General features: G+C 41.0%; 4 protein-coding genes and 3 long non-coding RNA genes across 8 annotated transcripts; 4 read left to right on the top strand and 3 right to left on the bottom strand.

The window, feature by feature from the left end:
• Nucleotides 1–19,079: 19,079 nt before the first annotated feature.
• LOC109877541 (zinc finger protein 271-like) lies at nucleotides 19,080–23,892 on the top strand (the record flags this gene model as incomplete). Its single annotated transcript, XM_020469779.2, has 1 exon — nucleotides 19,080–23,892. A coding segment is annotated over one exon (1,407 nt), but the record flags the coding sequence as incomplete, so codon positions are not given.
• Nucleotides 23,893–43,887: 19,995 nt separating this feature from the next.
• On the bottom strand, nucleotides 43,888–46,820 carry LOC116373892 (oocyte zinc finger protein XlCOF7.1-like). Its single transcript, XM_031822188.1, has 2 exons — nucleotides 46,555–46,820; nucleotides 43,888–46,279 (listed from the first exon to the last, which is right to left on the bottom strand). Exons 1-2 carry the CDS (start codon nucleotides 46,649–46,651, stop codon nucleotides 44,529–44,531), a joined length of 1,848 nt encoding a protein of 615 aa, XP_031678048.1. The 5' UTR covers nucleotides 46,652–46,820; the 3' UTR covers nucleotides 43,888–44,528.
• Nucleotides 46,821–54,523: 7,703 nt separating this feature from the next.
• On the bottom strand, nucleotides 54,524–58,236 carry LOC116373893 (uncharacterized). The gene is made up of 3 exons (XR_004209608.1): nucleotides 57,876–58,236; nucleotides 55,908–55,940; nucleotides 54,524–54,640 (listed from the first exon to the last, which is right to left on the bottom strand). It is a non-coding gene; the product is annotated as an uncharacterized LOC116373893 (long non-coding RNA).
• A 1,252-nt stretch (nucleotides 58,237–59,488) lies between these two features.
• LOC116373894 (uncharacterized) lies at nucleotides 59,489–60,624 on the top strand. The gene is made up of 3 exons (XR_004209609.1): nucleotides 59,489–59,604; nucleotides 59,729–59,896; nucleotides 60,507–60,624. It is a non-coding gene; the product is annotated as an uncharacterized LOC116373894 (long non-coding RNA).
• A 20,212-nt stretch (nucleotides 60,625–80,836) lies between these two features.
• Nucleotides 80,837–87,900, bottom strand: LOC116373891 (gastrula zinc finger protein xLCGF3.1-like). Its single transcript, XM_031822187.1, has 2 exons — nucleotides 87,789–87,900; nucleotides 80,837–81,905 (listed from the first exon to the last, which is right to left on the bottom strand). The coding sequence occupies exons 1-2, from the start codon at nucleotides 87,889–87,891 to the stop codon at nucleotides 80,995–80,997; spliced, it is 1,014 nt and encodes a 337-aa protein (XP_031678047.1). The 5' UTR covers nucleotides 87,892–87,900; the 3' UTR covers nucleotides 80,837–80,994.
• A 9,347-nt stretch (nucleotides 87,901–97,247) lies between these two features.
• On the top strand, nucleotides 97,248–111,888 carry LOC116373896 (uncharacterized). Its single transcript, XR_004209610.1, has 4 exons — nucleotides 97,248–97,342; nucleotides 100,643–100,855; nucleotides 104,334–104,573; nucleotides 107,910–111,888. It is a non-coding gene; the product is annotated as an uncharacterized LOC116373896 (long non-coding RNA).
• Nucleotides 111,889–120,329: 8,441 nt separating this feature from the next.
• On the top strand, nucleotides 120,330–139,884 carry LOC116373895 (gastrula zinc finger protein XlCGF17.1-like). 2 transcript variants are annotated; one of them, XM_031822190.1, is made up of 4 exons: nucleotides 120,330–120,441; nucleotides 121,386–121,624; nucleotides 133,225–133,419; nucleotides 135,713–139,884. In XM_031822190.1, exons 2-4 carry the CDS (start codon nucleotides 121,522–121,524, stop codon nucleotides 136,465–136,467), a joined length of 1,053 nt encoding a protein of 350 aa, XP_031678050.1. In that variant the 5' UTR covers nucleotides 120,330–120,441; nucleotides 121,386–121,521; the 3' UTR covers nucleotides 136,468–139,884. The 2 variants fall into 2 exon arrangements, with proteins under 2 accessions (XP_031678050.1, XP_031678049.1); XM_031822189.1 differs by lacking the exons at nucleotides 120,330–120,441; nucleotides 121,386–121,624 and adding an exon at nucleotides 125,349–125,577.
• Nucleotides 139,885–144,179: the final 4,295 nt, after the last annotated feature.

Raw genomic sequence — 144,179 nt, 5'->3', positions numbered from 1 at the left:
TGTAAAACGAACCCAGAAATAAATAAATAAATTATCCTTTATGAAATGACCTTGACGAAATGATAAAGATCCACTCAGACTAACCCAAAGTCTCTACGTGACTTGTAAAAAAAAGTGATCACGTTCACTCACGCGGTTTGACATAAAAATAGCACATAAAACCTTTATCAAAACTTGACGTATTTGTTACCTAGCCTGTTATGACATGTTATTTCAATATTATAACGTGCTGTTACATACCAGTAGTAATATATTTGAAACGGACACAGAAGTTGTCGTCTCTAGTGCACAATTCTGGCGTATCCTTTATTCCGAAGAATGATGTGCGCCCGCGCAGAACTTCCCGTTCCTCACTACCAGTTTTTAAACCCAGAGACGTAACAACGCGAGACTTCAGAGAACGATTGCGAAGCAGACCAAGCCCGGGTTTGACAAGTCAATGAGAGAAGTGAAGAATTCTGATACTTTTGCAGCGTTTAATGGGGATCATAATAAATACCAAAAATATTCCGTCGGCACACACTTGAAACATGGCCATTATTTTATCAATGTCATAACTGCAGTGGTTTATTCACAATAGCTCTCACTGCGTATCTTACATATCGCAGATTCACATGAGTAGGCAGAAACTCTTAACTCTCCCAACGAAACTCCAGATATAACACCTTTTATCCGTGCCCTGCTCCGAAAAACAATGCTCTCTCCTTCTGCTCTTCTGAGCCGCATGAACTCAAAACAAAACCATTACTGGTCACTCTGACTGACTCTACCTTTCCTAATGCCTCCGTTACCATCTTCCTGGCCTCAAATTATCTCCCAAAAAGACATAATTGTTGATGAATCGCACTCCAAAAGAACCCTTTGTTAGTTTACAACTTTTGGTATTTTTGCTAAATTTTTCGTTGTCCCCGTCTTCCATTCATTCTTACCAACTTTACTCAACTGGGAGATATCAGACTCGAACAAGCACCTCCGCTTCGCCATATTTTACAAAAAAACAAGACACACCCCGCTACGGACTAACACCTGCACTGCAAAAGAGCCGAAGATCAGCCTGATCAGCTTGTACTCATAGAAATGCCTGAGATACACGAATATAACTATACAATATTGCATATGGTATAAGTTAGATTATTTTTTTAGATACACAATGTAATGAAATATATTGATTTAAAATAACATCGAATAGCTTGTTTGTTCTGATATAGACAGAATGACTGAAAATTACCTGTAATTTTAAATCATTAGTTTACAATTTCACAACGGAATTTATTACAATTTATAACCGTCATGTCTCAAAACTGGGAGAAGCCGAAAGAGCAAGTCATTCACCCGACATTTGTTCATCAGGACGGCAACACAACGACACGAGGATAATTGTAAGCATCAACATTTCTGAAAACGTTTCTAATTTGATAGGGTTGTTATATTAACTATCAGTTTCTGTTGATGTCCAAACTATTATTTTCTCTAGGCTAACTCTCTGCCTGGAAACTTGCATGCTAACTTAACTAGCTAACGTAAACTCGTACATCGCCTTGGTCCGTACAATTGCCCTTATTTTAGCCCCAAAAACGTAATACTTTCAGATCAACTGTAATGCCAATACCATTGTAAGCACAATTTCTCCACTTTCCAAATGAATCAATTGCATGGCCTAAACGCTCCCCGTTTCTGCATAATTCAAGCAGGCAATGGATCTTTTTAAAAATTGCGGGTTGGTGAAGCGAAACTAATGCGTGATAGTGAGAAGGAGAGATGTCCTGTGGGAAAATTGCTTTTTTTTCACTCGATCTGTCCAACTTATCACCTCTAAAATGTAAATAAAATACTATAAAGAGTTTATATAATGTGTCATTACATACCTATTTGAAGTTTTCTGTCAAATTTGAATCGGGTTTTTAGGGCGGTGCTAAAGTGATCTTATAGAAGTAAACAGCGGCTTTGAGAATGATGATCTCATGCAATGATGACGCAAAAAATGACTAGGTATCCCCCCTTACCCCGTCACTGTCCATTTATTGTTTTTAAAGAAAAGATAAGTGCTACACCTGGTGGAGAGATATTGTAAGACAGAAATAGTTGCTTTATGCGGTACTGTACGTTACGACATGACGGAGGGTCCGTTTTTTCAACTTTTCTCCAATACTATAGAGCCATTAACATGTCGATCAACGCTTGAATAGAAACCTAGTTCAAACCCCCGATTTTGAAGTCAACACTGTCCCATTAGTTTTCTTTGTAGCCTCGTTTGAATGTTGCGGTTGCGCACATTTGTACGGAATGGGGTGAGTTTACGTTAGCTAACGTTAGATAGTAAGGCGAGAAAGCAGGGCTAACATATTTTATGGTTGTATAAACAGTCAGCTAGCTTACTCTATCGGTTTAGCTAACTACGGTTAGCTATGTTTTCTGGTAACGGGTCATTGTCATTGTTTTTTGGCAGACATTTTTTTAATGTATTAACTAGCTAGAGTCCAACATCAACGTTACTCTCTGGGTACCTACCGTGAAGCTGGTTGGTTTGCTAACTAACTGTAGTATGGGTTAGCTATCTAGCTAGCTAAGAACGTTAGCTCACAGGAGAGAGGGCATTAATATGTTACAATTAAGAGGAGAATGTGTCAAATGCTTTGACCAAAATTAACTAGCTAAGAAGCCTGTCAAAATGTAGTTCAAACTTGCTCTCAGTGTATTCATTACTACAGTTTGTTTACTATTTACCTTTTAACTTTTTTTCAGAAAATGAAAAGAGTGAAGATTATAATTATACATCCACAACTGATCAAGACCAGAGCTGTTTCCCTTGAATAATGCCAGGAAGTGGATTGTTCCACAAAATGTGTGTCTTTTGATTCCCTCTGATATTTTATGTATAAATTATGGGTTTTGATGTGCATCTAATAACATTGCATGCATGATTTACTGTATGTCATGTGCTTAAATGTTTGTTGCGGGACTATCCAGAAGTTCACCTGGGCAGGCCCAAAAAAGGCAGAAAAGCCAGTCTTGTTCTCCCTCTACCCCAGCTCAGGATGAATTTAATGTGGACACGCCTAGACGTGGTAAGAGAAACCGGAGAGTCAGTGGGAAATGTCAAACCTTTCACAGGGTAGCATAGATGGGATTTTCTTTATTGTATCAGGCATCACTGCCTATCAGGATCATTATTCACACATGATATACAGTACATATACATTTTCCTATCCAAAGCCTTGCTTTTTAAGTTGTCCTGATTACACCCAAATTGGGTTTTTATTTGTGTTTCAGGGCAATCCAGGGATTCAGCTGGCCGTTCTAGATGCTCTCCTTCCCCGTCTCACTTCACACACGGTGGGTCAAGAGTACAACTTGCCAGACAAGTCCAGAAATCATAATCAGGTAACCTGTCAACTACTAAGGGATGTTTATTCATTGGGTTTGAATGTTACTGAATCATCCAGGGCTTCTACTAGCCAGTCCCACCTCCAGAGCAGGGAGCACTGACATTTTCCAAATCCCCCCTGTTACTCTACCAGACAAGGTGAGAGAAGTTATGTAGTAACTAAAGTTTGCTCATCAGTGCTAGTTTCTTTACAATGAGCAGAAATTATACACATCTTGTTCAGTCTTGATAACTGAAGATTAAAACTATCCTTAAAATATGTATTGTAGTGTGTAGGTTTACAAAAATCAAGTACTATTTCTTTTTGCTGTTTACCTCTGGGTTGACACTGAGTTGGCTTTGAATTTGTAAGATTCATCCAGGGCTTCTACTTGCCAGGCCCAACGGAGCCAAGAACATCGAAGCTCTCACCCTCACATTCCCTCCGCTAAGACCAGAGCTGTTTCCCATGAATAATGTCAGTAAGTGGATTGTTCCACGAAATGTGTGCCTTTTTGATTCTCTCTGATATGTTATGTATAAGTGATGTACTAATTCAAAAGGCACCTATTTTGTAGAATGACAAAATGTACTACAAAATTTAAACTTGTGTTAAAGTTAAACACCGATCCAGTAGAATATATACTATTATTGAAATGTTGAACTATATGTATTATTGCAAGTAAAATTTCACTTTTATTTGCAATCAACTTGTCTGTCAGGATCCTCTTGTGTGTGACAACAATGTCAACACAATGTTCTCATTTCAGAAGTGTGTCCTAACTAAATTGGTAGAGATATTGGAGGTGAAACGTGTTGGGAGATCAGAGCCCCAAGACTCTGAGTTCCATGTCAAGAGATGGAGACGGAGCAAGACTTTGAGCAACTAGAGAAGCAGCGCCGAAGTGCGGATGCACAGAATCTGATGGTGAAATTGACATTTATTTTTGACATTTCATTTACACTGTAGATTTAGTCAACATCTTTCACACTACCTAAAGCGATACAATTGGTTAATTCCACTCTTACAAGCAATGCCTGTAGAATTATCTTTTAATTTTTTATTAGTCCTACTGAGATAGAGGTTACTGCATAACTTCCAGGGTTTCAAACAGTCTCTTGACACAGATTAAGGTTAAGCAACATTGGTGGTAAGAACACAAAGGACGGTGCCAACAAGGTCATGGACAGGTATGTCATATCTTTAGAATGGATCCAGTAAGTAATTTTAAAGGTATCGTTAGTGATACAAACTGTCTGCAACAAAGACAGTAAATCCAAGAGCCTTCTCTCCTCAGCAGTTTGAAAGTGTTCAATTCACAAAGAACATCTTATGTGTGCTTGACTTTCAGGCTCTTTACCAATGGCCTGATGTCCTTGTTCAACTTCAACGACCATCACGCAATGCGGGGATTAGGAAACACAACTGTGTACTCTGTTGTCAATGGTACCTACAAACATGTAATTATTCTGTAGTATATTTTGTATTAATAACTGGGTGGTTTGAGCCCTGAAAGCTGATTGGCTAACAGCCATGGTATATTTAAGCAATAATACATGAGAGCCCATGTGTTATGATGACATTTATCATGGCTGTGAGTGTCATAGCCTTAAAAGCAAAGTCCTCTGGGTTGTGTGGTGCCGTAACCACACAATACATGTTTACAGTCTGTATCCAGGCACGCTGAGTTGCGTTGTGCATAAGAAAAGCCTTTACTACACCCTCCCATTGCTTAAAGGGTCACTAAGGTCGTATAATCAAAATGACCTGCTCTGTCTGTTTTAATAGGCTAGATTCCTATTTTCTCTACTAAAACCAATTATTAATTTGCATGGTGGTAATTTGTGTGGTCCCTTTTTGAGAAGAATGGTTTAGGAGCTTGGCAATTTTGAATGAGGTGATCATGTGACCTTAATGACCTTTTAACCTATCTATAACGGTCTGCCCAACGTGACATTTTCTCAAATTCTGTTGTATTTATTTTGCTATGCTTTAGCCGGGGCGGCAGGGTAGCCTAGTGGTTAGAGCGTTGGACTAGTAACCGAAAGGTTGCAAGTTCAAATCCCCGAGCTTACAAGGTACAAATCTGTCGTTCTGCCCCTGAACAGGCAGTTAACCCACTGTTCCTAGGCCGTCATTTAAAATAAGAATTTATTCTTAACTGACTTGCCTAATTAAATAAAGGTAAAAAAAAAAAAATGCTTCACCATATTTTAGAAATAGCATTACACAATCAACATCTTGATCAACTCTAGGTCTTCCCAAGCTGGGTTGCCAATTTAGTGACATTTTCGCTATATTTAGCGAGTATTCAGACCCCTCTAGCGACACATTTTCAAAAAATTGACTAGTGACAAATCTAGTGACTTTTTCTGGTGTTATTGGAGACTCTGACGTGAAAGCATGTATTGTTCTTAGTGGGCCCCACCCCCGTCCCAAAGCACTCACTTGCAGCCCAGTCCTCGCGCAGCAGTCGCGCATGCGGGAAGCTGGCTGATCCCGCCCTGGCTTACATTCAGGGCGTGATGTAAATGTGAAATATTCTTTGTCTAAAATAAATCACTGCACAAAAATAAATCACTGCATTTGACTCACTCAGTCACTTACTCACCTTGTCCCACTGTGTGTGTGCCTCTCTGTGACGTAAGATAAACATCTAGCTGGCTAGCTCATCATGTCTCTGTCTAAACTGTACACTCAAAATACAGAAAGGAGTGGGAATCAAACCCTGAATTCAAAGGCTGGTTGAAGCTGTCTATTGGAGATAATACACGGACGGGCATACTGCCTGTATTGTAAGGCTGATTTCTATGCCAAACTTAGTGATGTAAAAAAACACATGACAACTCAAAAGGCAAAGCCTTGTAACAGTTCCACCCAAAACAAGCTGCAATTTATGGTTAACAAATTTACTCTGCAAAAAAGGCTGAGGACATCATGGCATTAGCTATCGCTGAACAATGTTCCATGCAGGCATGTGATCACATTGGAGAAGCATGTAGAGCTGCTTTCTCAGACTCCACTGCTGCTACCCACTTCAAAATGCACATGTCAAAGTGTACAGAAATTATTAATGGTGTTCTAGCGCCATACTTTCTGGAAAAGTTGGTTGCCGATGTGGGTGAGCAGCGTTTCAGCCTCCTCCTCGATGAGTCTACGGATGTAAGTGTTTCTAAGTACCTGGGGGTTGTGTATGGGTACTTTAGTGACACCAAGCAGACAATTGTATCACCATTTCTGGGGCTTGTTAAATTGGAGGGAGGAGATGCCAAATCTGTAGCCCGTGCTGTTGTGGCTTTCCTCGAGAAGTGTTGTCTTAAAAAAGAGAAGGATAGGGACTGACAATGCCTCTGTTATGACGGGGATTAACAATGGGGTCCATAAAGTGCTGAAGAAGGAGTATGGCCTCATATATCTGGTTCTTATTCGCTGTGTGATGCCACTCTGCAGCTTGAAGTGCTGAAGGAAGAGTAATGGCCTCATATATCTGGTTCTTATTCGCTGTGTGTGCCTCTCTGCAGCTCATTTGTAGTTCTAAACATATTTAGGGTGTTTTTACTCACTTTTTTGTCTTTCCCACAAAGTTATTCCTCTCTCCTACAGCGTCCATCACAATTACATGCACATTGTCAATTATGCAAATTGGACGATAACGTCATTTAGCGACTTTTAGGACAGCTAATAGCTGAGGAGTTGGCAATCCCAAGGATCTGGGAATGCACGGACGGTTTTAGCGGGGGAACAGGAAGTTCCAGGCAGGCGCCCACCATTATTCAGTATAAAGAAAGCACCAGAACGATGCAGTCAAGAAGATAAGCTAAGTGTCCTTTTCTATTTATTACTACAGGTATGTAATAGCACGTTTAAACGTTCTAATATCAAAAGAATGTCATAACATTTTAGGTAATAAATCCGTTAAGGTATTATCACGTTCGGTAAAGGTTTGATGTGTAATTTTTGTGTCAAACCGAGTGAAGCACATAACTAAGTTACATATTTAGAGCCTTTAGGGTTTGTCTGAGTCATTTCATAAATAATCTATTTACTTCTGAGATTTCTGAATTCGTGTTGCAAGTTGTTGTTTTTTTATGTAAAATTCACGAGCTGGTAAAATGGCGGCGCCATTCGGTTTGGGTCAACGGACTTGAATTTTTTTATTGCAACAATAATAACATTATTACACATCAATACAGGGACATTACTGTGAATACAATGACAACACATGTAAAGTCCAGGCAGAGAGACAATTTCACGGTTCCACCACTGTTTTGAAGCTGAATGTAATGATCATCAGTTTTCTACATGTGTAGTAATATTCAGTTGTTTCTATCTTTATCTATAAATGTTACTATGGTGTGAAAGGGTAATACTATTTGTTTTGATTTAAATAATACAGTGAAGACAAAGTTATTCAGGAAAATAGTACATAGTGCTGCCTAAAACAAACGGTAACCTTGTACTAAATGGTTTTTGAGTCATTTATGCATTTGTGAATTCAGGACATCTACTATACATTAAGTGCACTTAAGTTGTGTAGCCTGATTTTAAAGTGTATACATTGTCTAATGGGAATCAGATCTATTGAAATCGGATCAGTGCTTGACTTGGACAGGAGCTCACCAGAGCGGAGTACCAGCACCTCAAATTTCTGTTTGAGCTCATGTTCCTCTTACAGAATATTAGCTCAACAGTATTTTAGCGCTCCTGCACCTAAATATAAACAATATTTTTTGAGAATAAATTAAGTGCCAGAACTGCCAAGACAATAACTTTTGGGTCCGTTTGTCTTTATTACTACAGGCCGACTCAGATTAAGTCTGAGGCCGGTAACATCAACAGTGAGGACAAACCCAGCCTGCCTCTCTCCTTCCACACTGAGTCCAAACCTACAGTCACCCAGTCCTGATTGTGACAGTGGAGCCCAGTTTGCTCTGCATGATCCAGAGATGGCATCAGTGAAGCTGGAAGACTGCAGTCAAACACTGGAGCTGAATGTCAACATTAAAGATGAAGAAGAGGAGGAGACGATTGGGAAATCTGTTTCTCATGGTAAGAGCAGGTTCTATGTGTAACCAATGTGAAATGGCTAGCTAGTTAGCTATGGTGCGCGCTAATAGTGTTTCAAACGGTGACGTCACTTGCTCTGAGACCTTGAAGTAGTGGTTCCCCTTGCTCTGCGGCTTTTGTGGAGTGATGGGTAACAATGCTTCGTGGGTGACTGTTGTTGATGTGTGCAGAGGGTCCCTGGTTCGAGCCCGGGTCGGGGCGAGGGGACGGACTAAAGTTATACTGTTACATATCTAACTAAGTTTGTTGTTCGTTCCAACTTCCCACTGTGCATGAAAAGATGCTGTAGAACTGTTTCATGATGAACTGTTTCAATGAGAAGGTAGATGTTATTTCATGCAGGGGCAGAGTGGGGTAGTCGGGGTCTAACCCCGTAGGGGCAGAGTGGGGTAGTCGGGGTCTAACCCCGTAGGGGCAGAGTGGGGTAGTCGGGGTCTAACCCCGTAGGGGCAGAGTGGGGTAGTCGGGGTCTAACCCCGTAGGGGCAGAGTGGGGTAGTCGGGGTCTAACCTACAGGGGCAGAGTGGGGTAGTCGGGGTCTAACCCCGTAGGGGCAGAGTGGGGTAGTCGGGGTCTAACCTACAGGGGCAGAGTGGGGTAGTCGGGGTCTTTTTTAAATTTATTTTTATTTCACCTTTATTTAACCAGGTAGGCTAGTTGAGAACAAGTTCTCATTTGCAACTGCGACCTGGCCAAGATAAAGCATAGCAGTGTGAGCATACAACAAAGAGTTACACATGGAGTAAACAATTAACAAGTCAATAACACAGTAGAAAACGAAGGGGGGGTCTATATACAATGTGTGCAAAAGGCATGAGGAGGTAGGCAAATAATTACAATTTTGCAGATTAACACTGGAGTGATAAAAGATCAGATGGTCATGTACAGGTAGAGATATTGGTGTGCAGAAGAGCAGAAAAGTAAATAAATAAAAACAGTATGGGGATGAGGTAGGTGAAAAAGGGTGGGCTATTTACCAATAGACTATGTACAGCTGCAGCGATCGGTTAGCTGCTCAGATAGCAGATGTTTGAAGTTGGTGAGGGAGATAAGTCTCCAACTTCAGCGATTTTTGCAATTCGTTCCAGTCACAGGCAGCAGAGTACTGGAACGAAAGGCGGCCAAATGAGGTGTTGGCTTTAGGGATGATCAGTGAGATACACCTGCTGGAGCGCGTGCTACGGATGGGTGTTGCCATCGTGACCAGTGAGCTGAGATAAGGCGGAGCTTTACCTAGCATAGACTTGTAGATGACCTGGAGCCAGTGGGTCTGGCGACGAATATGTAGCGAGGGCCAGCCGACTAGAGCATACAAGTCGCAGTGGTGGGTAGTATAAGGTGCTTTAGTGACAAAACGGATGGCACTGTGATAGACTGCATCCAGTTTGCTGAGTAGAGTGTTGGAAGCCATTTTGTAGATGACATCGCCGAAGTCGAGGATCGGTAGGATAGTCAGTTTTACTAGGGTAAGCTTGGCGGCTTGAGTGAAGGAGGCTTTGTTGCGGAATAGAAAGCCGACTCTTGATTTGATTTTCGATTGGAGATGTTTGATATGAGTCTGGAAGGAGAGTTTGCAGTCTAGCCAGACACCTAGGTACTTATAGACGTCCACATATTCTAGGTCGGAACCATCCAGGGTGGTGATGCTAGTCGGGCATGCAGGTGCAGGCAGCGACCGGTTGAAAAGCATGCATTTGGTTTTACTAGCGTTTAAGAGCAGTTGGAGGCCACGGAAGGAGTGTTGTATGGCATTGAAGCTTGTTTGGAGGTTAGATAGCACAGTGTCCAAAGACGGGCCGAAAGTATATAGAATGGTGTCGTCTGCGTAGAGGTGGATCAGGGAATCGCCCGCAGTAAGAGCAACATCATTGATATACACAGAGAAAAGAGTCGGCCCGAGAATTGAACCCTGTGGCACCCCCATAGAGACTGCCAGAGGACCGGACAGCATGCCCTCCGATTTGACACACTGAACTCTGTCTGCAAAGTAATTGGTGAACCAGGCAAGGCAGTCATCCGAAAAACCGAGGCTACTGAGTCTGCCGATAAGAATATGGTGATTGACAGAGTCGAAAGCCTTGGCAAGGTCGATGAAGACGGCTGCACAGTACTGTCTTTTATCGATGGCGGTTATGATGTCGTTTAGTACCTTGAGTGTGGCTGAGGTGCACCCATGACCGGCTCGGAAACCAGATTGCACAGCGGAGAAGGTACGGTGGGATTCGAGATGGTCAGTGACCTGTTTGTTGACTTGGCTTTCGAAGACCTTAGATAGGCAGGGCAGGATGGATATAGGTCTGTAACAGTTTGGGTCCAGGGTGTCTCCCCCTTTGAAGAGGGGGATGACTGCGGCAGCTTTCCAATCCTTGGGGATCTCAGACGAGATGAAAGAGAGGTTGAACAGGCTGGTAATAGGGGTTGCGACAATGGTGGCAGATAGTTTCAGAAATAGAGGGTCCAGATTGTCAAGCCCAGCTGATTTGTACGGGTCCAGGTTTTGCAGCTCTTTCAGAACATCTGCTATCTGGATTTGGGTAAAGGAGAACCTGGAGAGGCTTGGGCGAGGAGCTGCGGGGGGGGCGGAGCTGTTGGCCGAGGTTGAAGTAGCCAGGCGGAAGGCATGGCCAGCCGTTGAGAAATGCTTATTGAAGTTTTCGATAATCATGGATTTATCAGTGGTGACCGTGTTACCTAGCCTCAGTGCAGTGGGCAGCTGGGAGGAGGTGCTCTTGTTCTCCATGGACTTCACAGTGTCCCAGAACTTTTTGGAGTTGGAGCTACAGGATGCAAACTTCTGCCTGAAGAAGCTGGCCTTAGCTTTCCTGACTGACTGCGTGTATTGGTTCCGGACTTCCCTGAACAGTTGCATATCACGGGGACTATTCGATGCTATTGCAGTCCGCCACAGGATGTTTTTGTGCTGGTCGAGGGCAGTCAGGTCTGGGGTGAACCAAGGGCTGTATCTGTTCTTAGTTCTGCATTTTTTGAACGGAGCATGCTTATCTAAAATGGTGAGGAAGTTACTTTTAAAGAATGACCAGGCATCCTCAACTGACGGGATGAGGTCAATGTCCTTCCAGGATACCCGGGCCAGGTCGATTAGAAAGGCCTGCTCACAGAAGTGTTTTAGGGAGCGTTTGACAGTGATGAGGGGTGGTCGTTTGACTGCGGCTCCGTAGCGGATACAGGCAATGAGGCAGTGATCGCTGAGATCCTGGTTGAAGACAGCGGAGGTGTATTTGGAGGGCCAGTTGGTCAGGATGACGTCTATGAGGGTGCCCTTGTTTACAGAGTTAGGGTTGTACCTGGTGGGTTCCTTGATGATTTGTGTGAGATTGAGGGCATCTAGCTTAGATTGTAGGACTGGCGGGGTGTTAAGCATATCCCAGTTTAGGTCACCTAACAGAACAAACTCTGAAGCTAGATGGGGGGCGATCAATTCACAAATGGTGTCCAGGGCACAGCTGGGAGCTGAGGGGGGTCGGTAGCAGGCGGCAACCGTGAGAGACTTATTTCTGGAGAGAGTAATTTTCAAAATTAGTAGTTCGAACTGTTTGGGTATGGACCTGGAAAGTATGACATTACTTTGCAGGCCATCTCTGCAGTAAACTGCAACTCCTCCCCCTTTGGCAGTTCTATCTTGACGGAAGATGTTATAGTTGGGTATGGAAATCTCTGAATTTTTGGTGGCCTTCCTGAGCCAGGATTCAGACACAGCAAGGACATCAGGGTTAGCAGAGTGTGCTAAAGCAGTGAGTAAGACAAACTTAGGGAGGAGGCTTCTGATGTTGACATGCATGAAACCAAGGCTTTTTCGAACACAGAAGTCAACAAATGAGGGTGCCTGGGGACATGCAGGGCCTGGGTTTACCTCCACATCACCCGCGGAACAGAGAAGGAGTAGTATGAGGGTGCGGCTAAAGGCTATCAAAACTGGTCGCCTAGAGCGTTGGGGACAGAGAATAAGAGGAGCAGGTTTCTGGGCATGGTAGAATATATTCAGGGCATAATGCGCAGACAGGGGTATGGTGGGGTGCGGGTACAGCGGAGGTAAGCCCAGGCACTGGGTGATGATGAGAGAGGTTGTATCTCTGGACATGCTGGTAGTAATGGGTGAGGTCACCGCATGTGTGGGAGGTGGGACAAAGGAGTTATCAGGGGTATGAAGAGTGGAACTAGGGGCTCCATTGTGAACTAAAACAATGATAACTAACCTGAACAACAGTATACAAGGCATATTGACATTTGAGAGAGACATACAGCGAGGCATACAGTAATCACAGGTGTTGAATTGGGAAAGCTAGCTAAAACAGTAGGTGAGACAACAGCTAATCAGCTAGCACAACAACAGCAGGTAAAATGGCGTAGACTAGGCAACGGGGCCAACAGATAAAACAAACAAGCAGAATGGAGTACCGTGATTTATGGACAGTCCAGCGTGCATCAGCTATGTAGCCAAGAGATCAGTGTCCAGGGGGCAGCGGTGGATGGGGAAGGGAAGCTGGACTGGCGAGTGTTATCCAGGTTTAAAAAACGAACAATGACTAAATAGCTTGTAGCTGGTTAGCTTCTGGAGGTTCTTGAGTGTGTTCTAAAAATAAATAAAAAATAATAGCGATTCCGTATCACATTGGGTGAGGCAGGTTTCCGGAAGGTATAAACAAATTAAAAGTCAAAAGAGATAGAAAGTAAATATGGGTCCGGTGGGCGTTTGGGACGCGGCGATTCAGGCGGTTAGCAGGCCTGTGCTAACAAGCTAACAGTTTGTAGGCCCGGGCTAGACAAGGTAGCAGTTAGCGGACCGGAGCTGGACAAGCTAGCAGTTAGCAGGCCGAATTAGCAAGCAGGGAGATAGCGAGGGCTAGAGAGTTAGCCTTTGGGGGACGTCGCGATGGGGTGAGTCTGTTTATTCCTCTTCATGCGGTGACATCGATAGACCGGTCGTGGGCCCGGGTATTGTAGCTCAGGAGTATGCTACGGTGGTAGCGCAGGCCGGGCTAGCTTCAAGCTAAGTGGGTGGAAACGCTAGCCAGGGGTAATCATCCAGGGTTGCGGTTTAGCTAGATAGCTAGTTGTGAAGATCCAGCGTATTTGGAAGCTTAGGTTTAGCAAAATGTTTTTAAAGGGATAGCTATGTAAAAAACGAAAAATATGTAAAAAAACGAAAAATATGTAAAAAACGAAAAATAAACAAAATATAAACAAAATATACAGGGACACGACACGACAGGACGACTTACTGCTACGCCATCTTGGATTCAACAGTGGTTTGACACCAGTATTGCCAGCATTTGTTTTATTCACTGGTCTATCTGGAGTGATCAATTATTTAGTGAAGTAGGGTTTTAAAGTTCTATGAAATGTGTGTGTGTGTAGTTACTAACTCTTGCGATAGTGAGTGGAGGATGGCACGCCCCATCTTACCCACTTTTAGAATAGTTTTATTCCACTTTTGTTTTGCACAGCTTTCTTCTATGTATACATACCGTGCATTCGGAAAGTATTCAGACCCCTTGACTATTTCCACATTTTGTTACGTTACAGCCTTATTCTAAAATTGAATAAAAAAAGGTCATCAATGTTCCTCACAAAGGAAACACAGGTTTATAGAAATGTTTGTAAATGTTTTAAAAATTCAAAACAGAAATACCTTTATTTACATCAGTATTCAGGCCCTTTGCGATGAGACTCCACCTTAAACTCAGGTGCATCCTGTTTCCATTGATCATCCTTGAGATGTTTCTACAACTTGATTGAGATTCCACCTGTGGTGAATTACATTGATTGGACATGATTTAGAAAGGCACACACCTATCTATATAAGGTCCCACATTTGACACTGCATGTCAGAGTAAAACCAAGCCGTGAGGTCGAAGGAATTGTCCGTAGAGCTCTATGAAAGGATTATGTTGAGGCACAGATCTGGGGAAGGGTACTAAAACATTTCCAAATAAAAAGTGTAATATGCAGATAATGCAGAGACCTCTAAGAACTACAGCCAATAAAAATAGAGGATTTACAGTTCCAATGCTTCTAGAATCACCGGTTTATAAAAACTCACAACACTGATCCCAAATATTATGAAACTCTTCTTTTCACTATATAAGTATATTCATCAAGAGTCAGACTTGACATTCATTATTTTAACCAATGACCAAGTGAGGGGTACTGACATGCATCCAGTGGAGAGCAATTGAATGTCTAGCTTGTAAATAGACAGAGGTCAACCATTGTCTTTTCTCTCCTATGTAAAGAGATATTCTCTGGGTAAAGATTTAGGCGGTATAGTTTTGGGATTAGTGGTATTGTGGTAGAGGTCATCTCAGAGATATAGCACAGTACTGAGCTCAAATGTTTATCTCAGCACATTCCCACTAAATGCGTGTTACATTTAACACACATTTCTGGGGTATTGGGGTCAAATTTGTGGGGCTTAATTTGGGATTATCATCATCATCAGGACCATAAACATTAACTAGATTAATATGCTCATTCAAAAAAGTTTCCCGTGTCAAAATATATCTACCAGATGTATCAGTTATAATATTATCCACTTGAAACGGAACAGATTTGTGAATTAAAACGATAACACCATGAGAATGAGAGGAGAAACAGGAAACCATCTCCTGCGTACTTGAAGTATCTCGTCCTTCAACAAGTGAGTTTCTTGTAGAAACACAATAGATGAAGTTGTAAGCCCAGTAATCACCTGTTTTTAAGCTTAGATGGTTTACAAACTCCACTGACATTCTACGGAGTACATTTCAGTTTTGCATTAGAAGTCATTTAACCAAAGATGTAAACATGGAATAAGCTATAGCATAAAAACACATCTAAAATATGTTTAGTAACCACAAGGACCGCATTAATATTTTGTAGTGAGAAAAATGTGTAAAGATCTGTTGGAACAAACAAACCATAAATCTATCCTAACAGTAGAACACTGAACCCCATTCCACTGTCTCCCTAACCGAGACTCCCAACTCTTCCCCTCCCACCTCCCCCTAATCGTAGCCTGGTGGACGACTGATCCATTAAAGGGAGCAGTCTAACCTAACGACGCTAAACAAAACAAAGTGTCTCCTGCCTTCTCTCGGCCATTACTCCTCACGAGCAAAACAAAAGGCATATCTAGCAAGATGATATGTGAAATATCACAACAAAAGATATGTGAAATATGAAAACAAAATGCATATCTGGCAAGATGATATGTGAAATATCACAACAAAAGGCATATCTGGCAAGATGATATGTGAAATAACACAACAAAAGGCGTATCTGGCAAGATGATATGTGAAATATGAAAACAAAATGCATATCTGGCAAGATGATATGTGAAATATGAAAACAAAATGCATATCTGGCAAGATGATATGTGAAATATCACAACAAAAGGCATATCTGGCAAGATGATATGTGAAATATCACAAAAGATATGTGAAATATGAAAACAAAATGCATATCTGGCAAGATGATATGTGAAATATCACAACAAAAGGCATATCTGGCAAGATGATATGTGAAATATCACAACAAAAGATATGTGAAATATGAAAACAAAATGCATATCTGGCAAGATGATATGTGAAATATCCCAACAAAAGGCATATCTGGCAAGATGATATGTGAAATATCACAACAAAAGATATGTGAAATATGAAAACAAAATGCATATCTGGCAAGATGATATGTGAAATATCACAACAAAAGGCATATCTGGCAAGATGATGTGAAATATCACAACAAAAGGTGTATCTGGCAAGATGATATGTGAAATATCACATCCTATTCATTTTTGAAAAGTAGGAAAGAATAGCTCTACCTAAAACAGTAATGCAAGTTAGTGAAGCCTGAGACTAATATTACAGTATGGACAGTCCAAAATAGTTGTAGATGATCCACAACACAGGCTCTTTTGCTAGTAGCTACCAAGTAACAAAGTGGCCCTCACATATAATATTAACGTGGTATACCATGATACGGTTACAAACCAATAAAATATCAAAGATCAGAAATGAACAGCCTATGTAAGGAAAAGGGATGCCGTTGAATATGTGCTTCGTTACCCAAAGGCCCTTTGCACAAGATGTCCGTGTGAAAGCCGAACATCATGTGCAATCATTTTAGTCCAAGGATATGATCAAAAGGCCTCCATCATTCTTAAAAAGTTTGGAACCACCAATACTTATTATAGATCTGGCCGCCCGGCCAAACTGAGATATCGGGAGAGAAGGGCCTTGGTCAGGGAGTCAAGCACTGAATTAGATAATTGAACAAGAAAAAACAATATATTTTTGGAGAATAAAGAAAGTTCTGGAACTGTCAAGACAATAACTTGTCTGTTTCTCATTGTTATTACAGGCCGACTCAGATCAAGCCAGAGGCCGTTAATTTCAGCAGTGAGGACAGACGCAGCCTGCCTCTCTCCTTCCACACTGAGTCCAAACCTACAGTCACAGGGTCCTGATTGTGACAGTCGAGACCAGTTTGCACTGCAGGATCCAGAGATGGCATCAGTGAAGCTGGAAGACTGCAGTCAAACACTGGAGCTGAATGCCAACATTAAAGATGAAGTGGAGGAGAAGATTGGGACATCTGTTTCTCATGGTAAGCACAGGTTCTATCTAAGTGTGTTGTTCGTTCCAACTTCCCACTGTGTATGAAAAGTTGCAGTAGAACTGTTTCATGATGAACTGTTTCAATGAGAAGGTAGATGTTATTTCATGCTACTGACACTTGCATGGTTTGACACCAGTATTGCCAGCATTTGTTTTATTCATTGGGCTGTCTGCAGTGATCAGAGAGTAGACTAAAGAAGTGAAGTAGACAAACTGCCAGTGTTGTAAAGTTCTATGAAATGAGTCTGTGTAGTTACTAACCCTTGTGATAGTGAGAGGAGGATGATATGAAATGAGTCTGTGTAGTTACTAACCCTTGTTATAGTGAGTAGAGGATGACACTCCCCTTTTTAGCTTTCATCTCTTACCCACTTTTAGAATAGTTTTATTCCCCTGTATTGTACAGCCTACTGATATGAATACATTCAGTACCAGCCTACTGATATGAATACATATGTCACCCGGTACAGATAGAAGAGGACTGGCCACCCCTTTGAGCCTGGTTCCTCTACGTTTCTTCCAAGGTTCCTGCTTTCTAGGGAGTGTTTCATAACCACTGTGCTTCTGCATACACCTACTCATTCAAAGGTTTTTCTTTCTTTCTACATTGTAGAATAATAGCGAAGACATCAAAACTATGAAATAACACACATGGAATCATGTAGTAAACAAAAAAAAGTATTAAACAAATCAAAATAGATTTGAGATTCTTCAAAGTAGCCACCCTTTGCCTTGATGACAGCTTTGCACTCTTGGCATTCTCTCAACCAGCTTCATGAGGTAGTCACCCGGAATGCATTTAAATTAACAGAAGTGCCTTAAGTTAATTTGTGGAATATCTTACCTTAATGCGTTTGAGCCAATCAGTTGTGTTGTGACAAGGTAGGGGGGGTATAGAGAAGAGAGCCCTGTTTGGTAAAAGACCAAGTCCATATTATGGCAAGACCAGCTCAAATAAGCAAAGAGAAATGACAGAACATTTCAAGAACTTTGACAGTTTCTTCAAGTGCAGTCGCAAAAACCATCAAGCGCTATGATGAAACTTGGTTCCATGGCTTTCATGAGGACCACCACAGGAAAGGGAAGACCCAGAGTTACCTCTGCTGCAGGGGATAAGTTCATTAGAGTTACCAGCCTCAAATTGCAGCTCAAATAAATGCTACAGAGTTCAAGTAACAGACAAATCAACTACTCAGAAGACACTGTGTGAATCAGGCCTTCATGGTCGGATTGCTGCAAAGAAACCACTACTAAAGCACACCAATAAGAAAATACGTACTTGGGCCAAGAAACACGAGCAATGGACACTAGACCTGTGGAAATCTGTCCTTTGGTCTGATGAGTCCAACTTTCAGATTTTTGCTTCCATCCGCCGTGTCTTTGTGAGACGCAGAGTAGGTGACTGGATGATCTCCGCATGTGTATTTCCTACCGTGAAGCATGGAGGAGGTGTGATGTTGTGGCGGTGCTTTGCTGGTGACACTGTCTGATTTATTTAGAATTCAAGGCACATGTAACCAGCATGGCTACCACAGCATTCTGCAGTGAGACAACATTCCATCGGTTTGGGCTTAGTGGGACTCATTTGTTTTTCAACAGGACAATGACACAACACACCTCCAGGCTATGTAAGGGCTATTTGACCAAGAAGGAGAGTGATGAAGTGCTGCATCAGATGACCTGGCCTCCACAATCACCAGACCTTAACCCAATTGAGATGGTTTGGGATGAGTTGGATTGCAGAGTGAAGGAAAAGCAGCCAACAATTTGCTCAGCATATGTGGGAAGTCCTTCAAACTGTTGGAAAAGCATTCCAGGTGAAGGTAGTTGAGATGCCAAGAGTGTGCAAAGCTGTGAAGGCAAACTACAAGATATTTTGATTCGTTTAACAATTCTTCGGTTATTTCATAGTTTTGATGTTGTAGAAAATAGCAAAAATAAAGAAACCCTTGAATGAGTAGGTGTGTCAACTTTTGACTGGTACTGTATATCACAGCAACTGACTGGTTCTTCTGATGTTCACACAGGAGACCATGTTGAGACATTCTCTACATCTATAGAGCAACAGCAGGAAGATCACAGAGCTAAGAGGTCTCACCACTGCCCACATTGTGAGGAGATTTTCCCAATTCTATCAAAGTTCAAAATACACCTAAAAATACACAAAGGAGGGAATCTGTATTTCTGCACTGACTGTGGGAAGAATTTCACAACATCAAAGGCTATGACAGTTCATCAGAGAGTACACACAGGAGAGAAGCCTTACTTCTGCTCTGACTGTGGAAAGAGTTTCTCTCGACGGGGCGACCTAAAAACACATGAACGTATACATACAGGAGAGAAGCCTTACTCCTGCTCTAATTGTGTAAAATGCTTCAACACATCAGGTGAGCTAAAAATTCACCAGAGAACACACACAGGAGAGAAGCCATACTTTTGCTCTGACTGTAGGGCGAGGTTCTCTCAACTGAGCCACCTAAAACAGCATGAACGTATACACACAGGAAAGAAGCCGTACTCCTGCTCTGACTGCGTAAAATGCTTCACAACATCATCTGAACTAAAAGTTCATCAGAGAACACACACAGGAGAGAAGCCTTACTTTTGCTCTGACTGTAGGGCGAGTTTCTCTCAACTGGGAAACTTAAAACAACATGAACGTGTACACACAGGCGAGAAGCCTTACTCCTGCTCTGATTGTGGAAAGAGTTTTTCTCGACGGGGCCACTTTAAAACACATGAGCATATACATACAGGAGATAAGCCTTACTCCTGCTCTGATTGTGGAAAGAGTTTCTCTCGACTGGGCGATCTAAAAATACATGAACGTATACATACAGGAGAGAAGCCTTACTCCTGCTTTAATTGTATAAAATGCTTCACAACATCAGGTGAGCTAAAAGTTCATCAGAGAACACACACAGGAGAGAAGCCATACTCCTGCTCTGATTGTAGGGTGAGTTTCTCTCAACTGAGCCACCTAAAACAGCATGAACGTATACACACAGGAGAGAAGCCTTACTCCTGCTCTGACTGTAGGAAGAGTTTCTCTCAATCGAGCCACCTGAAACAGCATGAACGTATACACACAGGAGAGAAGTCTTACTCCTGCTCTGACTGTGGAAAATGCTTCACAACATCATCTGAGCTTAAAGTTCATCAGAGAACACACACAGGAGAGAAGCCTTACTTCTGCTCTGACTGTGGGGCGAGGTTCTCTCAACTTGGAAACTTAAAACAACATGAACGTATACACACAGGAGAGAAGCCTTACTCCTGCTCTGACTGTGGGGCGAGTTTCTCTCAACCGTGCAACCTAAAAAATCATAAACGTATACACACAGGAGAGAAGCCTTACTCCTGCTCTGACTGTAGAAAGAGTTTCTCTCAACTGGGCCACTTAAAAAGACACCAAGGTATACATAAAGGAGAGTAGCTACGACCAGCGATTAGTCACTCCACTTAATTCTTCTCATAAAATAATTTGCAATGTTGAATTGGATCAAATGAAGAACAATGCAGAGAACAGGGAGCGTTATGGAATGATCAGTGAGCATCTTGGCAATTTTGCTGACAGTTGTGAATCTGATGCAGCCGAAGAGCTACTGCCCCTTTACCTGGGAAAGCACCGAACAACAGACCGGGATGTTGGACCATCGAAGAGGTGCAAATATGATGAAACCTACATTGATTTGGGGTTCACTTATATTGGGAATAGTGCCTTTCCTCAGCCAAAGTGTGTTTATAGCTCACAACTGAAACCTTCACTCTTGCGCAGACATTTTGAAAAAAAGCATGCCAAATTGAAAAATAAGCCACAGGAGTTTTTTGAGCAAGAATTAAGACAACTTTCGAGTAGTAAGACACCTATTAAAGCAACAGATGCCATTAATAAGAAGGGGCTAGAAGCGTCTTATACGGTGAGCTTCCGAGTGGCAAGGACAGGCAAGCACCATACTATTGTGGAGGACTTCATTCTTCCTGCTTCTGTGGATATGGCTGGAGGAAAGGCCCAAAAAAACTATACCGCATCGGTGACATGGCGAGATGTTTTGATACAATTACTGCTTCGTATATACAAGCCAGTGAATTCTATGGATTACAGCTGGATGAGTCAACAGACATGGCGGGCCTGGCACAGCTCCTGGTATATGTCCGTTACGTTTTTGGGGGGTCAATTAAGGAAGACATCCTCTTTTGCAAACTACTGGAAACCAGGACAACAGGATATCTTTTTAAAGTACTGGACAGCTTTGTGACATCAAATGGACTTTGGTGGTCAAGTGTTGGTATCTGTACTGATGGCGCGAAAGCCATGACAGGGAGACATAATGTGATCTTGCGAAACATCTGAGTGAATTGGGTGCGCAATTACACAGGTACTTTCGCGAAACTGATGACACAAACAGCTGGATTCGTTATCCCTTCTATGCCCCGCCTCCAGTCCACTTACCGATATCTGATCAAGAGAGCCTCATCAAAATGACAAAAAGCGGATCTGTGGAAATGGAATTTAATCAGAAGCCACTGCCAGATTTCTGGATTTGGATGCGCTCAGAGTATCCTGCCTTGGAAAATTGCGCTGTTAAGACTCTGATGCCCTTTGCGACCACGTACTTATGTGAGAGTGAATTCTCGGCCCTGACTAGCATAAAAACTAAATACAGGTACAGACTGTGTGTGGAAAATGATTTAAGACAGACTCTCCAATACAACCCAACATTGCTATGTGCATCCTCTCAAGCACAACCTTCTCATTAACCTGTGGTGAGGTATTCACCATTTTCAATTAACAAGTAAGGTTTTATATGTAAAATGGTTAAATAAAGAACATAATGTATTATTATTTGTGTTCTGGTCCTATAAGAGCTCTTTGTCACTTCCAACACGCCGGGTTGTGACGACAACTCACACTCATTTCTTATGTTTAATAAATGTATCCTATTGTGTGTGTGTGTGTGTGGCTTACAATATTTGAGTGCGCTGACCCTGGTGCTAGAGGGGGTACGCAGCTCGAGGTTGAATGTTTGAAGGGGTCCGGGACTATAAACATTTTGGGATCCACTGGTCTAGATAATCCCAGTTCCTGCTGTGTCATGCTGATGGGAAGACTAGGCTAAGGAGAACCATGCATCCATGCCATGTGTCAGCATTGCAGGCTGGTGGTGTGGGGTGTGTTTTCAGGGCACACATTGGGCCACCTTGATAAAAGTGGAGCAACATTTGAATGCCACAAGATGTCTGAACATCATTGCTGTGGGTATGTTTTTCAACGGCAGGGACTGGGAGACTAGTCAGGATCGAGGAAATTAGCAAAGTACAGAGAGATTCTTGATGAGAACCTGCTACCGAGTGCTCAGGAACTGTTGAGTAACTGTTGAAGTTAATGTTTGTACAATAATTTGTTCTGGGCAACATCTTTTCTTGTGTATAATTTTAAATTAAACAAACTGTTTTAAATGATATGGTGTCTATATATAAACCAAATTTGATCCCATTCACATTCTCACAAACAAATGGCCCACACTGTGTGTATATATAATTGTTGACGTCCGATGGTCATTCTTATGGTGGGTTGCAAAATGCAGGATCCTTCCAAGTTGAACCCACCAGATGGGGACCGACATGACGGTCCTGTGAGGATCAGGTTACAGTGGATCCCGGTTCTTCTAAGTATAGAGGTATCGATGGGGGGGTTTATGACCTCACGCCCATCTTAAATTATAATGCAACAGCCCAACTCTATTCTGTTCTCTAATGTGTGAGACTGGAATGTCTGTGTGCCTTAGGAAGAGTTTACAGCCCAAAACTACAGAGCATCAAATAAATGGACATGTATATTTGATCAGCCAAATGGTGGAAACAATGATGGATGGAATATGAATATGAATGTACATTTTATGTTATTAAAAGTTGAGGATGTTATTACAAAAACATTAACTTTAAGAGTTTTCATAATGTATATGTGATGTTTACATACTTTGTGTAGAAAATATCCAGATGAAAGAGAATGTTTTGGTGATGATAAGGCTGATTTTAGTTGTCCAAACGAGATCACAGAAAATCCTAATACCTTGTAACTAGCTACACCCAGAGAGTGTGTCATAAAGATGTAAACGCCCCTTTCTACTCTAGGGTATAAAACATGAGTTAAGAATTTACATATCAGACTAAGTTGAACATGCACTGCAGCCGAGGTCTACGACTAGTCGTGACCCCAAAACGCAACACGAGGTTGAAGACAAAGTAAATCTCTGAACAATCAAGTTTATGGTGGAGTAGCTATTCTTAGTACTGTATCAAGGAAGTTGAATTTAAGCAGAACCATCTGGCTATTCTTTTCAAGTCACCGGTTGTCTACATGGCCCTCTTACCCACGCCGGGAGCATCGACACGGCTGATTAGCCTCCTCAGAAGCCCACTCTCACAGAACGAGTGCAAGGAAACTGACAACTATGAGAAAGGACATTGTGACAGTTTGGAGAATCGGAGACTTGCACCTGAAGACGAATGAACAAGGCGTTGGCCAAACCTTTCCCACTAAGCGGAACTCGACCCACGAAGAGACACCCAACAGTGACCTTCAACACATAAATACATGCATTACACTTTTAACCCATAACAGGGGCAGTTATGCTGTTAGGGCTGAAACTAAGCATAGTTTACAAATGTATCCAAGTGTTGAATTTCTCTCTTGCTCTTTCTCTCTATGTAAATCTTTATCTTGTGTTGGTCCACTAGGGACCTGTTGCCATTGTATGAAGTTCTAACCAATAACCTAGACTGTTTGTGTATATGTATCTTATGTTATCGTTTAGCTTGTTAATAAATAATCAACTCAATGTGTGGTACGGAATTATTAGTGAGACCTGGGTTTGTGCAGATTTCCGAATTATGCCAAGTTCAGAATGAGACTGATGAAATGAATGAATTGGTGACTGCTATGAAATCGATATATTCTGGAAATGGTAACTCATTAAACAAAATTTGCCTGTGGCTGCTCCAGGTTACGGAGTTAATTGTTACAGGATTAATTTAATCATAATTATTCAGTAAATAGAATGTCATCACATTAACGATAACGTGGCCATATTGACCAGGCCATATTGATGCCCCCCGTGCTAGAAACCTAAGATAATCTAGGCCTCACTGTTGAATTCAGTCCATAGGAATTGTGTAGCAAGTTACTCATACACCAAACAGGATTATTGTTGAGAGAGGCGTGCGTGTGGTTTTTCTTTTTCACCCAGATACTAGTATAGCGAGATTGACTCTTGTTGTATATCTGACACACATCAGTGTGTAGGGGATTTACTGAATGCTATGAGCTGGGGCATATGTACCAGCCGATGCAGGCATTCTGAGAAAAATACTAGTTGGGCCCAATGTAGTGTTATTTTTGTCTATCGCATTCAGGAGCGAGTAGACTTGGTCATAATTAATTTCTTGAGCGTGGACATAGGGCCAGCCGATTAAAATTTGAGTAGATATTGGCTTGACCAAGCTAGTAATTATCTCTGTCTCACGTTTTCATTGGTGCGAGTAGACCAACGGTGTATTTGTGTTTTCCGCGTGTTCCGGTTAATCGCCAAAAATATTGCTTTAAGGTTGAACGTGAGACGTCACATAGTAACTCTTGTTGGAGGGGACTCTTGTTGTGCTGGAAAGTAAGATTCGGCACAAGTAAATCTAAGCATTGCACCAAATGCAGTAATATCTAACAAGTAATCTAACAATTACACAACAACTACTTAATACAGACAAATCTAAAGGGATGGAATAAGAATATGTACATATAAATATATGGATGAGCTATGACCGAGCGGCATAGGCAAGATGCAATAAATGGTATAAGATACAATATAAACATGTGAGATGAGTATTGTAAGATACAGTGGGGAGAACAAGTATTTGATAACCTGAAAAATCAGCAGTGTTTCCTACTTACAAAGTATGTAGAGGTCTGTAATTTATCATAGGTACACTTCAACTGTGAGCAACGGAATCTAAAACAAGAATCCAGAAAATCACATTGTATGATTTTTAAGTAATTAATTAGCAATTTATTGCATGACATAAGTATTTGATACATCAGAAAAGCAGAACTTAATATTTGATACAGAAACCTTTGTTTGCAATTACAGAGATCATACGTTTCCTGTAGTACTTGACCAGGTTTGCACACACTGCAGCAGGGATTTTGGCCCACTCCTCCATACAGACCTTCTCCAGATCCTTCAGGTTTCGGGGCTGTCGCTGGGCAATACAGACTTTCAGGTCCCTCCAAAGATTTTCTATTGGGTTCAGGTCTGGAGACTGGCTAGGCCACTCCAGAACCTTGAGATGCTCCTTACGGAGCAAACTTCAGACGGGCCTGGACATGCGCTGGCTTCAGCAGCGGGACCTTGCATGCGCTGCAGGATTTTAATCCATGACGGTGTAGGGTGTTACTAATTGTTTTCTTTGAGACTGTGGTCCCAGCTCTCTTCGGGTCATTGACCAGGTCCTGCCGTGTGGTTCTGGGCTGAACCCTCACCTTCCTCATGATCATTGATGCCCCACGAGGTGAGATCTTGCATGGATTCCCAGACCGAGGGTGATTGACCGTCATCTTGAACTTCTTCCATTTCCTAATAATTATGCCAACAGTTGTTGAACGAACAGAGTAGAAACGCAAATGGACAACTAGTAAAAGCACAAACCAGAGTTATTCAACCTACGCGATACGTCAGCTGCAAATACAACATACAAGTCACACACTGACATAGTTATACGTTGCACCACTCACCACCTCTAAGATAAACAATCAGTCTATTTCTCAGAGGACCTAGGTCTGTTCTTTTTACTGGTATTGTCATGGCCCTGCATGAGTCCAGAGCAGCGTGAGCAGAGAACTGTGGGAGATAGGACTGTGGTTAGTGTCGTTGGGGTGGACCCCTCCGGCCCTCCTCCCAGAGGTTTCTTCTCTCTTCCAACATGTTCCATAGACTATACTATAGGCCCAGGCTATACCAAGACCATGCTCGGAAAAGAACAGTATAAAGTTATATTTATGAAAAATGAACTAAATTGAAAAAAATACTAAACCCTCCCCTTGACTGAAATATAAAAAGCATGACACTCCCTCATTTTCCTCCGGGTAACAATTGTGTAAATTTCACCTTTCCCTATACGACTTTTGTTTAATGATATTGTTGATGGAATTCTAAATTCCTCTGTTTTAATTCCCAATCAAAATTAAACACTCTGTCGATGCATTAAGGGTTTGTAAGACCCTTATTTTATAAGAATGGACAGAGCCCCGGTCTTAAAAGTCAGGTAACAGCCTTTAATTCAAGAGAGTACTACCTTCATACACATTTTACCACAGGTTATAAACTGAAAATGACGTCAGTGTTTTCTAAATGTTCCATCTCTTCTTGACACTGGTAGAAAGGCTCTATAGTTCTCAAGCCTTCCCTCCTCGCCTAGTGCCAAGGTCAGTCAGTGTAGATAAGCATTCTAGACAGTCTGGAGATAGTTCATTAATTTGTACAAAGGAACAGACTGTCATGGTTACTAAACTCTTGACCACATTCACTTCAGTACTGGGATCAGATAAGAAAATTCATACATATACAGTATCATTTAGTATTTTGATTAGTACATATACAGTACCATAATTGTATTCTGATTAGTACATAATTAGTCATTATAGATAAAAATTCCCTTAATAGATATACATACTTTGAAACTACTACATATGTTCATTACATTGTCTTTTAAAACTAGATGTATTATGTTCATCCTTGATGAAGAATGTATTTGGATAACTGCATGGAACTTGATTGATCCGCTAATGAAAAATAAATATTCTACATTCTACTGCTCAGCCTATGGGTTATCTATACAGAACATGTGTTTGTTTAATTGATAGCATGCTAAATCATTTAAATGTCTATGTATCCACTCAATACATATCACTACACTTCTACATGTCTATTAGCCCCCAGTATGTTCTACAATACATACTAATAATGTTATACAGTTTAAAGGACATTTTTCATATTTAAATAATAATAATATCATTTAAAAAGTGTTTTCTATGGTACCAAAGTCCAGGGACAATATTACTACCACAATTCAAGTATGATCCACTTACTATTGGGGAATGGAACCAGAGAGGAAGCTGCATTACCCTTTCCCTGCCTCATTGTTCAGAGTGGAAGAGCTGGGAACTCACCTGTGATGGTCCACATCTACCAAAACCTTTCCTATTGTGTTAATCAGCACCACAGCATTTTAGCAAGCCATTGTTCAAAATGTGTTCATACACACAGTAACAATGGGAGGGGGTCTGGCTTCCACAGGGGAGGACCAGCAAGTTGATCTCGGGACTTCAAACAATCAAATTTATCAAATGTATTTATAAAGCCCTTTTTACATCAGCCGATGTCACAAAGTGCTGTACAGAAACAGTCTATGAACATTAAGAACAGGTGTCCTTAATGTTTTGTGCACTCAGTATATGTTGTGTATACAAGCTTATTCCCACAGAAAACTACAGAGGGAAGCAGCACCACCCAGTCAACCATCAGACTCCATAGTGAGACGCCTCACGGAGGATATTCAATCATAATTGCAATCCAAGGTCTCAATATCTTTACAGTAGAAGCTAACAAAACACACAACCTGACAAGGTGCACACTGATCAGTAAAGAGAAGAGAGGCTACTATTCTAGAATGCTCCCTTCTTTCTGCACAGTTCTCACAGTGAGAAACAATAGGATTACAAGAGTGTTCTACACTTTCTTCATTTGATCCAATTCAAAGTTGCCAATTATTTTATGGGATGAGAATTAAGTGGAGTGACTAATCTTAGCTGGTCTGAGAAAACTGATGAGACTTCTCTCCTTTATGTATACATTGGGCCATTTAAAAAGACACCAATCTGTAGAATCTCTTCTCACAGTCAGTGCAGTGATAAGGCTTCTCTCAAGTGTGTATCTGTTGGTGTGTTTTTACATTGCCCAATCGGGAGAAACTCTTGCCACATTAAGAGAAGAAGTAAGGCTTCTCTCCTCTGTGTGTTCTCTGATGACCCTTTTAGCTCAGCTGTTGAAAAATTATACATCTACATCTACAGTCAGATCAGTGATAAGGCTTCTCTCCTTTATGATTAACTTGGTGTCTTTTTAACTGGCCCAGTCGAGAGAAACTCTTTCCACAGCCAGAGCAGGAGTAAGGCTTCTCTCCTGTGTGTGTTCTCTTATGAACTTTTAGGTCAGTTGATGTTGTGAAGCATTTTACACAATCAGAGCAGGAGTAAGGCTTCTCTCCCGTGTGTGTTCTCTGATGAACTTTTAGGTCAGCTGATGTTGTGAAGCATTTTACACAATCAGAGCAGGGGTAAGGCTTCACTCCTGTATGTATACGTTCATGTCTTTTTAAGTTTTCCAGCAGAGAGAAACTCTTTCCACAGTCAAAGCAGAGGTATGGCTTCACTCCTGTATGTATACGTTCATGTGTTTTTAAGTGGCCCAGTCGAGTGAAACTCTTCCCACAGTCAGAGCAGGAGTAAGAATTCACTCCTGTATGTATACGTTCATGTGTTGTTAAGTCGCCCAGTCGAGAGAAACTCTTTCCACAGTCAGAGCAGGAGTAAGGCTTCACTCCTGTATGTATACGTTCATGTGTTTTTAAGTTGCCCAGTCGAGAGAAACTCTTTCCACAGTCAGAGCAGGAGTAAGGCCTCTCTCCTGTATGTATACGTGCATGTGTTTTTAAGTGGCCCAGTCGAGAGAAACTCTTTCCACAGTCAGAGCAGGAGTAAGGCTTCACTCCAGTATGTATAAGTTCATGTGTTTTTAAGTCACCCAGTCGAGAGAACCTCTTTCCACAGTCAGAGCAGGAGTAAGGTTTCACTCCTGTATGTATACATCCATGTGTTTTTAAGTTGCCCAGTCGAGAGAAACTCTTTCCACAGTCAGAGCAGGAGTAAGGCTTCTCTCCTGTGTGTATTCTCTGATGAACTGTCAGAGACCTTGATGTAGTGAATCTCTTCCCACAGTCAGTACAGGGATACAGATTCTCTCCAGTGTGTGATTTAAGGTGTATTTTTAGCTTTGATAGAATTGGGAAAATCTCCTCACAATGTGGGCAGTGGTGAGACCTGTTAGCTCTGTGATCTTCCTGCTGTTGCTCTCTGGATGTAGAGAATGTCTCAACATGGTCTCCTGTGTGAACAACATCAGAAGAACCAGTCAGTTGGTCTGGTATACATATAACTTCATAACAGTAGGCTGTACAATACAGGGAATAAAGCTATTAGGGCTGTCCCGACAAAAAAAAATATATATCCTGGTCAACCGATGCTTTTCTTTCGACCAATCGTTCCCTTGTCCAATTTTTTACATTTTAAAACATGTATATTTCCATATATGTGTTTGAATCAAATCAACTATATGTAGGCTACTGAGCTTGTCTGATGCTTTAAGCACTGCGATTTAAAAATGAAGACACACAAAATACTCAAGAGGGATCCAGAGATCAATATAGTGTAACCAGAATAAAATTAATCTCAAATCAAATCAAATCAAATTTATTTGTCACATACACATGGTTAGCAGATGTTAATGCGAGTGTAGCGAAATGCTTGTGCTTCTAGTTCCGACAATGCAGTAATAACGAACAAGTAATCTAACTAACAATTCCAAAAAAAACTACTGTCTTATACACAGTGTAAGGGGATAAAGAATATGTACATAAGGATATATGAATGAGTGATGGTACAGAGCAGCATAGGCAAGATACAGTAGATGATATCGAGTACAGTATATACATATGAGATGAGTATGTAAACCAAGGGGCATAGTTAAAGTGGCTAGTGATACATGTATTACATAAGGATGCAGTCGATGATATAGAGTACAGTATCTACGTATGCATATGAGATGAATAATGTAGGGTAAGTAACATTATATAAGGTAGCATTGTTTAAAGTGGCTAGTGATATATTTACATCATTTCCCATCAATTCCCATGATTAAAGTGGCTGGAGTAGAGTCAGTGGCATTGACAGTGTGTTGGCAGTAGCCACTCCATGTTAGTGGTGGCTGTTTAACAGTCTAATGGCCTTGAGATAGAAGCTGTTTTTCAGTCTCTCGGTCCCAGCTTTGATGCACCTGTACTGACCTCGCCTTCTGGATGACAGCGGGGTGAACAGGCAGTGGCTCGGGTGGTTGATGTCCTTGATGATCTTTATGGCCTTCCTGTAGCATCGGGTGGTGTAGGTGTCCTGGAGGGCAGGTAGTTTGCCCCCGGTGATGCGTTGTGCAGACCTCACTACCCTCTGGAGAGCCTTACGGTTGAGGGCGGTGCAGTTGCCATACCAGGCGGTGATACAGCCCGCCAGGATGCTCTCGATTGTGCATCTGTAGAAGTTTGTGAGTGCTTTTGGTGACAAGCCGAATTTCTTCAGCCTCCTGAGGTTGAAGAGGCGCTGCTGCGCCTTCTTCACGATGCTGTCTGTGTGAGTGGACCAATTCAGTTTGTCTGTGATGTGTATGCCGAGGAACTTAAAACTTGCTACCCTCTCCACTACTGTTCCATCGATGTGGATGGGGGGGGTGTTCCCTCTGCTGTTTCCTGAAGTCCACAATCATCTCCTTAGTTTTGTTGACGTTGAGTGTGAGGTTATTTTCCTGACACCACACTCCGAGGGCCCTCACCTCCTCCCTGTAGGCCGTCTCGTCGTTGTTGGTAATCAAGCCTACCACTGTTGTGTCGTCCGCAACTTGATGATTGAGTTGGAGGCGTGCGTGGCCACGCAGTCGTGGGTGAACAGGGAGTACAGGAGAGGGCTCAGAACGCACCCTTGTGGGGCCCCAGTGTTGAGGATCAGCGGGGAGGAGATGTTGTTGCCTACCCTCACCACCTGGGGGCGGCCCGTCAGGAAGTCCAGTACCCAGTTGCACAGGGCGGGGTCGAGACCCAGGGTCTCGAGCTTGATGACGAGCTTGGAGGGTACTATGGTGTTGAATGCCGAGCTGTAGTCGATGAACAGCATTCTCACATAGGTATTCCTCTTGTCCAGATGGGTTAGGGCAGTGTGCAGTGTGGTTGAGATTGCATCGTCTGTGGACCTATTTGGGCGGTAAGCAAATTGGAGTGGGTCAAGGGTGTCAGGTAGGGTGGAGGTGATATGGTCCTTGACTAGTCTCTCAAAGCACTTCATGATGACGGATGTGAGTGCTACGGGGCGGTAGTCGTTTAGCTCAGTTACCTTAGCTTTCTTGGGAACAGGAACAATGGTGGCCCTCTTGAAGCATGTGGGAACAGCAGACTGGTATAGGGATTGGTTGAATATGTCCGTAAACACACCGGCCAGCTGGTCTGCGCATGCTCTGAGGGCGCGGCTGGGGATGCCGTCTGGGCCTGCAGCCTTGCGAGGGTTAACACGTTTAAATGTCTTACTCACTTCGGCTGCAGTGAAGGAGAGACCGCATGTTTTCGTTGCAGGCCGTGTCAGTGGCACTGTATTGTCCTCAAAGCGGGCAAAAAAGTTGTTTAGTCTGCCTGGGAGCAAGACATCCTGGTCCGTGACTGGGCTGGGTTTCTTCCTGTAGTCCGTGATTGACTGTAGACCCTGCCACATGCCTCGTGTCTGAGCCGTTGAATTGAGATTCTACTTTGTCTCTGTACTGGCGCTTAGCTTGTTTGATAGCCTTGCGGAGGGAATAGCTGCACTGTTTGTATTCAGTCATGTTACCAGACACCTTGCCCTGATTAAAAGCAGTGGTTCGCGCCTTCAGTTCCACACGAATGCTGCCATCAATCCACGGTTTCTGGTTGGGGAATGTTTTAATCGTTGCTATGGGAACGACATCTTCAACGCACGTTCTAATGAACTCGCACACCGAATCAGCGTATTCGTCAATGTTGTTGGTTGACGCAATACGAAACATCTCCCAGTCCACGTGATGGAAGCAGTCTTGGAGTGTGGAGTCAGCTTGGTCGGACCAGCCTTGGACAGACCTCAGCGTGGGAGCTTCTTGTTTTAGTTTCTGTCTGTAGGCAGGGATCAACAAAATGGAGTCGTGGTCAGCTTTTCCGAAAGGGGGGCGGGGCAGGGCCTTATATGCGTCGCGGAAGTTAGCGTAACAATGATCCAGGGTCTTTCCACCCCTGGTTGCGCAATCGATATGCTGATAAAATTTAGGGAGTCTTGTTTTCAGATTAGCCTTGTTAAAATCCCCAGCTACAATGAATGCAGCCTCCGGATAAATCGTTTCCAGTTTGCAGAGAGTTAAATAAAGTTCGTTCAGAGCCATCGATGTGTCTGCTTGGGGGGGGATATATACGGCTGTGATTATAATCGAAGAGAATTCTCTTGGTAGATAATGCGGTCTACATTTGATTGTGAGGAATTCTAAATCAGGTGAACAGAAGGATTTGAGTTCCTGTATGTTTCTTTCATCACACCATGTCACGTTGGCCATAAGGCATACGCCCCCGCCCCTCTTCTTACCAGAAAGATGTTCGTTTCTGTCCGCGCGATGCGTGGAGAAACCCGCTGGCTGCACCGCTTCGGATTGCGTCTCTCCAGTGAGCCACGTTTCCGTGAAACAGAGAACGTTACAGTCTCTGATGTCCCTCTGGAATGCTACCCTTGCTCGGATTTCATCAACCTTGTTGTCAAGAGACTGGACATTGGCAAGAAGAATGCTAGGGAGTGGTGCACGATGTGCCCGTCTCCGGAGTCTGACCAGAAGACCGCTTCGTTTCCCTCTTTTTCTGAGTCGTTTTTTTGGGTCGCTGCATGGGAACCATCCCGTGTCGCTGGTTGTAAGGCAGAACATAGGATCCGCATCGCGAAAAACATATTCTTGGTCGTACTGGTGGTGAGTTGACGCTGATCTTATATTCAGTAGTTCTTCTCGGCTGTATGTGATGAAACCTAAGATGACCTGGGGTACTAGTGTAAGAAATAACACGTAAAAAAACAAAAAACTGCATAGTTTCCTAGGAACGCGAAGCGAGGCGGCCATCTCTGTCGGCGCCGGAAGTATAATCTGTTCTCGACTCTCCTCCTCCCGCTGCTGCGTTATGATTTTCATATAATTTATAATAAATTATTTATATCTCAAATCAATGTCATGTGGTTAATCAAAATTATATCAAAATTATTCAAATCTAAAAGTAACTTCTATTGCCATTGCCAAAACTAGCTTACATAAAGCCAACAAATAAAAACAATCTCAGTCTGCAGATAGAAAATATCCTGATGAAATAAATATCATATGAATCAAATTGGCTACACATGGCCTGTCTGCAAGAAACTTGAAACATTGTATCAACTATTAATTTGGTCTGGCCTGTGCTAGCAAACTTGCAACATTGTATAAAATATTTTGGGCCCTTAGCGTTACCCATGACAGCGAGCTCCAGACAGACAGACACAGGTGTAGGCTATTTTGCGCAAGTGATAAAAAGTAATTAGGTAGGCCTATTTTATGACGTTTCTACCAGATCAGAGCATGACATTTTTGGTGGTTATCAAAAGGGAGAAAGTTGGACATTTTCAAATTGGCTACGTTGAGGAACTATTGTCATTCTCAATGGATGTAGAAACAGACTTCGCTAGACTAGTCCACTCAGGCAGGCAATGGACGAGTCCACTCAGGCAGGCAATGGACGAGTCCACTCTGGCAGGCAATGGACGAGTCCACTCTGGCAGGCAATGGACGAGTCCACTCTGGCAGGCAATGGACGAGTCCACTCTGGCAGGCAATGGACGAGTCCACTCTGGCAGGCAATGGACGAGTCCACTCTGGCAGGCAATGGACGAGTCCACTCTGGCAGGCAATGGACGAGTCCACTCTGGCAGGCAATGGACGAGTCCACTCAGGCAGGCAATGGACGAGTCCACTCAGGCAGGCAATGGACGAGTCCACTCAGGCAGGCAATGGACGAGTCCACTCAGGCAGGCAATGGACGAGTCCACTCAGGCAGGCAATGGACGAGTCCACTCAGGCAGGCAATGGACGAGTCCACTCAGGCAGGCAATGGACGAGTCCACTCAGGCAGGCAATGGACGAGTCCACTCAGACAGGCAATGGACGAGTCCACTCAGACAGGCAATGGACTAGTCCCTCAGGCAGGCAATGGACGAGTCCACTCAGGCAGGCAATGGACGAGTCCACTCAGGCAGGCAATGGACGAGTCCACTCAGACAGGCAATGGACGAGTCCACTCAGACAGGCAATGGACTAGTCCCTCAGGCAGGCAATGGACGAGTCCACTCAGACAGACAATGGATTAGTCCACTCAGACAGACAATATAACAGACATATAATCCTCCACTCACTGTCACAAGGGTTAGTAACTACACAGACTCATTTCATATCATCCTCTCACTATTACAAGGGTTAATAACTACACAGACTCATTTCATATCATCCTCCACTCACTATCACAAGGGTTATTAACTACACAGACTAATTTCATATCATCCTCCACTCACTATCACAAGGGTTAGTAACTGCACAGACTCATTTCATATCATCCTCCACTCACTATCACAAGGGTTAGTAACTACACAGACTCATTTCATATCATCCTCCACTCACTATAACAAGGGTTAGTAACTACACAGACTCATTTCATATCATCCTCCACTCACTATCACAAGGGTTAGTAACTACACAGACTCATTTCATATCATCCTCCACTCACTATCACAAGGGTTAGAAACTACAGACTCATTTCATATCATCCTCCACTCACTATCACAAGGGTTAGTAAGTACAGACTCAATCCATAGAGCTTTAAAACACTGGCAGTTTGTCTACTTCACTTCTTTAGTCTACTCTCTGATCACTCCAGATAACCCAGTTGTTCAGGGATGTGATGTCAGAATTACAGAAGTCAACCTATCAATAGACTGGGGCATAACTTATGGAGGTCTAATTTATGAAGATAACTTCTAGATAGATAGAACCTGCTCTTACCAATCTTCTCCTCCTCTTCTTCATCTTTAATGTTGACATTCAGCTCCAGTGTTTGACTGCAGCCTTCCAGCTTCACTGATGCCATCTCTGGATCCTGCAGTGCAAATTAGACTCCACTGTCACAATCAGGACCCAGTGACTGTAGGTTTGGACTCAGTGTGGAAGGAGAGAGGCAGGCTGGGTTTGTCCTCACTATTGATGTTACCGGCCTCAGACTTAATCTGAGTCGGTCTGTAGTAATAAAGAGAAACGGACACAAAAAGTTATTGTCTTGACAGTTCTGGCCCTTTCTTTATTCTCTAAAAATAGTGTTTATATTTAGGTTCAGGAGCTACACAATACTGTTGAACTAATATTCTATAAGAGGAACATGAGCTCAAACAGTAGAAATTAGAGGTGACGGTACTCAGCTCTGATGAGCTCCTGACCAAGTCAAGCACTGATCTCATTTCAATAGATCTGGTAGCTAAGCATTGACAACAATTCATGAATTAATTCACATTAGACAAAGTTTACACTTTAAATTAGACTACACAACTTAAATGCACTTAATCTATAGTAGATTCCCTGAATTCACATAAATGCATAAAAGCCTCAAAAACCATTTAGTACAAGGTTGCAGTATGTTTTAGGCAGCACTATGTACTATTTTCCTGAATAACCTTGTCTCCACTGTTTTATTTAAATCAAAATCCAATAGTATTTCCGTTCACACCATAGTAATATTTATAGACAAAGATAGAAACAACTGAATGTCTCTGAAAATTAGTACACGTGTAGAAAACTGATAATCATTACGTTCAGCTTCAAAACAGTAGTGCAACCGTAAAATGTCTCTTCCTCTGCTGCAAACACACAGCCTGCACTGAAGTCTGTTGACGCAGACCGGGTCCGCCATTTTACCAGCTCGTGAATTTGACACAAAACCAATAACTTGTAAAACGAATTCAGAAATCTAATGTAAAATAGATTCTTGATGAAATTATGTACATCCACTCAGACAAACACCAACTGCTCTAACTACGTAACTTGTAAAATAGTTATCACTTTTTTCACTCGGCTTCACACAAAAATGACGGATATATTACCTAAAATGACATTATTTCGATATTAGAATGTTTAAACGTATTACAGGTATTACATACCTGTAGTAATAAATAGAAACGGACACAAAGGTTATCTTATTGACTGCATCGTTCTGGCGCTTTCTATATACTGAAACATTGTGTGCATCTGTCCGGAACTTCCTGTTCCCCCACTAACACCGTCCGTGCATTCCGGGATCCTTGGGATGACCCAACCCCATTACATGAGAAGGGGTCGCTACCTCCTCCGTGAAACACAGTAACAATGGGAGGTGGTGTTGCATCCACAGGGAAGAACCAGCAGGTTTATCTCTGACTTCTATTTAGGACTGGGATCCCTCTGTGGGCCAGGCTTTTCAGAATATCTCTTGAGTCTCTTTTAATCATGCTAGAAACTAGAGGGACAGTCTGGTAGGAGCAGATGAATATGTTCCCACTCAGCATTTCCTATCCACCCTCCCGTCAGATCATTGTGAGAACTGTAATAGAATGACCAAGGGGGATTTCTTCCTTCACCATCATACCGGAATGAAAATGTATGTCAGGGGTTTAATTTTCTGTAAAACAACATTTGTGGTATATTTCCTGGCCATGTGGTTATTATTTTGGAAAGTGTAAGATAAATTGAACGTTCGTATTACAGAGCACGAGCCACATCAGAACTGGTGACGAGAAGTCGCCTGTAGCCAGAAACTAACTGGTCGGACATGATGTGTGCCAACTGAGGTTCCAGGGCTTGGAAGTTGGAAAGCCACTTAAGAGAGGAGGTAATAGAAAATAATTGTTGTTTCAGAAATATACATATTATATCCATGACTTACAAATAGAGAGAGGCATACTATATCTGTCACCAAGATGGCATAGCAGTCAGACGTATTTTGTCCTCGTCCAGTCGTGTCCCGTATATATATATATATATATATATATATATATATATATATATATATATATATATATATTTACAACTTTCTTCGCAGACCTTTTTATATATTTTTTTATTTTCCATAAACTCATCTTCAAAACACTCTCCTGCAACCCGTTTCACCTATTTATATATTTTTTAAATAAATAATAATTATTATTTACCTCAGATCTGTAATCCACCACAGAAGCTAGCCAGAAGCTAGCCAGAAGCTAGCCAGAAGCTAGCCAGAAGCTAGCCAGAAGCTAGCCAGAAGCTAGCCAGAAGCTAGCCAGAAGCTAGCCAGAAGCTAGCCAGCTTCTTTACTGGCTAATCGTTAGTATTCCGCTAACCACAGTTTGTGGTCATCAGCTATCCTTTAGCTCGAAAATCTATCGCCAGTTTTGTGCGGCTCGGACCGGAACATGCCGGACGTATTTTTCTCTCGGTGTCCCCGGATTTCAACCGCAAGCTCTGGACATTTATACCTGAATCTCGCAGCTAACTAGCTACTATCCGTGTGACTATCGGCTTTCGTTGATTCCGGAGCAAACAAATTATTCCTGAGCTAGCCAGCTGAAGAGTTCCATCAGTCACTCCTGGGCTACAATCACCTATCCGGACCCGTTTTACTGCCAACGCGGAGCCCCATCGGGCCTTCACAACTGGACTACCGACGAGCGAGTTATCCAAAATTGTTGCCACCCCTATTACTAGCCTGTTCAACCTCTCTTTCGTGTCATCTGAGATTCCCAAAGATTGGAAAGCAGCTGCGGTCATCCCCCTCTTCAAAGGGGGAGACACTCTAGACACAAACTGCTACAGACCTATATCTATCCTACCCTGCCTTTCTAAGGTCTTCGAAAGCCAAGTCAACAGATTACCGACTATTTCAAATCTCACCATACCTTCTCTGCTATGCAATCTGGTTTCAGAGCTGGTCATGGGTGCACCTCAGTCACGCTCAAGGTCCTAAACGATATCTTAACCACCATCGATAAGAAACATTACTGTGCAGCCTTATTCATTGATCTGCCAAGACTTTCGACTCTGTCAATCATTACATCCTCATCGGCAGACTCGACAGCCTTGGTTTCTCAAATGATTGCCTCGCCTGGTTCACCAACTACTTCTCTGATAGAGTTCAGTGTGTCAAATCGGAGGGTCTGCTGTCCGGACCTCTGGCAGTCTCTATAGGGCCACAGGGTTCAATTCTTGGACCGACTCTCTTCTCTGAATACATCAATGATGTCGCTCTTGCTGCTGTTGAGTCTCTGATCCACCTCTACGCAGACGACACCATTCTGTATATTTCTGGCCCTTCTTTGGACACTGTGTTAACAACCCTCCAGGCAAGCTTCAATGCCATACAACTCTCCTTTCGTGGCCTCCAATTGCTCTTAAATACAAGTAAAACTAAATCGCTGCCTGCACCTGCCCGCCTGTCCAACATCACTACTCTGGACGGCTCTGACTTAGAATACGTGGACAACTACAAATACAAATACTACAAATACCTAGGTGTCTGGTTACTGTAAACTCTCCTTCCAGACCCACATCAAACATCTCCAATCCAAAGTTAAATCTAGAATTGGCTTCCTGTTTCGCAACAAAGCATCCTTCACTCATGCTGCCAAACATACCCTTGTAAAACTGACCGTCCTACCAATCCTCGACTTCAGCGACGTCAATTACAAAATAGCCTCCAATACCTTACTCAACAAATTGGATGCTGTCTATCACAGTGCCATCTGTTTTGTCACCAAAGCCCCATATACTACCCACCATTGCACCTTGTACGCTCTCGTTGGCTGGCCCTCGCTTCATACTCGTCGCCAAACCCACTGACTCCATGTCATCTACAAGACCCTGCTAGGTAAAGTCTCCCCTTATCTCAGCTCGCTGGTCACCATAGCATTACCCACCTGTAGCACGCGCTCCAGCAGGTATATCTCTCTGGTCACCACCCAAAACCAATTATTTCTTTGGCCTCCTCTCCTTCCAGTTCTCTGCTGCCAATGACTGGAATGAACTACAAAAATCTCTGAAACTGGAAACACTTATCTCCCTCACTAGCTTTAAGCACCAACTGTCAGAACAGCTCAATGATTACTGCATCTGTACATAGCCCACCTATAATTTAGCCCAAACAACTACCTCTTTCCCTACTGTATTTATTTTATTTATTTTGCTCCTTTGCTTCCTGTGTCTGCAGGTTTTTGTTTTTTTTCCTTACAATTGAAACCGAGACAACCAGGTTTGGCAGTTCCTTACGAATTAGTGACCTCAATTTGATCAATTGAGGTCACTAATTCGTGAGGAACTGCCAAACCTGGTTGTCTCAAGTACAAGGGAGGAGCGAAAACAATATAGAACAATATGGATTTTGGCCGACGTTTTGCACATTTACTCATCAATTAAACATTTGATCTCAATACAGTTTTTCAATACAATGTGGTTTAAGTTTTGTAAAGTTGTAAAAAAAATTGCGCTGTTTAGAAGGAGTGCAAAGGTATATTGAGTTATTGCCCACGAGCACTTCACAGAGTAGGCTTTTCCTAATGGAAATATGCAGATTATGCTAGAATGCGCTTGGCTCAGCCCACCTCCTTTGTCTGTCCTCTGACTAATTTGTTCCCATTGGAAACGACAAGCAGTGGTATATCTTGGTTTAGTCATAAAGCATCTTTGGTGGCGCTGTAAGGAGGAAATAGGAAGTTCCTGGCAAGCGCCAGAACTGTGTCGTCAAGAAGATAACCTTTGTGTCCGTTACATACCTTTAGTAATACATTGAAACGTGTAATAGCAAGTTTAAACTTTCTAATAGCAAAAGAACATGTCATACCATACTAGTTAACAAATCTGTTAAGGTATTATCACGTTTGGTAAAGATTTGATGTATTTTTTGTGTCAAACCGAAAATATAAAATATTTTACAAGTAGCATAGCTCGAGATTTTTTTTTTTTTGAGTGGATGTACATAGTTTTCATTTGAGATTTCCGAGCTCGTTTTGCATTATTGGTTTTGTGTAATATTCACGAGCTGGTACAATGGCGGCGCCCACTCTGCGTCAACGGACTTCAGTACAGGCAGTGAGGGTGCAGCAGAGAGAGACAATTTTACCGTTGTGTAACAGGGTTATATTGGTGATTCCCCTTGCCACTTTATTGTTAAGCCAATGGTTTTTTTTGTTTTGAGTTTGTCTTGCCTTCACCTACTCAACATGGCATCTTATTGGTTGGTTTGCGTAGCTTGCTTACGAGGGGGGATGTTCCAGTTAGAATCGTCCCAGTGAACAAGCACCAAACCAGCGGTAAGTTGTTGGTTGCCAAGCACTGTACATCAAAAGTGATTTTTATACTCTCAAGTGATGATTTAAATGTACAATTTATATAAAATTGTTTGTAAATGTTATTCGAACATCACACATAAGATGCAGCTGTTTTTGGAGAATATTTGTTGTGCATTTTGTTGTAAAGAATTCCCGCCAGTACTAGCTAGCAACTTACTGTGTCTGGTGGGGGGGTTCATATATTTTTTACAGTGCGTGAGTGCAGAGTTGGATGGTGAGACGTGCATTGCATGACGTGCAATTTTGTGCTGTTCCTATCAGAATAAATCTCATGACTGGTGCTACATGTTGGAGTTCAGTGTCGATGACTGATTGTACACAAGGCAGGAAGAGTACTGTTACAGTTGCACTATTGTTTTTGAAGCTGAACGTGCTAAGTTTTCTACATGTGTACTAATATTCAGACACAGTCAGTTGTTTCTATCTTTATAAATGTTACTTTGGTATGATCGGAAATACATTTGGTTTTTGATGTGAAATAATACAGTGAAGATGCGGTTGTTCAGGAAAATAGTACATAGTGCTGCAGAAAACACCTTGTACTACATGGTTTTTGAGTCATTTATGTGAATTTAGTCAATCTACTATAGATTAAGTGCTCTTCCGTTGTGTGATTTTGTGTCCATTGTGTGATTTTGTGTCCGTTTCTCTTTATTACTACTGGCCGACTTGAATTAAGTCTGAGGCCGATAACATCAACAGTGAGGACAAACCCAACCTGCCTCTCTCCTTCTACACCGAGTCCAAACCTACAGTCACTGGGTCCTGATTGTGACAGTGGAGCCCAGTTTGCACTGCAGGATCCAGAGATGGCATCAGTGAAGCTGGAAGACTGCAGTCAAACACTGGGGCTGAATGTCAACATTAAAGATGAAGAAGAGGAGGAGAAGATTGGGAAACCTGTTTCTCATGGTAAGAGCAGGTTGTAAGTTTGTTGTTCGTTCAGACTTCCCACTGTGTATGAAAAGTTGCAGTAGAACTGTTTCATGATGAGCTGTTTCAATGAGAAGGTAGATGTTACTTCATGCTACTGAGACTTGCATGGCTTGACACCAGTTTTGTCAGTATTTGTTTTATTCACTGGGCTGTCTGGCATGTTCAGAGAGAAGACCATACCTAAGCAGTTTTGTCAGAACAGCTAATATTAGTCACTCCATCACTTAATTGTCATCTCATAAAATAAGTGGTAACAGTGGATTGGATCAAATGAAGAAAGTGTAGAACACTATTGTCATCCTATAGTTCCTCACTGTGAGAGAACTGTGCAGAGGAACGGGAGTGTTATAGAATGTTAGCCTCTCTTTACTGATCAGTGTGCACCTTGTCAGTTTTGGTGTGTTTTGTTATATGTTGTACCCCAGTAAGACTAGCTTTCTCCTTTGTCGTAATGGGGATCCTAATAAATCAAATAAAAAGTTCAAAAAAATCAATCTATCGATAATGGTTCTCCATATCGGTGCTGTTCACTAGAAACAAGTGAGTCTGATGGTTGACTGGGTGGTGCTGCTTCCCTCTAGTTTTCTGTGGGAATGAGCTGGTAGACACAACATGTATCAGATCGAGATGGTGTGATGATCAGTTTTCACCATTAGTTTGGGTAAATACATATTTTACTACATAGACTTTTGTTTATTGATGCACAGACTATAAAATGACTACATGTTTATTCAATTGTCGTTTAAAGCTAAATGTGTTATTTAGTCATTGATGAGGAATGTGTTTGGATAACTCCATTGAACTTAATTGAGCTGACAATTAAGTTAGAATTGAATGAATGAATTTGTGCTGCTCAAATCTCTTCTTCTCTTCTGTATCACTAAATACTAGAAACTGTTTTAAGCTAAATAATTCCTGTTTGTATGAAGCTGAAACGAACAGGAAATGTAAAGGAGCATTACATTTGACCTCAGCACTGACATGGTTTTTCAGCATCAGCTTTGAGACCAGATACACTACTGCAGCTGTATTGATCTACTGAATGTCTTTGTTTAATTCATGGAATTCTAAAGAATTTATCTACTCAAAACATGTCACTACATCTCTACACATCACCATGGTGACAAGCCCATTCGTTAGGCACCAGTAATGTCTACAGTGCATACAAATAGATGTTAATCAGTATAAAGTGCATGTGTTTTCTTATTAAATAAGTGCTTTATAAAAGGTACCAATGTCCAGGGACAGCATTACCACCACAATCCAATAATGACCCAGTTACTATTGGGGGAATGGAACCAGAGAGGAAGCTTGTGTTACCTTTCTCACATCACTACAGTATTCATTTCAACAGACCTTTTACACACCCCTGTGTTAGAGCTCAATATATACCCAAGACTATATAGAGGGTCAGGCTGTTGTAATGCCCAGTTGATTATGTAAATAGTCTTGTAGACTATATAGAGGGTCAGGCTGTTGTAATGCCCAGTTGATTATGTAAATAGTCTTGTAGACTATAATGAGGGTCAGGCTGTTGTAATGCCCAGTTGATTATGTAAATAGTCTTGTAGACTATATAGAGGGTCAGGCTGTTGTAATGCCCAGTTGATTATGTAAATAGTCTTGTAGACTATAATGAGGGTCAGGCTGTTGTAATGCCCAGTTGATTATGTAAATAGTCTTGTAGACTATAATGAGGGTCAGGCTGTTGTAATGCCCAGTTGATTATGTAAATAGTCTTGAAGACTTTAATTTAGATATGTTTATTTCACATCCATGAAGTAGATACAAAATGTAACGGTATTCTTCCGTCGAAGGAGAGTCGGACCAAAATGCAGCGTGGTTAGTTCGATACATGTTTAATGAATGAATAAACACGACAAATACAAAAACAAGAAACGGACCGTGAAAACCTATACAGTCTGTCTTGTGGTAACACACACAGAGACATGAACAATCACCCACAAAACACACAGTGAAACCCAGGCTACCTAAATATGGTTCCCAATCAGAGACAACGAGAATCACCTGACTCTGATTGAGAACCGCCTCAGGCAGCCATAGACTATGCTAGACACCCCTACTCAGCCACAATCCCAATACCTACTAAAACCCCAATACAAAAACACAACACAAAATAAACCCATGTCACACCCTGGCCTGACCAAATAAATATATAAACACAAAATACTAAGACCAGGGCGTGACACTAAATAACCTCACTATTTTTTCAGCTTTTAAAATGTTTATTTGATTTTATAAAGCATTCTCACACCCAGACTTTTGACATTATTCTATGTATCACACTTCCAAAAGTCTTTAAAAATATTTAATGCACCAGTTTTAAAAAAAAGTCTCGTTCGTAAGTGATGTCTGAGTGTTGGAGTGAGCCCCTGGATATCTGTAATATTAAAAAACACAACACAGTTGTACAGTCTGGTTTGCTTAATTTAAGGAATTTGAAATTATTCATACTTTTACTTTTGATGGAGTATATTTTAGCAATTACATTTTAATACATAAATGTATATTTTAATTATTATATTTATTCATACTTTTGATTCTTAAGTATATTTACAACCAAAAGCTTTTAGACTTTTACTGAGGTAGTATTTTACTGGGTGACTCACTTTTACTTGAGTAATTTTCTATTAAGGTTTCATTACTTTCACTCAGTATGACAGTTAGGTACATTTTCCACCACTGGATGTATGTACTCGTGGTTTCCTCCATACCCCAGTCCTCCCATCAGCATGAAACAGCAGGAACAGGGATTCATCAGACCAGGCAGCATGTTTCCAATTTTCCAGTGTTCACATTCCTTAGCCCACCTGGTCTGTCATGGAAAAAGCAGGTGTCCTTAAATGTTTTTTTTTTACAATAGTGAGATCTACGCTTCATTTGATCCAATTCAATGTTGCCAATTATTTAATGACATGAGAATGAAGTGGAGTGTCTAATCTTAGCTGGTCTGAGAGAACTGATGAGGCTTCTCTCCTTTATGTACACATTGGTGTCTTTTTAAATGGCCCAATCTGTAGAATATCTTCTCACAGTCAGTGCTTTGATAAGGCTTCGGTCAACTATGTATTTTCCAATCGGGAGAAACTCTTGCCACATTAAGAGCAGGAGTAAGGCTTCTCTCCAGTGTGAATTCTGACAAACTTTTAGGTCAGTTGATGTTGTGAAACATTTTACACAATCAGAGCAGGATTAAAGCTTCACTCCTGTATGCATACGTTCATGTCTTTTTAAGTTGTACAGTTTAGAGAAACTCTTTCCACAGTCAGAGCAGGAGTAAGGCTTCTCTCCTGTATGTATACGTTCATGTGTTTTTAAGTCCCCCAGTTTAGAGAAACTCTTTCCACAGTCAGAGCAGGAGTAAGGCTTCTCTCCTGTGTGTGTTCTCTGATGAACGTTTTGCTCAGTTGATGTTCTGAAGATTTTTTCACAGTAAAAGCAGGAGTAAGGCTTCTCTCCTGTATGTACACGTTCATGTGTTTTTAAGTCACCCAGTTGAGAGAAACTCTTTCCACAGTCAGAGCAGGTGTAAGGCTTCACTCCTGTATGTATAAGTTCATGTCTTCTTAAGTGGCCCAGTTGAGAGAATCTCTTTCCACAGCCAGAGCAGGAGTAAGGCTTCTCTCCTGTGTGTGTTCTCTGATGAACTTTTTGCTCAGTTGATGTTTTGAAGCATTTTTCACAGTCAGAGCAGGAGAAAGGCTTCTCTCCTGTGTGTATACGTTCATGTGTTTTTAAGTCGCCCAGTTGAGAGAAACTCTTTCCACAGTCAGAGCAGGTGTAAGGCTTATCTCCTGTGTGATTTCTCTGGTGAACTTTTAGAGCAGTTGATCTTTTGAAGCATTTTTCACAGTCAGAGCAGGAGTAAGGCTTCTCTCCTGTGTGTGTTCTCTGATGAACTTTTCGATCTGTTGATGTTTTGAAGCATTTTTCACAGTCAGAGCAGGAGTAAGGCTTCTCTCCTGTGTGTGTTCTCTGATGAACTTTTCGATCTGTTGATGTTTTGAAGCATTTGTCACAGTCAGAGCAGGAGTAAGGCTTCTCTCCTGTGTGTGTTCTCTGATGAACTTTTTGCTCAGCTGATGTTTTTAAGCATTTTTCACAGTCAGAGCAGGAGTAAGGCTTCTCTCCTGTATGTATATGTTCATGTGTTTTTAAGTGGCCCAGTTGAGAGTATCGCTTTCCACAGTCAGAACAGGAGTAAGGCTTCTCTCCTGTGTGTGTTCTCTGATGAACTTTTTGATCAGATGATGTTCTGAAGATTTTTTCACAGTAAAAGCAGGAGTAAGGCTTCTCTCCTGTATGTACACGTTCATGTGTTTTTAAGTTGTACAGTTTAGAGAAACTCCTCCCACAGTCAGAGCAGGAGTAAGGCTTTTCTCCTGTGTGTGTTCTCTGATGAACCTTTAGAGCAGTTGATCTTTTGAAGCATTTTTCACAGTCAGAGCAGGAGTAAGGCTTTTCTCCTGTGTGTGTTCTCTGATGAACCTTTAGAGCAGTTGATCTTTTGAAGCATTTGTCACAGTCAGAGCAGGAGTAAGTCTTCTCTCCTGTATGTATGCGTTCATGTCTTTTTAAGTTGTACAGTTGAGAGAAACTCGCCCCACAGTCAGAGCAGGAGTAAGGCTTCTCTCCTGTATGTATATGTTCATGTCTTTTTAAGGTGCACAGTTGAGAGAAACTCGCCCCACAGTCAGAGCAGGGGTATGACTTCTCTCCTCGGTGCACTCTCTGATGAACTGTCAGAGCCTTTGAGGTTGTGAATCTCTTCCCACAGTCAGTACAGGAAAACAGATTCTCTCCTGTGTGTATTTTTACATGTAATTTTAGCTTTGATAGAATTGAAAAATTCTCCTCACAATGTGGACAGTGGTGAGACCTCTTAGCTCTGTGATCTTCCTGCTGTTTCTCTCTGGATGTAGAGAATGTCTCAACATGGTCTCCTGTGAGAACAACATCAGAAGAACCAGTCAGTTGTGTGATATACACTACAGGTCAAAAGTTTCAGAACACATACTCATTCAATGGTTTTTCTTTATTTTGACTATTTTCTACATTGTATAATAGTGAAGACTTCAAAACTATGAAATAACACACATGGAATCATGTAGTAAACAAAAAAGGTGTTAAACAATTAAAAATACATTATAACTGAGATTCTTCAAATAGCCACCCTTTGCCTTGATGACAGCATTGCACAATATTGGTATTCTCTTACCTTGAGAAAGAGATTTCTCAATCTTATCTTCTTCATCTTTAATGCTGACATTCAGCTCCATTGTTTGACTGCAATCTTCCAGCTTCACTGATGTCATCTCTGGATCCTGCAGTGCAAACTGGGGTCCACTGTCACATTTAGGACCCAGTGACTGTAGGTCTGGACTCAGTGTGGAAGGAGAGAGGCAGGCTGGGTTTGTCCTCACTATTGATGTTACCGGCCTCAGACTTAATTCCAGTTGTCCTGTAGTAACATTGAGAAACAGAGAAAGTTGTCTTGACAGTTCTGGCACTTTATTCAAAAAAAAAATATTTATTCTTGTTAAATGATCTATTTCAGTGCTGGACTTGGACTGAAATAGGTGCTGGTAATCATTTTTAGGTGCAGGAGCTCCACAATACTGTTAATATTCTGTCCAAGTCAAACACTGATCTCATTGCAATAGATCTGGTAGATAAGCATTTAGAACAAAACATGAATTCATTGCAATTAGACAAAGTACCTGCTCAGATATCTCAAATAAATTGATTGAATGGATGTACATAATTTCCTCAGACAAACTGTTGTGGAAAATTGCAAGATTGTTATAATGCTTGTATTGCACTATAATGGTTGTTTTATTCGACAGAATAGAGTATTCTGTTAACTATTGTGTGTGTTCCACTGAGGATGGGCCTCTATGATAGAGCACTGACAGAGGAGATTTACAATGTCTTTGGGTGTTAAAACCTAAAGAGCATTACAGATAACATGAGGTAATGTTTTTGTGCTATGAAGTACCAGGAACGAGATTAGAACCTCATCTTAGGGACCAAACTGAACGATAATTAATAATGAATGCTATCTGTCTATGGGATACTCCTCTCTCTCAAGTAAAAGTCTCTCTTTGTGAACTGTTCATAAGATCTGTGGTTCGTCATGTAAATTGAGAGGGGTGTATCTTGGCTATAAAAGTTCTTTGTACTTTTCTGTTGTGACTTTGATGGTTCATTAGAGAAGGCGCATCATTGAAAGTCAAAGGCTATTGCAAAGCTCTTATTATTAAAGATGTAGTTTAAGTATAACTCTGACTGGTGTGTGAAGTTTAACTCCCCTCATTTGGTAAAACAGAAATATGCGACCACAAAACCCAAAGTATCTAACTATGTGACTTGTAAAATAGTTTATCACGTTCTTCACTCAGTTTGACACAACACAACACATCAAACCTTTACCAAACGTGATAATACCTAAACAGGTTTGTTACCTAGCATGGTATAACATGTTGTTTGGATATTAGGAAGTTTAAACCGGCTATTACATACCTGTAGTAATAAATAGAAACCAACACAAAGGTTCTTGACATCACAGTTCTGGCTCTTTCTTTATTCTGAAGAATGGTGCGTGCCTGCCTGGAACTTACTGTTCTCCCACTACCACAGTGCACCCACAGGTAGAACAACGAGACATATATTTCACTGGATGTAGGAATGTTAAGCATTTGCTTAGTGTTTCCACTCACCAATAAATATGGTAGTGAGAGGAAGCCCAGTGGCTGGCAGTGAGACAAGATGGATTTTGGCCGACATTCTGCAAATGTTCTAATCAATGAAACATCTGATCTTAAGGGAAAAAGACACGTTTATGGCTGTATCACTTAGTTTCCTACCTGGCAGTTAACTTCTTGGATATAGGGGGCACTCTTTTAATTTTTGGATAAAAAAACGTTCCCGTTTTAAACAAGATATTTTGTCACGAAAAGATGCTTGACTATGCATATATGCATATAATTGACAGCTTTGGAAAGAAAACACTCTGACGTTTCCAAAACTGCAAAGATATTGTCTGTGAGTGCCACAGAACTGATGCTACAGGCGAAACCAAGATGAAATTTCAAACAGGAAGTGCCCTAGATTAGGCTAGTAAGGCTAGTAAATGTCTCCTTATAGGTCTCCTTATATGGCTGTGAATGGGCCAGGAATGAGCTTACACTTTGTCGTTTCTCCAAGGTGTCTGCAGCATTGTGACGTATTTGTAGGGATATCATTGGAAGATTGACCATTTTACACTACATCTACCAGGTGCTCGCTTGGTGTCCTCCGTCGCAATTATTGCGTAATCTCCAGCTGCGTCTATTTTTCCATTTGCTTCTGAGGAGAAACCCAACTGCCACGAATGATTTATCATCGAATAGATATGTGAAAAACACCTTGAGGATTGATTCTAAACAACGTTTGCCATGTTTCTGTCGATATTATGGAGTTAATTTGGAAAAAAGTTTGGCGTTGTAATGACTGAATTTTTGGGGTTTTTTGTTAGCCAAACGTGATGAACAAAACGGAGCGATTTCTCCTACACAAATAATATTTTTGGAAAAAATGACACTCAGTTAGATAGCAAATGTTCCTCATTGAAAACATCCGAAGTTCTTCAAAGGTAAATTATTTTATTTGAATGCTTTTCTTGTTTTTGTGAAAATGTTGCCTGCTGAATGCTAGGCTAGCTATCAATACTCTTACACAAATGCTTGTGTAGCTATGGTTGAAAAGCATATTTTGAAAATCTGAGATGACAGTGTTGTTAACAAAAGGCTAAGCTTGTGAGTGAATATATTTCTTTAATTTCATTTGCGATTTTCATGAATAGTTAACGTTGCGTTATGGTAATGAGCTTGAGGCTATGATTACGCTCCCGGATGCGGGATTGCTCGACGCAAGAAGTTAAGATACAATATTTGTTCAGATGTGTAGGAGGAGACACAGCCTAGGAGAAAGGGTTAAATATCAGTGCTTGTGTGAGTATGTCTTTGTCTAATGCAGCTGTATTGATCCTCTGGGAAGAATAAACTTGGTTTGAGCTTTCATAGAGTCCGTAAAGTTCTTACTCTGAGAATTAGAACCTAACAATACTAAGTAACAAAATGGTCCATACATATATAGCGTTATCGTAGTATATATACCATGATACCTTAATGAACCAAGAAAGTATCAAAGATCAGAAATGAACAGCCTGTGGAGAAAAAGCGATACCATTGAATAATGTGCTACGTTACCCAGAGGCCCTTTGCACATTATGTTAGGCTTGCATGTGAGTGACAATCATTTTAGTCCAAGGATATGATTGAAAATCCTCCATTATTCTTAAATGGAAGAAGTTTGGAACCACCAATAATCTTTCTAGAGCTGGCCGTCCGGCCAAACTGAGATCAGGGGAGAAGGGCCTTGGTCAGGGAGGTGACTGGGGGACTAATCAGGATCGAGTGGAAAGATGAAAGGAGCAAAATACAGAGAGATCCTTGATGAAAACATGCTCCAGAGTGCTCAGGAACTCTGACTGGGGCGAAGGTTCACCTTCCAACAGGACACCAACCCGAAATACACAGCCAAAACAACGCAGAAGTGGCTTCGGGACAAGTCTCAATGTCCTTGAGTGGCTCAGCCAGAGCCCAGACTTGATCTCTTGAGAGACCAGAAAATAGCTGTGTGCCGACACTCCCCATCTAACCTGACAGAGCTTGAGAGGATCTGCAGAGAATAATAGGAGAAACTCCCAAAATACAGGTGTGCCAAGCTTGTAGCGTCATACACAAGAAGACTCGAGTCTGTAATCACTGCCAAAAGGTGCTTCAACAAAGTACTGAGTAAAGGGTCTGAATACTTATGTAAATGTGTTATAACATTGAGAGAAAAAGTTATCATTTTGTTTACATTTCTAAAAACCTGTGTTTGCTTTGTCATTATGGGGTAGTGTGTAGATTGATGAGGGAAAAAACAATCTATTTTTTAATAAGGCTGTAACATAACAAAATGTGGAAAAAGTCATGGGGTCTGAATAATTTTCCAAATCACTGTGTGCTGAATCCTTTCAGCAAGGTTGCTTCCCCTCCTCTCTAAGGAGTGTTTTACTCTTATTCTGAAGCTGGATAATCACCAACAAAATGTGAAAGTTCAGACCGATTTCTCTTCTGAAATCCGACTAAAGAATTTGTGCTAAAGCCTTTAGCCACGAGATTGGACAGAGTTCTCCCATATCTAATACACAAAGAACAAAATGGCTTCGTGAAAAACCATCAAGGTTTTCACAATGTGAGGAGAGTACTAAACATAGGGGACCCTTCACATGTGCACTGATACTGCCATACTCTCACTTGATGCAGAGAAGGCATTCCATAGAGTTGAGTGGTCTTATTTCAAGTGCTTAAGAGATTTGGGAACTACTTCTGTAAATTGATTAAGATATGATATACAGACCCCACTGCAGAAGTTGAACTAACAACTTGTTTTCACAATTTTTCATCTTTTTAGGGGGATGAGACAAGGATGTCCGGCCAGTCCAGGGCTCTTTCTTTTAGCTATAGAATCCTTTGCCATTGCAGTAAGGGCCCAAAAGTCAATTAGTGGAATTAAAACATCAGATTTCGAACATCGAGTGGACCTGTATGCTGATGATACCCTCTTATTCCTAACAGATCTAAAGAACCCTTCCCTCTCCAATTGTTTTATTTAACCAGGAAAAGCCTATGCGCAGACAGACGCTCCTAACCTTCAGTGTGCACCAGCGCTGGCGTAGCAGGCCTTGCGCGCAGACAGACGTTCCTAACCTTCAGTGGTCACCAGCGCTGGCGTAGCAGGCCTTGCGCGCAGACAGACGCTCCTAACCTTCAGTGGTCACCAGCGCTGGCGTAGCAGGCCTTGCGCGCAGACAGACGCTCCTAACCTTCAGTGGTCACCAGCGCTGGCGTAGCAGGCCTTGCACACAGACAGACGCTCCTGACTCGGCAAGTTCCAACTCCAGAAAGGTGTCGGAAAATAAAGGTTAAATAAAATAAAAACAACTCTGCTCCCTTTAAGACACTAAAGAAGAATACTATTAATCCCTTTGTTAAAAACACCAACTTAATGGCACAAAGTACAGCAATAGCTGGGTGAATCCCCTGTATTATCCAGTTTTACACCCATTTGGTGGAATGACAATTTCACACCTGGTAAAATGACTAGGGGTTTAAATAACGGCCAAGAAAAGGTATTGTTAAAGTAATGGACTGGTTTAAAGAATTGACAACGACAGGTATTGTTAAAGTAACGGACTGGTTTAAAGAATTGACAAGGACAAGTATTGTTGGGGCGGCAGGTAGCCTAGTGGTTAGAGCGTTGGACTAGTAACCGAAAGGTTGCAAGATCGAATCCCCAAGCTGACAAGGTAAAACAATATCTGTTGTTCTGCCCCTGAACAAGGCAGTTAACCCACTATTACATTGGGTCTTGGGTCCTGGGTCTTGGGTCTGGGTCTTGGTGTTGGTCTTGTCTGGTCCTGGGTCCTGGGTCTGGGTCTTGGATCCTGGGTCTGGGTCTTGTCTGGGTCTTGGTCTTGTCTGGGTCTTGGGTCTTGGTCTTGTCTGGGTCCTGGGTCTGGGTCCTGGGTCCTGGGTCTTGGTCTTGTCTGGGTCCTGGGTCTGGGTCCTGGGTCTTGGGTCCTGGGTCTTGGGTCCTGGGTCTGGGTCTTGGTGTTGTCTGGGTCCTGGGTCCTGGGTCTGGGTCCTGGGTCTGGGTCCTGGGTCTGGGTCCTGGGTCCTGGGTCTTGTCTGGGTGGCCATTGTTGATAATAAGAATATGTTCTTAAAACTGACTTCTCTAGTTAAATAAAACGGTTTTTTAAAAATAATAAGAATTTTTTTTTTAAGTTATGGACTGGTTTAAAGAACAATAAATAAAAAAAGAGGGTCTCATGTCATTTGAAGAACTAAAGGGAAGATTTAACGTGAAGCTTTTCCAGTCCAAAACAATCAGCCCTACAACCTCCTTTGACCACATTAGAAACGCTCTCTGTTAATGTGTGTTATGGGAGAGGTCACATGACGTCATTACATGGGAAAATATCACCCTTGTTAAGCTCCACAAATTTGACCCTAATACCTCAGACCTGTGTGTTAAATGTAACACGCATTTACACACCTTGTATCATTGCCTGGACGAATGTGCTGAGATTCAAACATTTGACCTCAGTACTAAGCTACATCTCTGAGATGACCTCAACCCCATTACCACTAATCCCTAAACTATGCCTCCTAAATCTTTACACAGATAATCTCTTTACATAGGAGAGAAAATAAAATGGTTGACCTCTGTCTATTACAAGCTAGATGTTCAATTGCTCTCCACTGGAAGTAAGTCAGTTCCCCCTCACTTGGTCATTGGTTAAAATAATTTACATCAAGCCTGGTTTTTGAAAAATGTACTTATATAGTGAAGAAGAAAGCCCCAGAGTTTCATAATATTTGGGATCTGTTTTATGAGTTTTTGCAAGCCAGTGATGCTGTAGAAGCCAGTGATGCTGTAGAGGCCAGTGATGCTGTAGAAGCCAGTGATGCTGTAGAGGCCAGTGATGCTGTAGAAGCCAGTGATGCTGTAGAAGCCAGTGATGCTGTAGAAGCCAGTGATGCTGGCTTGACGTACAGTACCATTGGAACTGTAAAACTGTATGCAACTATTTTATGTGAATTTTGGCGATAGTCGAAATGCAATCTGCATTATCTGCGACTGCACATTATACTTTTATATTTTTATTATTTGGAAATGTTTTGGTGCCCTTCCCCAGATCTGTGCCTCAACATAATCCTTTCATGGAGTTCTACGGACAATTCCTTCGACCTCACGGCTTGGTTTTTGCTCTGACATGCACTGTCAAATGTGGGACCTTATATAAACAGGTGTGTTCCTTTCTAAATCATGTCCAATCAATGTAATTCACCACAGGTGGAATCTCAATCAAGTTGTAGAAACATGTCAAGGATGATCAATGGAAACAGGATGCACCTGAGTTTAAGGTGGAGTCTCATCGCAAAGGGCCTGAATACTGATGTAAATAAAGGTATTTCTGTTTTGAATTTTTAAAACATTTACAAACATTTCTATAAACCTGTGTTTCCTTTGTGAGGAACATTGATGACCTTTTTTCATTCAATTTTAGAATAAGGCTGTAACGTAACAAAATGTGGAAATAGTCAAGGGGTCTGAATACTTTCCGAATGCACGGTATGTATACATAGAAGAAAGCTGTGCAAAACAAAAGTGGAATAAAACTATTCTAAAAGTGGGTAAGATGGGGCGTGTGATCCTCCACTCACTATCGCAAGAGTTAGTAACTACACACACACACACATTTCATAGAACTTTAAAACCCTACTTCACTAAATAATTGATCACTCCAGATATCCCAGTGAATAAATGTTGAGTCTCACAGCAAAGGGCCTGAATACTGATGTAAATAAAGGTATTTCTGTTTTGAATAAAAGAACAAACATTTCTCCCCAAAAAATGTTTGCTTTGTAATTATGGGGTATTGTGTGCAGATTGATGAGGAACTTTTTATTTAATCAATTTTAGAATAAGGCTGTAACGTAACAAAATGTGGAAAAAGTCAAGGGGTCTGAATACTTTCTGAATGTACTGTATGTATTTATATCAGTAGGCTGTGCAATACAAAGGGGGAATAAAACTATTCTAAAAGTGGGTCAGAGTTGAAAGCTAAAAAAGGGGGAGGGGGGGGGGAGTCATGAAAATTATGATCCATATCATCCTCCACTCACTATCACAGGGGTGAGAAACGACAGACTCACTTCATAATAGAACACTAAAACTCTGGCAGTTTGTCAACTTCCCTTCTTTATTCTACTCTCTGAACACTCCAGATAGCTCAGTGAATAAAACAAATGCTGGCAATACTGGTGTCAAACCATGCAAGTGTCAGTAGCATGAAATAACATCTACCTTCTAATTGAAACAGTTAATCATGAAACAGTTATACTGCAACTTTTCATGCACAGTGGGAAGTTGGAATGAACAGACTTAATTAGAAAAAACCTGTGCTTACTAAGAGAAACCGATTTCTCCTCTTCTTCATCTTTAATGTTGGCATTTAGCTCCAGTGTTTGACTGCAGTCTTCCAGCTTCACTGATGCCATCTCTGGATCCTGCATTACAAACTGGGCTCCACTGTCACAATCAGGACCCCGTTACTGTAGGTTTGGACTCGGTGTGGAAGGAGAGAGGCAGGCTGGGGTTTGTCCTCACTGTTGATGTTACCGGCCTCAGACTTAATCTGATTTGGCCTGTAGTAATAAAGAGAAACGAACACAAGTTATTGTTTTGACAGTTCTGTCACTTTCTTTATTCTCGTCAATTATGTAATTACAATAGATCAGGTAGCTAAGCATTGACAACAAAACATTAATTCATTCACATTAGACAAATTACATACTTTAAATTAAACAACACAAGTGCACGTAACCATAACATGCCATTTATAAAAAAGAAAACGTCTCCTTTAAGCAGTACTTCAAAGTGTTTTTACTTAGTTACTTTACACCACTGCCAATTGTATTTCCCGTTCACACCATAGTAACAATTATAGATAAAGATTGAAACTGAATGTGTCTTAATATTAGTACACATGTAGAAACTGATAATCATTACATTCAGCTTCAAAATAGTGCGACCGTGAAATTGTCTCTCACTCATTCACCTGCACTGCTACCCCATTCATAGACACTAACTGCTTTAGTACACCTGCACTGCTACCCCATTCAGAGATGGGGAGTTTTCCTAAGATCCATGACACTAGTCTTTTCCACATTTTGTTAAGTGACAGCCTTATTCTAAAATTGATTAAATAGTTTTTCCTCCTCATCAATCTACACACAATAACCCATAATCACAAAGCAAAAACAGGTTCAGAAATGTTTGCAGATTTATTACAAATAAAAATATATATATAGAATCACCCACCCCTCTTGTTGGCGGAGAGAACATTTAGCAGTTTTAAAGCTAATTTCAGGCTAACGTTCTGTACCCAAAATCCCTATTTCTGTTTAGGAAAAACATTCCCTATCCCTCAACCCTTGCTCTCTTGACGTGACACATGTATGCATGGCTAGAGAACCTTCTGTTATTATTACTCCAGAATGTCTGTTATTCCAGAGGATGAGTCGGACGGGATTCCCCCCCCCCCCCCAAACGGCCCCCTGTAATTCTTTATTTTTCCCCCAAACGGCCCCCTGTAATTCTTTATTTTTCCCCAATAAACTGGCAGTTATGATGCAAGCCTGGAGGATTTTATTCTAGGAGTGAAGATACAGTATTTCAACATGTCCAGGTGATAGGGCCACACTGGTAACTCCAGCTTGGTTTCTAAACCATCTATCCTATAGTGTCACCATAAAATTTGAACTGAGAAAGTGTGATCATATTCATTAGCATATTTTAGCGATCCACAGTACATCCTAAATTCCCCTCAGCCTTCAGATGTGAGCTAAACAGTTCAATTTCACCCCAGATGCATTTTAAGCCTATGGATGAGAACGTTAATCATTTACAAACCTTTAGGTCAGTTGTATGTTGCTGCTTTGCGATCTATTAACAAACAAATGCAAAGGTTGCATTAAATTGACTCAATATTTTTTACTGATGCATATGGTAATATTCAATTCATAAACACAAAACATTTAAACAAAAGCATTCACTGTGAAAGTTGATATGCTGCATGTGGCCCATTCATTATGCGCAGTACTTAACTGATTCGATATATTGAACTATTGTTTTCTTGCGTAAACCGAGAGCAACACCTGTCAAACGCAGACATTTCTCTCAAAACACAGGGATGACGATTTGCACCGGACTAGTATTATCAGAGTTTGGATTTTGCCCCAAAACAGTAGGTTATTCTGGTTGGAATTGTTACTCTCCTGCCATGTAAATCTTACTGCCATGGCAGATTCGAACGGGACAAAAATGAAAGATGTTTTGTGCTCGTGCACATTATTACATAACCCGACCTCCCCCAGTAAAACGACTCCCGTCCGAATAGGGCACAATAGGGCCAGGGCCGCTATTTGCCATTCTGCTCCAAAAATTCCACCCCCAGCAAAACTAGAACAGTCCCAGTTAGTAAAATGAAGTTGAAAAGACATCTAAAATATGTATTTTTCAGACATTGAATGCAAGGGAAGCCAGCAATCATTTGTCCTCCCTTAAAAAAAAAATAATAATAATAGCCAATCAGCATTGACCTAAACTGACTGGGCTCAGCTGTGATTGGTCCTGGCCCACCAAAAACAAGTGTCAAGAGAAGCCAGTTTGGATTTGCCTTCAGAGCAGTCACATCACATCAGAAGCCAAACATAACTGACATCTCAATGTGTTGTTGTCCTCTGGTGGGTAGTTGGTTAACTTAGAAAAGGGATGATTTTAGCCATGGATGGAGATATAGGGATTTAGACTTACGGCCTTACTTAATTCTCCGTACTGGCCAATGATTATAACAGTGATTCTGATCCAACCATACATTGCGCCCGTGGCCTGAGAGGATTGAAGTTCAACATGTAGCTAGATGTAGTATGCTAATATTACCTAGCTGGCCTGGTGCATTGTTTCCCATGAAAGTAAGTTAGACTAATGAGCAAACATTTTTGCCAGGTAGCCGAGGACAACAGAAACTAAACGCATTTACTCTATGACAGTCAAAATGAACGAGGATGGCATTGGTGTTTCTCTACAAGTAGTCAGAAAATGTTGGAAACATTACCTTGCTTGACCATGCTGTAGGTAATGTAATTGTTTGTTACACACAATATGTTTAATAGACTTCACCCAACAGATGTTGCTCTCCGGTTTTGTTATGAAAACGAATGTGTGGTTGAATTTATTCTGCCAGTGTCTTCTTATTGTCTCGGGCCTTAGGCCTATATATCACGGTGGCAAGGCATATGAACTAACAGCTTAATGTCCACACACATGGGTTGTTATATGTTTTTGTTCGTTTTTTGGGGCTTGGCTTCTGCAGTGACTTCCCATGCACTGGAAAAATGTATTTCTATCTGATTTCAGATGATCAATCCTTACAAAATAGTTTTTTTATATCATCATTAGAAAGTTGTGTAAAAGGCAGTTGTTTTGGAGAAAGTCATTGATTTTCGTATAAGATACATTTGCACGTGTTTTTTATTGACTGATTACAATTTGATTGATGTGGTTCTATTGTACGTCATCATTAAACGCAGACAAAATGGCGGTGAGCACTCTACCAACTCGTAAGACTTTTTATTTTTACACAAAGCCAATAATATCTCAAATACATTGATTATATATTTACATTTTGATACACGTTCAAAAAGAAAAATCTAGCTACGTGACTTGCAAAATCGTTTCACGTTTTTCACTCACTCGGTTTGACACATAAATAACACACACAACCTTTACCAAACGTGGTAATACCTTGACGGATGTGTTACCTAGCATGTTATGACGTGGTCTTTCGACATTGGAAAGTTTAAACGTGCTATTACATACCTGTAATAATGGACACAAAGGATACCGTGTTCACAGCACAGTTCTAGCGCTTCCTTTATCTAAAGAATGGTCCGCGCTTCCCCGGAACTACTTCTCCCTCTGCTTTGGAGTTTAACGGCGGTTGGAATCGAATATGTAGCATTACCGCCCCCAACTGGACTATAATATAAACACGTTGCACTTTAAAATACAAAATGGGAAAACGGGAAAAGCAAAAACGTTAAAAATAAAATAAAAAACGAACTCTACAATCATTAAAAACCCACTACCCCATTCCACTACTTTGACCCGATCTGCTCCTGCACCATGCCAACGGCCTGGGAGGACGGGACACCACCACCCAACACACCCCGTAACTCTTCTGAGGTTAAATACCCAGATACTTCTCTGCAGCTGCCTCAATTATTTTCTGTGACTTACGTTCCACCTCTGAGGTACAGATGAAGCCAACCTTCTACGAAGCCAACCTTAACCTTAATTGCTTTATCTTGGCCAGGTCGCAATTGTAAATGAGAACTTGTTCTCAACTTGCCTACCTGGTTAAATAAAGGTAAAATAAAAATAAATAAATAAAAATGAAGCATACAGTATTTCACTCAAATCAAATTGTTCTTGTCACATGCGCCGAATACAACAGGTGTAAACCTTACCGTGAAAGGCATACTTAAAGACCCTTAACCAACAATGCAGTTCAAGAAATAGAGTTAAGAAAATATTTGCTAAATATATATATATATATTTTTAAGTAACACAATAAGATTACATAACTTCTAATGACTACTGAAAAGTCAAAAATGATATATATCTTACAAGGAGGGTTTGAATTTTGACTTTTCAGTAGTCATTATAAGTTATGTAATCTTATTGTGTTACTTTTTATGTCCATAAAAAATTGATAGAAATACAGTGTAGACATTGTTAATGTTGTAACTAACTATTGTAGCTGGAAACGGCAGATTTCTTTATGGAAGTCCGTGCTCCCAAATAGTAGAAATAGTGTGATTCATAAGGTTACATGATTCATTAGCCCCACATGGCTATAAAAAATAAATTATGCAGTTATATGGCCATTAAATAACACACAACATCATGCCGTATTTAGATAGTGGAATAGGCCTAGTCTAAATCATATTTACTTTCTGTTTTGCAGCTCAGGCGGTTTTTCTAGACAATGCTCTTCTGTGTCATTATTGTATAATTCTCACACAAGTCATTTGCTGAAGGCCCAAGCCTATATTACGCTATCTACTGGTACAATGCTGTTCTAAAACAAGATCTAGACTTTTATTTTGAAAATGAAACCGGAAGCTGCATTATTGACGAGCTACATTCGGTTTTGCAGATTCAACATTCCAGACAGAAATGTGTATATATAAAAAAAGATCTATAACCGAGCAAAGGGAGACGTAAAGTAAACATTTAAGTGTAAATGTTCATTCATGGTCGTAACATAGTACGATTACAGATTATTATTTTTTACGGTTACGTTACATGTTTCACGCACGGCTTTTCTTACGACTCAATGTCCCGGAGGAGGAGGAGTCGGTGGCACCAACCCCCTTCTCATGTAATGGGGTAGGGCTATTCCAAGGATCCCGGAACGTACGGACGGTTGCACTGTGGTAGTGGGGAACAGGAAGTTCCGGACAGGCGCGCAACATTCTTCAGAATAAAGAAAGCGTGCAGTCTAGAAGAGAATCATTGTGTCCGTCTCTATTTATTACTACAGGTATGTAATAGAATGTTTACATTTCTAATATCGAAAGAACATGTCATGCTATGCTAGTTGACACATCTATTACGGTATTATCCCGTTTGGTTAAGGTTTGATGTGTTATTTGTGTGTCAAACAGAATGAAGAACGTGATAACTACTTGACAAGTTCCATAACTAGAGACTTGGTTTGTCTGAGTGGATGTACATACTTTTCTCAAAGTAATTCTGCGTAAACGGGCTTCGGGCAGTGCGGGTGCAGCAGAGAGAGCCAATTTGACGGTTGCAGTACTGTTTTGAAGCTGAAAGTAATTATCCGTTTTCGACGTGTAGTAATATTCAGACATATTCAGTTGTTTCAATCTTTATAAATGTTAGTATGGTGTGAACGGAAATGCTATTGGTTTTGTATTGTAACAATATATCGAAGGCAAGGTTATTCAGGAAAATAGTACAAACAAGCTGCAACCTTGTAATACATGGTTTTTGTCATTTATGCATGTACATTCTGTATCTACTATAGATTAAGTGCTTTTAAGTTGCATAGCCTAATTTTAAAGCATGTACTTTGTGTCTAATGTGAATTGATTCATGTTTTGTTGCCAATGCTTATCTACCTGATCCATTGAAATGAGATCAGTGCTTGACTTGGACCGGAGCTCACCGGAGCTGAGTACCATCACCTCAAATTTCTACTGCTTGAGCTCATGTTCCTCTTATAGAATATTAGCTCAACAGTATTGTGGAGCTCCTGCAGCTAAATATAAACAGTACCAGTACCTATTTCAAGTCAAAACAAGTCAAACACTGACTTGGATAATTGAACAAGAAATATAATATATTTTTAGAAAATGCCAGAACTTTCAAGACTAACTTTTGTCTGTTTCTCTTTATTACTACTGGCCGACTTGAATAAAGTCTGAGGTCGGTAACATCAAGTGAGGACAAACCCAGCCTGATCTCTCCTTCCACACTGAGTCCAAACCTACAGTCACTGGGTCCTGATTGTGACAGTGGAGCCCAGTTTGCACTGCAGGATCCAGAGATGGCATCAGTGAAGCTGGATGACTGCAGTCAAACACTGGAGCTGAATGTCAACATTAAAGATGAAGAAGAAGAAGAAGAAGAGGAGAAGATTGGGGAATCTGTTTCTCATGGTAAGAGCAGGTTCTATCTAACTTAAGTTTGTTGTTCGTTCCAACTTCCAACTGTGAATGAAAAGTTGCTGTAGAACTGTTTCATGATGAACTGTTTCAATGAGAAAGTAGTGTTATTTCATGCTACTGAGACTTACATGGTTTGACACCAGTATTGTTCTATGAAATGAGTCTGTCATTATTAACCCTTGTGATAGTGAGTGGATGATGTACAGGGCATTCAGAAAGTATTCAGATCCCTTGACTTTTTCCATATAATGTTACGTTATAAATAATCCTCATGACAAAGCGAAAACATTTGCTTCCTGTTTCCATTGATCATCCTTGAGATGTTTCTATAACTTGGAGTTCATCTGTGGTAAATTCAATGAATTGGACATGATTTGGAAAGGCAAACACCTGTCTATGTAAGGTCCCACAGTGCATGTCAGTGCAAAAACCAAGCCATGAGGTCGAAGGAATTGTCTGTAGAGCTCTGTGACAGGATTGTGTCGAGGCACAGATCTGGGGAAGGGTACCAAAACATTTCTGCAGCTTTGAAGGTCCTCAAGAACACAGTGTCCTCTCCATCATTCCCTAATGATAGAAGTTTGGAACTACCAAGACTCTTCCAATAGCTGTCTGGCCGGCCTGCCAAACTGAACAAGCTGGGGAGAAGGGCCTTAGTCAGGGAGGTGAGCAAGAACCTGATGGTCACTGACAGAGCTCCAGAGTTCCTCTGCGGAGATGGGTGAACCTTCCAGAAGGACAATCATCTCTGCATTACTCCACCAATTAGGCCTTTATGGTAGAGTGGGCAGACGGAAGCCACCCCTGAGTAAAAGGCATGTGAAAGCCCACTTGGAGTTTGCCAAAAGGCACCTAAAGGACTCTGAGACCATGAGAAACAAGATTCTCTGGTTGGATGAAATCAAGATTGAACTCTTTGGCCTGAATACCAAGCGTGATGTCTGGGGGAAACCTGGCACTATCCCTACGGGGAAGTATGTTGGTGACACTATCATGCTGTGGGGATGTTTTTCAGCGGCAGGGCCTTGAAGACTTGTCAGGATCGAGGGGAAAGATGAACAGAGAAAAGTACAGAGATCCTCGATGAAAACCTGCTTGAGTGCTCAGGACCTCATACTGGGGCGAAGGTTCACATTCCAACAGGACAATGACATGACCCTAAGCACACAGCTAAGACAACACAGGAGTGGCTTCAGGACAATTCTGAATGTCCTTGAGTGGCCCAACCAGAGACCGGACTTGAACCCGTTCAAACTTCTCTGGAGAGACCTGAAAATAGCTGTGCAGTGACGCTCCCATCCAACCTGACAGAGCTTGAGAGGATCTGCAGAGAAAAATGGGAGAATCTCCCCAAATACAGGTGTGCCAAGCTTGTAGCGTCATACCCAAGAAGACTCAAGGCTGTACTCGCTGCCAAAGGTGCTTCAATAAAGTACTGAGTAAAGGGTCTGAATACTTATGTAAATGTGATATTTCAGTTATATATTTTTTACATTTGCAAACATGAAAAAATAACTTTTACTTTGTAATTGTGGGGTATTGTTTAATTGCTATATTGTAATTACTTTGCCACCATGGCCTATTTATTTCCTTAACTTACCTTATTTGCACTCACTGTATATAGACTTTTTGTTTTCTTTTGTTCTACTGTATTATTGACTGTTTTGTTTATTCCATGTGTAACTCTGTGTCGAATTGCTATGCTTTATCTTGGCCAGGTCGCAGTTGCAAATGAGAACTTGTTCTCAACTAGCCCATCTGATTAAATAAAGGTGAAATAAAAATAAAATGTGTGTAGATTGATGAGGCGGAATAAACATTTGAATCATTTTAGAAAAACGTCAAGGGATCTGAATACTTTCCGAATACACTGTTACCCGGTGTAGACCAGTAGACAACTTAGATAATTGAACATTAAGAAATATAATTTTTTGAGAATAAAGTGCCAGAACTGTCAAGACAATAACTTTGTGTCTGTTTCTCTTTATTACTACATCAACAGTGAGGACAAACCCAGCCTGCCTCTCTCCTTCCACACTGAGTCCAAACCTACAGTCACTGGGTCCTGATTGTGACAGTGGAGCCCAGTTTGCACTGCAGGATCCAGAGATGGCATCAGTGAAGCTGGAAGACTGCAGTCAAACACTGGAGCTGAATGTCAACATTAAAGATGAAGTAGAGGAGGAGATTGGGAAATCTGTTTCTCATGGTAAGCACAAGTTTTAAGTTTGCTGTTCGTCCCAACTTCTCCACTGTGCATGAAAAGTTGCTGTAGAAGGAGTCTGTGTAGTGACTAACCCTTGTGATGGCAGTGAAGGATGAAATGGCTCATCATTTTCACTCCTTTTGTTCCTTTTTAGCTTTTGACTCTTACCCCCTTTTAGAATAGTTGTAATTCTCTTTTTGTGTTGTACAGCCTACTGATATGGATACATGTCACCAATTACAGTAGGAAGAGAACTGGCCACCCCTTGAGCCTGGTTACTCTACGTTTCTTCCTACATTTCTTCTTCAGAGTTTTTCCTAGCCACTGTGCTTCTACATCTGCATTGCTTACTCTTTGGTGTTTTAGGCTGGGTTTCTGAAAAGCATTTTGACAACTACTGATGTAAAAAGGGCTTGTATATCACACCAACTGACTGGTTCTTCTGATGTTGTTCACACAGGAGACCATGTTGAGACATTCTCTACATCCAGAGAGCAGCTGGAAGATCACAGAGCTAAGAGGTCTCACCACTGCCCACATTGTGAGAAGATTTTGCCATTTCTATCAAAGCTAAAAATACACCTAAAAATACACACAGGAAATAATCTGTATTCCTGCACTGACTGTGGGAAGAGCTTCACAACATCAACTAAGCTAAAAGTTCATCAGAGAACACACACGAGAGAGAAGCCTTATTCCTGCTCTGACTGTGGGAAGAGTTTCTCCCGATTGGATAATTTAAACGCACATGAACGTATACATACAGGAGAGAAGCCTTACGTCTGCTCTGACTGTGGAAAATGCTTTAAAACAACAGCTGAGCTAAAAGTTCATCAGAGAACACACACCGGAGAGAAACCTTACTCCTGCTCTGACTGTGGGAAGAGTTTTTCTCGACTGGGCCACTTAAAACTACATAAACGTGTACATACAGGAGAGAAGCCTTACACCTGCTCTAATTGTTTAAAAGGCTTCACAACATCAACTGATCTAAAAGTTCATCAGAGAACACACACAGGAGAGAAGCCTTACTTATGCTATGACTGTGGGGCGAGTTTCTCTCGACTGGACCACATAAAACTACATGAACGTGTACATACAGGAGAGAAGCCTTACATCTGCTCTGACTGTGGAAAATGTTTTAAAACAACAGCTGAGCTAAAAGGTCATCAGAGAACACACACAGGAGAGAAACCTTACTCCTGCTCTGACTGTGGGAAGAGTTTTTCTCAACTGGGCCAGTTAAAAATACATGAACGTAAACATACAGGACAGAAGCCTTACTCCTGCTTTTATTGTGTAAAATGCTTCACAACATCAACTGAGCTAAAAGTTCATCAGAGAACACACACAGGAGAGAAGCCTTACTCCTGCTCTGACTGTAGGAAGAGTTTCTCTCAACCGAGCCACTTAAAAAGACACCAAGGTATACATAAAGGAGAGAAGCCTTCCTACTGCTCTGACGACGGAAAATATTTGAAATCATCAGCGGAGCGAAAAGGTCATCAGAGATCACACACAAGAGAGAAACCTTACTTCTGCTCTTACTGTGGCAAGAGTTTCTCCCGATTGGGAAATGTGAAAATACACCAACGGATACACACTGGAGAGAAGCCTTATCACTGCACTGACTGTGAGAAGAGATTCTCTCAACAGAGCAATTTAAAAAGACACCAAAGTATACATAAAGGAGAGAAACCTCATCAGTTCTCTCAGACCAGCTAAGATTAGACACTCCACTTAATTATCATCTAATAAAATAATTGGCAACGTTGAATTGGATCAAATGAAGAAAAAGTGTGGCAAAAGGTCGCAAAGTTCAAGGGGGCCGAATACTTTCGCAAGGCACTGTATATGTGTGTATCTATTGTAGGTCCTAGCATACAACAATGAATAATGTGGAACAAATAAATACCATCAAAGGATGCCTGGCAATATTTAAGATTGTAATACATAAACTGTGATCGTTTTTATTTTCACAGATGATTTTTTTGTACACACATGGCAGACATACTTAACTCTGGTGTGTGGAATAAAGAGGTGGGTGCTGTGTGGTTGGGAGGTTCTGCCTGTCACTTGTTCTCAATAGGTAGTTCCGGGAAGGGGGACTTGAAGAGGGAGACTGCGAAGTCCAGGCACTGCAGTGCTAGTAGTTTTTTAGTTCATCTGTGTATCTCACATATTATATGCCCAGTATGATATGGCTTGCAAACTTTATTAGCAGATAATGACAACATGACAATAACAGTAGCTTTAAATGATGTAATGAGATGGATGGGATGAGTGGGCAGATTGTTGGGAAATCAGAAGTCACTAGATGCAGAATTTCATCTGGAGGGAGAGGTGAGAAAGAGTTAAAAGATGAGGAAGGAGGCAGAATCAAGAGATGCTTGATCAGGTGCTGTGGCTAATTCTTCCTGTCACTTGTCCTCGACAGGCAGCCAGTCTGCCAGGGGTTCAATAACATGCTTGGTTTAGTTGGAAGCCCTCTCACCACGTTAAGGTACAGGCCGAGGGAAGGATAAAAAAACGATATTGTTTTATCCAGTTTAATTAAGGCTTTTAGCCCCCTACTCTATCTAGTGTTTGACCTCATGAGGCTTGGAGATGTGTAGCAATATGGTGATGACTCAACAAATCTAGAACCTCCAGATATACAAACACTAACTAGAAACCAATGTCCAATTCCATACCACCCCTGGCCTAAAATTTGATTTGGAAATTGGACACCAAAGATTAATTGGTTCGGAAGAAGGGGTTACTGAACTGGTCAATTGAACATTTTACTTGCAATGAATACATTTAATATGCAAATGTTTAAATTTACATCCAATTTGAGCAAGTTTCAAATTATTTACCAGCAAACAAATGGAAAAATATACAGATATTTACAGATCTATATTTTGCTTTATACTTTACAAAACAACTTACCAACTTCACAGCCAATATCTACAAGAAAACACATCTGTATACAAATGTAAAACGATATTACAACATGTTATTAAGGATATTTACCATAACATACTTTATACAACAAGATGCAATGTAGTAAAATACCTACTGTCTTGGGGTGGGGAGCCGACCAAGCAGTGAAAACAAGGGTGGGGAAAACAGATGACGGACAAATTCCCGCACATTGACGACATGAGACAAACGGCTTTTTTTTTATTCCAAGCACAATTTTTAATGGGTTACAGATGGGAATTTAGAGTTGAGCAAATTCTCTTCCTTTACTGACCTTAATGGGTATTGCCTCCACCCACTTGGTATCATTATCGTTTGCCGTCAGACACCAGCGGTTGCCATTCTTGGATTTCGTGAAGGGTCCGATGAGGTCCACCCCGAACATTTAAAATGTTAGGTTACTTTTTTCTTACCCGTATCTGTCATACAGTATGCAGTTTTCATATTTGTACGGATACTGACACTAACATTTGATCATATTGAAGTCTGCTGTGGTCAAATAAAGCAACCATTTTAAAAAACAACTTATCAATGCAAAATTTGAATCGTGACACACTTACCGATCATGTGCCATGATGAAATAACTTTGATGGGTTTCAACTCCTGCGCCATAGTCTTCACCCTCTCAAACTTCTGGCAGGCTAGACAGGTACTGACCTATAAGCACAAAATTACAACTTGAAACACTGTGCGCTCTATGACATTCATCGAAATCATAATAATTTCAGATATAAAAGCATGTGATTTTTAACAAAAGGTTATTTCACTTGCCCAGCTGTCCACATCCTTGACAATCCCACGCCAGAAGAAGCGTAGGTTGGTTTTGGCAATTATGCGCTTCACTCCGAAATGTCCAGCATGCATCTCTGTCAGCATGGCCTCCTTCTACTCCTTAGTTAAAATCACCCTCCTCTGTGGCTGGCTATCCTTCCCCCGTAGATACATGTATGTCATGACTTTTGCTCCTGGGTGAGGATCAGAGAGAGCACCCCCCTCCCCTCCCACCAGAGAGGAAGGGGTGGACGTTGGCTAGTTTTATGACGGTTGTAAATACCTTGCAGGAACTCTCTCGTACACTGCAGTATGGAGAAGTCAAAAATCCTTTGTGTAGAGAGAGACTGCCCCAAAACTTTAACATCAAAATGTTGGACATTGAAACAATTTTTATAATGTAAATAATGTGGGAAATGGTCGGGAGGGACTTAAAGAACAATCATGTTAAATCAATTGTTGTTTTGTGATATCATTGAAGACGTTAGAACGGAAACATTGTAACTTTAAGAGCTTTCACAATGTATATGTCAGAGTTACGTCTAAATGTTGTAAAACATATGATTAAATTAAACTATTTGTGAAAAGATTAAATGTGATTTTAGCCTTCTAAATGAGATCATGTTTTTTCATATAGACTTTTGCCAAGTCAGTAACCACGCCTACGTGAGCACAGACATTGTGGCAACGTGATGGAACCGCCCTCCAAGTTGAGTGCTTAAAAAGATTTGCTTTAGAATTAACATGTTAGACCAGTACATTGACAGGTTGCTACTGACGTGTAAAATGGTTTAAAACGACCAGATCAGACAGCGTGGAGCTGTGACTACACGGCTGACAAATGGTTTAAAACTACATCAGACCAAGTAGGTGGACGGTAAGCCGGACGTCACGAATGGTTAGACTCTACCAGATCAGAATACGTACAGCACGAGCTGAATACGTTACAAATGGTAAGACCTTCAAACTCTCGAGTTAAAAATAAAGACTGCATCGGAACATTCAGTCTGCAGCTGTTTAAAGACTTTAGTCAAGAAAATTTGACCGAGAACCAACTTGTGTACCTCTTTGAAGGATCCAGTCTAACGAAGACTAGAGGGGAAGAACATTTCCCTCTCACCACTGTGTGGTACTTGGATGTATCCATTCTAACAAACACTTTCAGAACAAAGAAGCCTACTTCAACTACTAAGGACATGGTGACCTCAGAGACTTTCTGTCTAACTATTTGTCACAGACGGATCGGGTGATTTCAACAGAGAGAGACGACAAAGACATACAAACGTAAATGACCGTATTATTCAACTGTATGTACGATAGCTGAATTCCTTTGCATCTTCTTCTCTTGGAGTTTGGAGTGTGACTGTTTGAGGTTGTGGACAGGGGTCTTTTATACTGATAACAGGTTCAAACAGGTGCCATTAATACAGGTAACGAGTGGAGGACAGAGGAGCCTCTTAAAGAAGAAGTTACATGTCTGTGAGTGCCAGAAATCTTGCTTGTCTGTAGATGACCAAATACTTATTTTCCAGCATAATTTGCAAATAAAAAAAAAATCATACAATGTGATTTTCTGGATTTTTTCCCCCTAATTTTGTCTGTCATAGTTGAAGTATACCTATGATGACAATTACAGGCCTCTCTCATATTTTTAAGTGGGAGAACTAGCACAATTGGTGGCTGACTAAATACTTTTTTGCCCCACTGTATATACTGTATTTTATACCATTTATTGCATCTTGCCTATGCCGCTCGGCCATCTCGCTCATCCATATATTTATATGGACATACTCTGATTCCATCCTTTTACAGTTGTGTGTATAAGGTAGTTGTTGTGGAATTGATAGATTACTTGTTGCTGTCGGAACTAGAAACATAAGCATTTCACTACACTTGCATTAACATCTGCTGACCATGTGTATGTGACCAATAACATTTGATTTGATCTCTCTCACGAGGGCTTTCGTCACAACAGCCGCTGTGGCTCTCCTGCAAGGGTAAGCTTCAATCCATTTAGAAAACATGTCAACAATCACCAAATTATTCCCCTCGCAAGGGATCAACTCAATGAAGTCCATCATTAAGTGCTCAAAGGGTCCTTCAGGCCTCGGATGGAACGCGGGGGATGTTGAAACGTCCATCATTGCTAGTCAAACAAATCAAACATTTCTTGCAGAAACGTTCTGCAAAAACAGCCAAACTACTGTACACCAATATTTATTTACAAGATCCACCATACCTCCTTTAGACACATGATCCCGACCATGTGACAATTTTGTGAGGAAAAACCCCCCTCTAAATACAGATTTTCTAATGGGGTGTCTCAAGTCCAACCTAGGCCTACAGTCAATCTCAATAGCCAATCACAGCCCTCACAAAACTAAAACATGTCAAACCAGTTCTAATTATAAAACAAATAAAGCTATTAATAGCAACTTAAAAAGCTTCTATGAAAATCAATATCAATCAGAATGAAATAACAGTTGGACTGATCTACAGCCTCATTAGACTCAACTATCAGCAAAACAATGATCAAAGAAATCACCTAAAAGTAAATATTAGAAACTGTTAAACATTCGAGTGAAGAAAAGCACCAGGTATGTAAAGCACCAGGTATGTAAAGCACCAGGTATGTAAAGCACCAGGTATGGACAGCTTTCCCACTGAATTTTATTTGACATTCTGGGACAAAGTAGCAGCCCAATTTACTCAAATGACAACACACGTTATGTATCAAACAATTTCAGTTATATTAAATTCAGGAACATCTGGAGAGTCCCCTACTGATTATAGACCCACAAGTTTAATCAACTGTGACAATCAAATAATAAAGCTTCTAAGAATGGCAAAAATATTACCAGACTTAACATATCAAACAGGGTTTATTAAAAATAGACAAACAAAAACACATTTCAGTTTAAAACAATACGCAAAAAAACAATATATATATTTATCAAAAATGGTGGTTGATGCCGAAAAGGCTTTTGATTGTCTTGAAGGGCCTTTTCTATTCAAAAACTTTAGAAACTTAAAATTTGAGCAGAAAAAAATACATTTTATAAGAAGATTGTATAAAATGTCAGAATGCTAAAATATACAAAAATATATTATCTGATGAAATTGTTTTATAAAGGAGCACAAGACAGGGATGTCCCCCATCGTTTTTATTTTCACAGATGATTTTTTTGTACACACATGGCAGACATACTTAACTCTGGTGTGTGGAATAAAGAGGTGGGTGCTGTGTGGTTGGGAGGTTCTGCCTGTCACTTGTTCTCAATAGGTAGTTCCGGGAAGGGGGACTTGAAGAGGGAGACTGCGAAGTCCAGGCACTGCAGTGCTAGTAGTTTTTTAGTTCATCTGTGTATCTCACATATTATATGCCCAGTATGATATGGCTTGCAAACTTTATTAGCAGATAATGACAACATGACAATAACAGTAGCTTTAAATGATGTAATGAGATGGATGGGATGAGTGGGCAGATTGTTGGGAAATCAGAAGTCACTAGATGCAGAATTTCATCTGGAGGGAGAGGTGAGAAAGAGTTAAAAGATGAGGAAGGAGGCAGAATCAAGAGATGCTTGATCAGGTGCTGTGGCTAATTCTTCCTGTCACTTGTCCTCGACAGGCAGCCAGTCTGCCAGGGGTTCAATAACATGCTTGGTTTAGTTGGAAGCCCTCTCACCACGTTAAGGTACAGGCCGAGGGAAGGATAAAAAAACGATATTGTTTTATCCAGTTTAATTAAGGCTTTTAGCCCCCTACTCTATCTAGTGTTTGACCTCATGAGGCTTGGAGATGTGTAGCAATATGGTGATGACTCAACAAATCTAGAACCTCCAGATATACAAACACTAACTAGAAACCAATGTCCAATTCCATACCACCCCTGGCCTAAAATTTGATTTGGAAATTGGACACCAAAGATTAATTGGTTCGGAAGAAGGGGTTACTGAACTGGTCAATTGAACATTTTACTTGCAATGAATACATTTAATATGCAAATGTTTAAATTTACATCCAATTTGAGCAAGTTTCAAATTATTTACCAGCAAACAAATGGAAAAATATACAGATATTTACAGATCTATATTTTGCTTTATACTTTACAAAACAACTTACCAACTTCACAGCCAATATCTACAAGAAAACACATCTGTATACAAATGTAAAACGATATTACAACATGTTATTAAGGATATTTACCATAACATACTTTATACAACAAGATGCAATGTAGTAAAATACCTACTGTCTTGGGGTGGGGAGCCGACCAAGCAGTGAAAACAAGGGTGGGGAAAACAGATGACGGACAAATTCCCGCACATTGACGACATGAGACAAACGGCTTTTTTTTTATTCCAAGCACAATTTTTAATGGGTTACAGATGGGAATTTAGAGTTGAGCAAATTCTCTTCCTTTACTGACCTTAATGGGTATTGCCTCCACCCACTTGGTATCATTATCGTTTGCCGTCAGACACCAGCGGTTGCCATTCTTGGATTTCGTGAAGGGTCCGATGAGGTCCACCCCGAACATTTAAAATGTTAGGTTACTTTTTTCTTACCCGTATCTGTCATACAGTATGCAGTTTTCATATTTGTACGGATACTGACACTAACATTTGATCATATTGAAGTCTGCTGTGGTCAAATAAAGCAACCATTTGGTAAAGCTTCAATCCATTTAGAAAACATGTCAACAATCACCAAATTATTCCCCTCGCAAGGGATCAACTCAATGAAGTCCATCATTAAGTGCTCAAAGGGTCCTTCAGGCCTCGGATGGAACGCGGGGGATGTTGAAACGTCCATCATTGCTAGTCAAACAAATCAAACATTTCTTGCAGAAACGTTCTGCAAAAACAGCCAAACTACTGTACACCAATATTTATTTACAAGATCCACCATACCTCCTTTAGACACATGATCCCGACCATGTGACAATTTTGTGAGGAAAAACCCCCCTCTAAATACAGATTTTCTAATGGGGTGTCTCAAGTCCAACCTAGGCCTACAGTCAATCTCAATAGCCAATCACAGCCCTCACAAAACTAAAACATGTCAAACCAGTTCTAATTATAAAACAAATAAAGCTATTAATAGCAACTTAAAAAGCTTCTATGAAAATCAATATCAATCAGAATGAAATAACAGTTGGACTGATCTACAGCCTCATTAGACTCAACTATCAGCAAAACAATGATCAAAGAAATCACCTAAAAGTAAATATTAGAAACTGTTAAACATTCGAGTGAAGAAAAGCACCAGGTATGGAAAGCACCAGGTATGTAAAGCACCAGGTATGGACAGCTTTCCCACTGAATTTTATTTGACATTCTGGGACAAAGTAGCAGCCCAATTTACTCAAATGACAACACACGTTATGTATCAAACAATTTCAGTTATATTAAATTCAGGAACATCTGGAGAGTCCCCTACTGATTATAGACCCACAAGTTTAATCAACTGTGACAATCAAATAATAAAGCTTCTAAGAATGGCAAAAATATTACCAGACTTAACATATCAAACAGGGTTTATTAAAAATAGACAAACAAAAACACATTTCAGTTTAAAACAATACGCAAAAAAACAATATATATATTTATCAAAAATGGTGGTTGATGCCGAAAAGGCTTTTGATTGTCTTGAAGGGCCTTTTCTATTCAAAAACTTTAGAAACTTAAAATTTGAGCAGAAAAAAATACATTTTATAAGAAGATTGTATAAAATGTCAGAATGCTAAAATATACAAAAATATATTATCTGATGAAATTGTTTTATAAAGGAGCACAAGACAGGGATGTCCCCCATCGTTTTTATTTTCACAGATGATTTTTTTGTACACACATGGCAGACATACTTAACTCTGGTGTGTGGAATAAAGAGGTGGGTGCTGTGTGGTTGGGAGGTTCTGCCTGTCACTTGTTCTCAATAGGTAGTTCCGGGAAGGGGGACTTGAAGAGGGAGACTGCGAAGTCCAGGCACTGCAGTGCTAGTAGTTTTTTAGTTCATCTGTGTATCTCACATATTATATGCCCAGTATGATATGGCTTGCAAACTTTATTAGCAGATAATGACAACATGACAATAACAGTAGCTTTAAATGATGTAATGAGATGGATGGGATGAGTGGGCAGATTGTTGGGAAATCAGAAGTCACTAGATGCAGAATTTCATCTGGAGGGAGAGGTGAGAAAGAGTTAAAAGATGAGGAAGGAGGCAGAATCAAGAGATGCTTGATCAGGTGCTGTGGCTAATTCTTCCTGTCACTTGTCCTCGACAGGCAGCCAGTCTGCCAGGGGTTCAATAACATGCTTGGTTTAGTTGGAAGCCCTCTCACCACGTTAAGGTACAGGCCGAGGGAAGGATAAAAAAACGATATTGTTTTATCCAGTTTAATTAAGGCTTTTAGCCCCCTACTCTATCTAGTGTTTGACCTCATGAGGCTTGGAGATGTGTAGCAATATGGTGATGACTCAACAAATCTAGAACCTCCAGATATACAAACACTAACTAGAAACCAATGTCCAATTCCATACCACCCCTGGCCTAAAATTTGATTTGGAAATTGGACACCAAAGATTAATTGGTTCGGAAGAAGGGGTTACTGAACTGGTCAATTGAACATTTTACTTGCAATGAATACATTTAATATGCAAATGTTTAAATTTACATCCAATTTGAGCAAGTTTCAAATTATTTACCAGCAAACAAATGGAAAAATATACAGATATTTACAGATCTATATTTTGCTTTATACTTTACAAAACAACTTACCAACTTCACAGCCAATATCTACAAGAAAACACATCTGTATACAAATGTAAAACGATATTACAACATGTTATTAAGGATATTTACCATAACATACTTTATACAACAAGATGCAATGTAGTAAAATACCTACTGTCTTGGGGTGGGGAGCCGACCAAGCAGTGAAAACAAGGGTGGGGAAAACAGATGACGGACAAATTCCCGCACATTGACGACATGAGACAAACGGCTTTTTTTTTATTCCAAGCACAATTTTTAATGGGTTACAGATGGGAATTTAGAGTTGAGCAAATTCTCTTCCTTTACTGACCTTAATGGGTATTGCCTCCACCCACTTGGTATCATTATCGTTTGCCGTCAGACACCAGCGGTTGCCATTCTTGGATTTCGTGAAGGGTCCGATGAGGTCCACCCCGAACATTTAAAATGTTAGGTTACTTTTTTCTTACCCGTATCTGTCATACAGTATGCAGTTTTCATATTTGTACGGATACTGACACTAACATTTGATCATATTGAAGTCTGCTGTGGTCAAATAAAGCAACCATTTGGTAAAGCTTCAATCCATTTAGAAAACATGTCAACAATCACCAAATTATTCCCCTCGCAAGGGATCAACTCAATGAAGTCCATCATTAAGTGCTCAAAGGGTCCTTCAGGCCTCGGATGGAACGCGGGGGATGTTGAAACGTCCATCATTGCTAGTCAAACAAATCAAACATTTCTTGCAGAAACGTTCTGCAAAAACAGCCAAACTACTGTACACCAATATTTATTTACAAGATCCACCATACCTCCTTTAGACACATGATCCCGACCATGTGACAATTTTGTGAGGAAAAACCCCCCTCTAAATACAGATTTTCTAATGGGGTGTCTCAAGTCCAACCTAGGCCTACAGTCAATCTCAATAGCCAATCACAGCCCTCACAAAACTAAAACATGTCAAACCAGTTCTAATTATAAAACAAATAAAGCTATTAATAGCAACTTAAAAAGCTTCTATGAAAATCAATATCAATCAGAATGAAATAACAGTTGGACTGATCTACAGCCTCATTAGACTCAACTATCAGCAAAACAATGATCAAAGAAATCACCTAAAAGTAAATATTAGAAACTGTTAAACATTCGAGTGAAGAAAAGCACCAGGTATGGAAAGCACCAGGTATGTAAAGCACCAGGTATGTAAAGCACCAGGTATGGACAGCTTTCCCACTGAATTTTATTTGACATTCTGGGACAAAGTAGCAGCCCAATTTACTCAAATGACAACACACGTTATGTATCAAACAATTTCAGTTATATTAAATTCAGGAACATCTGGAGAGTCCCCTACTGATTATAGACCCACAAGTTTAATCAACTGTGACAATCAAATAATAAAGCTTCTAAGAATGGCAAAAATATTACCAGACTTAACATATCAAACAGGGTTTATTAAAAATAGACAAACAAAAACACATTTCAGTTTAAAACAATACGCAAAAAAACAATATATATATTTATCAAAAATGGTGGTTGATGCCGAAAAGGCTTTTGATTGTCTTGAAGGGCCTTTTCTATTCAAAAACTTTAGAAACTTAAAATTTGAGCAGAAAAAAATACATTTTATAAGAAGATTGTATAAAATGTCAGAATGCTAAAATATACAAAAATATATTATCTGATGAAATTGTTTTATAAAGGAGCACAAGACAGGGATGTCCCCCCTCTCCCTCCTGTTTTGCACTGGCAGTTGAACCGCTTGCAGAAATAATTAGACAGGACCTAAATGTAACAGGTATCAGTATTGGTAAACATGAATATAAAATAAACTTATTTACAGATGATCTCCTGATATACCTGACCAATTTTGGACCACAAAATATGTGGATGCTTTGGATGCTTAATAAGTGACAACAAATAACAAAACACTATATAAAGATAAATTTATTCCATTACTTAACAATATGACAGCAGATGTATTTAAATGGAATAATCCTCCCAATCTGGCAGGTAGAATAAACCTCTAAAGAATGGCATGGCTCCCAAAGTTTTAGCATTTATTTTCCATAATACCAATTACCCCACATTCTTTAAAAAGTATACTGTCATAACACTGTATATGGACAAATAAAATTCATAGAGTAAAAAGGAAAGTTTCACATCTTCCTAAATCTGAGGGTGGTTTTAACCTTCCAGATTTGGAATTGTATCAACTCACTACTCAAGGCTTTACCTTGCGACATGTAGTTAAATGCACTAAAGAGGAACAATGGGTGTTTGGTTCATATTGAAGATGTAAAATATTCTGGGGATGAACACGCACATGTTTATATTCAAAAGAAAAAGCTAAGAACATGAACAACATAGTTAAGAACACAATAACCACATGGAAGAAGATGGAAGAATCAATATCAGTCCCTAGAAACCACAGGAATTAGTGTACTCTGATAATTAGTGGAATGTTACAATAGATGAAACATCGCTCCAGGTGGTATCCGATTTTAAGTACCATGGCATCATACTTGATTCCAACCTCTCTTTTAAAAAGCATGTGAAAAAGGTAATTCAAATAACCAAATTCAACCTAGCTAATTTCCGATTTATACGAAATTGTTTGACTACAGAGGTAGCAAAACTATACTTCAAATCTATGATACTCCCCCACTTAACATACTGCTTGACTAGTTGGGCCCAAGCTTGCTGCACAACATTAAAACTCAAACTCAGGTGTTTGATGTCATTCCATTGGCTCCGTCCCGGACAATATTATGAGCCGTTCTCTCCTCAGCAGCCTCCTGTGCTAGAAACACAAGCCCTGTATATAGCCTTGTTATTGTTATTTTATTTTCTACTGTTAGTTCATTTAGTAAATATTTTCTTAACTCCATTTCTTGAACTGCATTGTTGGTTAAGGGCTTGTAAGTAAGCATTTCACGGTAAGGTTTACTACACCTGTTGTATTCAGCATTTCACGGTAAGGTTTACTACACCTGTTGTATTCAGCATTTCACGGTAAGGTTTACTACACCTGTTGTATTCAGCATTTCACGGTAAGGTTTACTACACCTGTTTTATTCAGCATTTCACGGTAAGGTTTACTACACCTGTTGTATTCGGTGTTGTATTCACGGTAAGGTTTACTACACCTGTTGTATTCGGTGTTGTATTCACGGTAAGGTTTACTACACCTGTTGTATTCGGTGTTGTATTCACGGTAAGGTTTACTACACCTGTTGTATTCGGTGTTGTATTCACGGTAAGGTTTACTACACCTGTTGTATTCGGTGTTGTATTCACGGTAAGGTTTACTACACCTGTTGTATTCGGTGTTGTATTCACGGTAAGGTTTACTACACCTGTTGTATTCGGCGCATGTGACGAATCAAATTGTATAACATGTATGGAACAATCCCTGGACGGCGTTTCAGAATTCATCCATAAATTGGTCCACATGGAAAACTAAAGGCATAGAAACTGTAAAAGACGTGGTAATAGGAAATACATATATCTCAGTGACAGCTCTAAAAAGCCATTTTGGAAGGACCAATGTAGATATCTTCAAATACACTCAACTTAAAGGTTTTATATCACAATGTTGATTTGGAATCTTTTGGACATCACAGCAATCTTGAGGGAATTCTATTTGAGTCAGAAAATGATATTAATATGATAGGTAAGCTATAGAAAACCTTGCAGAAAACCTATACAACTGACAATCTCTTAGAAAAACTACTGGAACCAAGATTTAACAATAACTGATATTGTAGCTGGAAAAAATAGAAAATCCCATCAACTGGATGAGTCACTATTATGTAGGTGGATGGAAATGATCCAGACATTATATTGAATATAACAATAAACTACACTCATCAATCTGACTCCATTACTATGTGAATGCTACAGACCTATCATCGTATCCAGTGGGTATAGCCAAGGTTGCAAACCTTTAGTCACCACTCAGAATACTATAAGATGCAAGTGTCTAGGTTTACCGTTCTGCAATTATTAAGAGGCTGAGGAACAAGGAGCTCATATCTTACAATCTATGTCTTAGCACTAAATTAGTTAACCTTAGCGCAGAGATGCACAGTTAGACTGAGCATATAAGCTATGTACAGTGCATTCGGAAAGCAAACTAACCGCACGTGTTCTGACTCCCTATGCCTATGTTACAACAATCTTGGCAAAGGAGAAATGTAATAAAACGCCCTCAATGAAAAAGTGCACTCAGTGAGAGCACAAAGTACTTTTAATTTAACAAAATTATGAATACGCTTGGTTTGACTGCACAATGTTATTTCAATATGGTTCAATAGGGATAGAGGATAGATTAGTGAAACAGGGAGCAACCAAAATGGAGGTCTGGTGAGGTGACCAAACAATAGTGCCACTACATGGAACATTCATTCTTGAATTGAGGTGGCCTTCCAACTTGCAAATCCTTTCAACACCCCATTGTTAGAGCTTTATATACTGTATCCCTGGGACTATATTGAGGATCAGGCTGTTGAAATGCAGTTGATTATGTAAATACTCTTGTAGAACTCTAGTATTGATGGTCCATTTCAGGGTGAGTCATTGATATGAATGTTCAGAGTGAAAGAGATGTGGACCATCACAGGAGAGTTCACGTCTACCACACACTTTCATAATGTGTTAATAAGCACCACAGCATTCATACATACAGTAGAATGGGAGGGGTGTGGCATGCACAGGGAGGGACCAGACTTCTATTTAGGACTGGGATCCTATCCAGAGTTGACAGGACAAACCCAGCCTGCCTCTCTCCTTCCATACTACAAACCTACAGTGACTGGGTCCTGATTGTGGCAGTGTAGCCTAGTTTGCACTGCAGGATCCAGAGATGGCATCAGTAGGCAGGTTTCCATTGACCCAGGTTTATTAAACAGAAAATCCGGAAGCATTGAAGAACCACAGTGACATTACGTGGAGGCGTAAGAATGGTGCTGCTAAGATCAGAGATTCATCTCCTGAGTACACACTTCGAATCGTGAGTACATACTGTACCTAGTCCCCTGAATACAAACCAAGTAATCTTACATACAGAACTTCAAGTAGTAAAATAGTGAACTACTCCTTTAATGGAGTGGTAGGTTCTATGAAAGGGATATTTTCACAACGCCAGAAATGTTGTATGTTAGCAATCAAGTCTTCAAGATAGAGAATTTGGGGGTGGAAAGTAGCCTAGTGGTTAGAGCATTGGGCCAGTAACCAAAAGTTTGCTAGATCGAACTGCCAAGGTAAAAAATATTTTGTTCTGCTCCTGAACAAGGCAGTTAGCCTAGGAACAGCGGGTTGTCATTTTAAATAAGAACTTGTTCTTAACTTACTTGCCTAGGTAAAAAAAAAAAAATTCAGTACAGTGGAAAATGTCTTTATGATAATTGCATATCATTTGCATCATCCCACTTTTTGCTGTGTACTGCAGTGTTTCCCAATCCTGGTCCAGGGGACACAAAGGGGTGTGCTTTCTGGTTTTTGCACTAACACTCACACACTGGATTCAACTAAGCAACTCAAGTCTTTGGAAAGAATAAGGTATGCGAGTGCGAGGGCAAAAACACACATGTACACCCCTTTTGGGACCAGGATTGGGGAACACAAATAGATTTCTGCAGCAGGATTACGCCACAAGGCTTGTCCAAGAATGGTACCAAGAACATGACAGTGAATTCAGCTTACTGCAGTGGCCTGCAGAGTCACCTGATCTCAATCCAATTGTGCATCTGTGGGAGGAGATGGAACAAGCTATTCAGAGTAGATCCACTCCCAGCCAACCAGACACAACTGTGGGAAGCATTGGTGTCATCGTGGACCAGCATCCCTGTGAAATGCTATCAACACCTTGGACAATCTATGCCCTGACAATTTTATGCTGTTCTCAGGACAAACAGGGGTGCAACTCCACATTAGGAAGGTGTTCCTAATATTTTGTACACTCCGTGTATATCAGATAAAGATGGTGTGATGATCAGTTTTGGTGGAATATTTTATATTACTAAACAACTTTTGTTTAATGATAAACAGGCAGAATTGACGTTTTTTGGGGGATATCTGTACTTTACTATTTATATTGTTGACAACTTTTACTTCACTACATTCCTAAAGAAAATGTACTTTTTACTCCATACATTTTCCCTGACACCCAAACGTACTTGTTACATTTTTTAATGATTAGCATGACAGAAAATGGTCCAATTCACACACTTATCAAGATAACATCCCTGGTCCTCCCTACTGCCTCTGATTTGGCACTCACTAAAACACAAATGCTTAGTTTGTAAATTATGTCTGAGTGTTGGAATCTGCCCCTGGATATCCATAATATTAAAAAAACAACTCAGTTGTGCCATCTGGTTTGCTTAATTTAAGGAATTTGAAATTATTCATACTTTTACTTTTGATACTTAAGAATATTTACAACCAAATACTTTTACTCAAGTAGTATTTTACTGGGCGACTTTCACTTGAGTCATTTTTTAAGGTATCATTACCCCAGTCCTCCCATCAGCATGAAACAGCAGGAACAGGGATTCATCAGACCAGCAGACCAGTTTTTCAAATTCTCCAGCGTCCAGTCTTTTCAATTCTTAGCCCACTGCAACTGCAGTCTCTTGTTTTCTGCTGGAAGCTAATGGGGATCCATAATAAAAACAACATCATTAACGATTATAGTTTTCACCTGGCCAGTCTATTTCATGGAAAGAGCAGGCGCCCTTAATGTTTTGTACACTCTGTACATGTTGTGTCTACCAGCTCTTTCCCACAGAAAACTGCAGAGGGAAGCCGTACCACCCAGTCAACCATCAGACTCCATAGTGAGAAGCCTCAGAGGATATTCAACCCTAAAAGCAAATCCAAGGTCATCTCAATATCTTTACAGTAGAAGCTAACAAAACACAACAAAACTGACCAGGTAAAGAGAGGCTAACATTCTATAACACTCCCTTTCCTCTGCATTGTTCTCTCACAGTGAGAAACTATAGGATTACAAGTGTTCTACACTTTCTTCATTTGATCCAATTCAACATCGCCAATTATTTAATGACATGATAATTAAGTGGAGTGATTAATGTTAGCTGGTCTGAGAAAACTGATGAGGTTTCTCCTTTATGTACACAATGGTGTCTTTAAAATGGCCCAAATTGTAGAATCTCTTCTCACTGTCAGTGCAGTGATAAGGCTTCTCTCAAGTGTGTATCAGTTGGTGTGTCTTTACATTGCCAATCTGGCCGGAGAAACTCCTGCCACGGTCAAAGCAGAAGTAAGGCTTCCCTCCTGTGTCTGTTCTCTGGTGAACTTTTAGCTCAGCTGTTTACAAAAATAATAACATACAGTCAGATCAGTGGTAAGTCTTCTCTTCTTTACCTTGGTGTCTTTTTAACAGGCACATTCAAAATAAACTTTTTCCACAGTCAGAGCAGTAGTAAGGCTTCTCTCCCTTGTGTGTTCTCTGATTAACTTTTAGGTGAGTTGATGTGAAGATTTTTACACAATTAGAGCAGCATTAAGGCTTCTCTCCTTTATGTATACGTTTGTGTGTTTTTAAGTGGCCCAGTCGAGAGAAACTCTTTCCACAGTCAGAGCAGGAGTAAGGCTTCACTCCTTTATGTATACGTTCGTGTGTTTTTAAGTGGCCCAGTCGAGAGAAACTCTTTCCACAGTCAGAGCAGGAGTAAGGCTTCACTCCTGTATGTATACGTTCATGTCTTTTTAAGTTGTCCAGTTTAGAGAAACTTTTTCCACAGTCAGAGCAGGAGTAGGGCTTCTCTCCTGTGTGTATACGTTCATGTGTTTTTATGCTGTTCAGTTGAGAGAAACTCTTTCCACAGTCAGAGCAGGAATAAGGCTTTACTCCTGTATGTATACGGTCGTGTATTTTTAATTCACCCAGTTGAGAGAAACTCTTTCCACAGTCAGAGCAGGAGTATGGTTTCACTCCTGTATGTATACGTTTATGTGTTTTGAAGTGGCCCAGTCGTGAAAAACTCTTTCCACAGTCAGAGCAGGAGTAAGGCTTCTCACCTGTATGTATACGTTTGTGTGTTTTTAAGTCATCGGGTCGAGAGAAACTCTTTCCACAGTCAAAGCAATAGTAAGGCTTCTCTCCTGTGTGTACACGTTCATGTCGTTTTAAGGTGCCCAGTTGAGAGAAACTCTTTCCACAGTCAGAGCAGGAGTAAGGCTTGTCTCCTGTATGCACTCTCTGATGAACTGTTAGAACCTTTGATGTTGAGAAACTCTTCCCACAGTCAGTGCAGGAATACAGATTCTCTCCAAGGTGTATTTTTAGGTGTATTTTTAGTGTTGATATAACTGAAAAATTCTCCTCACAATGTGGGCAGTGATGAGACCTCTTAGCTCTGTGATCTTCCTGCTGTTGCTCTCTGGATGTAGAGAATGTCTCAACATGGTCTCCTGTGTGAACAAAATCAGAAGAACCAGTCAGTTGTGTGATATACACTACAGGTCAAACATTTTAGAACACCTACTCATTCAAGGGTTTCTTAATTTTACAATTTTCTACATCGTAGAATAATAGTGAGGGACATCAAAACAATGAAATAACACATATGGAATCATGTAGTAACCAACAAAGTGATAAACAAATCTAAATATATTATATTTGCGATTCATCAAATAGTCACCCTTTGGGGGGGACAAAATGGCGCCGTAGAGAGAACACGGTGTTTCAGCAAGCTCTAGTGGCATTCGTAAATGTATATTCTTACATTAATCTCCTAGCTTGAAAAAGTGGTAGAATTGGCTAAATAGGTTACCATATAATGAGTCTTGACGACCATTTCACAAAAATCTCAGACAACATGCCCAATAGAACTACTAAGAAGTCGACCAAAACCACCACCCCTGTGGATGTGCATGAGGAGCTAGCTAACGTTAGCGAAGCTAACACCATTGCGGATCCAGGCACAATGGACCTGATGATTCAAAAGATGACTGATAACATTACTAAAGTGATCGATGCTAAGATAAGAACGGTCTTGGAAGCAATAGCAGGCCATTCAGCTGAAATACAGAGGGTTGTGAAACGTGTTGGTGAGGCGGAAGGAAGAATTGCTGCAGTGGAAACTTCAACTACATCTATGGACGCTAAGATAAAAGCACTTGAGAAACAGGTGCCCGAAATGGCGGAGCACATTGACGACTTGGATAATCGAGGACGCAGATGCAATATTCGTGTTGTGGGACTCCCGGAAAATTCTGAAGGGACACATTCAGTAAAATTCTTTGAGGAATGGATCCCTGGCTACCTACAAATGGACACGAAGGCTGGTCGTGTGAAGCTGGACAGAGCCCATCGCTCTCAAGCACCGATACCCTGTCCCAATCAGCGCCCACGGCCGGTGGTTATAGAGTTCCACAACTTCACCGACAAGCAGCGCGTCATGGATGCGGCTAGAAACATCGGCTCTGATGGTAGTCAACATAAAGGTCTCATTCGTCAATGATTATTCCACAGCGGTTGTACGAAGACGCAAAGCGTTTGATGAGGCGAAGGCTCGACTCAGGAGAATGAAGATGGCCTACGCACTGTTGTACCCGACCACATTGAAGATTATGGTCAACGGATCACCTAAAAAGCTCTACACACCTGAAGAGGCTGCTGCGTTTATTGACTCTCTCGGGTAAATAACTTTAAGCTGCACCTCCACAGCATTGAATAACTTTGTTTATTTTTGGTTGAATCTGATCATGAAACAGTGGTGTGAGTCCTCACGTACTCCGGCTCAGTAATATTCGTATCTTTATTATTTTTCTTGCTAAAGTAATAGCCGCTATAGCTCAGGCTGAGATATGTGTGAATCCATATTGGTGCCCAGGCTTGGTTTTAGGTGGAAGAGCCTCAATCTTCTTCTATTGATTTTCTTTTCCATACATATAAATGATGAGGCTATTGAGCGGCAATGCGGACTTAAGAGTCTACATTAGAGAGTTGAAATCCCCTGCATGTTAGCTAGTGGGAAAACCCCCTTTTGGATCTTTACATGTTTAATATTTGGGTTTAGTATAGTTCGAGTTCAGGGTTCATATCATTTGTTTATGCTCAGTGAGATAGAGGAGAGTTCAACACATGGAAAAAGGTACCACCCCACTTTTACAGTAGGATCCAGTCTGGATATTGAATGGTCAAGATACAATGGCAGGTAACAGACTGCGTGTATGTACATGGAACATTAGAGGGAGCCATAACCCCATTAAAAGGAAGAAGGTACTGTTTTTTTTGAAAAAAGAAAATATTGATATTGCCCTGTTGCAAGAAACTCATTTGGATGAGAAGGAGCACCTGAAATTACAACAAGGGGGGTTTGGTCAAGTGTTTTTCTCATCATTTACATCTAGAAGTAGAGGTGTAGCAATTCTGGTGAAAAAGAACTTACCACTTAAGGTTTTGAGTTGTGTGATAAATTTGGTCGCTTTGTTATAATTAATGGTTTCCTCACTAAGGTATTTCTAGACTTTTCAGAATTAAACTCGGACACTGCAGTGGTTGGAGGAGATTTTAACTGCTTGTTGAACCCCCTTATTGATAAGTTTCCCAGCGGTATAGCTTCACTCTCTCCTCAAGCTAAGTCACTTAAAGCGATTTGTGATGATCTGGGGTATGCGGATGTCTGGAGAGCTTTTCATCCCTCCAACAGAGAGTTTCTCTGCACCTCATGGATGTCAGACTAGAATAGATTATTTTTTTATGCCCAGGACGTCTTTGCAGTCTGTTTTACCCGCTAGGATAGGAAGCATAGTCATATCTGATCATGCTGAGGTGATCCTGGACATAAAACTCAACGGGGCATTCAATCGGTCAAGACGTTGGAGGTTGAACACAACCATTCTTAAAGACCATACATTCACATCACATTTTATTACAGAGTTTAAAGCATCTCTATTAACTCTCAATCAACAGATAACCCCTCGCTCCTTTGGGAGACCTGTAAAGCGTATGCCAGGGGTCTGATTATGTCATACACAGCTACTAAGAGACGGAAAAAGCAAAAAATGTTAGAGGGTGAATTAGGAACTAAAGAGAAAGACTACATTAAAACGCCCACTCCTGCCCTATTAAAGGAAATATCAGTCATTAGATCAACGTTAGACTCTCTCCTAACACAGGACGCTGAAAAGAAAATGAGATTTGTCAGGCAAAAGCTATATGAACATGGCGATAAGCCAGGAAAATAAAATGATAAGTGACTCATTTAAGAAATTTTATACAAACCTTTTTTTACCTTTATTTAACCAGGCAAGTCAGTTAAGAACAAATTCTTATTTTCAATGACGGCCTGGGAACAGTGGGTTAACTGCCTGTTTAGGGGCAGAAGGACAGATTTGTACCTTGTCAGCTCGGGGGCTTGAACTCACAACCTTCCGGTTACTAGTCCAACGCTCTAACCACTAGGCTACCCTGCCGCCCCAGAACTGCCAAAGGATGCACCCAAATTAATGGAGAACTTATTTTGTAAGATTGAGCTCCCTACTATCTCCGAAGAGCAGAGGTCCCTCCTTAATGCCCTTATTACCAAGGAAGAGAATGTTCGCAATTAAGAATCTGCAAAATGGTAAGGCCCCAGGACCAGATGGGTTTTGTAGTGAGTTCTATAAAGAGTTCCATGGCCTGATCCTTGAGCCGTTGCGTGATATGTTTAACCACTCATTTTCAAATGACCAACTCCCTCAAACGCTGAGAGAAGCCAACATTTCACTTATTCTCAAAAAGGGAAAATGTCCAGAGTCTTGTTCCTCGTACAGACCAATTTCCCTCCAAACTGGCTTCATTAGGGGCCGTAAGTCATGCAACAATGTCAGGCGGCTTCTTAATGTAATTCAAGCCTACCAACAAAGTGCTGTGGATGGTCTTGTGCTCTCCCTAGATGCTGAGAAAGCATTTGATCGTGTGGAGTGGTCTTACCTATTATTTGCTCTAAATAAATTTGGTCTGGGGGACAACTTTGTAAAATGGGTGAAAGTTTTATATGATGATCCTCAGGCTGCTGTACTTACTAATGGGCTATGGTCAAATAGCTTCTCTGTACACAGAGGTACCAGACAGGGCTGTCCTTTATCCCCCCTCCTCTTTGCACTCGTTATGGAATCACTGGCCGAGGCCATCAGGGTAACGCCTGCTATACAGGGGCTGCTCATTGGTGATGTTCACCATAAAATAAGCTTGTATGCTGATGATGTCCTGATATTCATCTCTAGTCCCGAGACTTCAATTACATCTCTTATTAATATTATTGAATTATTCAGCGAATTCTCAGGCTACAAGATTAACCTTACTAAGTCAGAGGCTATGCCACTTGGTAGCCTACACTCTGTACCTAATACTTCTCCCACCTTCCCTTTTAAATGGTCTCCCTCAGGTTTCATGTATCTGGGTATATTTGTAACTCCTAAATTCCAGCTAATGTACAAAGCCAATTTTGTTCCCTTGTTTGATACAATAAGACAGAATCTGGAGCGCTGGAACTCTCTCCCGATTTCTTGGTTGGGTAGAATATCCCTCTTGAAAATGAACATTTTACCTAGACTACTTTACCCAATCCAAATGATCCCAGTATTACTCTCCAGTAAGGTAATAAAGGATGTAAATGGATAGCTAAGTTCCTTTATATGGAGTGAACGCAAGCCAAGACTTAAGATGGCAATATTGCAGCTGCCAAGTTCTATGGGCGGCTTGGACCTGCCCAATATCAGGTTCTATCATTGGTGTGCCCACCTTTGTTATATTTCTGACTGGATCACAAATGATGACTCCTCTATTTGGTTAGACATTGAGACTTCTCTTTCAAAATACCCCTTACAGGATCTTTTATTTTTCAGAAGTTTCAAGTCTGTAGAAGATCACTGCAATAATCCTGTTACACTTAACACACTCAAAGTATGGAGGTCAGTTCAACGCTTCCTGGGAAGGTCCAAACTAACCTCTGCTCTTACCCCAATTCTTAACAACCCAGATTTCAGTCCAGGATTGCTGGATGCTGGCTTTAACTTTTGGCTTAATAAGGGCATACGCAGGCTAAATGAATAATTTGCTGATAAGATTTTGTTGTCATTTGAGCAGATGGTCGAAAAATATCAACTCCCAAAGCAGGACTTTTTCCGCTTCCTACAAGTAAGACATTATATTCGGAAGAGCACCACCTTAATTGGTAACCCTGATGTGTCTGTCATTGAAATAATTCTTTTCCCACAAAGGAAAATGTCTGTAAGTCTGTTTTATGATACTTTAAGGTCCTTTTCTCCTGTCAACACAAAGAGGGTGAAACAAGTGTGTGAGAAAGAATTGTCTGTTACTATTGACGAAGAGATGTGGGAGGACATTTGGAGATATGCAAAAACAATATCTATATGTAACCGTACTAGAGCAATTCAATTAAGAATAATACACAGATTGCATATATCCCCAAATCGCAGACATTCTTTTAGCCCCACTTCCTCTTCCCCGCAGTGTCTTAAATGCAAAACTGATACAGGCACCCTAACACATTGTTTATGGTCATGTACCAAAATACAAAGATACTGGTCTGTTGTTCTGCAAGAAATTGAAAAGATCCTAGGGGTTGATCTAGAATTGGACCCAGTTTCTTTACTGTTAGGTCTCCCTAGTATGCATGTTACTTCTGTGGGTAAAAGGAGGCTTTACAACATCCTTACCTTCACAGCGAGGAAAAACATGCTTTTACAGTGGATTAGTGAGAAGGTTCCTTCTATTAAAGATTGGCATAAGATACTATTTGAATGGGTGCCTCTGGAATATCTGACATGTACATTGCATTCTAAAACAGACCAGTTCTACAAAGTATGGGAACCTTATCTAAATTACCTAGAACCTGAGGTATCAGCTATTATGCTGCAAGGATTCTCTTAGAATGGCGGGGATCTATGTATTTCAGAACTACACTGTACGTTCCATTAAACCTCTTGGTTTAAACTGAGCTTTTTTGTATAATTTCTGTTTGTAAGTTTGTTTAAAATGTATGTATTGAGAGACGCAATGATGGGGATGGGGTGAGAGAAGCACCGAGCGGGAAGAGGAAAATGGTGTACGTATGTATGCGTGCGCGTATGTATGCGTGTGTATATGCATGTGTGTGTATATATATATATGCACGTAGATGTGTAAGTGGGTGCTGTTTTTCTTGTTTTTGTTCTGTGTGCTTTGTCTCTGTTGTTGTATCTCTTAATATGGGTGAAAATTGTGAAATTCCAATAAAAATACTGTTACAAAATAGTCACCCTTTGCCTTGATGACAGCTTTGCACAATCTAAGTATTCTCTTACCATGACTAACAGATGTCCCAATCTTCTCCTCCTCTTCTTCATCTTTAATGTTGACATTCAGCTCCAGTGTTTGACTGCAGTCTTCCAGCTTCACTGATGCCATCTCTGGATCCTGCAGAGCAAACTGGGCTCCACTGTCACAATCAGGACCCAGTGACTGTAGGTTTCTACTCAGTGTGGAAGGAGAGAGGCAGGCTGGGTTTGTCCTCACTGTTGATGTTACCGGCCTCATACCTGAGTCGGCAAATAGTACAAGAGAAACAGACACAAAAGTTATTTTCTTGACAGTTTGGCAAGGTCTTTATTCTCTATTAAATATATATATCTTTTTTTTTTGTTCAATTATCTAATTCAGTCCTTGAATTGGACTGAAATAGTTGCCGATACTCATTTTGTGTGCTGGTACCGTTTATATTTAGGTGCAGGAGCTCCACAATACTTTTGAGCTAAAACTTAACCTGTAGTAGATAAATGCATACAAGACTCAAACCATTTAGTACAAGGTTACAGTTTGTTTTAGGCAGCACTATGTGATATTTTCATTAATAACCTTGTATTCACTCTTTTACTTCAAAAAACTATTGTATTTCCTGTTCACACCATAGTAATGTTTATAGCTAAAGACAAACTGAATGTGTCAATATTATTTCACATGTAGTAAACCGATAATCATTACATTTAGCTTCAAAACAGTAGTGCAACCGTGGTCATGGATCTGAGCTATGCAATCTGGTTTCCGAGCTGGTCATGGGTGCACCTCAGCCACTCTCAAAGTACTAAACGATATCATAACCACCATTGATAAAAGACAGTACTGTGCAGCCGTCTTCATCGACCTGGCCAAGGCTTTCGACTGTCAATCACCGCATTCTTATCGGCAGACTCAACAGCCTTGGTTTCTCAAATGACTGCCTTGCCTGGTTCACCAACTACTTTTCTGATAGAGTTCAGTGTGTCAAATCGGAGGGCCTGTTGTCCGGACCTCTGGCAGTCTCTATGGGGGTGTCACAGGGTTCAATTCTCGGGCCAACTCTTTTCTCTGTATATTTCAATGATGTAGCTCTTGCTGCTGGTGATTCTCTGATCCACCTCTACGCAGATGACACCATTCTGTATATTTCTGGCCCTTCTTTGGACACTGTGTTAACTAACCTCCAGACGAGCTTCAATGCATCACAACTCTCCTTCCGTGGCCTCCAACTGCTCTTAAATGCAAGTAAAACTAAATGCATGCTCTTCAACCGATCGCTGCCCGCACCTGCCCGCCCGTCCATCACTACTCTGGACGGTTCTGACTTAGAATATGTGGACAACTACAAATACCTAGGTGCCTGGTTAGACTGTAAACTCTCCTTCCAAACTCATATTAAGCATCTCGAAACCAAAATTAAATCTAGAATCGGCTTCCTATTCCGCAACAAAGACTCCTTCACTCATGCTGCCGAACATACCCTCATAAAACTGACCATCCTACCGATCCTTGACTTTGGCGATGTAATTTACAAAATAACCTCCAACACTCTACTCAACAAATTGGATGCAGTCTATCATAGTGCCATCCGTTTTGTCACCAAAGCCTCATATACTACCCACCACTGCGACCTGTACGCTCTCGTTGGCTGGCCATCGCTTCATACTCGTCGCCAAACCCACTGGCTCCAGGTCATCTATAAGTCTTTGCTAGGTAAAGCCCCACCTAATCTCAGCTCACTGGTCACCATAGCAACACCCACCCGTAGCACACGGTCCAGCAGGCATATTTCACATATTTCACTGGTCATCCCCAAAGCCAACTCCTCATTTGGCCACCTGTCCTTCCAGTTCTCTGCTGCCAATGACTGGAACAAATTGCAAAAATCACTGAAGCTGGAGACATATCTCCCTCACTAACTTTAAGCATCAGCTGTCAGAGCAGCGAACTGCACCTGTACACAGCCCATCTGTAAATAGCCCACCCAACTACCTCATCCCCATATTGTTATTTATTTTTGCTCTTTTGTACCCCAGTATCTCTACTTGCACATCATCATCTGCACATCTATCACTCCAGTGTTAATGCTAAATTGTAAACATTTAACCACTACGGCCTATTTATTGCCTTACCTCCCTAATCTTACTACATTTGCACACACAGCATATAGATTTTTTCTATTGTGTTATTGACTGTACGTTTGTTTATCCCATGTGTAACTCTGTGTTGTTTTTGGTGAACTGCTTTGCTTTATCTTGGCCAGGTCACAGTTGTAAATGAGAACTCGTTCTCAACTGGCCCACCTGGTTAAATAAAGGTGTTCTCTACTGGCCCACCTGGTTAAATAAAGGTGTTCTCTACTGGCCCACCTGGTTAAATAAAGGTGTTCTCTACTGGCCCACCTGGTTAAATAAAGGTGTTCTCTACTGGCCCACCTGGTTAAATAAAGGCGTTCTCAACTGGCCCACCTGGTTAAATAAAGGTGTTCTCAACTGGCCCACCTGGTTAAATAAAGGTGTTCTCAACTGGCCCACCTGGTTAAATAAAGGTGTTCTCAACTGGCCCACCTGGTTAAATAAAGGTGTTCTCAACTGGCCCACCTGGTTAAATAAAGGTGTTCTCTACTGGCCCACCTGGTTAAATAAAGGTGAAATAAAATAAATGAAACAGTTCTACAGCAACTCTTCCTGCACAGTGGGAAGTTGGAATGAAAAACACCAACTTAGTTAGATAGAACCTGCTCTTACCATGAGAAACAGATGTCCCAATCTTCTCCTCCTCTTCTTCATCTTTAATGTTGACATTCAGCTCCAGTGTTTGACTGCAGTCTTCCAGCTTCACTGATGCCATCTCTGGATCCTGCAGTGCAAACTGGGCTCCACTGTCACAATCAGGACCCAGTGACTGTAGGTGTCTACTCAGTGTGGAAGGAGAGAGGCAGGTTGGGTTTGTCCTCACTGTTGATGTTACCGGCCTCAGATTTAATCTGAGTCGGTCTGTAGTAATAAAGAGACACGGACACAAAAGTTAGTGCCAGAACTGTCAAGACTTACTTTATTATCAAATAATAAGGTTTATATTTAGGTGCAGGAGCTCCACAATACTGTTGAGATAATATTCTATAAGATGAACATGAGCTCAAACAGTAGAAATTTGAGGTGACGGTACTCAGCTCAGCTCCAAGTCAAGCACTGATCTCATTTCAATAGATCTGGAAGCTAGGCATTGACAAAACATTAATTAATTCACATAAGACAAAGTATTCACTTTAAATGAGGCTACACAACTGTAAATGCAGTTAATCTATAGTAGACTTCCTGAATTTACATAAATCCCCCCAAAACATTTAGTACAAGGTTGTAGTATGTTTTAGGCAGCACCATGTACTATTTTCCTGAATAACCTTGTCTGTATTATTCAATCACTGTATTATTCCAATCAAAAACCAATAGAATTTCCGTTCAAACCATAGTAACATTGATAGATAGACAGAAACAACTGAATGTTTCTGAATATTAGTACACATGTAGAAAACTGATCGTCATTACATTTAGCTCCAAAACAGTAGTGCAACCGTGAAATGGTCTCTGCTGCACCCTCACTGCCTGCACTGAAGTGTGTTGATGCAGACCGAGGGGAACCGCCATTTTCCCAGCTCGTGAATTTTACACAAAACCAAAAACGACATGTAAAGCGAACCCAGAAATCTCAAATAGATTGATCCTTAATGAAAATACCTTGACGAAATTATATAACGTTACATCCACTCAGACTAACCCAAAGTCTATAACTATGTGACTTGTAGAAATGTGATCACGTTAACCCACGCGGTTTGACACAAAAATAGCACATAAAACCTTCATCAAACGTGATAATAACTTGACGCATTTACTACCTGACATGTTCTTTCGATATTATAACGTGCTATTACATACCAGTAGTAATACATTAGAAACGGACACAGAAGTTGTCGTCTCGGCTGCACAATTCTGCCGTGTCCTTTATTCTGAAGAACAATGCGCGCCTGCGCGGAACTTCCTGTTCCCCCACTACCAGTTTCTCAACCCAGAGACATAAAAACGCGAGACTTCAGAGAACACTTGCGAAGCAGACCACGCCCGGGTTTGAGAAGTCAGTGAGAAGTGAACAATTCTGATACTTTTGCAGCGTTTAATGGGGATCCTAATAAATACCAAAAATATTCCGTCGGCACACACTTGATACATGGCCATTATTTTATCAATGTCATAACTGCAGTGGTTTATTCACAATAGCTCTCAATGCGTATCATACATATCCCAGCATCACATCAGTAGGTATTGGAAATCTTCCAGTACATATGTGTCCATTACACATTTTGTAGTCGTCAGCTGGATGAGTGCACTATATATATGTGTGTCTAGGTCATTATACCCCATTAGACATGCACCTGTCTGGGGAGTGACCATGACTGTTTATTTTTTAACCATTGCTATGGCTCTAATGTTTCCATGTCCTAATATGAAACCAAACTAAAATTAGTGCAAGGCAAAAAGATAATGGTGGCTAAATGCCAGAGGGGATAATCATTAACATAAAGAGGAGTTTCTATGTGTGTGACGTAAAGATGAAACCTGCATAAAGAGTGTGTGACAAGGCTGGAAAGTGAGTTGTTTTGATGAACCAGCAAGGCTGATATTACTCTGTAATACAAGTCTATTTGAACTCACAGGGGAGAAATGTGTTTGTGAGAAATATTATTGACTGAATATTTTCACAACATAGGCAGACACTCTTCACTCTTCCAGCGAAACTCCAGATATAACACCCTTTTATCGGTACCCTGCTCCAAAAAAACAATGCTCTCTCCTTCTGCTCTTCTGAGACACATGAAATCAACCCAAAACCACTACTGGTCACTCTGACTGACTCTACCTTTCCTAATGCCTCCTTACCATCTTCCTGACCTCAAATGATCTCCCAAAAATACATAATTGTTGACGAATAGCACAAAAAAAACGATGTTTGTTTAAAACTTGTATTTTTGTTACATTTTTTGTTGTCACCATCTTCCATTCCATTCTTACCAACTTTACTCAACCGCAAGCCATCAGAATCTAACAGCACTTCCGCCTCCCCATATTTCCCTCCCCAAAACCAGACACACCCCGCTACAGACTAACTCCTGCATGTAGAATCCTGCATTGAAGAAATGTAACAACTACAGTTTAAAGGGGAATTTCACCCTGGCTCTACCGTGGCATATAGTCATTAGTATATGAACAACATTACGTTTTTTGCAATAAACATCAAAATTATCCTAACCACAAGCTAGAACTAGCACATAGAACTAGCACATAGAACTAGCACATAGAACTAGCACATTTTCATTTCACTGGTAAAATCGGGAAGTTTCTACTTCCTGTATATTCATCTGCTCATAGTGAACCACCAAGTCCCGCATTCATAGCAGGCATGGCGGGAGTTGAACAGCTGTTGTCAAGTCGAGAGAGGGGGAGGGAGTTTGAGGCACCAATCTTGAATGTCATTGAGTGACTAGCCTATTGTCTTTTCTGATAGTGGATATAAGGTTGAAGATCTAACGTTGTTTCAAAGGTACAAATTCAACATATATTCAACCTATTTATACAAGGTTTCACTATGTTGAAAATTGGTTAACATGATGCCATAATCCTGTGGTTGAACCTCAAAACAACAGCTTTTGCAAATCCAATGTACAGTATTCTACACATACATTCCACGTCACAATACGTTGGTAAATTATGTTGAAACACCGTTGATTCAACCATTTTGTGCCCAGTTGGCACCTTGTCAATTGTGCTGTGTTTTGTTAGCTTCTATTGAAAAGATATTAACTTGGATTTGCCCTTAGGGTTGAACTCACAATGAAACAATTTGTGGTGAGAACCATGATATTGATTTTGTTTAATATAGATATGAGCAAGGCATATTGTGATATCGGTTTATCCTTGCTGTTAACCTACACTTTTATGTATAGTAGAACAGCCTTCGTTCAAAGCCTTCTCAATGTAGCAACAACCACTTGACCACGGGCATTCAATTGATTCCTATTGTGTTCAAACTGTTGAGGTATGTTAGACACCCAGAACAATCACACTTGGCCCAACCAGCATCCAGCATCAGTTTCTGGACTTCACAAAGCCATGGAAGTGAAGTGGAGACAGTTGCATTGCTATTCGTTGAAATAGATATGATCTCAATGGAGGCTGCTGAGAGGAGGACGGTTCATAATTATGGCTGGAACGGCATCAAACACCTGGAAACCATGTGTTTGATGTATTTGATACCATTCCAACCATTACCACCAGCCTGGCCTCCCCAATTAAAGTGCCACTAACCTCCTGAGTTTGGTATCGATATCAGTTTGAAAAAATCCTACTGTTATTGATATATACTTTCCATATTGGTGCCCATCATGCTGCTGGAGGTGTCTGCTAAAGCACAGGATCATAGCCACCCTCGTCTCCCTCAGCAAATCTGTGAGTTGACTGGGTGGTACTGCTTCCCTCTGCAGTTTTCTGTGGGAATGAGCTGGTAGACACAACATGTATCAGATAGAGATGGTGTGATGATCCGTTTTTAATACTAAACAACTATTTAACGATACTCAATCTTAGAAATGACTTAATGTATTTATTAAATTGTTGTGATGATCAGTTTTCACCACTAGTTTGGGATCATTTTTTACCACTAAATTACCATTTCTTTAATTATAAACAGGCTATGAAATTACTGACTACATGTGTTTATTAAATTGTATTTTCAAAACTAGATTTGTTATTTTAGTCATTGATAATAAATGTGTTTGGAAAACCACATTCAAGCCAACTAAATTGATCTGCCAATGAAACATAAAGTTTGTATTTGAATTTGTACTGGTCAAACTCTTCTCTTTTGTCTAATGAATTACAAAAAACTATGTTTCAAGTGACATATTTACTGTTTTTCTGAAGCTGAACAAGGCAGCAAGTTGAAATTAAAGTTACGTTCCTGGGCCGACACATCACAGACAATCTGAAATAGTCCACCCACACAGACAGTGTGGTGAAGAAGGCGCAACAGCGCCTCTTCAACCTCAGGAGGCTGAAGAAATTTGGCTTGTCACCCAAAACCCTGACAAACTTTTACAGTTGCACAATCGAGCATCCTGTCGGGCTGTATCACAGCCTGGTATGCCAACTGCGCCGCCATCAACCGCAAGGCTCTCCAGAGAATGGTGAGGTTTGCACAACGCAACACCAGGGGCAAACTACCTGCTGTCATGACGTTGCCCTCTTTGGGAACAGTGAGCACCACCCCCTCCCTATGCACCATCCCCCTCTCTCTGTCGCTCCTACTCCCAGGCTGCTGCGACCTCAGGTCGTAAATTCCTGGAGGAGAATCCTGCCACTTGGCCAGAAAGTATAGAGAGAGAGTGAGTTTCATAGAGAGAACAAAGGAATTTCTTCCACCTCACAGAACTGGAGAACCGAATGACATTCATGTTCTGGAGAATGTATAAAAGATCGGTGAAGTAATGAGCTACGAACTGGTCCGTTTGGTACAATTTTGGTAAACTCATGAGCGACAATACAGCCACATTACCATAATACTGTTTATACAAAAGTCTCAGTTATGAGGCTTACATCTAGTTGTTGTATAGAATGAATGAGTAAAGATGGAACTATTTGTGAAATTATGTAATGTGATTTTAGACTGTTCTTCCGGCTGAAATCCTGTTAACCGGATCGATTTGACAACAGCCGGCCTAGGAACAGTGGGTTAGCTGCCTTGTTCAGGGGCAGAATGACAGATTGTTACCTTGTCAGCTCGGGGATTCTATCTTGCAACCTTCCGGTTGCTCTAACCACTAGGCTACCTGTCACCCGGTATGGCCAGAAGAGGACTGGTCACCGCTCTGTGCCTGGTTACTCTCTAGGTTTCTTCCTAGGTTCCTGCTTTCTAGGGAGTTTTTTTGTGGCCAATGTGCTTCTACACCTGCATTGCTTGCTCTTTGTGGATTTTAGGCTGGGTTTCTGTTCAGCACTTTGTGACAACTACTGATGTAAAAAGGGCTTCATAAAATACATTTGATTGACATGTATATCACACCAACTGACTGGTTCTTCTGATGTTCACACAGGATACCATGTTGAGACATTCTCTACATCCAGAGAGCAACAGCAGGAAGATCATAGAGCTAAGAGGTCTCATCACTGCCCACATTGTGAGGAGATTTTCCCATTTCTATCAAAGCTAAAATGTACCTAAAAACACACACAGGAGAGAAGTCTTACTCCTGCTTTGAATGTGGAAAATGCTTCAAAACATCAAATGAGCTAAAAGTTCATCAGAGAACACACACAGGAGAGAAGCCTTTCTTCTGCCCTGACTGTGGAACTAGTTTCTCTCAACTTTCCCACTTGAAATCCCATGAACGTATACATACAGGAGAGAAGCCTTACGTCTGCCCTGACTGTGTAAAATGTTTTAAAACATCAACTGAGCTAAATGTTCATCAGAGAACACACACAGGAGAGAAGTCTTACGTCTGTTCTGACTGTGGGGTGAGTTTCTCTCTCCAGAGCAACTTAAGAACACACCAACGTTTTCACACAGGAGAGAAGTCTTACTCCTGCTCTGTGGAAGGGTGGGAGTGTAACTCAAACGTCTAGCCAAAGGTTGCGTGTTTGAATCTCACCAGGAGGACTTTAGCATCAGATGGAAGCTGGTGCCACCATTGCCCCCCAGCACAAGGTGCACCTGTGTAATGATAATGCTGTTTTATCAGCATCTTGATATGCCACACCTGTCAGGTGGATGGATTATCTTGACAAAGGCTGAAATGCTCACTAACAGGGATATAAACAAAGTTGTGCACAACATTTGATTGACATTAGCTTTTTGTGCATATGGAACATTTCTGGATTTTTTTATTTCCGCTCATGAAACCAACACTTCACATGTTTCGTTTATATTTTAGTTCAGTTTATATTGGTAGGCCAATGTAATGTTACATACTAAATGGAGTGGCATGGATGTATTTGTAACATATAATACATTTAGCTCTGAGACCAGGTTGTCCCTCTGCAGTATTCTGTGGGAAGGAGCTAGTATACACTTTTTTTAAATTGATTTTTTATTGAACTAGGCAAGTCAATTAAGAACAAATTCTTATTTACAATGATGGCCTAGGAATAGTGGATTAACTGCCTTGGTCAGAGGCAGAACAACAGATTTTTACCTTATCACCTCAGGGATTCGATCTAGCAACCTTTTGGTTACGGGCCCAACGCTCTAACCACTAGGATACCTTCCATTGCGATGTTTTTTATTTGATCTATTATTGTATTTTGTTTTGATGTCGTTGTTTCCGCAATGGACATGTATTTATTTTTACAGTTTACTAACCGTACAGTAGATAGCGGCAGACACGTTATATTTGTGTAAATGTCAGTATACCAGAGAAGAAGATTACGCTGTACACTGTCGTAGTTGGGAACAGGAAGTTCCGGGTAGAAAACGACAGAACTGTGCTGTTATGTCTATAGTGGTTGTGTCCGTTTCAAATGTATTATTACAGGTATGTAATAGCACGTTTAAACTTTCTAATCTCGAAATAATATATTAGGTAACAAATCCGTCAAGGTATTATCACGTTTTGTAAAGGTTTTAATTGTATGTGTTGTTTTGGGGTCAACACGAGTGAGTGAAGAACGTGATTAAAAACGATTTTACAAGTCACATAGCTAGACATTGGGTTTATCTGAGTGTATGTACACAATTTCCTCAAAGTCATTTCATAAAGATTCCACTTATTCGAGTTCGTTTTTACATGTTCTTGGTTTTGTGTAAAATGTTCTTTATGAGCTGGTAAATAGCCTCGTCCGAACCATCCTAATCTCACGAGTTTACATACACTCTTTCTTTCATGTAAACTCGCGAGATCGGGATGGTTCGGAAGAGGCTCGTCAAATGGCAGCTTCAAAGGTTTTGGTTGTCTTTCTAGGAGTTTGCTCGTGGTAAAATGGCGACATGAGGCTGTGTGATGAAGTGTCAAAATAGAGGGAAGCTAACTGAAGTTATCCTTCAGCATTTGGAGAGAGAGGCCAACTGCATGGAATGGCGTCGATTAATGCGGATGAATGGGAGCACGTATCAAACCCATTCCATGGAGGACCAAGTGTCTGCGTGTTTTAGCTCCACCCTTCTTCTTGACTAATTAATTAAGGTCACTAATTAGTGAGAAACTCCCCTCATCTGATTGTCTAGGTTTTAATTTAAATGAAAAAACGAAAACCTGGAAGGCTCGGCCCTCAATGGAATGAGTTTGATACTCCTGAAACAATGGAAATGGAGAGTTTGAGAAGCAACAGCTGTGCTGGAATGCGATCAATGTGGGGGACAGTTCTGATGATATGGAGCGGGAGGATGAGGGCCTAGTATGTGAATGGTCTGTAGTGCAAAGACATAAGAAGAACAGATACTGGTGATACTGGAAGCAATAGTGCGTGTAGTATAGTAACTCTAGAGGCCCACGGTAGGGAGCTAGAGTAATAATGTGTCACAGTGGAAAGTTGGGATGGTGTTTGAGGAGACCACAGGGTCTTGTTTACACCCGGATTAACCAAGGCTATTAAAAGAGAGGTGAAGTTAACCTGGGCCTCATCTGTGTAAATTAGAACTTGTTCTCAACTAGCCAACCTGGTTAAATAAAGGTGAAGTAAAAAATTGACAATGGTAGATTGTTAATATCTTGTGCTAGTCAGGTTCAGCCAGGGAAGATTCTTCAAATGGAAAATCATAATGGGATGAAGCTCAGAAGCCATGACCCTGGAGCTGATGCTAAATTGAAGGTAGTAATAATCTCTGAGGTCCCAATATCTATGTCCATTGATGATATTGTTAAAGAACATGTGAAGGGAGACAGTGGTTGAAGCCTAAAGGTTGATCAGTAGGAAAGAGGGTTAAAGAAGTGAAAGCTTATCATTGCTGTTGAGGTGTTAGGTTTTGTCTGGAAAAGTACAGAAAAGGATTCCTTAGCTTCAATGTCAGAGAATTTGACCCAGCCTCATCAATCAACCAATCAAATGTATTTATAAAGCCCTTCTTACATCAGCTGATGTCACAAAGTGCTGTACAGAAACCCAGCATAAAACCCCATACAGCAAGCAATGCAGGTGTAGAAGCACAGTGGCTAGGAAAAACTCCCTAGAAAGGACAGAACCTAGGAAGAAACCTTGAGAGGAACCAGGCTATGAGGGGTGGCCAGTCCTCTTCTGGCTGTGCTGGGTGGAGATAACAGAACATGGCCAAGATGTTCAAATGTTTATAGATGACCAGCAGGGTCAAATAATAATCACAGTGGTTGTTGAGGGTGCAACAGGTCAGCCCCTCAGGAGTAAATGTCAGTTGGCTTTTCATAGTCGATCATTGAGAGTATCTCTACCGCTCCTGCTGTCTCTAGAGAGTTGAAAACAGCAGATCTGGGACAGGTAGCACGTCCGGTGAACAGGTCAGGGTTCCATAGCAGAACAGTTGAAACTGGAGCAGCAACAGTGAATCATCACAGTGTTTTTAAATGCCAAAGAATGGGACATGTAGCTGTTGAGTGAAAAGATGTGCCAAGTGTGGTGGTGAACATGATTACAGTGAATGTTGGAGCAAGTGTTGCAATTGTGCGGAGGACACACAGAGCAGCATTTGGTGGATTCCAGGTGCAGAGAGATGTTCAGAGATATAGAATCTGTCTTGATGTATCATATGCAGAGGCTGTAAGACAGACTGGTGGAACTACAGTGCAGACTGATGGAGCTTCCATGGCTGGTCCCGTAGTAAGAGGACCTACTGTCAGACTGATGGAGCTTCCATGGCTGGTCCCGTAGTAAGAGGACCTACTGTCAGACTGATGGAGCTTCCATGGCTGGTCCTGTAGTAAGAGGACCTACTGTCAGAACTCTAATCCTAACATGGTTTCGAGGTCTGTTCAGAAATCTTGTGCCCATAAATGCACTGTGACAAAGGATACTTTAATAAAATGTACTTCATAGCTTTCATTGGTGAGGTTATCAACAACTTGGATTGTGTAAAGCATAAATACCAGGTTTAAAGTATCTTGTAAACTGCAGCAGAGTTGTTGGGGGTAACAGATGTTACTGTCGCATGGTTTTTGATAAGATGGGTAACCTGGGGGTGGATTGTCTCAACATGATATAGACCCCAATGTTTGCTAACATAGAAAGGGATCTATTGATATAGTTTATTGGGGGGTGTGGGAGGGTTTTTGGGGTAGGGGAGGGTGTGGTAGAAGTTAATAGGGATTTCTTGGTTTATTTTCATAGTACAGAATTAGACAGACATGCACCTTAAAGGTTTGTTTGTGGACCTCCATGATACCATAGGAGGTCTGCATCAACGGACTTCAGTGCAGGTAGTGCCTCATCAGAGAGAGAACATTTCAGTTGCTCTACAGTTTTGAAGCCGAGTGTATTGATTATCAGTTTTTTACATGTGTACTAATAGTCAGACACTGATCATTCTTACTATGGTGTGAACGGGAAATAACATTGTTTTTTGTGATTGAAATAATACAGGGAAGACAAGGTTATTCATAAAAATTGTACATAGTACCTCCTAAATCATACTGCAATCTTGTACTACATGTTTTTTGAGTCATTTATGCACTTATGTTGTGCAATTTAACATGTGTACGTTGTCTAATGTGAATGAATGTTTTGTCAAGGATTAGCTACCTGATCTACTGAAATGAGATAATTGAACAAGAAAAAAGGGAAAAAAAGCTAAATATATTATTACAGAATAAAGAAAGTTCCAGAACTGTCAAGAAAATTACTTTTGTCTCCGTTTGTCTTTATTACTACAGACCGACTCAGATTAAGTCTGAGTCCGTTAACATAAACAGCGAGGTCAAACCTACAGTCACTGGGTCCTGATTGTGACAGTGGACCCCAGTTTGCACTGCAGGATCCAGAGATGGCATCAGTGAAGCTGGAAGACTGCAGTCAAACACTGGAGCTGAATGTCATCATTAAAGATGAAGAAGAGGAGGAGGAGATTGGTACATCTGTTAGTCATGGTAAGAGCAGGTTCTATCTACATTGCATTCAGAAATGTTCAGACCCCTTGACTTTTTCCACAATTTGATATGTTAGTCTTATTCTGAAATTGATTAAATTGTAGTTTTCATCAATCTACACAATGCCCCATAATTCTAAAGCAAAAACAGGTTTTTAGAAATATTTGCAAATATAATGTTGAAGCCCCTTTGGCAGAGATTACAGCCTCTTCTTGGGTATGACCTACAAGCTTGGCACACCTGTATTTGGGGAGTTGCTCCCATTCTTTGTCAGGTTGGATGGGGAGTGTCACTGCACAGCTATTTTAAGGTCTCTCCAGAGATGTTAGATTGGGTTCAAGTCCGGCCTCTGGCTGGGCCACTCAAGGACATTCAGATACTTGTCCCGAAGCCACTCCTGCATTGTCTTGGCTGCGTGCTTAGGGTCGTTGTCCTGTTGGAAGGTGGAACTTCACCCAGTCGAGGTCCCGAGTGCTCTGGAACCGGTTTTATATCAAGGATCTCAATGTTCTTTTCTCCGATCATCTTGCCCTCAATCCTGACTCGTCTCCCAGTCCCACCACCATGCTTTACCGTAGGGATAGTATTGGCCAGGTGATGAGCGGTGCCTGGTTTCCTCCAGATGTGATGCTTGGCATTCAGGTCAAAGAGTTTAAACTTGGTTTAATCAGACCAGAGAATCTTCTTTCTCATGGTCTTCATCTTTTAGGTGCCTTTTGGCAAACTCCAAGCGGGCTGTCATGTGTCTTTTACTGAGGAGTGGCTTCCGTCTGGCCACTCTACCATAAAGCCCTGATTGATGGAGTGCTGCAGAGATTGTTGTCCTTTTTGAAGGTTCTTCCACCTCCCCAGAGGAACTGGAGCTCTGTCAGAGTGATCATCAGCTTCTTCGTCACCTACCTGACCAAGGCCCTTCTCTCCCAATTGCTCAGTTTGGCTGGGTGGCCAGCTCTAGGAAGAGTCTTGGTGTTTCAAAACTAATTATATTTAAGAGTGATGGAAGCTACTGTGTTCTTGGGGACCTTCAATGTTGCAGAAATGTTTTGGCACCCATCCCCAGATCTGTGGCTTGACACAATCCTGTCTCGGGGCTCTACGGAAAATTCCTTGAACCTCATGGCTTGGTTTTTGCTCTAACATGCACTGTCAACTGTTGAACCTTTTATATAGACTGGTGTGAGCCTTTCCAAATCATGTCCAATCAATTTAATTTACCATAAGTGGACTCCAATTAAGTTGTAGAAACAGCTCAAGGATGATCAATGGAAACAGAATGCACCTGAGCCCAATTTTGAGTCTCATAGCAAAGGGTCTGAATACTTAAATAAATAAGGTATTTCTGTTTTTTATATTTAATACATTTGCAAACATTTTCTAAACCTGTTTTCGCTTTGACATTATGGGGTATTCTGTGTGAGTCTTTTTTTTAGTATTTAATCTATTTAAAAATAAGGCTGTAACGTGTGGAAAAAGTAAAGGGGTCTGAATACTTTCCGAATGCACTTTAAGTTGGGACTTGCGCTACTAACGCACATGACGGCACAAACACGTTTCGTGAAAGTAATGATGTTTTTGTTTGCTTATTATGGACAAGAGAACATTTCTATTTGTCAAACGGCAGTCGAGCATCGATCACCATGTCACCAGATTAAGACCCTCGATATTTATTGGAACGGAGTATCAAGATAACCTTGCACTTTCACCAAGCTGTGAAGTGAATCATGTTATTTAATCTGTAATAAACTGCGTGGTTTTCGGAGCGGTAGTGGGAGGACCACACACCGTATCATCGCGTGACTCCCAAGTTTGCTTCCATATGATGGTTATTATAGCAATATTTGCACATAAAGCCGTTTACATCGCCATTTCTCTCATAATACATGTAATCGCCTACCTAACTATACTTCTAGAAAGTATAGTACCGGTCAACTTGGAATCATTATTTTGTCATAGTCTGGTATGATCTATCATCATTATGTCTAACATAGGTTGTAATATACTTTTCAGTGATTTGACGCACCGCTCGCTACTGCTACTCATGTGAAGCTGGGATACGTAAAATACACAGTGAGAGTTTAGTGAATAAGCCGGTGCTGTGAAGAACTTGGTAAAAGCATGGTCATGTATGGCGAAGTGTGTGCCGATTGAATCAATATGTAATTGAAGAATCTGATGATGTACGGTGTAGCAATTGAGGTAGAATTCCCAGAGTGCCCTGCTAGGGTGAAGGACTTTGAAGTAGCAAGGATCTGGGCTGTACAGCAGGTCTCCTACAGGACAGGAAGTAGTTGAAGGAGCGACGGGAGCTGTGGAAGCTATGGCAGTGGATGCCCCGCAGCCTGTAGAGATTCAGAATGTTGTTCACCAGTTGAGGGATACTGATACACTGATTTGTAACGAATGTGGATTTTGTGGCATTTATTGCGCAGGTGATTAATTGTACTGCCCAAACGAACAATAAGTTTAAGAAATGTCTTGTTTGTTGTTGTTGTAATTGTATGTGCGGCTGAAAGGTTTTTGAGATTAACAGCCGAAGCATTGCAGGGAATCCTGACTGAAGACGTTCCCCACTCCCAGACCTTGAGACTGTAGGAATGTGATTTGGATTGGACTGTGACAGAAGGAGTGGGATAGTTTTTTAAAAATTGATCTATTTTCGTAGTTTGTCTGTTTTCCCTGCTTTTCTGGAATGGAATGGTCAAACCGAGTGAGTGAAGAATGTGCTAGAAGTTAGCTAGATACTTTGGGGTTGTCTGAGTAAATGTACGAGATCTCGTCAAGATCACGTCGTTTGACGTGTTATTGGTTTTGTATACACGTCATTGCGTCAACGGACTTCAGTGCAAGCAGTGCGGGTGCATGAGCGAGGGAGACAATTTCACAGTGTCAGTGTAGAATATGTGAGTGTCCATATAGCCAGTGCAAACAGATAAGTAATTAACGGGGTCAATACAAGTAGTCTGGGTGGCCATTTGATTAACTGTTCAGCAGTCTGATGTCTTGGGAGTTGAAGCTGTTCAGGAGCCTTTTGGTCCCAGACTTGACTTGGTGCTGAATGTATCAGTTGTCTACATGTGTACTAATATTCATACACATTCAGTTGTATTTATCTTTATCTATAAATGTTGCTGTGGTGTGAACGGGAAATACAATTGGTTTCTGATTGAAATAATACAGTGAAGACAAGGTTATTCAGGAAAATAGTACATAGTGCTGCCTGAAACATACTGCAACCTTGTACTAAATGGTTTTTGAGTAATTTATGTCAATTCAGGAAATCTATAGGTTAAGTGCACTAACGTTGTGTAAGTTAAAGTGTGTAATTTGTCTAATGTGAAATTATGTAATGTTTTGTCAATGCTTAGCTACCTGATCTATTGAAATTAGATCATTAATATTATAGATTTTTAGAGAATAAAGAAAGTGCCGGAACTGTCAAGACTAACTTTTTTATGTCCGGTTCTCCTTATTACTACAGACCGACTCAGATTAAGTCTGAGGCCGGTAACATCAACAGTGAGGACAAACCCAGCCTGCCTCTCTCCTTCCACACTGAGTCCAAACCTACAGTCACAGGGTCCTGATTGTGACAGTGGAGCCCAGTTTGCACTGCAGGATCCAGAGATGGCATCAGTGAAGCTGGAAGACTGCAGTCAAACACTGGAGCTGAATGTCAACATTAAAGAGGAGGAGAAGTTTAGGACAACTGTTAGTCATGGTAAGAGCTGGTTCTATCCATAAGTTATGACCCAGTCTATTGCTAGGTTGAATTCTGTAATTCTGACATCACACATCCCTGAATAACTCAAGACTTCACAGCGAAGCAACGTTTTTAAAAACTTGTAATGCCTGCCTATGCCCACACATTGTCTCAAGAACATTGACAATGTTTAATACCCTCAATCACTAAGTTAGGCATACCTCATTTCAAAATAGGCCATGGCATCATCACTGTCAACATTGAATTATAATTCTTCACGTTTTACCAGTGAAATGACCAAGCTGCGTCTGCATGCCAATCGTTTGATCTCAATCAATTTCATGAAAATATGCATTTAAATCTTCTTGAATTACTGTTTGGTGAGCAAATTAGAGCAGATGGTGTTAAATTCTATAGACTTCCTGTATTTGTTTTAATCAAAGCACATTCTGCCTCATGGCGCGGGCTGTTGAGTTTGGGACGATTCAGCAAACCATCCTAAAATCTCCTAAGAAATTAGGTGTTTTTGTAACAATAATGTTATGCTATACTATTTGGCTATGTGGACTACTAATTAAATTAAGGTTCATAATAATAATTGTTAGGCTCTCCATGAGCATTAGCTGCTACTTCACTCAATCCCGTTTTTAAAAAGTCTCCCTGTGTGACATTTCTTGAGACCAACCAGAAATGTTTCCTTAGCCAAATATTCCCAGATTTTCATAAAAACAGCCAAACATGTTCTCTCGTTTCTGCGTCACCAAATGTTGCGCAGGGCAAAAGAGTAGACTAGGAAAGCATCAATCACTAGTTCGGTGCAGCAGACTGCAGCGGTGTAGTGCCTCGAGCGAAGAGCCGCCACAATGGTGTTTGTTTAGTAAAGTTAGATCAATGTCTTGGACGATCACCTAATGATTAACTAGGCAAGTCATTTAAGAACAATTCTTATTTACAATGACGGCCTTCTGGGTAACAGTGGGTTAACTGCCTTGTTCAGGGGCAGAACGACAGATTTTTACCTTGTCAGCTCAGGGATTCGATCCAGCAACCTTTCGGTTACTGGCCCAACGCTCTAACCACTAGGCTACCTGCTGCCACTTATATGAACTGTAACTCAGAAAAATCGTTGAATTTGTTGCATGTTGTGTTTATATTTATGTACAATAAACATACAAGAAGCTGGAGAAGAGCTACAAAATGAAGTAAATATCCCTATTAGACTGAAAGATGATGGAATTTCATCAAACTTATGAGCTCCCGAGTGGTGCAAGGCGGTCTAAGGCACTGCATCTCAGTGCTAGAGGCATCACAACAGACACCCTGGTTAGATTCCAGGCTATATCACAACTGGCCGTAATTGGGAGTCCCATAGGGCGGCGCACAATTGGCCAAGTGTCGTCCGGGTTTGGCCGGTGTAGGCCGTCATTGTAAATGATAATTGGTTCTTAAATGACTTGCCTAGTTAAATAAAGGTAATGTAATAAAAATATTATAATAAAAAAATAAAAAAAATATATATATATATATATATATATGGACATCAGTCAATTGAAATGAATTAGGCCCTAACCTGTAGATTTCACATGACTGTGCAGGGGTGCAGCCATGGGTGGGCCTTGGAAGGCATAGGCCCACCCAATTGGCAGCCAGACCCACCTCAGGTCCTGGTACGTGGTCTACATTTGTGAAGCCGGTTGCAGATACTGCCAAATACTCTAATAGGATGTTAGAGGCAGCTTATGGTAGAGAAATGAACATTCAATTATCTGGCAACAGCTCTGGTCGACATTCCTGCAGTCAGCATGCCAATTGCACGCTCCCTCAAAACTTGAGACAACTATGGTGTGTGACAAAACTGTACATTTTAAAGTGTCCTTTTATTGTCCCCAGCACAAGGTGCAACTGTGTAATGATGCCATTTAATCAGCTTCTTGATATGCCACACCTGTCAGGTCGATGGATTATCTTGGTAAAGTGGAAATGCTCACTAACAGGGATATAAACATATTTGTGCACACAATTTGAGAGAAATAAGCTTTTCTTGTATTGGAAAATGTGAGATTTTTTTTATTTCAGCTCAACAGGACCAACACTTTACATGTTGCATTTATATATATTTTTCAGTGTAGTTAGACAATACTGTCCTCTCCACGTTCAGCTGAATTTAGCATGAAAAGGATTTGATAAATAGGATCTAGGCCTACGTCTCGTTTTGCGCTGCACAGAATATCAGATCTCAACAACGATTGGAGAAGTGTTGAACATAACCAGTAGACTACTCACATCCTGATGATTTCTATCGGATGCATATATATTTACTATTTTTACATTTATCTAGTTGTAGAAACATCTCAAGGATGATCAATTGAAACAGGATGCACCTGAGCTCAATTTAAAAGTTTGTGGTCACTTAACCTCTCTGGTACAAGTGAGACGGTAGCGTCCCACCTCGACAACAGCCAGTGAAATTGCAGGGCGCCAAATTCAAAACAGAAATCCTATAATTAAAATTCCTCAAACATAGAACAATTATACACCATTTTAAAGAAACTTATTGTATATCCAGCCACAGTATCTGATTTCAAATAGGCTTTACGGCGAAAGCACACCAAATGATTATTTTTGGTCAGCACCTAGTCACAGAAAACAAGACAGCCATTTTCCAGCCAAGGAGAGAGCTCACAAAAGTCAGAAATGGCATTAAAATGAATCACTAACCTTTGATCTTCATCAGATGGCACTCATAGGACTTCATGTTACACAATACATGTATGGTTTGTTCGATAAAATTCATATTTATATCCAAAAATCTGTTTACATTGGCGCGTTTTGTTCAGAAATGCATTGTCTCAAACAAACATCCGGTGAAAGTGCAAAGAGCCACATCAAATTACAGAAATTTACATTTTGCGATTATGTTAGGTCAGCACCTAGCCACAGAAACCTATACAGCCATTTTCCAGCCAAGTAGAGGGCTCACAAAAGTCAGAAATAGCATTAACTGCCTTGTTCAGAGGCAGAACTACAGATTTTTCCCTTGTCTGCTGGGGGATTTGATCTTGCAACCTTTCGGTTGCTCTAACCACTAGGCTACCTGTCACTCGGTATAGCCAGAAGAGGACTGGTCACCACTCTGAGCCTGGTTCCTCACTAGGTTTCTTCCTAGGTTCCTGCTTTCTAGGGATTACTTTTGTGGTCACTGTGCTTCTACATCTGCATTGCTTACTCTTTGGGGATTTTAGGCTGGGTTTCTGTTAAGCACTTTGTGAAAACTACTGATGTAAAAAGATCTAAATAAAATACTTTTGACATATATATCACACCAACTGACTGGTTCTTCTGATGTTCACACAGGAGACCATGTTGAGATATTCTCTACATCCAGAGAGCAACAGCAGGAAGATCACAGAGCTAAGAGGTCTCATCACTGCCCACATTGTAAAGAGATTTTCCCATTTCTATCAAAGCTAAAAATACACCTAAAAATACACACAGGAGAGAAGCCTTACTCCTGCTCTGACTGTGGAAAATGCTTCAAAACATCAACGGTGCTAAAACTTCATCAGAGAACACACACAGGAGAGAAGCCTTATTACTGCTCTGACTGTGGAAAACGTTTTAAAACATCAACTCAGCTAAAAGTTCATCAGAGAACACACACAGGAGAGAGGCCTTTCTTCTGCCCTGACTGTGGAACTAGTTTCTCTCAACTTTCCCACTTAAAAACACATGAACGTATACATACAGGGGAGAAGCCTTATTACTGCCCTGACTGTGGAAAACGTTTTAAAACATCAAATGAGCTAAAAGTTCATCAAAGAACACACACAGGAGAGAAGCCTTACGTCTGCTCTGACTGTGGAAAATGCTTCACAACATCAACTGATCTAAAAGTTCACCAGAGAACACACACAGGAGAGAAGCCTTATTCCTGCTCTGACTGTGGAAAGAGTTTTTCTCACCAGTGCAACTTAAAAACTCACCAACGTATACATTAAGGAGAAAAGCCACATCAGTTCTCTCAGACCAGCCACCAGTCACTCCATCACTTAATTCTCATCTCATAAAGGAAGTGGTAACATTGAATGAAGCTTAGAACACTATTGTAATCTTATTGTTTCTCACTGTGAGAGAACTGTCCAGTGGAAAGGAAGAGTTCTAGAATGTTAGCCTCTTTACTTTACTGATTAGTGTGCTCCTTTAGTTTTGGTGTGCTTTGTTAGATTCTACTGTAAACATATTGAGATGACCTTGGATTTGCCCGTAGTGTTGAATACCCTCTGTGAGGCTTCTCATTTTAAAAACAGGCTGTGTTTGAATACTCATACTAACCACACTATTTGTGACGTGGAGTATATAGTATGCTTATTGGTCATAGTATGGATATAGTTAGCATCCAATTCGCCAAAATACGAAGTATACACACAAAGGACACTTTATGTACTTTTAGGGCCCATAATGCAATTCCTCAACAAAAAAAAGGGGGTGTCGCTTCACGTGTTCAGATTTGAAGAAAATGGGGGGAAAATATGCAGCCAAAGTCCGTTGAGAGCGAATACAAATTAATTTCTTTAACTAATTATGACAAATGTTAAGAAAATGTTGAGCAATGTAATTAAGTAATGACTTTTCTAATAAGTTACGTTACACTTTATGTTGGCTGACAATTTGTTAGCTACGCTATCCTTAGGAACTGCATAGCATTACAGCAGTATGTACTGGTATGTTAGCTACGCTATCCTTAGGAACTGCATAGCATTACAGCAGTATGTACTGGTATGTTAGCTACGTTATCCTTACGAACTGCATAGCATTACAGCAGTATGTACTGGTATGTTAGCTACGCTATCCTTAGGAACTGCATAGCATTACAGCAGTATGTACTGGTATGTTAGCTACGCTATCCTTAGGAACTGCATAGCATTACAGCAGTATGTACTGGTATGTTAGCTACGCTATCCTTAGGAACTGCATAGCATTACAGCAGTATGTACTGGTATGTTAGCTACGCTATCCTTAGGAACTGCATAGCATTACAGCAGTATGTACTGGTATGTTAGCTAACGTGAGTTGGATACTAATATTGTTACATGGAACTTGCCAGGCAGTATATTAACTAACTAACTAACCAACATTTATTGACTTGATTATTCACATCATTCTATACTGTAGTCATTGTGTGTTTCAATGGACATTGTTAATTCTGGCTATCTACTCCGATTTCAGAACACTCTTGCGCAGAATGACTGATGAATTTACAAACGCTCAACACCCGTCGAATATAGCTGGTGTCAATAAACATCGGCAAAAGAAAGCCTAATAAGTTATTGCTAGCAGTCACCAACTCTCTGGATTACATGAAAACAGTCTAACCAGTTCTGCTATGGCAAGTAAAATGGTCAGTGAGGTGTTCTCTCATTTGTGTTTGGAAGTAGCTAGCAAACATTAGCCAGTTAGCTTGGGTGCTTGACTGCCGTTGAATGCTCGGATCTACTCTACTCCTCAGCTAGACCGTCCAGTGTGGCTCTGAACGCTCCGAGAGCGAAACGCTCTGAATTTATGAACGCCCAGAGCGCACTCTGGCACTCCAGATTGAATTTACAAACACACCCCAAATCTTCAAATGTTTAGCTAGTTATTTGTTATGCTAGCAAGAGGTTGCATAGCAACAGCATCCGGAAGACAGGCAAAGCTCTCGTACGCTCGACTGAAACTATACCGTTCGTTCACAGTATACTAAAATGAACTTATAGTATGTAGTATATACTCATTTAGTATACAGTATGTTAGTATGGGTATTCGAACACAGCTATAGTCTGCCAGTTGACTGGGTGTTACTGCTTCCCTCTCAGCCTGGTCTGATTCTGTCTGTTGGGAGAGTTTCTCTACAGTTTTACTGTTTTTACTTGTTTTTATTCAGGTGCCAGTGTCTCAGTTGCTATGGTGCCCTGAGGACAAACATTCCATCAATACAACCAAAACAAAAATATATCTTTTTTTTTTTTTAGCTACAAGACAGCTATAAATACATAACATCAGGTTATTACAATAAGTTATAATAATCATTTGAAACAATTGCACACTTCAGTGAACTCATTTAACAACAGTTGTGAACTGCTCTATCGGCACCAGGGAATCCAGCTGGAATTTGTTTTGTAAGGTATTCTATAACTGTGATGCGTTAACTAAAGGTGGATTTACCAAACTTTGAAGACGAGCGGGGACCAACCCTGCGAACGGGTCTGGCATCTCATCTTTAATATTTCAAGAGGGAAGTGAGGTATGTTGGAAGCTTGTGGAGATGGAAGCTTTGTAAACGAGAAGGGAGTAATGAAGGGATCTATGGGACTTCCATGAGGAAGTGACCTCTTGACCTTCTGATACAGGATGCAATGATGAGTATTAAAACTGTCACCTGTAATAAAGCAAAGGGTGCTATGGTAGACGGCATCCAGTGGTTTAAGAGTAGTGGCTGCTGCATTCTGGTAAATGGTGTCACCATATTGAATAACTGTCAGGATTGCATGAAAACACAAATGTATGCATTTTAACTAATTAGCAACTTTGCAACTACTTACTACTTCTTAGCATGCAACTACTTAGCATGTTAGCTAACTCTTCCCCTAATCTGGCTAACTTTAGCAACAACAAATTGGAATTCGTAATATAGTACAAATTAGTAACATATGTTACGCATTGCTATTCATACAATATGGACGGCAGGGTAGCCTAGTGGTTAGAGTGTTGGACTAGTAACCGGAAGGTTGCAAGTTCAAACCCCCGAGCTGACAAGGTACAAATCTGTCGTTCTGCCCCTGAACAGGCAGTTAACCCACTGTTCCTAGGCCGTCATTGAAAATAAGAATTTGTTCTTAACTGACTTGCCTGGTTAAATAAAGGTAAAAAAATATATATATATGAATTGTCATTTAACATACCATATGTCCTATAATTTTATATTATACGACCATTATTACATTGGTAGGCCAACATAACATATCATACTAAACGGAGTAACACAAAGTTTTGTAACATATAATAGGTTTTGCTCTGAGACCAGGTTGTCCCTCTCAGTTCTCTATGGGAATGAGTTAGTAGACAACATGTATCAGATAGAGATGGTGTGATGATCACTTTTCACCATTAGTTTGGGGGGATTATTTTACAACTTTATTTAATGATACACAGGTTATGAAATGAATACATGTGTTTATTAATTGTCTTTAAAACTAGATGAGTTATTTTAGTTACTGATCATGAATGTGTTTGGATAACTGCATTGAAGCAAACTTTATTGATCTGCCAATGAAAAATAAAGTTACCTGAATATGTACTGGTCAACCTCTTCTTCTCTTTAGTATTCAGTTCTTCATATGAGATCTGACAGTATGAATGGTTCTTATGGTTGTATTCAGTTCTTCATATTAGATCTGACAGTATCAATGGTTCTTATGGTTGTATTCAGTTCTTCATATGAGATCTGACAGTATGAATGGTTCTTATGGTTGTATTCAGTTCTTCATATTAGATCTGACAGTATGAATGGTTCTTATGGTTGTATTCGGATCTTCCATATTAGATCTGACAGTATGAGCAAGGCAGTTAACCCCCTAACAACTGCTCCCCCGGGTGCCGATGACTTCAATTAAGGCAGCCCCCACCCCACCTCATTTTGGTTAAATGCATTTCCCTTTCCCCACACCAGAGTTCTCCAAGACTATTTACATAATGGACATTTCAACAGTTTGACCCTCAATATAGTCTTGGGCATTTACTGAGCTGTAACAATGGACCATGGAAAAGGTCTGTTGAAATGAATACTGTAGTGGTGTGAGGAAGGTAACACAAGGTTCCATTCCCCAATAGTAACTATTGAGAGAAACCGATGAGTGAATAATAGAGCCTGTAATTGTCAATGTAACACCTGACCACATACCTATAATGTAACATGATGAACCTTAGGTTTTCAGATATGTGTTTTTTTTAAACCTCCTAATGGGTGGATTCATTACGCCGATTCTGTTGGAAAACATTGTTGGAAAACGTTTTGCATCAGAAACCGTTTACTCCAAATTGATTTTTTTTTGCAAGGACAAGGAGAGTTTCTATTGGACAAATTCAGGTAGGTTCCTCCCAATTTCGTTCCATTTGCGCTGTTTGCTTTTTAAATGGTAAACGGTTTCCGTTGCAAGACGTAATGAATACACCCCAGTTCTTAGTTGTAGTGCCTTTCACCTCTTTGAGCCCACCCTTCCAGTGGGATAAAGATTATACATTTTTTAAAGTAGGGCTGGGCCGTATACCGTATTTTACGACGTACTGGTATTGTTGCACGGACCCGTTTGGGTTTTTACTTTTCCTATAACGGTATTTTAATGTTTTGATTTGTTAAATGGGATACGTCCGGTGTAACATCCATTTTTTTTCTATTTTACTTCGCTTCTCTTCATGCCGCTTTCCACACAGACCTAGCCCCGCCCCCTGTCACTCGAGGAGGCATTTGTTGTTCCTGGACCATGAGACACTTCTGTTCCGTCTGCAGGTTCAATGCAGCACATGCAACAATGTTGATGACAACGATGCTGTTTTCTCTTTACTTCTTAATATAAACCACTAGCGTTCTAAAATTACATTACTGGTTCGTGTTTTCTTAGCAAGTTGGGCCTAAATATTGTTAGCCGCTAATCGCTAGCTAGCAATCTAATAAATGTACTGAGTCAGAGCAAACGTAATTAGCTATGCAGCCTGATAATACCAGTGATGCTGTAGACCTGAATCAGCATGTTTGGGCAACAGTATCTTAAAAATCAAAAAGGAATATGTGAAGCAAGAATGTTAGCTACATGAAGTAGCTAAGAGAAAGAGTAGGAACCAACGTGTTTTCACAATAACTACTCCCTGGCATTTTAATTTGTCGTGTCAAACACTGTATTCAAAGAGCCCACTATTATATTTTAACTATAGAATAATCACTAACATTACTTTACACCCAGCGTCATAACACTTTGACACAGTCATAACCATGTCATAATGTCAACAGCTGATAGAACGTGTTATAACACAGTCATAACCATGTCATAATGTCAACAGCTGATAGAACGTAACAGCTGATAGAACGTGCTATAACACTGTCATAACCATGTCATAATGTCAACAGCTGATAGAACGTGTTATAACACTGTCATAACCATGTCATAATGTCAACAGCTGATAGAACGTGTTATAACACTGTCATAACCATGTCATAATGTCAACAGCTGATAGAACGTGTTATAACAGTCATAACCATGTCATAATGTCAACAGCTGATAGAACGTGTTATAACACTGTCATAACCATGTCATAATGTCAACAGCTGATAGAACGTGTTATAACACTGTCATAACCATGTCATAATGTCAACAGCTGATAGAACGTGTTATAACACTGTCATAACCATGTCATAATGTCAACAGCTGATAGAACGTGTTATAACACAGTCATAACCATGTCATAATGTCAACAGCTGATAGAACGTGTTATAACACAGTCATAACCATGTCATAATGTCAACAGCTGATAGAACGTGTTATAACACAGTCATAACCATGTCAATAACAGCTAATAGAACTTGCCATAACTGTCATGACCTGTTTAGAGATATTGCATTATTTTATGACTGGTTATGACATCTACATAAGTGTCAAAATCCACAAAACCAGCCACACATGGCAAAACATTCCATTAAACCATAGCCTGTGTCAACAGTATGTTTGTTATCTCTTTTTTATTTTTATTGAACATGTTAAATTATCATTGTAATTGCGCACACATTGTCAGACATGGACCTACCCCAATGCTCTGATGCTGATGACTGGGATGAATGCAGCAGCATATTTCAGGTGAGAGACATGGCCCGATGTAATTATACAAAAAAATAAGAGTTTGACCAGCAAAAATGTACAAACTTTATTGGTAGATCGATTCAGTTCAATGCATTCATCCAAAACACTTTTCTCATCAATGACTAAAATACCAATTTACTAAATACATGAAGTAATTTCTAAGATTGTGTATCGTTAAATAGTTGTTTAGTATTAAAAACGGATCATCACACCATCTCTATCTGATACATGTTGTCTACAAACTCATTCCCACAGAAAACTGCAGAGGGAAGCAGTACCATTCAGTCAACCATCAGACTACATTGTTTTAGTAATGGCCACTGATATGGAAAATCTACAGTTTATCAATATGAGTTGAACTGTTATTTGTCGAACTGATGTCTATATATCAGTTTGAATAAATAACAATTGTGACTGTGTGGACTTTCCACAGCTTTGTGAAGTCCAGACAACTTCTTGCTGATTGGGGCTATTGGGGCAAGTCTGATTGTTCTGTGGGCCGAACCCACCCACAATCTGGACCCTCTATTTCTGAAACTATCTGCCACCATTGTTGCAACCCCTATTACCAGCCTGTTCAACCTCTCTTTCATCTCGTCTGAGATCCCCAAGGATTGGAAAGCTGCCGCAGTCATCCCCCTCTTCAAAGGGGGAGACACCCTGGACCCAAACTGTTACAGACCTATATCCATCCTGCCCTGCCTATCTAAGGTCTTCGAAAGCCAAGTCAACAAACAGGTCACTGACCATCTCGAATCCCACCGTACCTTCTCCGCTGTGCAATCTGGTTTCCGAGCCGGTCATGGGTGCACCTCAGCCACACTCAAGGTACTAAACGATATCATAACCGCCATCGATAAAAGACAGTACTGTGCAGCCGTCTTCATCGACCTTGCCAAGGCTTTCGACTCTGTCAATCACCATATTCTTATCGGCAGACTCAGTAGCCTCGGTTTTTCGGATGACTGCCTTGCCTGGTTCACCAATTACTTTGCAGACAGAGTTCAGTGTGTCAAATCGGAGGGCATGCTGTCCGGTCCTCTGGCAGTCTCTATGGGGGTGCCACAGGGTTCAATTCTCGGGCCGACTCTTTTCTCTGTGTATATCAATGATGTTGCTCTTGCTGCGGGCGATTCCCTGATCCACCTCTACGCAGACGACACCATTCTATATACTTTCGGCCCGTCTTTGGACACTGTGCTATCTAACCTCCAAACAAGCTTCAATGCCATACAACACTCCTTCCGTGGCCTCCAACTGCTCTTAAACGCTAGTAAAACCAAATGCATGCTTTTCAACCGGTCGCTGCCTGCACCTGCATGCCCGACTAGCATCGCCACCCTGGATGGTTCCGACCTAGAATATGTGGACGTCTATAAGTACCTAGGTGTCTGGCTAGACTGCAAACTCTCCTTCCAGACTCATATCAAACATCTCCAATCGAAAATCAAATCAAGAGTCGGCTTTCTATTCCGCAACAAAGCCTCCTTCACTCACGCCGCCAAGCTTACCCTAGTAAAACTGACTATCCTACCGATCCTCGACTTCGGCGATGTCATCTACAAAATGGCTTCCAACACTCTACTCAGCAAACTGGATGCAGTCTATCACAGTGCCATCCGTTTTGTCACTAAAGCACCTTATACCACCCACCACTGCGACTTGTATGCTCTAGTCGGCTGGCCCTCGCTACATATTCGTCGCCAGACCCACTGGCTCCAGGTCATCTACAAGTCTATGCTAGGTAAAGCTCCGCCTTATCTCAGCTCACTGGTCACGATGGCAACACCCATCCGTAGCACGCGCTCCAGCAGGTGTATCTCACTGATCATCCCTAAAGCCAACACCTCATTTGGCCGCCTTTCGTTCCAGTACTCTGCTGCCTGTGACTGGAACGAATTGCAAAAATCGCTGAAGTTGGAGACTTTTATCTCCCTCACCAACTTCAAACATCAGCTATCTGAGCAGCTAACCGATCGCTGCAGCTGTACATAGTCTATTGGTAAATAGCCCACCCTTTTCACCTACCTCATCCCCATACTGTTTTTATTTATTTACTTTTCTGCTCTTCTGCACACCAATATCTCTACCTGTACATGACCATCTGATCATTTATCACTCCAGTGTTAATCTGCAAAATTGTAATTATTTGCCTACCTCCTCATGCCTTTTGCACACATTGTATATAGACCCCCCCTTTGTTTTCTACTGTGTTATTGACTTGTTAATTGTTTACTCCATGTGTAACTCTTTGTTGTATGCTCACACTGCTATGCTTTATCTTGGCCAGGTCGCAGTTGCAAATGAGAACTTGTTCTCAACTAGCCTACCTGGTTAAATAAAGGTGAAATAAAAATAAAAAACCAGTGTAAATACAATGGGGAGCAGTTGGTGGATCATCATCAGCCTGTTAAATATGCTAAGTTGAGAGCCTGTTCAAGGGTTTTGTGCCTGTTTTGGTTAACAGCAAGGATAAACTGATATCCCAGTATGCCTTGCTCATTTACCACTCGCCGGACCGTTTACTAGTTACACCAATTTTGCCTGCAGAACAGTCTGAACAGGCAGTTAACCCACTAGGCCGTCATTGAAAATAAGAATTTGTTCCTAACTGACTAGCCTAGTTAAATAAAGGTAAAATAAAATAAATATTGGCATTAGAGAAAGGCATAAAGCAATCACAGGTGTTGATTGGGAGAGCTAAGACAACAACAGGTAAACAGCTCAGACAACGGGTAAATGGCGATGAATGGGCAGAGAGGGTCAGTTAGCTACACACAGGGCCTGAGTTTGAGGCTGGGGCCGACAGATAAACAAAATGAAGTACCGTGTTAATGAACAGTTCAGCAGGCATCAGCTGTGTAGCCGAGTTGCTGCTGATTGGACCTCGGAACACCACCGCCACCAGCTTGTACCGTTGACACCAGGCAGGATGGGTCCATAGACTCATGCTGCTTATGCCAAACCCTGCCTCTGCCATCAGCATGATGCAACAGGATCTGGGGTTTGTCAGACCAGGCAATGTTTTTGCACTCAATTGTCCAGGGTTGATGATCGTGTGCCCACTGGAGCCACTTCTTCCTTGTTTTTAGCTGATAAGAGTGGAACCCGGTGTGGTTGTCTGCTGCAATAGAACCATCCATGACAAGGATCGACAAGTTGCAGCATTCCGAGATGCCATTCTGCACGACACTTGTGCTGTGGGGTTATTTGTCTGTTTGTGGCCTGCCTGTTAGCGTGCACGACTCTTGCCATTCTTCTTCTACGTCTTTCATCAACAAGCTGTGTTCGACCCCCACAGGACTGCTGCTGACTGGATGTTTGGTCGCACCATTCTCTGTAAACCCTAGACACTGTTGTGTGAAAAGCCAGGAGGGTGGCTGTTTCTGAGATACTGGATCCAGCTTACCTGGTAACTATCATACCACGCTCAAAGTCACGTACCTGGTAACTATCATACCACGCTCAAAGTCGCATACCTGGTAACTATCACACCACGCTCAAAGTCACGTACCTGGTAACTATCATACCACGCTCAGTCACGCTCAAAGTTACGTACCTGGTAACTAGCATACCACGCTCAATGTTACGTACCTGGTAACTATCATACCACGCTCAAAGTCACGTACCTGGTAACTATCATACCACGCTCAAAGTTACGTACCTGGTAACTATCATACCACGCTCAAAGTCTCGTAATTATTCAAGAGAATGCTTTTATGGCTATGACACTCACAGCCATGATAAATGTCATCATAACACATGGGCTCTCATGTATTATTGCTTAAATATACCATGGCTGTTAGCCAATCAGCTTTCAGGGCTCAAACCACCCAGTTATTAATACAAAATATACTACAGAATAATTACATGTTTATAGGTACGGTTGACAACAGAGTACACAGTCTTTGTTGCAGACAGTTTATCACTAACGATACCTTTAAAATTATTTACGCGGATCCATTCTAAAGATATGACATACCTGTCCATGACCTTGTGGGCACCGTCCTTTGTGTTCTTACCACCAATGTTGCTTAACCTTAATCTGTGTCAAGAGACTTGGTTTGAAACCCTGGAAGTTACTTATTTTTATTTGATTTATTTCACCTTTATTTAACCAGGTAGGCTAGTTGAGAACAAGTTCTTATTTACAACCTGGCCAAGATAAAGCAAAGCAGTGCGACAAAAACAACAGAGTTACACATGGGATAAACAAACGTTCAGTCAACACAATAGAAACAATTATATGCAGTGTGTGCAAATGTAGTAAGATTAGGGGATTAGCTCCCCTGTGAGCTAACGTTCTTAGCTAGCTAGATAGCTAACCCATACTACAGTTAGTTAGCAAACCAACCAGCTTCACGGTAGGTACCCAGAGAGTAACGTTGATGTCTAGCTAGTTCTTTTTTTTATTTTATGGTCAAATAACAATGACTCCGCACCCGTTACCAGAAAACAAAGCTAACCGTAGTTAGCTAAACCGATACAGTAAACTAGCTGACAGTTTGTACAACCATCAAATATGTTGGCCCTGCTTTCCCGCCTATCTAGCAACTAAGTTAGTGTTAGCTAGCATGTTAACGGTAGCTTATTAGTTAGCATGCAAGTATCCAGGCAGAGTTGCTTATGTTAGCCTAGAGAAAATAATAGTTTGCGACATTAACAGAAACGGATAATTAATAAAACAACCTTATCAAATTAAAACGTTTTCAGAAATGTTGATGCTTACAATTATCATTGTGTCGTTGTGTTACCGTCTTGAGGAACAAATGTCGGGTGAATGACTTGCTCTTTCTGCTTCTCCCAGTTTGGAGACATGACGGTTATAAATTGTAATAAATTCCCTTGTGAAAACGTAAACTAATGATTTAAAATGACAGGTAATTTTCAGTCATTCTGTCTATATCAGAACATCTTACAAGATATTAGATTTTTTATTTTAATTTTAAATAAATATATTTCATTATATTGTGTATATCAAAAAATAATCAAACTCATGTAATATTGTATAGTTGTATTCGTGTATCTCATGCATTTCAATGAGTACAAGCTGATCAGGCTGACCTTCGGCTATATTTGGATCAAAACAGACGGACAATTTTGGGCGAAATAAAGTCTATGATGGACATCGCCACCAATGCCATTACTAAGACAGCGTGAAATTCCCCTTTAGCCTGTAGTTGTTGGCTGTATTCAATGCATGATTATACTGTACATTCAGAAGTTAGTCCGTAGCGGGGTGTGTCTGGTTTTGGGGAGGGAAATATGGCGGATGTGCTGTTCGAGTCTGATATCTCCCAGTTGAGTAAAGTTGGTAAGAATCAATGGAAGACGGAGACAACGAAAAATTGAGCAAACAGACCAAAAGTTGTAAACGAACATTGGTTTCTTTTGGAGCACAATTCATCAACGATTGTGCATTTTGGGATATCATTTGAGGTCAGGAAGATGGTAAAGGAGGCATGAGGAAAGGTAGAGTCAGTCAGAGTGACCAGTAGTGGTTTTGTTTTGATTTCATGCGTCTCAGAAGAGCAGAAGGAGAGAGCATTGTTTTTCGAAGTAGGGTAGCAAAAAAAGTGTTATATCTGGAGTTTCGCTGGAAGAGTGAAGAGTGTCTGCCTATTCACGTAATTCTGAGATATGTAAGATACGCAGTGAGAGCTATTGTGAATAAACCACTGCAGTTATAAAATTGATAAAAGAATGGCCATGTTTCAAGTGTGTGCCGACTGAATCTTTTTGGTAGTTATTAGGATGCCCATTAGCCGCTGCAAAAGTATCAGAATTGTTCACTTCTCTCATTGACTTGTCAAACCCCGGATTGGTCCGCTTCGCAAGCGTTCTCTGAAGTCTCGCGTTGTTACGTCTCTGGGTTTAGAAACTGGTAGTGGGGGAACAGGAAGTTCCGCGCAAGCGCGCATCATTCTTCAGAATAAAGGATACGCCAGAATTGTGCAGTCGAGACGACAACTTTAGTGTCCCTTTCTAATGTATTACTACTGGTATGTAATAGCACGTTCTAATATCGAAAGAACATGTAATAACATGCTAGGTAACATACGTCAAGGTATTATCACGCGTGATAAAGTTTTTATGTGGAATTTTTATGTCAAAACGCGTGAGTGAACGTGATCACTTTTTTTTTTACATATCACATAGAGACGTTGGGTTAGTCTGAGTGGATGTATATAATTTCGTCAAGGTAATTTCATTAAGGATCAATTTATTTTAGATTTCTGGGTTCGTTTTACACGTCGTTTTTGGTTTTGTGTATAGTTCAGGAGATGGTAAAATGGCGGTTCCCCCTCGGTCTGCATCAACGTACTTCAGTTCAGGCAGTGAGGGTGCAGCAGAGAAAGACAATTTTACGGTTCCACTACTGTTTTGGAGCTAAATGTAATGATTATCAGTTTTCTACATGTGTACTAATATTCAGACATTCAGTTGTTTCTCTCTATCTATAAATGTTACTATGGTGTGAACGGAAATACCATTGGTTTTTGATTGAAATAATACAGGGAAGACAAGGTTATTCAGGAAAATAGTACATAGTGCTCCCTGAAACATACTGCAACCTTGTACTAAATGGTTTTGAGGCATTTATGTGAATTCAGGAAATCTACTATAGATTAAGTTAATTTAAGTTGTGTAGCCTAATTTAAAGTGTATACTTTGTCTAATGTGAATGTTTTGTCAATGCTTAGTTACCAGATCTATTGAAATTAGATCAGTGCTTGACTTGGACAGGAGCTCACCGGAGCTGAGTACCATCACCTCAAATTTCTACTGTTTGAGCTCATGTTCCTCTTATAGAATATTAGCTCAACAGTATTGTGGAGCTCCTGCACCTAAATATTAACCATATTTTTAGAGAATAAAGTAAGTCTTGACAGTTCTGGCACTAACTTTTGTGTCCGTTTCTCTTTATTACTACTGGCTGACTCAGATTAAGTCTGAGGCCAGTAACATCAACAGTGAGGACAAACCCAGCCTTCCTCTCTCCTTCCACACTGAGTTCAAACCTACAGTCGCTGGGTCCTGATTGTGACAGTAAAGCCCAGTTTGCACTGCAGGATCTAGAGATGGCATCAGTGAAGCTGGAAGACTGCAGTCAAACACTGGAGCTGAATGTCAACATAAAAGATGAAGAAGAGGAGGAGAAGATTGGGACATCTGTTTCTCATGGTAAGAGCAGGTTATATATCTAAGTTGGTGTTTTTCATTCCAACTTCCCACTGTGCAGGAAGAGTTGCTGTAGAACTGTTTCATTTATTTTATTTCACCTTTATTTAACCAGGTGGGCCAGTAGAGAACACCTTTATTTAACCAGGTGGGCCAGTAGAGAACACCTTTATTTAACCAGGTGGGCCAGTAGAGAACACCTTTATTTAACCAGGTGGGCCAGTAGAGAACACCTTTATTTAACCAGGTGGGCCAGTAGAGAACACCTTTATTTAACCAGGTGGGCCAGTAGAGAACACCTTTATTTAACCAGGTGGGCCAGTAGAGAACACCTTTATTTAACCAGGTGGGCCAGTAGAGAACACCTTTATTTAACCAGGTGGGCCAGTAGAGAACACCTTTATTTAACCAGGTGGGCCAGTTGAGAACACCTTTATTTAACCAGGTGGGCCAGTAGAGAACACCTTTATTTAACCAGGTGGGCCAGTAGAGAACACCTTTATTTAACCAGGTGGGCCAGTTGAGAACACCTTTATTTAACCAGGTGTGCCAGTAGAGAACACCTTTATTTAACCAGGTGGGCCAGTTGAGAACACCTTTATTTAACCAGGTGGGCCAGTAGAGAACACCTTTATTTAACCAGGTGGGCCAGTTGAGAACACCTTTATTTAACCAGGTGGACCAGTAGAGAACACCTTTATTTAACCAGGTGGGCCAGTAGAGAACACCTTTATTTAACCAGGTGGGCCAGTAGAGAACACCTTTATTTAACCAGGTGGACCAGTAGAGAACACCTTTATTTAACCAGGTGGACCAGTAGAGAACACCTTTATTTAACCAGGTGGGCCAGTTGAGAACACCTTTATTTAACCAGGTGGGCCAGTAGAGAACACCTTTATTTAACCAGGTGGGCCAGTAGAGAACACCTTTATTTAACCAGGTGGACCAGTAGAGAACACCTTTATTTAACCAGGTAGGCCAGTTGAGAACGAGTTCTCATTTACAACTGGCCATAGTGGCGAAATAATTACAATTTAGCATTAACACTGGAGTGATAGATGATGATAGATGATGATGTGCAAGTAGAGAGTTACTGGGGTGCAAAATAGCAAAAATAAATAACAATATGGGGATGAGGTAGTTGGGTGGGCTATTTACAGATGGGCTGTGTACAGGTGCAGTGATCGGTAAGCTGCTCTGACAGCTGATGCTTAAAGTTAGTGAGTGTCTCCAACTTCAGTGATTTTTGCAATTAGTTACAGTCATTTGCAGCAGAGAACTGGAAGGACAGGTGGCCAAAGGAGCAGTTGGCTTTGGGGGTGACTAGAGAGATATACCTGCTGGAGCGTGTGCTACGGGTGGGTATTGTTATGGTGAACAGTGAGCTGAGATAAGGTGGGGCTTTACCAAGCAAAGACTTATAGATGACCTGGAGCGAGTGGGTTTGGCGACGAGTACGAAGCGATGGCCAGCCAACGAGAGTGTACAGGTCGCAGTGGTGGGTAGTATATGAGGCTTTGGTGACAAAACGGATGGCACTGTGATAGACTGCATCCAATTTGTTGAGTAGAGTGTTGGAGGTTATTTTGTAAATGACATCGCCAAAGTCAAGGATTGGTAGGATGGTCCGTTTTACGAGGGTGTATTTAGCTGCATGAGTGAAGGAAGCTTTGTTGCAAAATAGGAAGCCAATTCTATATTTAATTTTGGATTGGAGATGGTTAATGTGAGTCTGGAAGGACATTTTACAGTCTAACTAGACACTTAGATTATGTGGACAACTACAAATACCTAAGTCAGAACTGTCCAGAGTAGTGATGCTAGTCGGGCGGGCGGGTGTGGGCAGCGATCGGCTGAAGAGCATGCATTTAGTTTTACTTGCATTTAAGACCAGTTGGAGGCCACAGGAAGGAGTGTTGTATGGCATTTAAGCTCGTCTGGAGGTTTGTTAACACAGTGCCCAAAGAAGAGACAGATTTATACAGAATGGTGTCGTCTGCATAGAGGTGGATCAGAGCATCACCAACAGCAAGAGCTACATCATTGATATATACAGAGAAAAGAGTCGGCCCGAGAATTGAACCCTGTGGCACGCGCATAGAGACTGCCAGAGGTCCGGACAACAGGCCCTCCGATTTGACACACTGAACTCTATCTGAGAAGTAGTTGGTGGACCAGGCAAGGCAGTCATTTGAGAAACCAAGGCTGTTGAGTCTGCCGATAAGAATGCGGTGATTGACAGAGTCGAAAGCCTTGGCCAGGTCGATGAAGACTGCTGCACAGGACTGTCTTTTATAGATGGCGGTTATGATATCGTTTAGGACCTTGAGCGTGGCTGAGGTGCACCCATGACCAGCTCGGAAACCAGATTGCATAGCGGAGAAGGTACCTTATTCTAAAATTAATTAATTAAAAAACGTTCCTCATCAACCTACATACAATACCCCATAATGACAAAGCAAACACAGGTTTTTAGGAATTTTTTCACATTTATAAAGAATTCAAAACAGAAATACCTTTTTTACAAAAGTATTCAAACCCTTTGCTATGAGAATCGACATTGAGCTCAGGTGCATCTTGTTTTCATTGATCATCCTTGAGATATTTCTATAACTTGATTGTTGTCAATCTGTGGTAAATTCAATTGATTGGACATGATTTGGAAAGGCACACACCTGTCTATATAAGGTCCCACATTTGACAGTGCATGTCAGAGTAAAAACCAAGTCATGAGGTCGAAGGAATTGTCCGTAGAACTCCATGAAAGGGAATATTCACAAGCTGGTAAAATGGCGGCTCCCAGTCAGTCTGCGTCAACGGACTTCAGTGCAGGCAGTGAGGGTGCAGCAGAGAGAAACAATTTCACAGTTGCTCTACTGTTTTGAAGCTAAATGTAATGATTATCGTGTTTCTACATGTGTACTAATATTCAGACATATGCAGTTGTTTCTATATTTATCTGTAAATGTTACTATGGTGTGAACGGGAAATACTATAGGTTTTTGATTGAAATAATACAGCGAATACAAGGTTATTCAGGAAAATAGTACATATTGATGCTTAAAGCATACTGAAACCTTGTACTAAATGGTTTTTAGTCATTTATGCGAATTTGGGAAAAAGGAATTGTCCGTAGAGCTCCATGAAAGGAAAAATTCACAAGGTGGTAAAATGGCGGCGCCCAGTCGGTCTGCGTCAACGGACTTCAGTGCAGGAAGTGTGGATGTAGCAGAGGTAGATAATTTTACAGCTACGGTTTACTGTTTTGATTATCTTTAAATGTAATGATTATCTTTTTTCTACATGTGTAATACCGTTGACAAAATCAGTTTGTCTTTATCTATAAACGTTACTATGGTGTGAACAGGAAATACTTTTTTTTTTTTGTAAAGTAGTGAATACAAGGTTATTAAGGAAAATAGCACATTGTGCTGCCTAAAACAAACTGTAACCTTGTACTAAATGGTTTTTGAGCCATTTATGCATTTATCTACTACAGGTTAAGTTTTAGCTCAAATGTATTATGAAGCTCCTGCACCTAAATATAAACAGTACCAGCACACAAAATGAGTATCGGCAACTATTTCAGTCCAAGTCGAGCACTGAATTAGATAATTGAACAAGAAAAAATGGAATATATTTTATAGAGAAGAAAGACCTTGCCAGAACTTTCAAGAAAATAACTTTTGTGTCTGTTTCTCTTGTACTACTTGCCGACTCAGGTATGAGGCCGTTAACATCAACAGTGAGGACAAACCCAGCCTGCCTCTCTCCTTCCACACTGAGTCCAAACCTACAGTCACGGGGTCCTGATTGTGACAGTGGAGCCCAGTTTGCACTGCAGGATCCAGAGATGGCATCAGTGAAGCTGGAAGACTGCAGTCAAACACTGGAGCTGAATGTCAACATTAAAGAGGAAGAAGAGGAGGAGAAGATTGGGACATCTGTTTCTCATGGTAAGAGCAGGTTCTATCTAATTTTGTTGTTTGTTACAACTTCCCACTGTGTATGAAAAGTTGCGGTAGAACTGTTTCATGATGAACTGTTTAAGTACTGCAGTACATCTCATCCTCATGGACTGCACCAGATTTGCCAGTTCTTACTGTGAGATGTTGCCCCACTCATCCACCAAGGCACCTGCAAGTTCCCAGACATTTCTGGGGGGAATTTGTGCCCATAGGCAAAGTTTTTGCTGGTGATGTCTGGTAAGGACCTGCCCTGACAACAGGCCGACAAGCCCTCAGTCCAGCCTCTCTCAGCGTATTGCGGACAGTCTGAGCACTGATGGAGGGATTGTGCATTCCTGGTGTAACTTGGGCAGTTGTTGCCATCCTCTACCTGTCCTGTAGGTGTGATGTTCGGATGTACCGATCCTGTGCAGGTGTTGTTTCACGTGGTCTGCCACTGCGAGGACGATCAGCTGTCCGTCCTGTCTCCCTGTAGCGCTGTCTTAGGTGTCTCACAGTACGGACATTGCAATTTATTGCCCATGCCACATCTGCAGTCCTCATGCCTCCTTGCAGCATGCATAATGCACGTTCACGCAGATCAGCAGGGACCCTGGGCATCTTTCTTTTGGTGTTTTTCAGAGTGAGGTGGAGGTTCCGTCATGGTCAGTTTTTTTTTTTTTTTGCGTTTATAGAAAATCACCACAATGGGACTCAGTCAAACTTAAAGGAATCATTCTTTATTATTAACAAGATAGAGAGGTTCCATCAAACTTAAAGAACCATAGTATACGTTGGTCGGGAGCTCTGCCCGGGGCAGTCCTGGTAGTTCTCCTTTATACTGCGTTGGTCGGGAGCTCTGCCCGGGGCAGTCCTGGTAGTTCTCCTTTATACTGCGTTGGTCGGGAGCTCTGCCCGGGGCAGTCCTGGTAGTTCTCCTTTATACTGCGTTGGTCGGGAGCTCTGCCCGGGGCAGTCCTGGTAGTTCTCCTTTATACTGCGTTGGTCGGGAGCTCTGCCCGGGGCAGTCCTGGTAGTTCTCCTTTATACTGCGTTGGTCGGGAGCTCTGCCCGGGGCAGTCCTGGTAGTTCTCCTTTATACTGCGTTGGTCGGGAGCTCTGCCCGGGGCAGTCCTGGTAGTTCTCCTTTATACTGCGTTGGTCGGGAGCTCTGCCCGGGGCAGTCCTGGTAGTTCTCCTTTATACTGCGTTGGTCAGGAGCTCTGCCCGGGGCAGTCCTGGTAGTTCTCCTTTATACTGCGTTGGTCAGGAGCTCTGCCCGGGGCAGTCCTGGTAGTTCTCCTTTATACTGCGTTGGTCGGGAGCTCTGCCCGGGGCAGTCCTGGTAGTTCTCCTTTATACTGCGTTGGTCGGGAGCTCTGCCCGGGGCAGTCCTGGTAGTTCTCCTTTATACTGCGTTGGTCGGGAGCTCTGCCCGGGGCAGTCCTGGTAGTTCTCCTTTATACTGCGTTGGTCGGGAGCTCTGCCCGGGGCAGTCCTGGTAGTTCTCCTTTATACTGCGTTGGTCGGGAGCTCTGCCCGGGGCAGTCCTGGTAGTTCTCCTTTATACTGCGTTGGTCGGGAGCTCTGCCCGGGGCAGTCCTGGTAGTTCTCCTTTATACTGCGTTGGTCGGGAGCTCTGCCGGGGCAGTCCTGGTAGTTCTCCTTTATACTGCGTTGGTCGGGAGCTCTGCCCGGGGCAGTCCTGGTAGTTCTCCTTTATACTGCGTTGGTCAGGAGCTCTGCCCGGGGCAGTCCTGGTAGTTCTCCTTTATACTGCGTTGGTCAGGAGCTCTGCCCGGGGCAGTCCTGGTAGTTCTCCTTTATACTGCGTTGGTCGGGAGCTCTGCCCGGGGCAGTCCTGGTAGTTCTCCTTTATACTGCGTTGGTCAGGAGCTCTGCCCGGGGCAGTCCTGGTAGTTCTCCTTTATACTGCGTTGGTCAGGAGCTCTGCCCGGGGCAGTCCTGGTAGTTCTCCTTTATACTGCGTTGGTCGGGAGCTCTGCCGGGGCAGTCCTGGTAGTTCTCCTTTATACTGCTTACTCAGAGTTATATTTGCATAATTTAGCTTATTCATTATTGATAATTCATAATTAACATTTTGCTGTTGCGTGTGCTGAGACCTTGAAACTGAACAATGTTCTGGGCGTACTGCCAATTGGGGCTGAGGAGGAGGTCACAGTCTACTGCACGAACCAATAACATTTTTCCTCACATTTTTTAGAGGGCAAATAGTTGGCGGGGCAATTTTGTATTAATTAGCATATCAATGAATTGAATGTATGTAGGCTATGAATGGCCTCACACCAGTACAGTAGGTGGAGGTGTAGGCACCTAAGAGTTGGATGCGATCCGCCAACCAAATCCCAAAGAAGGTGTTTATACTTGTTTGCAATTTTTTGTACAGATGAACGTGTTACATTCAGGTGTTTGGAAATTGCTCCCAAAGATGAACCAGACTTGTGGAGGTCTACAATTTTTTTTTCTGATGTCTTGGCTTATTTATTTTTTATTTTCGCATGATGTCAAGCAAAGAGGCACTACGTTTGAAGGTTGACCTTGAAATACATCCACAGGTAAACCTCCAATTGACTCAAATAATGTAAATTAGCCTATCAGAAGCTTCTAAAGCCATGACATCATTTTCCAAGCTGTTTAAAGGCACAGTCAACTTAGTGTATGTAAACTTCTGACCCACTGGAATTGTGATATAGTGAATTAAAAGTGAAATAATCTGTCTGTAAACAATTGTTGGAAAAATGACTTGTGCCATGCACAAATTAGATGTCTTAACCGACTTGCAAATACTTTAGTTTGTTAACAAGAAATTTGTGGAGTGGTTGAAAAACGAGTTTTAATGACTCCAACCTCAGTGTATTTAAGAGAGTTATAAGGGCAAGAGGCCACAGTTTTGAAGAAGATATGGAGGTGGATGCACCTCAACCAGTTGTAAATGTTGTACGTCAATCAAGTGATCTGGATACACATATTGTGAAGGTGGATATTTTAGTATTTATAGCCACAGTTATTAATTATACTGCACAAGACGTCCTTGAAGCTGGACATCATTATATCTGCAGCGGAGACGTTTTTGGGCCTCCAAGACGACTACAAGGACTAATGTTCTGCTCTTATAGGATCCTTCTCAGCCTGTGTAGGGACCTGGTTAGAACAGAAAAGCAGGCTGATTTAGTTTAATTTACATTTCATTATTGATAGTTTTTGCATCATAAAAAAAAATATATACTGTATACAACAAACATATAAACGAAACATGCAAAGTGTTGGTTTCATGAGGTGAAATAAAATATCCCAGAAATAATCTACACACACAAACTTATTTCTGTCAAATTTTGTGCACATCCCCGTTAGTGAGCATTTCTCCTTTGCCAAGATAATCCATCCACCTCACAGGTGTGGCATATCAAGAAACTGATTAAATAGCATGATTATCATTACACAGGTGCACCTTGTGCTGGAGACAAGAGTAGGTGCTTGGCAGCAGCTTATGGTGATCTCTAATAAATACAAAAGCCACAGATGTCTGAAGTTTTAAGGGAGCATGCAATTGGCAAGCTGACTGCAGGATTTTCCACCAGAGCTGTTGCCAGATCAGTTAATGTTAATTTCTCTACCTTTGTTGTTTTAGAGAATTTGTCAGTATGCCCAACTAGCCTCACATCTACAGACTGCCATATATGGTGTTGTGTGGGCGTGTGGTTTGCTGATGTCAGTGTTGTGAACAGAGTGCCCCATGGTGGTATCAGGGTTATGATATGGGCAGGCATAAGCTACAAACAACAAACACAATTGCATTTTATCGATGGAAATTTGAATGCACAGAGAAACCATGACACGATCCTGAGGCCCATTGTCCTGCCATTCATCAGCCGCCATCACCTCATGTTTCAGCATGACAATGCACAGCCCCACGTCGCAAGGATCTGTACACAATTGAAAATGTCCCAGTTCTTCGATGGCCTGCATACTCAGAAATGTCACCCTTTGAGCATGTTTGGGATGGTCTGGATCGATGTCTGCGACAGCTTGTTCCTGTTCCTGAGAATATCCAGGCATTTCACACAGCCATTGAAAAGGAGTGGGACAACATTCCACAGGCCACAATCAACAGCCTGAATAACTCTATGTAAAGGAGATGTGTCCCAGGGGAGGCAGCAGCAGCTACCCACTTCTCCAGTGCTTCATTAGTAAATTGGGAGGTGCTGGAACCAGAAGTGAGCCTGAGAGGGGGGGTGACCTGGGGGTCTGTAGGGTACCAGAACACATTAAATAAAATACCTTTATAATAAAGCATTGCATGCATTACCATGGCTTGACCAAAATGACAGGCTGCTTTGACACTGACAAACGGAGAATCTGAGATCAATAAAAACAACCTTGTCTCTAATCCATCAATAGCCTAGGCCAGGTGTGAGGAGAAACACATTGTACAATATGAGGAGGAAGTTATAGTCCTAATCAAGCGTTCCAGTTTCACTGACTCACCCAATGATGTGCAGCTCACTCCCTGAATGAATGGACAATTGCACAAGTTTTTTATTTTTATAACTAATCCAAGAATGGACCACAGCTGGTCATTTCCAATGGGAACAGATCAGTCATAGTGGGCAGAGCCAAGCAGGAGTCAGCGACATCCTACTGGTGCGTTATACAACACATCTGCACGTTTCTGTTAGGGAACTCTTCTGTGAATCGCTCGTGTGCAATAACTCAATTCGCTTTTACGTTCCTTCTAAATTACGCAATTATTTAAAACTGTTGCAAATGGTAAAGTCTACAGATCTTAGTCCACTCTTGTTCATAAAATATTTTCGTTTTGGAAACAGAACTGTATTAAGATCAGGTGTTTCATCGATTTAGAACATTTGCAGAATGTCGGCCAAAATCCATCTCGTTCCGTCTTCTCCCACTGCCTGCCAGCGGGCTTCCTCTCACTACCATATTTGGTAGTGAGTGGAAACGCTAAGCGGATGCTTCACATTTATACATCTGGTGAAATATCTGTCTTGTTGTTTTATCTGTCGCTGCACTGTGGTAGTGGGGGAACAGGAAGTTCCAGGCAGGCACCATTCTTCAGAATAAAGAAAACGCCAGAACTGTGATGTCAAGAAGATAACCTTTGTGTCGGTTTCTATGTATTATCGAAGGAACATGTCATACCATGCTAGGTAACATCCGTTAAGGTATTATCACGTTTGATGCTGTTATTTTTGAGTCAAACCAGGTGATTGTATCAACTATTTTACAAGTCACATAGCTTGAAGCTTTGGGTTTGTCTGAATGGATGTACATTTCCTCAAGGTAATTTTAATAAAGAATACATTTATTTGAGATTTCTGAGTTTGTTTAGCATGTTATTGGTTTTGTGTAAAATTCAAGAGCTGGTAAAATGGCGGTGTCCACTCTTGTCTGCGCCAATGGGCTTCAGTGCGGGTGCAGAGAGACAATTTCAGTCACACTACAGTTTTTAAGATGAATGTAATGATTATCATGTGTTGTAATATTCAGACACATTACGTTGTTTCTATCTTTATAAATGTTACTATGGTGTGAATGGAAATACTATTACTATTTTTAAAATAGTACATGTGCTGCCTAAAACATACTGCAACCTTGTACGAAATGTTTGAGTCATTTTGGCATTTACAGTGGGGCAAAAAAGTATTTAGTCAGCCACCAATTGTGCCAGTTCTCCCACTTAAAAAGATGAGAGGCCTGTAATTTTCATCGTAGGTACACTTCAACTATGACAGACAAAATTAGGAAAATAATCCTGAAAATCACATTGTAGGATTTTTAATTAATTAATCTGCAAATTATGGTGGAAAATAAGTATTTGGTCAATAACAAAAGTTGATCTCAATACTTTGTTATATACCCTTTGTTTGCAATGACAGAGGTCAAACGTTTTCTGTAAGTCTTCACAAGGTTTTCACACACTGTTGCTGGTATTTTGGCCCATTCCTCCATGCAGATGTCCTGTAGAGCAGTGATGTTTTGGGACTTTCAACTCCCTCCAAAGATTTTCTATGGGGTTGAGATCTGGAGACTGGCTAGGCCACTCCAGGACCTTGAAATGCTTCTTACGAAGCCACTCCTTCGTTGCCCGGACAGTGTGTTTGTCATGCTGAAAGACCAAGCCACGTTTCATCTTCAATGCCCTTGCTGATGGAAGGAGGGTTTCACTCAAAATATCACGATACATGGCCCCATTCATTCTTTCCTTTACACGGATCAGTCGTCCTGGTCCCTTTGCAGAAAAACAGCCCCAAAGCATGATGTTTCCACCCCCATGCTTCACAGTAGGTATGGTGTTCTTTGGATGCAACTCAGCATTCTTTGTCCTCCAAACACGACGAGTCGAGTTTTTACCAGAAAGTTCTATTTTGGTTCCATCTGACCATATGACATTCTCCTGATTTTCTTCTGGATCATCCAAATGTTCTCTAGCAAACTTCAGATGGGCCTGGACATGTACTGGCTTAAGCAGGGGGACACGTCTGGCACTGCAGGATTTGAGTCCCTGGCGGCGTAGTGTGTTACTGATGGTAGGCTTTGTTACTTTGGTCCCAGCTCTCTGCAGGTCATTCACTAGGTCCCCCGTGTGGTTCTGGGATTTTTGCTCACCGTTCTTGTGATCATTTTGACCCCACGGGGTGAGATCTTGCGTGGAGCCTCAGATCGAGGGAAGTTATCAGTGGTCTTGTATGTCTTCCATTTCCTAATAATTGCTCCCACAGTTGATTTCTTCAAACCAAGCTGCTTACCTATTGCAGATTCAGTCTTCCCAGCCTGGTGCAGGTCTAGAATTTTGTTTCTGGTGTCCTTTGACAGCTCTTTGGTCTTGGCCATAGTGGTGTCTTTTTTATACTGATAAAAAGTTCAAACAGGTGCCATTAAAACAGGTAACGAGTGGAAGACAGAGGAGCCTCTTAAAGAATAAGTTACAGGTCTGTGAGAGCCAGAAATCTTGCTTGTTTGTAGGTGACCAAATACTTATTTTTCACCATAATTTACAAATAAATTCATTCAAAATCCTACAATGTGATTTTCAGGATTTTTTTTCTTCTCTCATTTTGTCTGTCATAGTTGAAGTGTACCTATGATGAAATTAACAGGCCTCATCTTTTTTAAGTGGGAGAACTTGCACAATTGGTGGCTGACGAAATACTTTTTTGCCCCACTGTATGTGAATTTGTGGAGTCTACTATGGTTTAAGCGCACTTACATTGTGTAGTCTAATTTAAAGCTTGTACTTTGTCTAATTTGAATTACGTAATGTTTTGTTGTCAATGCTTAGCTACCAGATGTTTTGAAATGAGATCAGTGCTTGACTGAGTACCGGCACCTCAGATTTCTACTGTTTGAGCTCATGTTCCTCTTATAGAATATTAGCTCAACGGTGTTGTGAAGCTGCTGCACCTAAATATAAACAGTACCGGCACCTATTTCAGTCCAAGTCAAGTACTGAATTAGATAATTGAACATATATTATATTTTTAGAGAATAAAGAAAGTGCCAGAACTGTCAAGACAATAACTTTTGTCTCATTGTTACTACAGGACGACTAGAATTAAGTCTGAGGCCGGTTACATCAATAGTGAGTACAAACCCAGCCTGCCTCTCTCATTCCAGACTATGTCCAAACCAATATTCATTCACTGGGTCCTGATTGTGGCAGTGAAGCCCAGTTTGCACTGCAGGATCCAGAGATGACATCAGTGAAGCTGGAAGACTGCAGTCAAACACTGGAGCTGAATGTCATCATTAAAGATGAAGAAGAGGAGGAGGAGGAGGAGGAGGAGAAGATTGGGGAATCTGTTTCTCATGGTAAGAGCAGTTTCTATCTAAGTTTGTTGTTCATTCCAACTTCCCACTGTGCATGAAAAGTTGCAGTAGAACTGTTTCATGATGAACTGTTTCAATGAGAAGGTAGATGTTGTTTCATGCTACTGAGACTTGCATGGTTTGACACCAGTATTGTCAGCATTTGTTTTATTAGTAGACTAAAGAAGTGAAGTAGACAAACTGCCAGTGTTTTAAAGTTCTATGAAATTAGTCTGTAGTTTCTAACCCTTGTGATAGTGAGTGGAGGATGCAATTAAATGAGTCTGTGTAGTTACTAACCCTTGTGATAGTGAGTGGAGGATGATATGAAATGAGTCTGTGTAGTTACTAACCCTTGTAATAGTGAGTGGAGGATGAAATGAGTGTGTAGTTACTAACCCTTGTAATAGTGAGTGGAGGATGATATGAAATGAGTCTGTGTAGTTACTAACCCTTGTGATAGTGAGTGGAGGATGATATGAAATGAGTCTGTGTAGTGACTAACCCTTGTAATATTGAGTGGAGGATGATATGACTCATTTATGACTTTTGCCCCCTTTTAGAATAGTTTTATTCCCCTGTATTGTACAGCCTACTGATATGAATACATATGTCACCCGGTACAGACAGAAGAGGACTGGCCAACCCTTTTGGGCCTGGTTCCTCTCTGCGTTTCTTTCTAACTTTTCCGAGCCGCTGTGCTTCTACACCTGCATTGTATGCTCTTTGGTGTTTCTGAAAAGCATTTTGTGACAACTGCTGATGTAAAAAAGTGTTTATAAAATAAATTTGATTGACATGGACAGTACCAGTCAAAGGTTTGGACACCTACTTATTCCAAGGTTTTATTTATTTGTACTATTTTCTACATTGTAATATAAGTGAAAACAAACTTTAAGTAACACATATGTAATCATGTAGTAACCAAAAAAGTGAGATTCTTCAAAGTAGCCACCCTTTGCCTTGATGAATGCTTTGCACACTCTTGGGCATTCTCTCAACCAGCTTTATGAGGAAGTCACCTGGAATGCATTTCAATTAACAGGTGTGCCTTGTTGAAAGTTAATTTGTGGAATTTCTTTCCTTAATGCGTTTTAGCCAATCAGTTGTATTGTGACAAGGTAGGGGTGGTATACAGAAGAAAGCCCTATTTGGTAAAAGAGCAAGGCCATATTATGGCAAGAACAGCTCAAATAAGCAAAGAGAAATGACAGTCCATTACTTTAAGACATGAAGGTCAATCAATGCAGAACATTTTATAGAACTTTGAAAGTTTCTTCAAGCGCAGTTGCAAAAACCATCAAGCGCTATGATGAAACTGACTCTCACGAGGACTGCCACAGGAAAGGAAGACCCAGAGTTACCTCTGCTGCAGGGGATAAGTTCATTAGAGTTACCAGCTTCAGAGTTCAAGTAACAGACACATCAACATCAACTGTTCAGAGGAGACTGTGTGAATCAGGCCTTCATGGTCGAATTGATGCAAATAAACCACTACTGAAGGACACCAATAAGAAGAGACTTGCTTGGGCTAAGAAACACGAGCAATTGACATTTAGACCAGGGGAAATCTGTAATTTGGTGTGATTAGTCCAAATTTCAGATTTTTGGTTCCAACTTCTGTGTCTTTGTGAGATGCAGAGTAGGTGAATGAATGATCTCTGCATGTGTGGTTCTCACCGTGAAGCATGGAGGTGTGATGGTGGAGTGCTTTGCTGGTAACACTCAGTGATTTATTAACCAGCATGGCTACCACATCAGTCTGCAGCAATATGCCATCCCATCTGGTATGGGCTTAGTGGGACTCATTTGTTTTTCAACAGGACAATGACCCAAAACACCCCTCCAGGCTGTGTAAGGGCTATTTGACTTAGAATGAGAGTGATGGAGTGCTGCATCAGATGACCTGGCCTCCACAATCCCCTGACCTCAACCCAATTGAGATAGTTTAGGATGAGTTGGACTGCAGAGTGAAGGAAAAGCAGCCAACAAGTGCTCAGCATAAGTGGGAGCTCCTTCATGACTGTTGGAAAAGCCTTCCAGGTGAAGCTGGTTGAGATAATGCCAAGTGTGCAAAGCTGTCATCAAGGCAAAGGGTGGCTACTTTGAAGAATCTAAAATATATTTTGATTTATTTTAACACTTTTTTTTGGTTACTACATGATTCCATATGTGTTATTTCATAGTTTCGATGTCTTCACTTATTCTACAATGTGGAAAATAGTAAAAATAAAGAAAAACCCTTGAATGAGTAAGTTTGTCCACCAACTGACTAGTTCTTCTGATGTTCACACAGGAAACCATGGTGCCACGTTCTCTGCATCTAGAGAGCAACAGCAGGAAGATCATAGCGCTAAGAGATCTCATCACTGCCCACATTGTGAGGAGATTTTCCCATTTCTATCAAAGCTGAAAATACACCTAAAAATACACACAGGAGAGAATCTGTATTCCTGTACTGACTGTGGGAAGAATTTCACAACATTAGAGGTTCTGATCATTCATCAGAGAGTGCATGAACGGATACACACAGGAGAGAAGCCTGTGTCCTGCTCTGACTGTGGAAAGAGTTTCTCTCTACTGAGCAACTTAAAACGACATGAACGCATACATACAGGAGAGAAGCCTTACTGCTGCTCTGACTGTGTCAAATGCTTCACAACATCAACTGAGCTAAAACGTCATCAGAGAACACACACAGGAGAGAAGCCTTACTCCTGCTCTGACTGTGGAAAGAGTTTCTCTCAACTGAGCAACTTAAAAGCACATGTACGTATACATACAGGAGAGAATCCTTACTCCTGTTCTGACTGTGGGAAGAGGTTCTCTCTACTGAGCAACTTAAAATCACATGAACGTATGCATACAGGAGAGAAGCCTTACGTATGCTCTGACTGTGTAAAATGCTTCACAACATCAACTGAGCTAAATCGTCATCAGAGAACACACACAGGAGAGAAGCCTTACTCCTGCTCTGACTGTGGAAAGAGGTTTTCTCGACTAAGCACCTTAAAAAGACACCAAGGTCAACAGAAAGGACCATTGATCTGACTGTGGAAAATGTTTTAAAACAACAGCTGTGCTTAAAGGTCATCAGAGAGCACACATAGGAGAGAAGTGTCGTGGAAATGTCCTGTATTACCAAATCACGAGAGAGCAAACCACACGCAAGTCAGAGTTATCATAAAGTCCATCTTTAATTATATGAGCTTCACCATAGCCCTGTGACTCTCAGATCAATTCAGTGTCTATAAATGAATTCTCTGAGAGTGCTTACATATTGGCAACTGAGATCCTTTATAGCAAAGACACACATAGCCAGACAGCATTGGCTATAAATTATCGTTCAGTTTGGTCTCCTAAACTAAGGTCTTATCTTGTTCTTGCTCCCACTTAGAACCAAAAACATTACCTCATCCAATGGCATATATCAAATACACCCCCTCCTGGACAAGATCAGAAAAGACAGTGAGCCTCTTAGGTCATATACTAAATCAAGATAAGGGCAACCTCAGAGAGGACATGTAAATAGTTAGACACATTCCCATAAGAAGACAGGCCTGACCTCACCCCTCTCTGGGGCCCAATGTGACTAAGCCCTGGCAGAGAAGGGATAACTGCAAACAGTATTATCCAAAAGAAGACATTCTAATGACAAATATCTCACATAAGCATTATTATATAAATACAACATTATTTATTTATCAATGTTACATAACTAATTCTGATTCTGCTACTACAGAAGCCTTACATCTGCTCTGACTGTGCGTCAAGTTTCTCTTTTCTGTGCCACTTAAAATGACTTGAACGTGTACACACAGGAGTGAAGCCTTATCACTGCATTCATTGACAGTGAGAAGAGATTCTACAGATTGGGCCATTTAAAACGACACCAATGTATACATAAAGGAGAGAAACCATCAGTTCTCTCAGACCAGCTAAGATTTGACACTCCACTTAATTCTCATCTCATAAAATAATTGGCAACGTTGAATTGGATCAAATGAAGAAAGCGTAGAACACTATTGTAATCCTATAGTTTCTCACTATGAGAGAACTGTGCAGAGGAGAGGGAGCGTTATAGTATGTATATTATCCTCTCTTTACTTTACTGATCAGTGTGCACCTTGTCAGTTTTGGTGTGTTTTGTTAGCTTCTACTGTAAAGATATTGAGTTGGCCTTGGATTTGGCTTTAGGGTTGAATATCCTCTGTGAGGAGTCTCACAATGGAGTTGTTGACTGGGTAGTACTGCTTCTCTCTGCATTTTTCCGTGGGAATGAGCTGGTAGACACAACATGTACAGAGTGTACAAAACATGAAGAGACGCCTGCTCTTTCCATGACATAGGTGAACCCAGCTGAACACTATAATCCTTAATGATGTGGTTTTTATGATGTATTTATTTTGGATCCCCATTAGCTTTCAGCAGAAAACAAGAGACTGCAGTTGGAGTTGGCTAAGAAATGAAAAGACGACGCTGGAGAATTTGAAAAACATTGCCTGGCCTGATGAATCCCTGTTCCTTCTGTGTCATGCTGATGGGAGGACTAGGGTATACAGGAAACCACGAGTACATCCATCATGCCTCGTGTCATCTTTGCAGGCTGGTGGTGATGGTGTGGAGTTTGTATTCATGCCACACTCTGGGCCCCTTGATAAAAGTGGAGCAACTTGGAATACCACAGGATTTCTAAACACCATTGCCAATCAGGTGCATCCCTTCACTGCAGCAGTGTATCCATCTGCAAATAGATTTCTTCAGTAGGATTATGCCACAAGGCTGGTCCAGGAATGGTTCCAAGAACATGACCGTGAATTCAGTTTACTGCAGTGGCCTGACGAGTCACCAGATCTCAATCCAAGTGTTCATCTGTGACAGGAGATGGAACAAGCTATTCGGAGTAGAGATCCGCTCCCAGCTAGACACAATTGTGGGAAGCATTGGGCCAGAATCCCTGTGGAATGCTCTCAACACCTTGGATAGTCCAGACAAATTGAGGCTAATTCTGAGGACAAAGGGGGGGTGCAACTCAATATTAGGAAGGTTTTTTGTACACAATGTATATCAGATAAAGATGGTGTGATGATCACTTTTAAGCATTTGTTTGGGTTGATTATTTAATATTACTCAACTTTTGTTTAAACAGTATGAATCTACTTGTGTTTATTCAAATTGTCTTTTAATACTCGATTTATTATTTTAGTCATTGATGATGAATGTATTTGAATAACTGTATAGAAGTTAATTGATCTGGTGGCAGGTAGCCTAGCGGTTAAGAGTGTTGGGCCAGTAACTGAAAGGTTGCTGGTTTGAATCCCAAGCCGACTAGGTGAAAAGTCTGTCATTGTGCCCTTGAGCAAGGCAATTAAACCGTATTTGTCCTGTAAGTTGCTCTGGATAAGAGCATCTGCTAAGTGACAAGATTGTAATGAAAAATGTTTGTAGATGAATTTATGTTCGGCAGGTTCAAACCCCCGAGCTGACAAAGTACAAATCTGTTGTTCTGCCCCTGAACAGGCAGTTAACCCAGTCTTCCTAGGCCGTCATTGAAAATAAGAATTTGTTCTTAACTGACTTGCCTGGTTAAATAAAGGTAAAAATAAAATAAAATGTTGGGCAACCACTTTTTTTTCTCTTAAATGAAATAAACTGTTTGATGTGAAATACTGTATATACAATACACAACATTACCACTGTGTTTACCCTGGCCAGAGGGACAGGAACATAGTAAACTAGACTATGTAACTGCTGCTGTTAGTAGCCTACAGTTTCCATGTAATACAGCATGTCAGATCACTAATGATTAGGTGTATAGACTGCTACATTTATGCAAGAGTTTTTGCTTGTGTCTATCTGGAGTGATGTGTTGTCATGCTTGCTAAATAACTCCTGGAGGGAAGTGGAGAGCGTGCCCCGCCCGCCTTACATGGTCAAGAGACTCAGAGAGCCTGCAGCAGCACCCTGATGTGAAGAACAGCCCATACAAAAATGTACGATTGTAGTACAATAAAGAAGATATAGCCTGTTATTTTCGTGGAATGGTAGTGCCCAAAAAAATGTATGTTTTCCATTGTACTGGGCCTAGAAACATAGAAGAAACTGACAGATGTGTCATAATAGCCTGGAAGTAAAGCTGCACTGGGAGACACATTTGAAATGGAATACATTGAATACATTCAGCAGGGTGGAAACAATCACAGTAAAACATGATTTAAATGTATTGTTGGAAGGGCTGTGGTCACCAGTCATGTCATACATTAAATATATACATCAGATGGTATTGGGGAGCTATTTCATAGGGTTTTCATGGGTACATTATTCACCCATTTCTATATTATACCAACCAAACATATGCTTGGTGTGACTGTTATGGTCAGAACAGACCATCTGATATGTCCTTAAATATTGTAATATGCAACTTTGAATTAAAATGTAAGAGGACCAGTGCTTCTACAGTGAATCACATCTGTGCTGTTTGAAAGAGATGTTGTTAGACTACATTGTATCGTTGTTTCCTCTTCTGAGGGCACTGGTGGGGAACAGTATCATTTCAATTCACAGAGACAATGAGTCCTTCAAGTTTAGCACTATAACCACACATTTGAATGATCTGTATTGTGATGATGGGGGAAATTGAATTGACAATATACAATGTGGGTTGGTAACTAGGTTTGACCTCTAGTCAATTTGTTGCTGGGCTTGTAGCTAGTCTGCGGGCCAGAACATAATTAGCCTATTAACAAATAGCCTATAGCTTCCCAATTCATAGTGTAGGCTACACAGTGTAGGCTACACTACACATTTAACACGTGGTTAGTGGGCTAATCAATTCAATGACCATAACATAATAATGTTGATCTGATTACAGTGGTAAAATCACCTATGTCTATATTAATAGTCCTACCTGTTCTGTTAAAATATATTAATCATATTTCTGTCATTTCAAACCAGTGTGTCTTGTTTGCAGTGTGTCAGTTCAATCTGAGATGTCATTATGAATCTAAGCATGGTACATTCAGAAGTAGATGTTCCACCGCAGACATGAGGCTGGAGTCTGATGCAGAAAGGAAGGTGGGCCTATGGAGAGAACACCCTGTGTGCTTTACAGTGGTGATTTTAGCATGTACATATTTTATTGTTATCTAACATTTATTTAACTAGGCGGTTCTTATCGACTTACACAAATCCACAAGGAGTCAGTAGAAACCATATTTGTTTCAAGCAAGTCAGATATATCAGCAGTAAATGTGGCTGAATTACCTGTTATGCTGTCAGACGAGACTCCGGTGGCCATTAGCCAGGTGTAGCAGTGGTAAGGATTCACTCCATGGTGTTGAAAGGAAAGCTTAATGCTGGACTAACTAAAATTCTGTTACAAATGGTTTAATTGAGGTGTTCTTGCCACAATATGGACTTGATCTTTTACCAAATAGGCCTATATTCTGTATACCAGCCCTACCTTGTCACAACACAACTGATTGGCTCAAACACATTAAGAAGGAAAGAAATTCCACAAATTCACACACGTTAATTGAAATGCATTACAGGTGACTGACTACCTCTTGAAGCTGGTTGAGAGAATGCCAAGAGTGTGCAAAGCTGTCATCAAGGCAAAGGGCGGCTACTTTGAAGAATCTCAAATATAAAATATATTTTTATTTGTTTAACACTTTTTTTGGTTAATACATTATTGCATATGTGTATTTCATATGTTTTGATGACAACACTATTATTCTACAATGTAGAAAATAGTAAAATTAAAGAAAAACCCTTGAATGAGTAGGTGTGTCCGAACTGTTGGCTGGTAGTGTATGTATTCATATCAGTAGGCTGGTAGTGTATGTATTCATATCAGTAGGCTGGTAGTGTATGTATTCATATCAGTAGGCTGGTAGTGTATGTATTCATATCAGTAGGCTGGTAGTGTATGTATTCATATCAGTAGGCTGGTAGTGTATGTATTCATATCAGTAGGCTGGTAGTGTATGTATTCATATCAGTAGGCTGGTAGTGTATGTATTCATATCAGTAGGCTGTACAACACAAAAGGTAAATAAAACTATTCTAAAAGTGGGTAAGAGTTGAAAGCTAAAAAGGGGCGTGTCATCCTCCACTCACTATCACAAGGGTTAGTAACTACACAGACTCATTTCATATCATCCTACACTCACTATCACAAGGGTTAGAAACTACACAGACTCATTTCAAATCATCCTCCACTCACTATCATTTAGAAACTACAGACTCATTTCATATAACTTTTTTAAAAATAACAGCGTTTTATTAGGTTCCAAAGTCCAGAGACAATATTTCCCACTATCTATCTATTGGATAATGGAACCAGAGAAGAAGCTTGTGTTACCATTCTCAACATCATTACAGTACTCATTTCAACAGACCTTTTCCATGGCCCTTTGTTAGAGTTCAATATATGCCCAAGACTATATGGGGGTCAGACTGTTGTAATGTCTGGAGGGTGAAAATCCAAATAAATTACATTATTACGTGTTCCACCACCCATGTTATTTACATTATTTTTTATTTTTTATTTTATTTTTTCATTTCACCTTTATTTAACCAGGTAGGCTAGTTGAGAACACCTTTATTTAACCAGGTAGGCTAGTTGAGAACACCTTTATTTAACCAGGTAGGCTAGTTGAGAACACCTTTATTTAACCAGGTAGGCTAGTTGAGAACAAGTTCTCATTTGCAACTGCGACCTGGCCAAGATAAAGCATAGCAGTGTGAGCATACAACAAAGAGTTACACATGGAGTAAACAATTAACAAGTCAATAACACAGTAGAAAACAAAGGGGGGGTCTATATACAATGTGTGCAAAAGGCATGAGGAGGTAGGCAAATAATTACAATTTTGCAGATTAACACTGGAGTGATAAATGATCAGATGGTCATGTACAGGTAGAGATATTGGTGTGCAGAAGAGCAGAAAAGTAAATAAATAAAAACAGTATGGGGATGAGGTAGGTGAAAAGGGTGGGCTATTTACCAATAGACTATGTACAGCTGCAGCGATCGGTTAGCTGCTCAGATAGCTGATGTTTGAAGTTGGTGAGGGAGATAAAAGTCTCCAACTTCAGCGATTTTTGCAATTCGTTCCAGTCACAGGCAGCAGAGTACTGGAACGAAAGGCGGCCAAATGAGGTGTTGGCTTTAGGGATGATCAGTGAGATACACCTGCTGGAGCGCGTGCTACGGATGGGTGTTGCCATCGTGACCAGTGAGCTGAGATAAGGCGGAGCTTTACCTAGCATAGACTTGTAGATGACCTGGAGCCAGTGGGTCTGGCGACGAATATGTAGCGAGGGCCAGCCGACTAGAGCATACAAGTCGCAGTGGTGGGTGGTATAAGGTGCTTTAGTGACAAAACGGATGGCACTGTGATAGACTGCATCCAGTTTGCTGAGTAGAGTGTTGGAAGCCATTTTGTAGATGACATCGCCGAAGTCGAGGATCGGTAGGATAGTCAGTTTTACTAGGGTAAGCTTGGCGGCTTGAGTGAAGGAGGCTTTGTTGCGGAATAGAAAGCCGACTCTTGATTTGATTTTCGATTGGAGATGTCGATTGGAGACTGACTGCGTGTATTGGTTCCGGACTTCCCTGAACAGTTGCATATCACGGGGACTATTCGATGCTATTGCAGTCCGCCACAGGATGTTTTTGTGCTGGTCGAGGGCAGTCAGGTCTGGGGTGAACCAAGGGCTGTATCTGTTCTTAGTTCTGCATTTTTTGAACGGAGCATGCTTATCTAAAATGGTGAGGAAGTTACTTTTAAAGAATGACCAGGCATCCTCAACTGACGGGATGAGGTCAATGTCCTTCCAGGATACCCGGGCCAGGTCGATTAGAAAGGCCATGCTCACAGAAGTGTTTAGGGAGCGTTTGACAGTGATGAGGGGTGGTCGTTTGACTGCGGCTCCGTAGCGGATACAGGCAATGAGGCAGTGATCAGCTGAGATCATGGTTTGACGACCAGCGGAGGTGTTTGTATTTGGAGTGCAGTTGGTCAGGATGAAGTTCTATGAGGGTTGCCTTTGTTTACAGAGTTAGGTTTGGTTATGGTGGTTACTTGATGATTTGTGTGAGATTGATGGATATAGATTAGACTGAGGAATGGCGGTTCGGTGTGGCGGGGGTAGCATATCCCAGTTTAGAGTCACCTAACAGAACACTGAGTAGATGGTGGGCGAATCAATTCACAAATGGTGTCCCGGCACACTGGGAGCTGAGGGGGGTCGGTAGCAGGCGGCAACCGTGAGAGACTTATTTCTGGAGAGAGTAATTTTCAAAATTAGTAGTTCGAACTGTTTGGGTATGGACCTGGAAAGTATGACATTACTTGCAGGCTATCTCTGCAGTAAACTGCAACTCCTCCCCTTTGCGGCAGTTCTATCTTGACGGAAGATGTTATAGTTGGGTATGGAAATCTCTGAATTTTTGGTGGCCTTCCTTTGGTGGCCTTCCAGAGCCCAAATGTCCATGTGGGCTCTGCTATGTCGGTAAAACTTCCCGCTCTCTCAAACAGAGAATTAGTGAACATAAAAGTTCAATAAAAGTTCAACCAGGATAAACGACAGGGATTATCCAGTCGCAGTACATTTTAAATGACCTGAGCAGGACATTTCTACCTTTAATTTGTGTGGCGTTGAGAAAAGTTAAGAAGTCAAACAGGGGGGGTGATAAATAATGTCTGGAGGGATTTTCACCCTCCAGACATTATTTCCTAAAGGACTTATGATGA

The sequence above is a fragment of the Oncorhynchus kisutch genome, unplaced genomic scaffold (genome assembly GCF_002021735.2).
Source record: "Oncorhynchus kisutch isolate 150728-3 unplaced genomic scaffold, Okis_V2 scaffold4085, whole genome shotgun sequence".
Classification (NCBI taxonomy): domain Eukaryota; kingdom Metazoa; phylum Chordata; class Actinopteri; order Salmoniformes; family Salmonidae; genus Oncorhynchus; species Oncorhynchus kisutch.
This window is presented reverse-complemented; position numbering and strand designations above follow the sequence as displayed.

Excerpts from the sequence above, each read along its gene's own strand:
- LOC116373892 (XM_031822188.1), bottom strand. The coding sequence starts at position 46,651 with ATGACATCAGTGAAGCTGGAAGATTGCAGTCAAACAATGGAGCTGAAT. Across the intron at positions 46,280-46,554 it reads TGAGAAATCTCTTTCTCAAG|GAGACCATGTTGAGACATTC; the intron begins GTAAGAGAATAC and ends TTGTTCTCACAG.
- LOC116373891 (XM_031822187.1), bottom strand. The coding sequence starts at position 87,891 with ATGGCATCAGTGAAGCTGGAAGACTGCAGTCAAACACTGGAGCTGAAT. Across the intron at positions 81,906-87,788 it reads TGGGACATCTGTTAGTCATG|GAGACCATGTTGAGACATTC; the intron begins GTAAGAGAATAC and ends TTGTTCACACAG.
- LOC116373895 (XM_031822190.1), top strand. The coding sequence starts at position 121,522 with ATGGCATCAGTGAAGCTGGAAGACTGCAGTCAAACACTGGAGCTGAAT. Across the intron at positions 121,625-133,224 it reads TGGGACATCTGTTTCTCATG|ACTATGTCCAAACCAATATT; the intron begins GTAAGAGCAGGT and ends CTCTCATTCCAG. Across the intron at positions 133,420-135,712 it reads TGGGGAATCTGTTTCTCATG|GAAACCATGGTGCCACGTTC; the intron begins GTAAGAGCAGTT and ends ATGTTCACACAG.